Source organism: Lissotriton helveticus, chromosome 5_1, assembly GCF_964261635.1.
Source record: "Lissotriton helveticus chromosome 5_1, aLisHel1.1, whole genome shotgun sequence".
In the NCBI taxonomy this organism is placed as follows: Eukaryota; Metazoa; Chordata; class Amphibia; order Caudata; family Salamandridae; genus Lissotriton; species Lissotriton helveticus.
In genome coordinates this window covers 549,822,948-549,967,126 of record NC_136065.1, presented here as the reverse complement: position 1 = coordinate 549,967,126, position 144,179 = coordinate 549,822,948, and positions in this window count along the sequence as shown.

Here is a 144,179-nt window from a genome sequence, read left to right as displayed (position 1 = left end):
CCGTATGCCATTTGGTTTGGCGAGTGCCGCCTCAGTGTTTCAAAGGCTTATGAGAGACACTTTGGAAGGGTTAAATGGCGCTGTGGCATTTCAGGATGACATACTTGTTTTTGGCAAGGACAATGAGGAGCATGATCAAAATGTTAAAGGTGTGATTGCTGCTTTGTCAAGGAAAGGACTTACTTTACGTCTTGATAAGTGCAAGTTTGGGCAAAAAGAGGTTGAGTATTTAGGGCATACCATTAGTGGCATCGGTATTAAACCTAAACGTAATCATGTTGAGAGCATTGTTAAAGCTCCTGTGCCTTCTACCAAAGAACAGCTTGTGGCGGTTTTGGGACTCATTGAATTTTATGCAAAATTCATACCAAATTTCGCTTCAAAAGTTGATCCTTTCAGATGTTTGTTGAAGAAGAATGCTAAGTTTGTTTGGACTGAGGAGATGACTGAAGGTTTTGGGAATTTGAAAAAGTTTATTGTGAATGCACCATGTCTCAAACCTTTTGTGTGTGGAGCCAAATGCATAGTCATGGTGGATGCTAGCAGTTCAGGTTTGGGTGGTGTTCTTTTGCAGAGGGATAATGAGAAGGAGTGGATTGTTGTTTACGCATCAAGAGCTTTGAGGGATGCGGAAAGAAACTATTCTGTCATAGAGAGGGAATTATTGGCGTGTGTGTGGGGAGCGGAACACTTTAGACCGTTTTTGTGGGGTACAAGGTTTATCATAAAAACTGACCACAAGCCTTTGATTTTTCTCCAGGCGGTGGCAGGACAATGTCAGCGCGTCTTGCAAGACTAGCATCTAGACTACAATCTTTTCAATATCAAATTGAGTATGTTCAGGGTAAAGCAAATATACATGCAGATTGCATGTCCAGGCTGGTTTCTCCTTGTGAGGTTTCTTGTGGAGTTCTAGAAGATGATTGTGAAGTAGCTTTTACTTTTAATGATGTCGATTTGGCAGATAGAGATCGGTCATTTTTGCAAGAAAAGAGTTGGTTAACGGAGATGAGTAAAGATGTGGAGTTGTGTAGTGTCAAGAGATATCTAGTACAAGGTTGGCCTGAACCAAGGAAGTTGTCGGGTGATATGATGGGTTTTTATAAAATTCAGGAAGAGCTCGCAGAGGAGAATGGTTTGGTTTTAAGGGGAGACAAGATTGTTCCACCTTTTTCTTTCAGAAATATTATTCTCAAAATTGCTCATGAAGGGCATTTGGGGATATCTTTTACCAGAAGACGAGTGAAAGAGACATTTTGGTGGCCAGGTATTGATGTTTGTGTAGACCATTTTGTACGTTCTTGTGTTTATTGTTCAAACAGTGACAAAACTGCTGTGGCTTTACGTCCTGAACCACAACCTGTTGGTTTTTCCATTGGCCTTTGGCGTAAACTGGGCTTAGACATCATTGGTCCTTTTAGTTGTTTGTCAAAGCAAGAGACTTTTGGAATTGTCCTGATTGATTACTATTCTAAGTGGCCGGAGGTTAAAATGGTTAAGGATGTTACTTCTCAGAAAGTGATTGAATTCCTGGATGAGGTTTTTTGCAGAGAAGGGATTCCCCAAGAGGTTGTGACTGACAATGGTCCTCAATTTGTAAGTAAGGAAATGGAAAGTTTCATGATTAAGTGTGGTATTGTTCATAGGAGAATTGCAGTTTTCCATCCTGAAGCCAATGGCCAGGTTGAACGCTTCAACCGCGTGATCAAAGAAGCCATCCAACTCTCCATTAAAGGTGGGTTGAATTGGAGGAATGCATTACAATCCATGCTTTTGGCGTATAGGACTTCTAATTCTATAACCTTGGTTAGCCCTTTTGAGCTTTTAAGAGGACATAAGCCTAGTGCCAGGTTAGCACCTTGGTGGTTGAAGAATGTGAGTGGATCCGATGAGTTTTTGAAGGTTGATTTTGAGGCTGTTCACCGCAGAGTTGAGTTATATAAAAATAAAATGAAACTTTCCATGGAAAGGAAGATTGGTTCTGCATCCAGTTGTTTGATAAAGGTGGGTGACTACGTCCGAATAAAAAAAAAAAAGGTGTTAGTAAAGGTTTTCCTGTGTGGTCAAACCCTAAAAAAGTGATTGAAGTTTTCAAGAATGCTGTTAGGGTTGATGGTGGTTCGGTGTGGAATTTCAATAGGGTTTCGGTTTTTTCTGGGCCTACCTCGTTTCAAAATGATTGTGACAGTAATGTGTTTTTGGATGTTGGGGAAGATGCTGAACAAACTAATAATACAAGAACTGACAGCAATTCTGGTAACACTAGATGTGTTCGTTCACATCGTCTGCCTTCTAGGTTTAGAGAATTTCTTATGAATTGATTCTACAATGATAATCTTGTTTTTTATGTTTTGTTGTTTTATTTTTTGTTGTTGTTGTTATTGTAAAGGGGAAGGTGTGTTGGGTACTGTTCTGTTACACGAGCTGTCACGAGCGTGGTGATTGTCTGGTCACGGCTCGTGACGGTCTCCTGTTGTGGGTTGCTGGGAAGAATGTTGTCTTTCAAAATGGGGAGGTTTATCGTTTGGAATGCGGTTATGTTCATTGGGCATTCCCTGACTGGACTTTGATATGTACAGATGTGACTAATAAACCTCGTCACTCATCAACTCGTTTCCAGTTGCTGATTTGCTCTTCCTACAGTCTGGGTGTGTGTGAAGGTGTGTACTATAATGATCATAGTGTCTTCCCATATCTACCACTAAAGTCCAGTTTTTGACAGCTACCATACCCACAATATATGCAGAGACAGCAGTCTGGTAGAACAAAGGTAGAGTTTTCCATCAAACCAGACAGTGGATATACAAGACTTGTCTTAGTATCCTGTTTCACTTCCTTTCAAGTGTGTCCTCAATCTTAGTTGTAAATGTAGCAGATCTGCTAAGTAGGATATGACTCAAGCAGGATTTGACAAAGTCACATAAAAAAACAATATTTTTCACAGATGTCACTTTCCATAATCTTCAGGCAGGGAAAAGTAAATTTCTAAAAGTTAATTTTCCATGATACTTGTAAAATCAGACATTATAAATTGAATTTTTTTTTTAATAACTATTAAAAATAGTTGTCTAATTATTTGTCTATATAGTACTATTCCAGAAACACAGTTATATGATTTTAATAAGTACTCTGGTTTTTAATAGGGGACAGCTAGGCCTCCCACAGTGAAAAAATATATTTTGGGGAATGGTCACTGTTAGGACATGCTAACATTACATTTACACCTATCCTACTTTTAAATACAACAAGTATACAGATTTCTAAAACCACCAAAAATATAGAGTCCTTTAAAATACGAAAAATCATGGGTGACCATGCAGAAAAGGTGGATTTCCTACAGAAAGTAAGCAATTCGGTGGTACACCGACTGCATGGGGTTCTTGTAGGTGGCAATGTTAAATTTAGGCTCAGACATTGCTTACAGTCATATAAGTACAATAGCATTTCTTGAGGTGCTAGGTTTGGAACGGTAGCACAGTAAATGTGCATGTGTGCAGTATGGATCTTATGTAGACGGGACTGGTGAACTGCTCAGACCTGCCCCTGATACATTTCACAGGTCTGGCACTATCAGTAACGGGAGTGGATCATGTTTCTATTGATACTGACACCACAACTTAGAACAGGCTGCTGTTTATGTTTTTAAGGTAGGCCAGCCACCAGTGATTCAACATTAATTTCAATATAAGCTTCCTAACTATCTCCTTACTAATGTCCTAACATGCCTCAATGCATTATGCTCATTTTTGTAAATTACATGACAGATGCTCCACCGAGGCACAGCCACTTTACCACCAATCCAAGCTGTGTGCTGCCCTAGGTGCACCTTATCCCTTTTTGCTCTAGTTCAGCCAGCTTTATATGCCCTTCTTCGGTGTTTGACTAATATCTGAATTACATGTCTTTGTCTCCTCCAACGTGCTTATCTTCTGTGAATGTAGAGCATTTTCTTTTCCGTGAGTACCAGGTATGATCCTGCCAAGGTATTTATTGGTTGCTTGCTTTGTATGCTCCTCCGGACACTATGCATTATGTCATATAGGGTCTGATTCACAAAGGTAAACTCACTTTTTTGTGTAAGGTTACAATTCAGTAATCTCTTTAGGAGCGTGGAGCCTATGTGCATAAAAAGGTAGACTGTCCAATATTTTTTTTTATGGAGACTCCGCACTGGTAAAGATAGTACTCGTGAATCTCTTTGTGAATACCAAACAATCGCAAACTTACTCAAAAGTGTATGTTTACCTTTGTGAATTAGACCCTATATTTATAGCACAATTGGATGTGCTCCTTTTCTTTCAACTTGCTTTCAGGAGAGCTACAGCCACAGACTCCCTCGTCTATCCAACCATACCCTCAAATACTTGTTTATTTATCCATTGATGCACAAACGCATTTATCCAAACATACTCCCATTCACCCATGCGCTGACCAATCCATTAATGCAGTTACCCATGCATCCATTTGCTCAACAAATTGACCAAACATCCATTCATTGACCTACACTCTCATTTATCCACAAAGTCAGACTTATTATATTTGCCGTCGCTATTTTTGTGTTTGATTTGTGCCAGTCGTATGAATCCAAAAGGAATAGTGATCTTGCTTGTATCTTCAAGAAGACAAATGTGTTACCTAGGGTTTAAAGAGAATTGCTGATTTCTCATTCCTATCTAAATACTCTATAAATCAGCAGTTGACTCCCGAAACCATTTTCCGGACTTCATTCTGTTGTGAAAGAGAAAAGAATGCAATTGATAAATGGCAAGAATTTACACCATTTTCATCTAAGCATTACTGAAGATGTGTGGAGAAGCGTGTGGAGAAGCGTGGCTCAGTGGTTAGAGGCGGCAGACCCGGAAGCTGAGATCAGCCGTGGACCAGGGTTCCATTCCCCGCCTCTGCGGGTCTCGGGCTAAAAAATTCCACAGACTCGACAATTCTCGCTCCGGTGCCTACTCGACTCATGGGGTCACACTCTGCGACTCTGGGCAATAGCTTGCTTAATCTCCACTACGGCCCCTCGCGGCGGGATGCCTGGCTTTCACCTTGTGGATACCCTGCCAGGGTATCTCACAGGGGAATACCAGGATGGGTTCCCTAAGCAAGCGCCTTGAGACCTTCGGGTGATACGTGCGCTATATAAGTCAAATACATTTACAAGATTGCCTAGTATCTCAAAAGAGCTTCATACTGGGTACATACAGTGAGAATACGAGAAAGACGTCACACTGACGAATCCTTTTAAGATATCCTTGTTGCCAAATCTTCTTTATAAACTAGGTCAAAAACATTAGCTTTGCCTGAAAATATTTTTGCAAGCATTTGCGCAAGGATTTCAAATCCCTTACAAATAGAGATAACCTGACATTATTATGGCAACAGCAGAACACCGCGTGGAAGGGAGAGCTCAAATAATTTCATTTCATACATTTTTATCAGTAGGTAATCAAACATGACAAAGGACACACAGAAAAGCCCACGCGTAATTTAGTAAGACAATTAAATAGCCAATTAAGAATTCATTTACATAATGTATTTACTTCTCTTAATTCTGTCTACTCCCACTTGGGCCAGTGCTTGCCAGCCAAACAGACCATTACTTCTCATATCTCATTTCAAAGGATTGGTCTGAGTACGCAGCATGCCAACAAATAAGAAATCACAAGAATATTTGAAGCATAATATAACTTAGTGGATGGACCTTGGAATCTTAATGTTAGCTTTTTATCTATTGCAGTGAATCATTTTATTAAAAGCATCCTCTTTTATATTCACATTTTTTTATCCATTTGTGTTTCTTGAAAACAGCAATGACACATCTTCCCCATGGTTACTGCATAAGAATGCCGTTCTTTTTTTCTGACAAGTCTGTTTACTGTGGAAAAGGCAACACGCGAGTGGCAGAACATGGGTAGCATGTTTTAAAGGGAGATGGGGCTTGCAATTAGGACTCTCCAGTTACCCATCTCATGGACACCAATGTCACTTGATCTTAACCCAAACTCCGACATACACATATAACCAACAAGTTGGACTTGGCCCTTTTTGCAGGTTCATCCCTGAACTTTTTGCCTTCCTCCTGTATTTTGTCTGCTGATCAGTGCTAAAGTGCATATGCTCTTCCTATTGTAAATGAATGTATGAATTTGTAATTCCATGATTGGCTGGTTTGGTTTACCTGTCAGACCGTAGTACAGTGCTCCAGGAGTGCCCAAGGTTTGTAAACCAAATGCTGCTGGTGGGCTTGCAGCACTGGTTGTGCCACCCACAGAAGCATCCTGTAAAAGTATGTCTAAGGCCTGCCATTGCAGAGGCTGTATGCAGTCTGGTACTGCCATGCTGACTGGGCAAGTGCACCCACTTGCCAGTCCCTATACCTTCCTTTTCATCATATCATACACCCCTATGGTAGGCCCAAGTATAAGGTAGGACATTCCCTGGTGTGTCCTTTTTGAGGGACTGCGTTTCGCAAGGAGCTGGAAGCGCGAATCAAGAGGAAGAAGTGTGTTGCCGTCGCAGCCGCTGCCGTCGCATCTCTGAACAAGGGTGTTGCCGCTATAGCTGACGCATTGCACCACATCAAGAGAAGCGTCTCGCACAGAAGAAGCGTGTCGCCATCGCAGCCGCTGCCGTCGGATCTCTGAACAAGGGTGTCGCCATGGTAGCTGACGCATTGCACAGCATCGAGAAAAGTGTCTCATACTGAAGAAGAAGCGTGTCGTCGCTGCAGTTGTCGCATCAAGCGGGAGCGTCTTGCATCGAGGGAGAAGAGTGTCGCCGCCAAAGCCGCTGTCGCTGCATTTCTGAACAAGGGTGTGGCCGCTGCAGCTGACGCATCGAGCCAAGACTTCTCGCAACATCGGAGAAGTGTGCCACATCTGGAAGATCTTCATGTCTGTCTTTATTTCTTTGCACCAGAACTTTGTCGCATTTCCATTGTGCAACACTTTTATTGTGGAAGCGTCACGCATCGTAAGGTACATTGACTTAAAGAGTCGCATTTTAAGAACTAAAGAGAGCTAAGCTAAAACTACCATTTTAAGTACAGTATTGTGGATTTTTGTCGTTTGTGGTCTTGTGTTAAGTCTATATAAAGAATACTTATTTTTTCTATAAAACCTGTGTGGTGTACATCTGTAGTGTTGTCACTGGATTACTGTATGAGGTCACAAATGCTTTACACACTGCCTCTGAGATAAGCCTGTCTGCTTGCGCCAAGCTACCAACGGGGTGAGCAGGGGTTATTTTAGGAGTGTACCCCCTTACCCTGACGAGAGGTAAGGGTCCCTATTTTTCAGAAGTACCTACCTGTGCCAACTAGAGACCCCCAAATCTAACACAATAAAATAGGCATCACTGGCAGACCACATCTAAATTTGTTTTACATCTAACTGCATTGAAACCAATTCTATTGTTTCCGATGTCTTGGACGAACACGGTTTAAAGGATGAATAATTCTGTTTAATTGTCCATCTTGTGGAAAACCATTCTAATCATTCTAAGTTGAACACCTCCAGCTCGTCTATGAATTTACTGATGAAAGGCATGACTGTGCTGGGAATATTCGAGCAATGATACTCACATGGAAATCAATTCACCAAAGTGTCAGGAGCAGAGGAAGTGAAATCACACATTCTTTGCCCTTCGCTTTCACTGACACTCACACACACAGTCACACACTCTCTCTCTCTCGCACACAAACTCTCAACCGCAAGCATGCACACATTATAAAAATACAAGCTGCTTTTATTTATCCGAACTGCTAGGGAAGGTCATATTCCAGCTAAATGCACTTTGTATTTTATTACACTAATTTTGAATTATGCGGGGTCACAATGGCAGTTCTAGGTTCACAAGGCAGCTGCGACCCCTGGTGACCCCTAATGATCATGGATGCTCACAGGTTTGAAATTTTGAAAGTAGCAATATTCATGGGAAGTAAAGTTGAAGTATGTAAGACTGGATCAGAAGAACATGGCTGGTCTTGTTTCCCAGAACTGTATTCTTAGTTGTTCAGCATATTTGCTGGAAAAGTATTTAGACTGCTCGTAGCTAATCCGACATCACAGGCTTTTTTGTGTCCTCATATCACCAGTGTTTGCAAAGCCAAGCCTGGTACCCGATCTGTTCCACCTCAGGCTATTTTCAATTAAATATCTAGCCCAGCGATCCAGTCCATCCAGTAACCTGGTTACTGGTTTCATGCAGGTGTAATTATAGAACGTCACCACTAAGTTCTTACTGTTCCATACAAACTCAAATAATCATCCGAGATCGTGCTGCGAGGGCCACCCTCAACACCAATGTCCATTTTGCAAATAGTTGTAACCGCCACCGCATCACAGGCTTAACATAGCATTGAAGCAACAGGATGGGTAATGTAGCCATGGACCAAGGTAGACATTTTGATACTGATTTAACAAACAGTTTAAGCCAAACCAGGTTAACCAAGGTTAACAAAATCAGAATGTAGAAATCTGTAGATGCACTCTCAAAGGATAGGGAGTTGCACTCTCAAATCATGTTTTTTCTTGTAGGTTTGTGAATGTCCATTAACTTGACAGTCTGTTGACATACAAAACGTTCTAGAGACTATTTGTCAACCTAGAATCACTAAGAGATGTTTTCTCCAGCACAGGGCCAGAGTAACTAATTTTCCAGGGTGGTAAGGGGAAATGATCGTCCCATACTTGGTGGGAAGAAAATAGACAAACCATGTGCATTTGCTAATTAAGAGGATTTTTAACAGTGTAGACGAGTACACTGAGTTTAATTCCACATTGTGGTATTAGCAGCCTCGATGGACGTGCGTTAGGATACACAGCACAGGTCTTCCAGGTCAAAGGTATTACCCCAGGCTTGTCTTTGACATGAAAGTCAAAATCATCCAACGTAGGAAGGTCCAAGACTGTGGCAAGTTAGGGAAGTTTAATGTCAGATAAGAAAACTTTACTAAGATCTGGCTTCAATGAATGAGCATATATCAACCACTCTGTGAGTTGTCTGACTATTTCAGTAAATGCATTTGTATAGATTTAGAAAAGATTTTTGCCCTTAGACTAAGCATCACTAATAGTCAATTGTCAGCAGCATCCATCTGTGTTTCTTTTTCATAAACAGGAATTAGCTCCGTGCGTGCTCATGACGAGCTCAGCTCATCATGCAGCACGGTAGCCGTGTGCAGATGACGAGCTGAGCTCGTCATGACACTCGCGGCGCTCACACGCGGGGCTAATTCCCCCGCGGTGCTGAGCGTTCTAAAAAACGGGCGTGGTCATGACGAGCTCAGCTCGTCATCAGCACAGCGCCACGGTGCAGCGTGACGAGCTGAGCTCGTCACGAGCACCGTGGCGCGGGGCATGGCCCCCTCGCCCCCAGTGCGGCGGGGGAATTAGCCCCACGGCAAAGGGGTTAAAATAGCATGCATCCAACAGTTACATGTATGGCTATTATGTAAATTATCAGTATTGGTTGGTTGGTAAGGGAATTGCAGTCCACAACTCACTGTATATGATCAATGGAAAGTTAGACCATCCATCAGGGCTTGTTGCTTGGGGAGGCTCATGAAGGGAATGTTATGGGACCAGAACATTACAGATTAAAAAATTGTTCTTCAAAAATGTTGAGAAAAAATATCATCTAGTGAAATATTATCAAGATAACTAAATATAGATTGACTATATTTAATTCCATATATATGCACCATGTTGATATATATTTCTTCTTCTAGGTACCAATATGTAGTTTTAGGCATAGTTGTTTGACCTGGCATCATTGGTGTGGGGTTCCCCTGTGTTTTTTCTTTGCTCCTGTGTTTTTGCTGTGTGTTGGACTTCGTTTTGCTGGTGTAGATCCTGTGAGCACTTTGCCACTGCTCTTCAGTGCCAAAGTGCAAGTGCTCCCTTTGTAAAATATTGTTATGGATTGGTGATTCCATGATTTGCATATTTGATTTACTAGTCAGTCTCTAGTACAGTGCACTGTGTGTGCCCACGGGCTGTCAATCAAATGCTGCTAGTGGGCTGCAGCACTGATTGTGTCACCCACATAAGAAGCCTGTAAATGTACCTCAGGCCTACCATTTCAGAGCCTGTGTAGTCTTGTCGACCAGGCAAGTGCCCACTTGCCAGGCCCCAACCTTACCTTTTCTTACTTGTCAGTCACCCCTAAGGTATGCCCAAGGTACCCCTGTGGGCAGGGTGCAGTGCATGTAAAAGGTAGGGCATGCCCTGGTGTGTGTGGCATGTCCTGATAGTGAAATACTGCCAATTCTGTTTTTCACTATTGCAAAGCTACCTGTTCCCATAGGACCATATGGGGAGTTTGCTTATAACATGTCACAAACATAACTACCCCTGGGAACAAGGTAGGAAAACAAAGTTTACTATGCCTGAACTCAGAATGTTAAAATGCAGCTTTTAGTGAGGGTGAATTTTACATTCTATGTTTGAAAATACCACTTTGGGAAAGTAGGTATTTTTTGCTTAGCCATGCAGTATGCCTCTGCCAGGATGTGTATTGATTATCTGGCTTTGGAGTGACAGGGGCTGGGGATGTGCAGTTGCCCCAGAGAGTCTGGTTGAGTCAAGGCTGGGCTGAATTTAGAGTAGGAGGAGGAGATTTCTTTTTACCTGATTGGGTGTGGTCTGCCTTCCACACTGCTGTCTCCACCTCCTGCCAAGAAGCTGCACCAGAGAGGACAGACTGGTTTTGACTGAGCACAGAGATTCTCTGCCACCAGAGAACAAAGGATTTTTCTGTATAAATGTTGGGGCCCAAGCCCCAGAACTTTAGATCTTTTTTGGACTTCAAGAGGAACCTCTGCCAAGGAGAAGAGCTGGAGAAACTGGAGGAAGAGTACTGCCCCTTTGATGTGCTGTCTGGGGTTGGCCTGAAGTGGCAGTGTCTGCCAATGAGAGGATCCGTGTGTGCATCCTGATTGGGAAAGAATCTCCAAGGGATCAAAGTGGAACTTGCCCCTGTTCAAGAGGTCTCAGGAACAGCAAAGACCTCACCATCGTTCAGGGCATCATCTCTGGTTCCGCTGGTTTCAGTAGCCATTGATGAAAAGGGCAACCGACTCTGTCACTGAGTCCGTCACATGATTCTGTGTCCTGAAAGCACCACAGAGAGCACCGCCTCACTTTGCAAAGCAACCCTGGTCTCATCGACTCCGTCAATGAGCTGCTGCTTGCACCACATCCTGTGGGCACTGCACTCTGCAGCGCTTCTCTACATACTGCACAGACATCACCGACTCCGTTGCTGCCTGGCTCAACCATCAACCGTCCCTGTCACCGCACCTTGACCTGCCAGCACTTCATCGAGCACTGCCTCACCCTGCAATGCAAGCCTTGGTCTTACCAACTCCGGCAACGAGGACACCGCCCGCTGCAATGCTTCCATCTCACATCGCAACCAAGAAAGTTGACCCTGACCGGCTCGTTTCTGGTCTTGTTGGTTTAGATAACGTTTTGCTTATTTTTCTTAATTTGTGTGGTGTCTATTTGTAGTATTTTCACTGTGTTACTTTATGCATGCACAAATGCTTCACACACTGCCTCTGAGATGAGCCTGTCTGCTCGTGTGAAGCTACCAAGGGAACGAGCAGGAGTTATTTTAGAATTGAAAAAAAAGTATTTATCCTGAGCAAATTTGATAACGTTTAAGAGTTCATAAATGTATGGTTGTTGAAAACTTCTTCTTTTTATTCCAGGTGTCCAATTCCTTGTTTCAGCAGAGATACATACAATAGTACATCTTTACACTTGGTTGATACGATTACAGCCAGTTGACTAATGTAGCCTATTTTAGAAGGATATCACCATTACCTGACTAGGAAGAAGGTTCCCTACTTGGTCAAAGGTACCTACCTCTGCCAACTAGAGACCCCCTTTCTATCAATAGTGAATCTATATTTATCTATACTTACTTTCAAAATGGTGTGATAGTCAGTAATTTGGACAATATTTGTTTATTACAATAGTATCACTCACAATGTTCAAAATATACAAGCATGAGGATTCAGAAATGTGTCCCACTATTGACACATCAAAGGACACATTGCTGACGATGCTGTGTAACTCTGGGAGGTGGTCTTCCCACTGATGAAAGTTAGCTGGAGTAGCAGACCTTTAGTAAAAGACCAGCGACTACAAGCTCACATAATTGATGTGTACCTTATTTGCTCAATGCCATGAACATTTTAATTGAAGCGTTTTCTGAGCTGACTCCTTACTTTTAAAGAAACTATTCAGATTTTGAAAGAGTCAAGTTGTCCTGACGCACTTAGTTGAGTGGGGCAGAACAGAGTCAGCATATGTTTTTTTTTTATTTGGATTTGGTGATCAATATCCTTATGCTCCAATTAGCTCCGATAGAGCTGAGATTGTAGAAATTAATACATTTCTGGCACTTGTGATCAGAAGTAGGATTAACATGGAAGGAACGTTGTATTCACCATGTTTCATTGTGCTGCTTAAAAGTGCTTGGGCTGTCATAATGGTATGAATTATTTGCAAAACTGACCACACGATTTGTAAATGAGGCCTCTACTCTATCATTGGACAATTTGCTAAAGAGTAATTTTTGAAGCAGTGTCTCGGGTCGATTGTAAGTAAAATTTGCCAAAAAGCATCATCATATTAAAAGATCGTCTTTTGAAATCAGTGTCATCATTATGAGACTAACTGCTAGCATGGGAAAAGCCTTAAAAGCATTCTCATTTAAAAATATGAAAATTAACATTACATTTATATCAGTGGAACAGCTTTTGGTTGTGCTCTGGTGGTCCCTGTAGCAAGAAATAAAGAGATTGTGAATTTCAGGATCAGATCCATTTGCATAAGCCAAGATTCGTGCAAAAGAAACATATCAAATTGTTGAAGAAAGCTCTTGAAACATGTTTTAGGTAAAGATCTAATGTTGCCTCCAACAGTCCATCACAAAGTGAATATGCATATGTCTGCAAAGAGAAGACTTCTGCTGGTTCAAACTTAACGCATTTAGTATTGAACCAAGTTTCTCTGAAAAGTCTGATCATAGAATCTCTTCCAAGATGCGCTGGACCATGATATAATCTGGCCATATCAGCAATCAAGCAATTTGGTAAGACTACTCTGCCATCTTTGTAAACCCACACTCCATCTTCATCACGTGGTCTACAATCTGATCTTAACCACAAATCTTTTTCCTCATCATCTGCTTCATTTTGTAAGTCTCTAATCTCATTCCATGTTTCTACAACTGTTGTTAGCATTAATGAATTTGAATCAGTTTCTTTACTCCTTTCCCGATTGTATGAATAACCTTTTCTTGCACAGAATTTTGCCGTTTCATCTGCAAATGCATTGCCTTTTGAAATATAATCAACTCCTTTAGTGTGGGCTGCACACTTGACAATTGCGATTTCTTTCGGCAATTGTATTGCTTCAATTAATCTCCTTATGAAAACTGCATTTTTAATCGGAGATCCTGCTGATGTCATATAGCCTCTCTGAGACCAGAGTTGTCCATAATCATGTACAACTCCATATCCGTACTGACTATCAGTAATGATGGTAACTCTTATATCCTTTGATACTTCACAAGCACGAATTAAAGCAATCAATTCAGCCACTTGTGCTGATCGAACTCCTTCAAGACATGATGCTTCTTCAACATCTGCAACTGTGCAGACTGAATATGAGGCTTTCAAGACACCTCCTTCAGATCTCAAACATGAGCCATCTACAAAGTAGACAAAATCTGATTCAGATAGAGGTCTATCTTTGATATCATGTCTTGGTTTCGTGCAGAATTCCATAACATCTAAACATTCATGTTCTGTTTCGATGTTATCAACGATCTCAGAATCAGGCAGTAATGTAGAAGGATTCAGATTCAAACATCTTGAAATCGAAACATTATCTGCTCCTAGTATGATTTTCTCATACTTTGTCAATCTGCTGCTTGTCAAATGCTGAGTTTTACCTCTTGTCAGCAATATTTCAACTGAATGAGGCACAAAAACTTTCACAGGAAATCCCATAATGATTCCTTCACTCTGTTCAAGACTAACACTTGTAGCTGCAACTGCTTTCAAGCAACCTGGTAATGCTTTTGCAATGGGATCGAGAACTGCAGAGAAGTATGCAATAGGTTTCTTTAAATTCCCATGTCTCTGAATCAATACAGACAATGCACATCCTTCTCTCTCACTACAGTATAGTTCAAAATCTTTCTCATAATTCGGCATACCTAAAGCAGGAGCTTGGCATAAGCTCTTTTTCAAATTCTCAAAAGATTCCATCTCAATTTCATTGAGAATAATTGGATCTTTTACATCAGACTTTGTCAGTCTCTGTAGTGGTTTTGCAATTACTGAAAATCCACTTATCCATTGTCGACAGTATCCGACCATTCCTAAGAACATTCTGACTTGTCTTTGTGTTCTTGGAGGTTGCATTGCTTGAATCATTTTAATTCTCTCAACTGTTACCTGCCTTTTTCCCTTTGCAATTCTGTGACCAAGATATTTTACTTCTTGTTTGCAAAACTGTAATTTTCCTGGAGACACTTTATGTCCCTCTTCTGCAAGGCGATTTAACAGTATTATTGTGTCTGTCACACAATTTTCTCTTGTCTTTGCAGCTATCAACAAATCGTCAATATACTGCACCAACGTAGACCTACCTGGTAAATCCAAGTTTTCCAAAGATCTTTTTAACAACTCGTTAAAGATTGAAGGACTTTCTGTATAGCCCTGAGGGATTCTAGACCATCCGAGGGTCTTACCTTGGAATCTGAAAGCAAAGATTTCATAACTGTCTGGATGTAAAGGAACAGTAAAGAATGCATTACAAAGATCAATGACAGTGTACCATTCAGCATCATGTGGAATCTGGTACAGGATTACTGCTGGATTTGGAACCACAGGACAACATGGAACAACGATTTGATTAACCTTTCTCAAATCTTGTACGATTCTAAATGCTCCATTTGACTTTTTAACTCCCATAATTGGTGAATTACAAGGACTACTCTCCATTTCTTTTAATACACCTTGTTTGATTAATTTTTCAATTATAGGTGTAATACCTTCAATTGTTTCTGCTTTCATTTTATACTGTGGAATATTAGGAAATTCTATTCCTTGTTTCAATGTAATTTTTACTGGATCTACGTTTTTCATTAGACCCATCTCATTCCCAGTAAAATCCCATATATCAGGTTTCACTGTTTCCTTGAGCTCTTCAGGCAAATCTTTCTTTTCAAATGCAGGAAACAATTTTGTTGCTTCTGCTTCCATCATCATCATTGTCATTCTGTATAAACCATCTTCCTCCATTGTTTGTAACTCAACTCCATCAGGAGAACAATATATTCTGCAATTCATTTTACACAGAATGTCTCTGCCTAGTAAATTTACTGGACTACTATTACAAACCACAAATCTGTGTTTATCTCTATAATTTCCAATTTCAACTGGAACTGGATCAGTTAAATCAGTTTTAATTTGTTGATTGCTTACTCCAACAACTTGGATGGTATCCCCAGAGAGAGGTAGGTTTTCAATTTCCACTGATCTAACAGTAGAACGGGTAGCACCAGTGTCCACTAGAAAAGTGATGTCTATATCGTTAACTTTCCCGTTTACAAATGGACCAGACTGGTCGACCTCAAGAGTGGCTCCAACAACACACTCTTCCTCCTCTCTCGGGCACCGTCAGCAATAATCATCAGAATCACTGTCTTGGCTTTCTGTTAACAAAAATTGTTGTGAAGCATTTTGCATTTGCACCCTTTGTTGCTTTTGCTGTTTTTGTGGTTTTATTACCTGTTCATTTCCCTGAAATCCCACACTTGGATTATATTTTTGAACTCCCCCACAATTCGGAAATGGTGGTTGTGGCAATTGATCCTGACAGTTATTCACCTGTTGCTGTTGCTGTCGCTGAATGTTTAACTCGTTTAACCCCTGTTGCATCTGTAGCTGTTGCTGCAGGTCAACACCATTCTGCATCTGTGGATTTAATAAGGGATTCTTTAAGTTTCTAGGAGGTTTAGGACACTCGTCTCTCCAATGTCCAATTTCGCCACAATTAAAACAAGGTAATCTTTGTTTCAACTCCTCGATCTTTGGGCAAAATTTTCTTGGAAAAATATTACCTTTAAGCTTTCCTTGTATCTGGTTTGTATTTCCAGTTTGAACAAAATTTGTGTTCTTATTACCCATGCTGGCAATTTGTTGCTCAGCCACCTTTACCTGAGCCCACATGGCTTTTTCTTTGAGCTTCTTTTGTCTCACCTCTAACTCATCACTGCAATATTTAGCTTTTCTCAGAATATCATCCACAGAAAGTGATTGCCATCCTACAATGCTATTCCTGATCATGTCTGCAATTTCAGGTTTTAGTCCATAAACGAATCTATAGATAAAATGACTCATGTCCTTTTCATCTAATTTTTCATAGCCACTGTATTGTTTAAAAATTAACAGTAACCTCTCATAAAAAGAATGAACTGATTCTTTTGTTTACTGATTTGTTCTTTCTATTTTAACCCAATCAACTTCTTTGGGTGGAATTTTGTTTTTCATCCAAACGATCACTTTTTCGTAAAAATCCATTACAAGAGGATTTGGGGCACCTGTTTCTTTGATTCGCTCAGGTTCTGTTTTTGGCCAACTTATTGATATTTTACATTCTGTCCAAAGATCTGATGGAACGACAATGTCGAAAAATCCATCTAAATCAATCCACAGAACTTTTGACACTTTGATAAACCTATCCACTTGTCTATACCACTCTACCGGTTTCTCCCTCAATTTTGGAAAATCATTTGTAAATAGCAGTATGTCCTGTCTTGACCAAGGGACATGAACATATCCTCCGCCTGCAATCTCTCTCATTGGAAATTGTTTTGACAATTTTTCCAATCTTTCATCTTCCTTCTTTTTCGTCCATTTTACTCTCCATTTATTGAGTTCTCCCAGCTTTTTGATGTAAACAATCAAATCTTTTATATGCACTATTCTTCCCATTGAGTTCAAACTCTCAATGTCACTTTCCGAAAAGTCTAGTCTGTAATGTTTTGCAAAATTCTTTTGTTTACTCACATCGATTTCAAGTTCGGCTGCTAGATCTTCTAATTGATCATATTTATTTTTAGTTCCACTGAATACTTTTACAAATGAACAGTAGTTCATCATCTCGATAATAGTTCAAACTATCTGGACCAATTGTTCCAATTATTAATTCTTCAATACTTGCTTTTAATTTAGCCACATCAAGTTTCGGAGTAGTCACCCTAACTTCAGGACTCCCTACATCTGAAATAGCACCCATTGGTGTTTTTGGAGATAAATCCTCATTAAAAGTTAAATCTGGCATTCTCGATCTCGAAGAGTTTATTTCAGATATGTCTGAGTAAAATTTTTCAGCAACCTTTTGAATTTCTGCATTTAAAGGAATAGTTAACCCTGTTTTGTTTGATTCTCTTTGGTCAAATACAGGCTGAATAGGACCAATCGTTACTGGAACTGTCACAGCTTCCATGCTTTTTGTCATTCGTCTAATTAATTCTTCCTTAGATTTTAAATATTCAGCAGAATCAACAGCCTCAACATTTCTTGTCTCTCTTGCATAGTCTTTTGGAGCTTCCCTTGCTCTTGGAGTCATTGCAAAATGTCTACCTTCATTTCGAGCATTATCAAATTCTGGTCTTCTTGGAGTTTCAATAATTTCACAATTATTTGGATAAAGTTTTGGAGTTTCATTAATTGGAGGTGCACTCGGTGAAGTTTCAGTAGAAACCACCGGAGTAGACCATGATCTAGGAGGTCTCAAAGGTTGATTCTTTCTAGCTGTGGTGTATATTTCTTCCATAACTGCATCTTCAGATTCACTTTCTATAGATTTCCCAGTAGGAGTACCCATAACCATTTCCTGAATTAAATATAATCCTTCACTCATGTTTCCCTGCCTCCACATTCGCAATCTGTCTTCATGAGTATCTCTTCTCCAAGCTGGAGTTTTAGTAGGTCTTTTAATTCCACTAGCTTCTCTTTGTAACTGATACATCTCATCTTCCCACTCAACTAAAGCTTCAAATTGAGTTGGTCTCGGTTTTGGAATAAGAGCATTCATTTTCTCTCGTAAATTTCTCAAGACTTTTACATTAAATGAACCATCATCAGGCCAAGTTAAAACACCGTCGTTCTTAGTATAGCGTTTCCAGCTATCAAACCATAAAACAGTATGATATCCATATTCACCTTCCATGTACGCTGCAGGCGTTTTATACTTATGAAGTAATTTACCACCTCGCGTTTCGATTTTCTTGTCAGGTGAAAATAAATTTTTAAGTTTCTGAAATAATGTTGGCTTTTTCTCAACATGTTTAAAATGATAACTCATTTTTAAAAGTTAAATTTAATTCGCAAAATCGTTCGTAAAATATTTCCGGGATGTTCCGCAAAGCAACCAATCCGTGCGCGAAACACACCAACAAGCCAATGACAGTTGAGCTACGTCACTTTCCTGCTCAACAAATAAAAATGGAGTTTTTCTGACGGACCAATCAGCTTACAGGTCGTCAGAGACTCAAGAGCCAATCAGAGTATAGCTTGTGACGTAGGTCACCCAATCCCAGCGCGGCTCTGTGACGTACACAGCAGCTGCGGTTTCTCGCTTCTCACTCCTAGCGCTTACCCCTCCTTCACAAAATCTTTTCACAGCGCCATTTTAAGGACACTTTTCAGTGTAAATTAATTCTTTAACAATGACAATAAGGACTCATCTGTTTGTTTCACTATTTAGGATAGTTTACATACATTCAAGTATCCACACTTCGGAATAGTCGGCGCTATTCACACTAAGGATAATTTTCAATTGTCAGTAGAGTAACTCTTACCCCACCCTTCTAACACGTAAAATTATGAACTCGTTTTCCTCTGAACGCACCGCGAAGTGACAGTTCTAAGAGTTCCACTTGAACATAAATTACAAATCAAACTCGCACTTTCACACGGAAAAATTCCCTAAATTCAAACACACATGAAATCCGTACAGGACTCTCACCTGTTTATAGAAATCATGCACCGTTAGCAAAATAACGACGTTATCCGTACAGGACTCTAACCTGTTTATAGATATAAAACATGTACCCTTACAGGACTCTAACCTGTTTATAGATAATCATGCACCGACGTTACTCTGCCCTTCATTCAAGCTCGGATATAACTAATACTTTTATCACAGTGAGTTTTATGGAAGGCGCTTTGTCCCTATTCTCATGCTGCTCTAATTTCTTAGAAAACCCTCACTTTACAAGATTCACACCTAGCCCTAACACTGTGCTGCACGGCGACAACACTATGGTACACGGCGATACCAATTGTGATACTCGGCGATATCACTGCAAACAGAACAGATGACTTGCGTGACTAATTTCTCGCCACACAATCTATACCAGTATAGCTTACGGATATCACGAAAAACAAACTCAACATGTGTTAAAACATCGATCCTATTTCCATACCATAACACTTTAGTAACCTTTAGCAACCAACATATTACCTTGGTTACCCTTAGCAACCATCAATTTCTGCTACCAGAGAATTGATCCAGCGGCCTATAGAAAATATATCATAAACAACGCTATCCAACTTCATAACCTATAAACAAATTTCTACACTAACTTATGGACCCATTTATAAACTTGACATATTTGGGCCTACTGAATCAGGTGGTCAGAATAAATCTATATACACATTATTTACAAACTATATACAATTTTATACATCTGCGGAAGGAATATTATCATTATAATAAATTCTAACCATTTAAACGACCACCATTGGCAATGGGATCTAGCTAATAGTAACCTGCACTTCTGAATAACCAAGACCAGCTTGTTTGTCAAAAGTAAGATTTTATTTACTAAATTATGGTATTTCAAATTATAGTTTTATAAATGCAATTTTATTAGCATTAAAGTAAGCATGTTTAGAAAGTTTCATGAGAAAAACACAGTTTAAGTAAGAAATTCAAAGTTTAAGTAAGGTTTTAAATGTTTAGCATTTCTAAAGCCTAAGTCCCTAGCTAAGCTAAATAAATGGAAAATAAAGTAAAGTTCTTTGAGGATTCTTACGTGCTCCACGCAAAGTCCAGCAGCACTTCACCCTCATCCGAAAGTTAGAAAGCAGCAGCCAGCCCATCCCTAAGGGCATGACTTTTTATACCTTTCTATGCTAGCTAAACTAAGCGAAGGAAAGTTTTCAAAAATCCACGAAGTCCCATTGGTTGAGAGTGACAAGTGACATGTCACCCACATTTCAAAACTTCCATTAGGTCACATTTCTTAAAGACCATTGTCTTTTCCGAATGCAACCAGGAGCTTCCTTGGTTTGCAACAATTGTAAAATAATGTTCTCACAGTGTTCATTTCGCTTCCGCGGGTGCCAAGTTAGAGCTGACAAAATTGTCTTTTATCACGTATTTCCGACCTTGGCCACGTCCGACAAAATGGTGACAGCACGTCAGATTTGTTTAATGAATGCAGCTTTGACGAACACTTTTTCAGAATGGGCATCTCGTGACTTGTGCAGAAGTAAATTTCAGCTTTTAGCAAACTCGAGCAAACTAGGCCCAAAAGCAGGCAACTTATGCTTTCTAGTAATAAACAAACACAAGAAAAGTATTAATGTAAGAAATAATGTTGATTCTGTATCCACCCTAGGTTTACTAAATAATTAACCCTCCCGATTAGTCTAATGTTACCTAGCAAATGCAAACAAATAAAGCAGCGTTTATATCTACCAGTCTTCACGAATCCATGAAACTTATGTGCACCTAGAATAGTAGAAATGACATCACATAGACAAGGAAAAGCAAAATAAGCACATGCCTCTTTTAGATTTGCAGCAGTTAGTAATGACAAAAACGAAAACAATAAATTATTTTATTAATTTGCACGAACAAAAAGATGCAACACTTATGCACGTTTATGAGCACACATGTTAGTTCCCCCATGTGTAAAGTTTAATCTAGATTGTATTAGCAAAATACATCACAAATCATTAATATTATTATTCATGTTATGGAAATGTGACTTTGCGAGTTTAAACAAAACTTTGTTTTCTATCTCGCTCCATCACAGCCACACCAAAACATTTGTTTCCTTGTGATTGTCACAATGGTTATAATCAGTGATATAATCATCCTTGACCTCATTCTCATCTTCCTAATGATCTATATCACGTTTGCCTTCATGAAGTGTTACCCAAGTGGAATTGCATGTTAAATGTGGTGTCAGTGTGAGTGCTAGGCAGCCTTTGAGGGACAGTCCAAAAGCTATTGATCAGGGCCCATTGCGGATAACTTAGCGACATCACATTATTCGTCAAACTGGCGGTACCAGCAGCACATCAAAACCACCAGTGCAAAACAGTCATTTGGACCAGCAATATTATTGAAACTAATTATTATTTTGGTTACTTCTGTTGCAGAACTAAGGACACCAAAACCAGTTGTTCCAGCCCACAATTCAAACAATCTCTTAAGATTCAAATGGATATTCTTTTAAGAAGATGAGAAAATAGAAGTTACAAGTATTTCAAGCCAACCTTGAACTTTTTTACGATGACAGTTAAATTCCTTGAAGCCATTGGCTTCACTGGAGTCTTGGTAGCTTCCAGAGTCCCTTCTGGCTCTGAAATTGATTAAATTATATGACGTGGGTGGAGATTGACTCCCTGCAGATTGTACACGAGTATAATATGGTGAAAGACGATATCTTAGGTTGTGATGTTGCCCCATTTGGAATCTCTTGGAAAATAACTTTTGACCTGTTTTCCCCCTTGCCTGCAGCATGTGTTCCCGCCTCTGTTTCTTCATCCTGCAGTTAGGTTGCACTTTACAATAACCAGATAGCCAAAATCTATCATTAAAGATTGGATGAATTCATGCCTCCTGTGCCGCAGGAAGGACGTCGTACCAAATGATTTCCAGAAATAGCAGATTCAGTCAAATTCAGTCATCGGCTTTGAACATCCAACACAATCTTCGCATATTCCACCTTCATAATTCGAGAAATGAACTGCAGCATGCTTGTCAAGCCACGAGCTCGCTTGGCAGTAACACCCCAGTGCATGATTGGCTGTTCAACTTCCATGCTGCACTGTAAAACACGCGGACCCAGAGTAATTTAGGGGCATATTACCAAGCTTAAGCGAAAAATATCGCTAAGCTTGGTTAGCAGCTATTTTTATATCGCCGCGCTTCGCCTATTTTTATCGCTTAGGAGCCTTGCTATTATCAAGGTTTATCTCCTAAGCGATAAAAATCGGCCAAAATGCATGAATATCGCTGAAAAGTCAGCGATATTCATGCATTACCGAGCAAATGCTCTTAGCCATGTTATCCACCTACCATTGGATAACATGGCTAAGAACTGCTATGGGCAGGCGTTAGCTTTTGGAGATAATCTCGCTTAGCGCGATTATTTCCAAAAGTTGGTAATATGAGTTAGCGATGTTAGCGACTGTTTCCAGTCGCTAACATCTTGGCACGCCCACTTTGCATGTCATTAGCGATATATATCGCTGACATGCAAAGTGGGCCCCCAGAAGCTCGCTAACTCCTACTAGCTGTCGCTAACTGGTGTTAGCGACAGCTAGGTAATAGGGCGATTAAATTTTCGCCGCTTTAGCGGGAACAATTCCTGCTAAAGCGGCGATGTGGCCCTTGGTAATATGCCCCTTAATTCTTTTAACAATCTTTTCAAATGAGAAAATATTTCCCTAATTGAATAGCGGATATCACCGATTTTAACTAATTCCATTTCTGGAACTGTGGTGTGCAAAGCTGCAATACATATACCCTCTTTCCCATGCAAAATTCCCAAGACTTTACAGCCAATGTTGAATGGGCTGTAAAGTGCAGCAGAGAGCACGACAGGCTCTCGCAAAAATGGCGAACATGGTACAGGGTGATTTCCCCACGACCACAGTGCACTGTTGTTTCCTCGCCAGGTTTTACCGAATGTATATTTTTACTTTTGTATTTATTTTTACATTTATGGGCGCATGAGTACCTAAAAGCTGCCCACGAGTACTTGTTATTTGTGGCAACAAATGAGTACATAGCAACTTAATCCCCATGTGCAATGTATTATTTGCAAATATACCCGGCCCATCGCAGCGCACGTCTCCATAATTGATAAATTAAAAAGGTTTAGATCATGTGATGGTGGGTGGAAGAAGCCCTTTCTGCTTAAATTGTGAGACTGGGGGACATATCATCAAGGGCTAGCAATAGAATTATCGCTGCTTCAGCGTCCGTTTTCTGGTGCAAAGCGGCGATAATTTTATCGCATTATTAACAAGGACTGCTCGTGTTTCCTTGGTTTAGCTCCCGGTTTTTGTCACGACTCGCATCGCATCTGTAATGAGATTTAAAGTAAGCGTGGCTGTCATAACAACACGGGAAAATATCGCGAAGGCAGTTTCGCGATAGTAACAATGAGGCGTAACGATAATCATAATCGCGCTAACTCTGCCTTAACGCAGGAATTGAATGTCTGCTAAATTCCTGACTAAGGCATACCTAACATGGGAGGTGGATTATGGGGTTAGGGCGACAGGGCCTTATCACCAAGCTTATCGCCGTTTTAAAAGACATCGCTGGTTTTTCAGCGATGTTTAGCCATTTTCCCGCTATCGCTGGATTATTTATCGCCATAGCACTAAGCGTTGATAATACAGCGCTAGCTTGGAGATAAATTTTAGCGATAGCCTGCGATAATAAAATGCACGCTCAGCTATAAGTATCACTAGAGCTTGATAATATGCCCCAGGTACTTATAAAACTTGACATGCCACGCTAGGAGTATTTTACACTTCTTATCAGATAAAAGTTGCAGTTCACGTGCACTGTCCTGCGAAGAAAATCAACCGTAATTTGATTTACTTTTGTTCTATTTATCAGAACTTATTTTTTACCAGCCTGAATTGTTTACTTCTGAAGTTATTTCATAGAGCTGTTCTGCTTGAATTGCCTGAGGTGAGGCACATGCATTAGCTGCAAAGCTTGTTTTCCCGAGAGTAACTGGAACTTAAGAGCATCTATGCCTTGGAGCAAAACCCGCATTCTAATTAAAACAACTTCCATTACAGAATGCTGACATTTAGAAAAGATAAAACATCTTTTTGTGTTCTTAGAGCAGTGTGAATACAAGCCAAGTGCGGTCTCCATGTCAAATGGTAACACGGGTAGACAGAAGGCGCTTCGGTATCAGGCTGCAGAAAATGTCTCAAAGCTGCTTTGCTAGCATTGCTGTGCCCTACTTGTCAAATCTAGTTTAATCAGAGATCTGTTTTATTTATTTAAAGATGTATCTGTTCGGTGTGAAAGATGGATTCGTAATGGAGACCACAGCCCGTCAAGAAGCGTAAAGTGCTTGAAAATATCACGAGATGACCTCGCAGATATGTTTGTTGAACGCCTTTTTTAACAACAAAAAAAATGCTCTCATTCCTGAGTGCCCACTTGTTGCAATGGAAAAATATTTCGTTGCAATTGTCTTTGTGCATAACATTGGCAGCAGCGTCCATATCAATTTCAGTTCCCATTTTATGTGTCCTCAGAGGAAGGGTCAGGTTTGAAGCACGGGCTGCATTGTCCAGCCATTTTCAAAAACTGAGGCTCATATTTACAATCCCCTTGTTTTTTTGACGCTCTAGTGGGGCTGTGTGCTGCTCCATATTTACAAGGCCAAAAAGTCACTTTGCATGGCTTTAACAGACTTGTAAATATACCCCCCTTTCATGCAGTACTTTCCAGGGTATGCTTTAAAGTTGTGCAACAAGAAGAAATACTTTTATTTCTCCTCGTTTTTTGCTCTATTTGTGCTGCATTCTGCAGCGCATATAGAAGGAGTAAAATGACATTGATGATTGTTTTTGTACAGGAAGGTCTCCCTTGTTACACAAACACAATCAACCCTGCAAAGCAGGCACCCTTGCACCAAGGTGCCTGCATTGGTACTAGGCTGCTGTTTTAGCGCAGGCACAGAGGCGAGCACATGCAAGTGGCATATTGTTGTAAATACAGTGCTTCCCTGTGATTTTAAAATGACGCAGCTCGGCACAGCAAAATTGCTTGCAGCATTGTGCTGCCTCATTTTTTTGTAAATATGCTTCTAAGTATTATGTGTGCGACTGACTCTTAATTAATCTTACTTTCTCATCAGTTTTGTAGGTAGAGAAATAAGGCCTCCTGATATTAGTATACCTCTCGCTCCACACCATTGTTGGTGTGTGATGATAGTACATAGTTTGGATCTTAAAGGTCATAAAAGCCCATTTATGGAATTATCTCCATGTGTCCCTACCCATAGTTAGGGCTGGGTTTTTTAATGAATCTGCAGCAAGCAGAAGTGGATTGCAAGGAGAATCTGTAACATTTCGTAAATTTGCTTCCATCTGCCGCTAATTAAAGAAAAAGCAGTAGTCAGCCAAAAAACTACCCAGAGTCCAGGAGAGTCTCAGCACTTCACCGTTTATGTGCCTCTCTTTTGGCTACGTTTTTTGTACTTGGAGGAAAACAGGAACAGCATGAAAAGACTGAAATCTGCCCATTTTTGTGGTTCACCTGGGGAGTGCTTTTTGGGGTTTGTTTGTAATTCAGCTTTCGCTTGAATATATTTCATATGTTGGAATATCGAAAACGTTGAAATTCACTAAAATAGTTTATAATATTTGAATGGATGACATTTTTAGCTTGAATGTTCTATTTTTCTAGAGATTGTTAAAAGTTGGAATTAGCTTTATTTATTTTCTATTTGTTTATCATATGTTCGCATATCTCCAGCATACTGTAAAGACACTACTGACAACCTTAAAAAGGTCCACGACATACAATTAGAGTCAAATTACCTATAAGTCACATTAGCTTTGAGTTCTTTGTTTACATGCATAAAACAGGAACATGGAAAGCATACATGTATCAACTATTAAGAAGAAGACCAATTACCTTCTATGATCTTTCAAGGGTTTTGGGTAGCATGATGGAATTTTGCTTGAAGAAACTATCTCTATATTTGACAATAGGTATTACAGACACATTTCTGGAAATGCCATGGGCACCTGCTTGGTCTTTTAACTTTGGAAACGTGTTTCGGTGCTGGTGAGAGGAGCAGGTGGTATGGGCAGAGACCAATGAATGCTGGACTCACTTATACAAACGTGGGTAAGGTATACTGACAATCTTTTTTGGATCTGGGATGGAAAGGAGAAGGATGCTGTTGAATTTATATATGGGTTACAGATGTATGAACTCAATTATAGGTTCATGTACAAGATAGACAATTTGTGTCAAATAGATTATCTAGACAAAGCGGCAAAGGAGTGACCCCCCACTGCTCTTCGAGCAGTAGAGAAAGGAAAACTAAAATAACAATAACCAACATTATTATCATTTTAGTTTTCCATTTCCTAGTGCGGGGTGGCGCTGCTCTGCTGATAGAGCAGGGACCGGAGTGGCGCTGCTCTGCTGACAGAGCAGGAGCCAGGGCGAGGAGTGGTTTGCCTTCTCAAAGTGGGCATGAATGTTTGGTCATCTGTCTCAGGCCAGTCAAAAATTCATGTGCACTTTGTATGTTCCCGGCCCAAGCTTCATTACAGCCTTGGTGGAGAACATACCAGGCTCCCGTTCCCCATCTGAGTGCCAAACCACAGCACTCAGACCAATCACAACACTGCATTGCAGTGTTGTAATGGGTTTAGGGGAGCCTGGGAGCTAGGTATTTTCTGCTGCCGGAATCCAAAAAGGAAGAACATAAGAAGAGGACGGCGGAGAGGCGGCGCCTGGCCATAGCCAGGTAAGTGTTTTTTTTTTCTTTTTAGTTACCCCCTCGCCACTACCCCCATCTGGTAGGAGCCTCTCCTGCCTCTACATCCTTCGGGTCATGAGGACAGACCATCTAACTACGAAATTAGTAAGAAAAGAGACCTTGGGTAACAGCATCCTCCATGATAACAGTTACCGCTCGATGGAATTGAAGTGGAGCATTCCCTATGGGAAGTTGCTCAGGGCCAAATGCAACTGCAGTGGTGAGCATCTGTACGAACTAGAAGAACGTAATCTCCTTACTAGATTGAGAGAGAGAAATTACCCCAAAAAAGTGCCACATGAAACAGTGAAAAAAACTAAAAGTAAAAACTGGAGACAGGAAATATATTATCTTCAAGGAAATGTAAGAAAGCTTACTTATTTTTGTCAACTTTAATAAGGCCATTGTGGTTTTTAGAAACAATTTGCCATCTTAAATATGCCAGTTCCATACTTTCTTGGGGGAGGGTAGCCAAATCTTAACTGGGAGGCACCACAAATGTCTAAGCTTTTTACATATGTCATGATACTTCCTTATCCTCATTCTGTAATGACATCCACCACCCAGTGTGTTCTACAGCTGGACAGGATTCTATAATCTCATCCTGTGCTCCCTCCAACTAACAGATAGCTGATGTCTAGCACACACTAGCACCAGGTCAATGAATCTACTGCACATAGTATTAGTTCTGGTTCATGGACAATGAACCAGCACACAGACCATCAGGATACTAGGAAGATCATTTGCCAACAGCTCAGGAAATAGTCTGCAGAATCGTATTCCAAAACACTTATAAAGAAAAGCAGCACCAGACCATATTATAGAACCAGCATACTCATCAGTACAAATGTGATTGATTCTCTTAAGAGTGGTATATATACGCTGGGCAGATGGCAATATTGGAGCAATTTTTATCTAGAATGTCTATATGCCTTTCAGAATCTTTTCAATATAGTAGTCTAGTCACTATTGATGATATGGGCACCCATTTTGTCAGTCCATTAATTGTGCAGTCCTGCCCGGTTTTCCTTGGACGAAGCTAGCTAGCGATATAGGAGTGTTACCACCCTGATTCTGCCATCTAGAGTAAATATTCTTTTTAGACATTCATGTTTGGGTGGGCTCTGTCGTGGCCATGTTCCGCCATCTGTGTATTGCCTCCAAAAGGGCCCAGTACATCAGGAAGTGACTTTGCTGATGTCTTAGTCTCGCATAGGTCCTGAAAAAGTTAAGTAGTGCCCCTCACACATAAGATGAACAACGATGTACAGCACTTTGCAGCCCAGTCACGTAACCCCCCACTGCCACCTTCTAAAAGGGGTCCTACCCACTACTTTTTCAATTTAATCTCTTCATTATTTGTGCAGCAGAACCTTGAATCCTATCAGTCAACCAATTTAAAAATTAGGTCAATAATATTTCATACTTTTAACTGGAAATTGAGTCTCTAATTTCTTCTCCTCAATGTGTTTTAATTATCTGTACAGGGAACTATCTAAGTGGCACATTTAAGAATAATTTTAAATGTATGATGTAGAATGTTATTTGCCCTACTGTAGGAGGTCTCAAAGCATTTGTGGAAAGATTTCCGTGGCAAGGGAAATTCTCACAGCCATGGAGTTATGTGAGGCATCCTGGAAATCTTCAGCAAAGGAGATACATAAATATCCCCAAGGATCCCCCAACAACCTGCTTGATTACTGCACTGAACTTACTTTCACCTCAACTTTTGCCTAAATTTACAAATGTGTCCTTTCCAGCAAAAAGTATGCCATATTACTCTTCAAATAATGCAATAAGTAGGAAGATTATATAGGATTACGGTGGCCTAAATTGTTAGCCAAAAATGTTAGGGATTCAAAACCCTTATTTTCATAGTCCTGAGACAAAAACATAAAACTTAAACACTAGAACTTCCTCCCTTGGAAATGTTACTGTAGTAGAAAATAAAACAAGTACAATGAATACTGTAAAAAAAGCAACAATCAAAATCCCTTTTTTAGTACTAACTTGAAACTGTTCAAAATGCATATATAACTTTGCTACATTTTTTATCTTATTAGAAAGTTAATGAAAACGAACGTAGCATTTGATTGGAATGGTGAACATGTAGAAGCATTTGCAATGTTGAAAGAGAATGTTACCAATGCTCCTGCACTAGGACATTTGAAATGAGAAAGAAAACCTACAGAATACTTAACGCAAGAAATGTCAAAATAGGTGCAGGAGACAAGAGGTTTTCTATCAAGACAATTGAGAAGGGCTGAAGTATCAAAATCAGTTATATAAAGAGAAGACACAGCTTGTTGCTGAAGAATTAAGCCTTTTAGGCATTTTGTCCAAGATTTACCCTTTACAATCTGTCCATTTTTATTGACTCAATTGGTGCAGCAAAATGTATGAAACATCAAGTAAACAATGAATAACTATAGCCACTGCTTGGATTTTACGTAAGAGAACGTATTATTAATTATTACTCGGAAAAATATCCAATTTTAGGATTTTATTATTATCAAGTATAGGAAAAGTATGAAGATTCAACCAACTCCTTCCTGCTTCCCCCATAATTACTTTTAATTGTGTCCAAGCTCAGCCGACTCTCCGTGAAAATAACAAATTCGAAAAATGTAAAAAGAAAACACAAATAGACAGTAGTTTTACACCATTTAGTGAATTTGTGTCAGCTTTTAAAGATAAACAAATCCCTGACCCGAATCTATTCAATATCAGAGTAGAATACAACTAATGTTCCCACTCTCCCTCCACAATTTGACATTTGGGCACCTGTTACTGGTCTGTGGATACGCTCTGTGGATTCTCTCGGGAGTCGAATACAATTGATAAATACAAAAAATATTATATTTGCTACCAATTAGAATCAATGTAAGCTCCGCTAATTAAAGGTTTATGTATTAGTTGATTGAGCAGTCTCCACTCATCTGTGCTTATATATAGCTGAATTTGTCTTTCGTCTTTTTACTTTTCTGTATCTCTTCCTGGGAGATGTTTCCTGATTGACCTTCGATATATATGTGAAATATATAATGTTGTTCTTTTTTTGATAGCTTTCTACTTTGAGAATTCCAGCATTCCCTTTCCTTTGCTTATTCTCCACAGCAGCTCCACAGCAGGAGATACCTAATTCAAATATGTCTTGAAGGAACATTATATTTTATGTTTAGGTCATAGCATGATATGAACTCTTCTGTTGTATCTGGTGTCAGGAAGTTGCAATGTACTCTTTTTCCAGCCCTGAATTGCCCCGATTGTAATCCATTCTGGCAATTTAGGCTTATTAAAAGGGTATATCTTGCAACAAAGGTATTTTTACATATTTCCTGAATGCTTGACAAATTCTTTATTGCTCCACTTGAATGTTAAATATTTACCTTAAAGAAATTGATGTGTTTTTTTGACTGCAAATCCTTATGCTTCATATTCATTAGTCACTGAATTTAATGTATTGTATTTAGTGTACTCATACTATTTCTGTTGACATATATTAATATTCAGTATAGGTATCTCAAAACAGCTTCAATGATACAGTGGCCCCACCTGAAATCAGCAATAGGCCCTTTGCTATCCGTTGTCCAGGTACGTTTGCATTCATAATACATGCATTATTTATATCCAGTTGTAATGTTGTTTAACTCTTTTTAATTTCTTTCTAATATCTGCCCAGTATTCCTCTTTGACAGGAATATGTCAAATCTCTATTTCACATGTGTAAGAAATTAAGATAGTGGTTGAGGAGGGTGAAAGCCCCACTCAGGCCGCAACCACAATCCTTCTTAGGGTGAACAACAAAAGTCACCAATTACATCTGTGCGTAATCCTCAAGTAGCTTGAACCAAAAGCAATCATGCTTACTTTTGAGGTAATGTTTAAAGTATTTATGCACCACATAAACAGTAATAAAGAGAAAACACAATACAAGAAAATCCCAATCAAATTTAGGAAAAGGGAGTTTTGAATTTTAAAGTTTTTTAGTGAGGTCTCTTGGCTAAAACATCAAATATCCAGTCATGCTAGACCAAGGCAAATACAAAAGTTAAGTCTGACTGTGAAGCAGCATGGGAAAAATACAAGGAATAGAGAGCGCCTAATCTCAGCTTACTTTTTGTCTTAAAAGAAATTTTAAAAAACAGTTCTGGAGAAGGAAGAGTCACAGCGGGGCAAGGCAGCAGGCTGTACTAGAGAGGAGGTCATCAACAACAGAGAGTCACTGGATGAATTATCAGTGAAGGCATTAACAATGGCAGCAAGAGCTCTAGGGAGGAAAAGCTGGCTTTTCAGGCAAAGGAGGTTATTGTTGTCAAGCCCTGTGAAGATTTCTATCATAGGACGAAGCCGATTTTCTGGAGCTTGGATTCTCCCTGCGGAAAAAGGCTGAAGGATGTAGACGAGAGGGTACCCCCGACAGGATGTCCCACTGAAGAGAATTAGCTGCTGCCGAGAAGAATGTAGCAAACTCTGAGTTCTTGACTGTGAAAGAGGAAGAAGACATTGATGGACCCAAAAAGGATTAGATCTAAAAGAACACTTGTCAGCCAGCAAGCAATCTCCTTCCTAGCAATATTTATCAACAGCAAGCCACAATCTAAAAAGCCACAGATGCTCACCTTGACTAGACAGGAATCTCCTCAATTGATTCCTCAGCCCATAATTGCATGTGTTAACTCCCCTGCTGAACTCTCCATCGTAGATACTACTTAGGTCTGCTCTCATACTTTTCAGAAAGGGGTTCACCACTTAGAGATACAATTGCCCAATTGAGCCTTCAACCCCACAACCACCCAGATGTCGACCCTTTACATGGAATATATTGAGCTACCTGTTTACAAATGGCCATGCAGTTTGGGAAGTTTGCATATGGAAATTCAGTCCTGTTGGTGTATCAATGATCAGTTCTTTCATTACCAATTCTCTGTGCCAGTGGATATTTGAGACAAGGGTTAACCCTACACTACAATGTTACCTATAAGAACAAGCATTTGCAACGCAATAGGTTTCGCATTAGGAAAGTTTGAGCTATTGGTATTGTAAATGACAAATTTTGTATTTATGTGTTGGTTTTGAAAATAGCGAAATTAATAGCTTTGTCATTTACAATGCTAATAGGTATAGCTTTCGCAAATGTGACACCTATAGCATTTGTAATGCAATATGTGTTTTATTTACGTGACTTACATGTATTGATATTGCAAATAAATGTATTTTATTTATTTTTTAATAATTAATACTTAAATAAAAGTTATTGTAATTTATAATGGCAATAGCTTAAAGTTTTGTAAATAACTTTTGTGAAGATTATGTTCAGTGTATTTTATTGTGACGAAAATCCAAGAATAGATGTGAAATATTAACATCTTTTTTGTGACATTTATAATAAAGCTTGAAACATTGAGAGAACATATTTGAACTAGTTGTTGTTGAATGGTTGCACAGATTGATGCAGTGGTGGCGCTGAGTGATGTTGTGGTGCCCCTGAGTGATGCTGTGGTGGTGCTGAGTGATGTTGTGGTGATGTGATATATAGAGTGAGGGCGATAGATAGAGAAAGAGCGATAGAGTGGGGGCGATGGATAGAGTGGGGGCGATAGATAAATAGAGTGAGGGTGATAGATAGATAGATAGATAGATAGATAGATAGATAGATAGATAGATAGATAGATAGATAGATAGATAGATAGATAGATAGATAGATAGATAGATAGATAGATAGATAGATAGATAGATTGATAGAGTGAAGGTGATAGATAGAGGGAGGGCGATAGATAGATATAATTAGGTGGCACTGAGTGGTATTGTGTGGAGTGTGTGTTGCATTCAGTAGAGTGTAATTATGGGGCGTGTAATTATGTAGCACTGAGTGGTATTTGGAGTGTATGTTGCATTGAGCGCAGTGTAATTATGTGGCGTGTAATTATGTGGCACTGAGTTGTATTTGGAGTGTATGTTGCATTGAGTGCCGTGTAATTATGTGGCGTGTAACTATGTGGTACTGAGTGGTATTTGGAGTGTATTGTTGCATCGAGTGCAGTGTAATTATGTGGCGTGTAATTATGTAGCACTGAGTGATATTTGGAGTGTATGTTGCATTGCGGGCAGTGTAATTATGTGCCGTGTAATTATGTGGCACTGAGTGGTATTTGGAGTGTATGTTGCATTGAGTGCAGTGTAATTATGTGGCGTGTAATTATGTGGCACTGAGTGGTATTTGGAGTGTATGTAGCATTGAGTGCAGTGTAATTATGTGGCTTGTAATTATGTGGCACTGAGTTGTATTTGGAGTGTATGTTACATTGAGTGCAGTGCAATGATGTGGCGTGTAACTGTGTGGCACTGAGTGGTATTTGGAGTGTATTGTTGCATTGAGTGCAGCGTAAATATGCGGCATGTAATTATGTGGCACTGAGTGATATTTTTGGAGTGTATGTTGCATTGCGTGCAGTGTAGTTATGCGTCGTGTAATTATGTGGCACTGAGTGGTATTTGGAGTGTATGTTGCATTGAGTGCAGTGTAATTATGTGGCGTGTAATTATGTGGCACTGAGTGGTATTTGGAGTGTATGTTGCATTGAGTGCAGTGTAATTATGTGGCGTGTAATTATGTGGCACTGAGTGGTATTTGGAGTGTATGTAGCATTGAGTGCAGTGTAATTATGTGGCGTGTAATTATGTGGCACTGAGTTGTATTTGGAGTGTATGTTGCATTGAGTGCAGTGCAATTATGTGGCGTGTAACTGTGTGGCACTGAGTGGTATTTGGAGTGTATTGTTGCATTGAGTGCAGCGTAATTATGCGGCGTGTAATTATGTGGCACTGAGTGATATTTTTGGAGTGTATGTTGCATTGCGTGCAGTGTAGTTATGCGTCGTGTAATTATGTGGCACTGAGTGGTATTTGGAGTGTATGTAGCATTGAGTGCAGTGTAATTGTGTGGCGTGTAATTATGTGGCACTGAGTTGTATTTGGAGTGTATGTTGCATTGAGTGCAGTGTAATTATGTGGCGTGTAACTGTGTGGCACTGAGTGGTATTTGGGTGTGTATTGTTGCATTGAGTGCAGCGTAATTATGCGGCGTGTAATTATGTGGCACTGAGTGGTATTTGGAGTGTATGTTGCATTGAATGCAGTGTAATTATATGGCGTGTAATTATGTGGCACTGAGTGGTATTTGGAGTGTATGTTGCATTGAGTGCAATGTAATTATGTGGCGTGTAATTATGTGGTACTGAGTGGTATTTGGAGTGTATGTAGCATTGAGTGCAGTGTAATTATGTGGCATGTAATTATGTGGCACTGAGTTGTATTTGGAGTGTATGTTGCATTGAGTGCAGTGTAATTATGTGGCGTGTAACTGTGTGGCACTGAGTGGTATTTGGAGTGTATTGTTGCATTGAGTGCAGTGTAATTATGTGGTGTGTAATTATGTGGCACTGAGTGATATTTGGAGTGTATGTTGCATTGCGTGCAGTGTAATTATGTAGCGTGTAATTATGTGGCACTGAGTGGTATTTGGAGTGTATGTTGCATTGAGTGCAGTGTAATTATGTGGCGTGTAATTATGTGGCACTGAGTGGTATTTGAAGTGTATGTTGCATTGAGTGCACTGTAATTATGTGGTGTGTAATTATGTGCACTGAGTAGTATTTAGAGTGTATGTTGCATTGAGCGCAGTGTAAATATGTAGCATATAATTATGTGGCACTGAGTGGTATTGTCTGGAGTGTAAGTTGTATTTAGTAGAGTGTAATTATGTGGCGTGTAATTATGTGGCACTGAGTGGTATTTGGAGTGTATGTTGCATTGAGTGCAGTGTAATTATGTAACATATATTTATGTGGCACTGAGTGGTATTGTGTGGAGTGTGTGTTGCATTGAGTACAGTGTAATTATGTGGCTTGTAATTATATGGCACTGAGTGGTATTTGGAGTGTATGTTGCATTGAGTACAGTGTAATTATGTGGCATTGAGTGGTATTTGGAGTGTATGTTGCATTGAGAGCAGTGTAATTATGTGGCGTGTAATTATGTGGCACTGAGTGGTATTTGGAGTGTATGTTGCATTGAATGCAGTGTAATTATGTGGTGTGTAAATTGCATTAACTAAAACAAATTTGCATGGTTAGGCAGAGAGGTGGACTCAAGGACCTCTAAATCTCATATAAATAAGTAGTCCAAATCAAAGAAAGACCAGGGGCGAGGTGGGGCATGCTACACTGACGAATATGCACGAGTGAAAAAAAATCTTCTACAAATCATGACTGATTACACCTGTACAACTTGAAACAAAATGCGGAAAGCAAGGTACCAGCATCTTATTCAGCTAGAACAATGAGGTCGTTTAAAGAGTTTTGAAGCAAGAACTCTAAAATGCAGCTGTAGAAAAAGACTCAATAAAATATGAAAACTGGTGGAGAAAGGAGATCAAAACTGTAAAACAATATGAAAGCTAAGCAACTCATTCTAACAAGGTTAGCCCATTTCTATGAGATTAACACATGAAATCACATGAATAAAAACAAGATTGCACTGGGGAACAGAATTCCTGATTACAAGATACTTTCCTTAGGGTGATTGCTTCTAATGCGCTGTTCTGTGCGCTTCGCGTTTACTGGGAAGAGGCAGGTTACTAGGCCCTGCAAGGGGTTAACAGTCAGCAAACAGATCTCATGAGGGGCGGACCTTCGAGTCCGTGACGGCGCCCTCGAGCACACACTAAACAGTACCTGGGTCCGGGATGCCGCGGACAATGCGGGGAACAGCTGTGGACCGGCAGGGCTCAGCAGGGCGCCTGAGGTAGGTCCGGCTCGTGGCAGCGTTGAAGAGATGCGGCGCTGGAGCGGGGCCTCCGAGGGGCTCTGCGGGCCGTCAGGGGTGCTGTCTGTTGTCCGGGCGTAGGCGGGGCTCCTGGGGCAATCTGGCGGCTCTCCTCCCGGTGGGGCTCTGTCCGGCCCGTGAAGGCATCTCTAGCTGAGGCGTTACGGGCGGGGCGCCCACGGGGAAGGAAGCGGGCGAGACCCAGACAGAATCCGTCCGACGGGACGTTTACTTGGCGCGTGCTTTTCCTGGCGGGGGAAGGCTCTTGGGATCCGCGGCGCACAGCTCACAGGGGCTGCGGATCTCAGAGGCACAACGCACAGGGCCGGCCGATACACGTGTACGGGCGGGCGCAGTGCAAGCTCTCAGCCAGCGGGGAGGCGGCGCAGTCCGACAAGAGGGGGGTGAAGCGGGTAGAAGCGGCCCATGGACTCAGTGCAAACATGGCTCGTGGTCAGAGCGGGTCACACGGCCGGCCGGCAGTCACGTCGGAGAACATTGCCGGTGGCCGCGCCCCCCCCGTGTGCTTTCCCTCCCTGCGGGTGCCCGTGTTTAAGACAGTGTGCACGGCGCCGTGCTGGACGTGCGCGTTCGCGCACCCAAATCCACACTAAACGCTCGTAACACCCGCCTGTCCCTAATCCCCCCGAGACGGGCAGCTAAACGTCTCCAGCTGGACGCATCCTTCGGATGCTATTCCAGCGAGACCTAAAAAGCACTCAAAAGTTGATTGCAAGACATACCTGTGTTCCAGATAATATAAATACATATCTCAGAAACATTGTCAAGTTGCTTTGGGAACAACTCTTGGTTTTGAAAGCGGGGGATTGAAGGCAACATGCCACAGTGATGCAGCTTATACAAGCCTTATTCCACAGGGGCCTGTCTCATGCAGCCAAACCAAATAAGGCCTTGCTTGCAAATGAGAGGCAAAAAAACAAGCCAGGCCAACCTCACACACCCACCTTATCAACAATTCACCTGCTCCCCCATCAACAAACTGCTTCCACTCAATGGACAGATCATTGTAGACTACACCACTTTTGGCATGAGCAGTGACCAGCATTCCCATGAAAAATTCACCTAACTGTCACTAAATCTTACTGATAAAGCACTCCCGCATTTTTGTAATCAAACATCCCACCACTATGTATATTTTTAATGCTCTATAATAAACACCAATTATAAATATGATTCCCCTGTCTGGTATTTTATATGTGCCTGGCCACGAAGGAGGGCCAGAAAAGAGCAACAACATTTCTAACTCAATTTTGAAAAACAAAAGTTTTTATGTAAGTATTTAAAAAAAATGGGATATGGGTTTTGGCAATAGTAAGTCAACAGTACTTGCTAAATGGATAAAGAACAAAAATAGTGCATGAGCACGGGGAGGAAGAGTCAGCTTGGATGAAGGTGGACAATGGAAAAAACATATTGGGGATCTCAGGGGGCAAATCTATTTACATCTGCCATTGGGTATAATGGTCAAAAGTCTCAAAGAAAAGTTCAAATCCAAAGGAAATTTCCAGTGTCTATGGTAAACTTTGCTACTTTGGGTTAATGGCATGAATTACGCGCCATCCCCTGGATCTGACAGGATGACCACCTATGTCTCCTCCTCTTGCACAAGCATTGAGGGCTGTTGGGCAGGATATAGGTTTAAAGGCAGAGGTGGAAAGCACACTGGTAGACACGAAAACAATTTGTGGAGAGGGATTTTTATCTGGACAACAAAAAATGGCTGCCGTCCAGAAGAGGAAGCAGCAGAAAGCTCTATGTTAATCATCCTGCCTCTCTTGGTGAGCCTTCACCAGCAACACCGCCTCTTGAAGACATCCTTGGGAGCACCCCGGGTGACATCCAGAGAAGGCCTGTGGGGCCATGCATGAGGCTCAAGGGGGTCAGGGATGAATGTTAAACTCAGCCACTAATCTCGAGAGTGGGCACTGGGAGTAGAAGTAGGAGTAGGGCTAACAGGGGTCTATCTAGAGCTGTGTGAGCCTTTTGAATAGTAGCAGAAGTTCCAGGACCCACTGATAGACAGGTCTGCAACTGGTATACCACAGATATTTATTCTTCAAGGACAGGGGTTATCTACATCATCAAACTCTTTCTGGTATGTAGTTGCCAGCTCAACCGTCAATTAATAATCTTTACAGCCCTGCCCATACTGTCTCCAATTGTAAGCTAGCCATTCTCCAGCCAGGTACACCCTTCCTGCTGCTTCCTTCTCTCTCCACTTTTGTTGTTGTCCTTCTGCTGCCCGTCTAGATGGTAAGATCTTTGCTCTCCTTTACCATTGGGCATCTACTTCCATGTTAGCTACCCACTGAAAAGCAACATTGAAAAAAGAGAGCACAAATGAGTTCATGTGTGTACTACTTCATGTACAAAAATGAATCTTTCAATATAACTATTTACACTTTTACAAAGAGTGACCTTGTAACTAAGAAATTTTGATTGTTGTGAATACCCTTCTCCAGCAACATCCACAATCCTTGTCAGGGTGAACCATAAAAGTCACTTAATTATCTTGTATTTAACACTCCAGTAGCTTAGCACAAAGGCAGTCAGGCTTAACTTAAAGACACTGTGTTAAATATTTATGCAGCACACAAATAGTAATAGAGTGAAAACACAACACAAGAGATATCCTTCAGCAGTTTTGAAAAATAGAGTAAAATTTCATAAATTAAATGAGTAGAAAACAATAAAAATCCAATAAATAGAACAGGAGGAATGCAAATTTAAAGGTTTACGTAAACATAGAGCCCAGTAGCATAAACGCTAACTGTAGGTATCTAGTCATGCTTGACCGTGACAAAGTCACAAGTTCGGACCAACTGCAATGCATGCCGGAAACAGGAACCAGCTTAGTCCTGCTGAAAAAGTTACCTCGTCAAAGTATGGCGAGCAGAGTTCAAAACTTCAAAATGTCACAGGAGGAGCTTAGCTGATGCCACCCTAGCCTCAAGGGCATTGGGAGACACCTATTAGGCATGAGGAACTCACACCAGCAGACGTAAACTGGGCTCATGTGGGTCCAGTTGCCAGTCCAGGCAGGGCCAGTCACAGCAGGTCAGTTTGGCAGTCAGAGGGGGGCCTCAGGAGCTGGTTGTGTCCCTGTAAATCCAAACAGGATGTCAGCCAAAAAGAACAGACCTCTGGTAGGAGCATGGCAGTCCTGGGATCTACAAAGCAGGCCTCAAGCAGTAGGACAGTCCCCAGAAGTTCAAGGTTATCCCTATTGGGTCCCCTACAGGTCCAGTAGTGAACTGATATGTAGTTCAGGAGGTCCAATATTTAAACCTGGTGCCAATTTTTGAAGTGAGGAAATTTCTAGTCCACCTCCACATCTAGGGCCAGATGTAGGAGGCCAAATACCGGTCGGTAACGGCTGATTTCAGCCGTTATAGACTGGTATTTGGAGTTACAGATGTAGGGGGCCTTAAATTTACCGATTCGGTATATTTACAGATTCGGTAAATTTACCGAATCTGAAAATTACCGAATCAGTAAATTTACCGAATCACAATTTTGACATGTAGGTGGCACTGAAAACAGTGAAACCGGCCCTTAGGAATTTGTTATTTACCATGACATACTATGACATGGTAAATAACGAATTCCTGTGTACATGCACATCTGTGCATGTACACCTGTGCCATGTGGCACACATACATTCCCTAAGGCCCTGTATGTGTGCCACATGGCACACAAGCCAGAATCAGGGGTGCAACAGGGTGTCAAAGTGACACCCTGTCCCCCTTGACAATTCGGTAATTTTACCGAATCAGTATTTACCAAATCGGTAATTGCCATTGATTCCAATGGGCCTCAAGGCCCATAAGAATCAATGGCAATTACCGAATCGGTAAATACCGATTCGGTAATTACCGAATCATACAGATTCGGTAAAAATCACCACATTTTTTCATACATCTGATTTACCGAATCTAGAATACCGAATTGGTCAAATTCGGTATTCTAGAGTCGGTAAATCAGATTTACCTACATCGGGCCCTTAGTTCTGAAATGTCCTTCCTTCCCCTTTATTCCCATGCCCAGGCTACAAGTGTTCCCAATAGACAATATGCTGGTGCCACGTTCCTTTGTGGGTGTGCTGGAGGCAGCCCTTTGAAATGTAAGTGGGGCAGAGAACAGCTTAGCCTCTCCCATCCTGGCAGAATTGAACTCTCCCAGGTCCCACTGTTTACTATCTGGGGCCAATACGCATTCCTGTTGGTAGAGCAATTAACATGCCCAGGCAGTTAGAAACTCCTAAAATGATTCAAAAAGTTTAGGTCAGGAAAAGTTCACATTTTTAAAAGGGGTGTTTTAAAAAAATTGAAATTTATAATCTGACTTGACCATTAAAGAGGACTTAAAATTACAAATATTTGATTCCAGGCATGATTCTTCCACGTGGTCCTAATCAAAAGCTGGCCCTTATTAAATGTAATAACGTAACTCAATGATATTCTGTGGGAAAGGTAGGCCTTACAGTACTGAATTTTTTTTTTAGGAGTTTGTAAAACCTAAAAGCGCACATTCTCCTCTTAATGCAATGCACCCTGCCCTACGGGCTGTTAAGAGCCTCATTTAGGGGTGGCTTATATATATTAACAAAGAAGGTTTAAGCCTTGCAAAAGGTTTACTTTGACAGGTCGAATTGGTCGTTTAAAACTGCCCTACAGGCTGCATTGGCAGGCCTTAGACATGTTTTAAAAGGCTACTTTTAGTACGTGCCGCAGTGAGTGATGCTGTCCAGTAGTGGCATTTAATTGACAGGCTCTGAGTACCCGAGATACCACATGCAAGGGACTTCAATGTAAACTAAATGTACCGGTCAGGTGTAACCCACTTGTATCATGTTTTAGAGAGCACAAGCACTGTAGCACTAGTTAGCAGTGTAAAGTGGACATAATTGTAAAAGCCAAAAAAACAGGTTCAGAAAACTGAAAGCGACACAGGCAAAAAGTTTGGGTGTGAATCTGTAGAGACGGTCAAGTCCAACAGCAGCATACACCAGTCCCCTGTTCCATGCATGCATAGTATTTTCATTTCGGCAATGCATGGCTATGTCCATCAACAGTGTAGCTGAAGTGCATGTTGCTTCCCGCTCAAACATAAAACATAGTCCTTAATTTACACAGAAACATGTCACCCTAGAATATGTGATGACTTAGCTTTATCAGGCAATATTGCTTTCTCATTCCCTAATGACGGCATACAGGAATGTAGACTTGGCGGGCATGCATGACTGTGAAAAGCACATTTGATGCCGAAGTGTACATTGTATGGACATGGCTTTACTATTACAATTTGGTGAATATAACTATATCGGAATGGACAAGATTTTATGTTGATGATAATGTCTATGATCTTTGTCCTAACATGCTAGAATTATAAAGTCACTCATTATGAAAATGAGGCCACATGACAATGGTGAGCTGAATAGGCTTCATAAAACAACAATTTACTTATCTTTACCATGTTTCTCTGTGTCAGCTTTTGATGCATCTGCTTTTAATAAGTTTATTACAGAAAACATATAAAGTGTATCCAACAGTTACCTTAGCAATTTGCTCTCAACTACATACTTTAGAAGCAGGGAGCCAGATTTACTTATTTATCATGAAATGCAGGGCAGGAGTCAGTTTGTTGCACTGTGGTGCATAAGGGGCAATAGTACAGTCATATCTACTATGATTGGCCTGCTGTTGCTGTCATGTCCTACTCCTGGAATTCTACTCAGGCTTCCTTATACAACGTACAGTCTTGCGACATGATGCAGAAGTGACCATGCAGTAAATGGCTTATATTTTATACTGGAAGCATACAATTCCAATACTAATACTTATGCCTAGACATATGCAGAATGACCCAATACATTGGATGTTTGCTGCACATTCCAACACATATGCAATGCATGGGTTATTTGGATAAATGTACACATTTCCATTTATTACTGCCTTTTTCAAGAAGGTGTTCTTTTTTACCAAAACCCGGGATGACTATTTTAGTAGATTGGGCATTGCTTCAACCCCTATGGGTATTTGTGCTGATTTGCACAAGTAACGTACCTTGACACAGAGCAAAACACAGCAGCGCAGTGAGATTTTCCAACTCAAAATGGGCAATTTTCAAGCGTAAAACACATTTTGCAAAGACACATGAAATGCATTGCGACACTGCTAAACAGGACATTAACTTCAGAACCTTCAATTTACAAATACAATACATTCTCTATTGGGTCACAGATACCTCTTTAATACTGCTTTTCCTTACGCGGTGGAGCATGGAGCGTCAGCCAATCAGCTTCCAGGACCATCCTGTGCAGTAAGGCGAGCTGGGGTACTATGCATCCTGAGCCTTCAGGTGTTCTCAATTGCACTTGTTCTTTCAGCACTTACAACACTTCATGGCTCTTATATATCTTGGAAAATGTTGTTCTACACCTTGGAGTACATGAAAAACAATTTGCATTCACAAAACATTTCATTTTGATTATTGAAATAAAAATAAAAATGCAATTGTAGATGCACTGGTGCAATCCTACATATCTTTTGTATCTTTCTCATCATATTAAGTATGGGGTGTATTGATCAGAGAGGAGTTTAGAAAGTGTAGATGAATGCGATATGTAGCTGTAAGAGGAAATATATAGATAGATACGCGTGTCATGTTTTTACAAAAACATATTGCATTTATAATTGCAAGAATGATTTTGACAGTATTACCATGGTGTTGCTATAGTGGTTTCTCAGGATACCTGGGTGGTGTCATAGTCCACCATTCATCATTATTTCACAACTGTTAAACCACTATGATGCAGCAACAAAATGACCTGCTCAGGTCAAATGTGAAGCCACTAATTGGATGTGCACATGCAGATTCTGACCTCTGCTCTGAGTCTCACATGTAGGAACCTGTATGGGTCATTGTTCAGGGGTACGGTCTACATGTAAACCCATCATAGTGTGATGTGCAAACATGCAAGAGGATGCAGTGATCTTACATACTACCTCTATAGAATGCAGGAATCAAGGCATCTGAAGTGCTACTTGTGGATGCCAAATGTGCATGTGGCAAAGTTCCTTAAGTGCCACATGTCTGCGGTCAGTGGTAACCTAAACCTGAGTAAATTACCGAAATAATACAGCTATGAATTCAAATTTTCTTTTTACCCATTGCCGTTCCAGCAGTGACTGTGCCGCAGAGATAAGCTGGTGCAATTGGCATATAAAGCGTCTGATTGTCTCTCACAATCATGATTATTGGCTTGATTGTGAGATGCCTAACATGTTCTCAGTGGTACTCTGGGAAAATCAAGTTGCCTGGCTATGGAGTTAAGCCAGCACTCTGACAGCCTAACAGTCTCCTATGTGTGAAGGGAGCTCCTCCTACCAGTCTGCTGGTGGAAAGTGGTATCTAGCAATTGCAGCTTCCCTAGTTATACTAATGATGTTGTTCGTGTTCCTGTGCATCGTCTCTTCACATAGTTGTTCCTCAAAGTAAATGGCAAGGCAATACATCTATTCACTGCATTGGTGAAGAATTGTTTTGGTTTGTGGCGGGATTTTTTATGTGACCAGGCACTACGTGATTTGTTTTTTGTATAGTGGATTTAACCTTAACCAGATGATAATTGCATGTCATGACTGTTAACTCTCCCACCCCCTTCCATTAGCATCTTTGTTGAATGTGAAGGAAGTCTTGTTGTCATATGTGATTCTATATTTACTATTATTTTCTTGTGTAATCATTACTCAACAGTCTTTTTTCTACTGTTCTCCATGTGATAAGGGTTATGCCCAGCCCATTTTGAATCCCTTGCAGTCCCTTGCAGAATCAATGAGTGATCATGTGTGGTGTGTGGCGTACTGCAATGTGCAGTCAGAGTGCATTTGATCCAGCTGCTTGGTCAGTAGTACTACTCATTGTAGGTGTGTTTTTTGTATTTTCATGTAGCTTGCTGTGCTCTACTGTTTCCCTTTACTTTACTATTTTGATAGCAGGTATTCCCCATGTTCCTACCACTTCCCCCAGCGATTCCCACATTTACACCAAAATGATAGAACTATGCCGGCAAACTTATCTGCACTCACAGCAATAAACTCCACCGATAAGAGAAAGTGGAGGCGTAGACAGAAAGGTACACCAACATATTAGCGAATTCTACATGTAAGCAAGCACATAAAGTAGTACTGCATTAGTTCTTCTTGCTGTACTCCAATAGGCGTTAATGTATATATAGACACATATATACATATATATATCGAGGAGCTGGAAGCTCAAATTGCCACAAACCCAGATACCAAGACGATTGAGGATCTAAGGCTGGGTATGAAACAATGTCTTATCACATACCAAGAAAAAATAAAAGCGCGAAAACACAGCAAGTTCAACAGGGATGCACAAGACTATGCCCAGGGGAAAGTACTTACCTTCGAACGGAAATATGATGGACCGCGGAAAGCCTTAAAAAATGCTGCACCACGTGTAATGAAAGTAAGGGAAACCTCCGAATCAAATGCCAGTACTGACACAGAAAAAAAGGTCAGGTAATGATGGAGCTGATTTTGGGGCATCCGCATCCACATCCTCATCCACAATGAACCGTTTTTTAGAGGAGTTTCAGCTAAGAGAGACTCGTGACAACGAGGAGGATGGGGCAGGTCCCGGGGGACAAGAAAACAAAACACCGCAGGAAGACAAGAAGGGGCAGCAGGAATAAATCAAGACAAACCTGCTGGGATTGCGGGACAACCCTGCAGCAAGAGAGGAGCCAAGAAGTAGCCCAAGCACAAGATGTAACCATCATTAACTTGACATCGAAGACATTAACCAAAGATCAGGAAAGTGTGCTTAAAAAGGGACTTACGTTCTGTCCTACTAAATCTCTGGAATACACCCAAACCCGGATTGACCTGTAGCTATTCACCAGGAAACTGAAATTACAAAAATTATTTAAGCCAAAAGGTCTGCAGCATACATCTACCCAACAATGGATGGGTATAGGTTCATTGGCAACCTTATCAGGTGATGATTTGGAGACACTACAAATTTTAAGTAGTCAGATGGATGATGAGCCCCAGAACATATCGCGACAAATGTCCACCATCACAAGCTATGGCATACAACAGAAAGTACCAAAAACAACTTTCAAACCTAAATCTACTTATATGCCGATCACCTAATTTGAAGCAATTGATACTTTTGAAGAAACAGTAAAGAAGGACTTGCGAAAACTTAGATCAATAACATCTAGATTGAAAGAAAATAACCTTACTGGAGGGCAACGAGCATCAATACAAGATTTAACAAGCGATCCAGAGCTGATCTGTAAACCTTCCGATAAAGGTGGGAACGTTATTTTAATGACTCAGGAATACTATGAATGCGAGGCATAATGACAATTGGCAGACACTAAATGTTATCTCCGAATTAATAAGGAGGAATACACTGGAAGCATAAGAGTGTACCATGAGCTCATCCAAAAATGGAAGGATAGAGGCATGTTAAGTGTGAATGAATTTAAATTCTTAACGTGTCCATACCCCACAACAGCAACATTCTATCACCTACCTAAGGTACACAAGGACGCCAAAAAACCACCAGGGCATCCAATTGCTTCCTCAACAGGATGTGTAACTGAGAATATGTCACACTATATAGATTTTTTCTTGGCTGAACTGCTCCGCATGTTACCATCGTATATCAAGGACACAACACATTTCATAAACAATATCACGAATATACCATGAGAACCAGAGACATGGGTGATTGTTTTGGACATAACAAGTTTGTATACTTGTATTCATCACACCCAGGGAGTGGATGCCGTGAAGCACTTTTTAAAAAGTAGATCACTACACTACTTTGAACATAATGTGATGTTAGTGGAATTTATTGAGTTTTGTCTGAAAAATATATTTTTTTTTTTCAGAAACAGCACTCTCGGCAGATACGGGGAACGGTGATGTGCACCTGCTTCGCCCCCAGCTACACGAACTTGTTTGTCGGCTGGTGGGAGAAGCAGGTGTCCTGGTCTAACCAATATAGACTCTGGGTTAATTGTATCACTGCATGGTATAGATACATTGATAATTTGTTTATTTTGTGGAAGGGACCGAAACACAAAGCCAAGAAATACAGCCAAGCATTGAATAACAATTCGTTAAATTTGCAATTTAGTGGGCATATTAGCTCAACAGAAGTGTCATTCCTCTACTCAAAAGTATTTGTCCGGGACAACAAAATTTGCACTTCCCTTTATACGAAAGATACAGCAGGGAACTCTGTACTTGAAGCAAATAGCAGCCATCAGAGATCACTCAAGAATAATATTCCGTATGGAGAATTGCTGCGTTTAAATAGAAATTGCTCTCTAGACAGTAATTTTCAAAATGAGGCAAATGCATCCATTGAGCGGTTTAAGGTACGAGGCTACTGCCCGGACCTACTAGCTAAGACCCTAATAAAAGTGAACACGATCCCAAGAAATTGTTTATTACGAAAGAGAGAAAAATCTGACCCAGATAGTGACTCCATTCAATTTATAACAACCTACTCTACTGAAACAGCTCCCTTTGAGAAAGATTTTATACCGGAAGTGGCATATCTTAAAAGCTGATGGAGTAATTGGTGACTCCATACCTGCTTCTCCTAAAATAACATAAATCCCTGAAAGATATTTTAGTGAGAAGTCACCATGAACCAATCCCGCTTGTGCCACGCATTAGTGCAGTAACCTGACTTTTTCCCTGCCTAAAATGTAAGGCATGTAAAGGGAGCAAAAAGGTTCTCTCACATAAAATTCCGCACATGTCTAAGCCTAAAAATATCACTAAGTTTATGACATGTAACACGCCGTTTTGTGTCTACTGTCTCCTTGTGGGAAAAAATACATTGGCAGTACGATTAATTCCACAAAACGCGCATCTTAGAACATGCGAGAGCCATTGAGAACCAGGAGTTCACTTATCCTGTAGCAAGGCACTTTGCCAAATATCATGAGAGCAACAGGAATCAGCTAACATTGTTTTGTTTGGATCATATTCCAGCGAATGATCGTGGGAGCAATCAAGAGTTGCACCTACGACGCCTTGAGTCTAGATATATCATCGATTTGCAAACCACTTTCCTTGATGGTTTAAATACAGGAGAAGAGTTATCAAGCCATCTGGGTTAAGCCTCAAAGCAAGAAAATCACTGCATGAGTTCATCATGTTTTGCCTAAATCTCCCGTGAATAGTTCTGAGGGGCGTTAAGCTCTTTAAATATGAAGAAGTAAGAATGTTTATATTATACAGACGCAACTTATATATGTATATATTAGCCCATCCATGGCTCAATAATGGTGGGGAAACGTTATAGCCCCCATTAGGTGCATAGCGAATACAACAATACTTTTTCGCCCATCCATGGCTTAATTAAGTAGGGTCCTAATCATAATGAATTGTGTGGATTATATCAAGGCGTAAATAATTTGATTCAAATTTGAATTATGGTTTTGCATTGATGAATTATAGATGTGTATTTATTCATTTATAAGCAAAAAGCCTGTTTACTGCTGGTCATATTGTTATTTTATTTGCAATTCCAATGTGTGCAGCATGCTACAAAAGTGGCCTTCATTTCGCTACTATCACCGCTACATTTTGCTTTGAGTATGTTTTTTATGTCTGTTGAAATGACCCAGAAGTGATTCTGCAAGCCCCGGATATAATGATTGTTTTCATGACTGCCTCTTGTTTAGATGAAAAAGGCTGTTTACCGAAACCGGTCCTGTTAAAACTTTGATTTGAATAAATAACGAACTGAATGCCTGGGAGAGTGCGGTCCCTTCATTTTGCGCTGGAGAAGTGAAGTTTGGAGCTGGATATATATATATATATATATATATATATATATATATATATATATATATATATATATATATATATATATATATATATATATATATATATATATATATGTATATATATATATATATATATATATACACATATACGTATATATATATATATATATATATATATACACATATACGTATATATATATATATATTACCTACTGGCGGTCGCCAGTAGGTAGTTATAGTTAGGACCTAGTTTCCATAGGAAATCTGCAACATTCTATTGAGAATAACTTTGGCGCTGGTGGACGAATCTTTGCGAATTTCTCCAAGAAGATGGCCTGCTCCGCTCCGCTCCTTCCCTGAATGTTTGGGGGGGATTCGTCAAGTGGGGGCTGAGATAAAAGGGGGGTCCCAAAACATGTTTTCCCCATGTTATTTTCCATAGGACGTTTAGACACGGCTACAGCTCGAACGGCTGAATGGATTTATAAGAAATTTGGTAGAAAGGTAGAGTCCGGCTCACAGATTACGCTTTTCTTTGAATGGTGTAAATCTGTTCAGTAGTTGCTGAGAAAATTAACTTTGAAAAAATATATATTGGGCTACATTGGGCTATATATATGTTAGAGCCCAAATGTAGCCCAATGTAGCCCAATGTAACCCAAAGATGGCCACCAGAGAAAAAAAAAAACAAATGTATCCCAAATATCAGCCAGATGTAGCCCAACTATAGCCCAATGACAGAATGTCCCAGAGTGTTCTAAAGAACAACTAGAGCGCTAACAGTCTTACTTATGACAAAAGTATGGCACACCTGAAGTCATCTTGATTGGAATAAAGTGTTAACACTTAAAACATTTAATTTGCAAAGGAACAAAATGAGGGGGTTCATTTTGCCATAGAAATTATGATTAGTGCTGAAGAAAGAAAAATTAGGGCACATTTTGAGTGACTTCTCAAATCCTCTTATATTTCATTAAAAAAATTCTGATATGCAGTCTCCCAAGATGGCCACCAGAGACAAAAGACCCCAAATGTAGCCCAAATATCAGCCAGATGTAGCCCAACTATAGCCCAAAGACAGTAGTTAGGACCTAGTTTCCATAGGAAATCTGCAACATTCTATTGAGAATAACTTTGGCGCCGGTGGACGAATCTTTGCGAATTTCTCCAAGAAGATGGCCTGCTCAGCTCCGCTCCTTCCCTGAAAGTTTGGGGGGGATTCGTCAAGTGGGGGCTGAGATAAAAGGGGGGTCCCAAAACGTGTTTTCCCCATGTTATTTTCCGTAGGACGTTTAGACACGGCTACAGCTCGAACGGCTGAATGGATTTATAAGAAATTTGGTAGAAAGGTAGAGTCCGGCTAGCAGATTATGCTTTTCTTTGAATGGTGTAAATCTGTTCAGTAGTTGCTGAGAAAATTAACTTTGAAAAAATATATATTGGGCTACATTGGGCTATATATATGTTAGAGCCCAAATGTAGCCCAATGTAGCCCAATGTAGCCCAAAGATGGCCACCAGAGACAAAAAAAAATAAATGTAGCCCAAATATCAGCCAGATGTAGCCCAACTATAGCCCAATGACAGAATGTCCCAGAGTGTTCTGAAGAACAACTAGAGCGCTAACAGTCTTACTTATGACAAAAGTATGGCACACCTGAAGTCATCTTGATTTGAATAAAGTGTTAACACTTAAAACATTTAATTTGCAAAGGAACAAAATGAGGGGGTTCATTTTGCCATAGAAATTATGATTAGTGCTGAAGAAAGAAAAATTAGGGCACATTTTGAGTGACTTCTCAAATCCTCTTATATTTCATTAAAAAAATTCTGATATGCAGTCTCCCAAGATGGCCACCAGAGACAAAAGAGCCCAAATGTAGCCCAAATATCAGCCAGATGTAGCCCAACTATAGCCCAATGACAGTAGTTAGGACCTAGTTTCCATAGGAAATCCGCAACATTCTATTGAGAATAACTTTGGCGCCGGTGGACAAATCTTTGCAAATTTCTCAAAGAAGATGGCCTGCTCAACTCCGCTCCTTCCCTGAAAGTTTGGGGGGGATTCATCAAGTGGGGGCTGTGATAAAAGGGGGGTCCCAAAACGTGTTTTCCCCATGTTATTTTCCATAGGACGTTTAGACACGGCTACAGCTCGAACGGCTGAATGGATTTATAAGAAATTTGGTAGAAAGGTAGAGTCCGGCTCGGAGATTACGCTTTTCTTTGAATGGTGTAAATCTGTTCAGTAGTTGCTGAGAAAATTAACTTTGAAAAAATATATATTGGGCTACATTGGGCTATATCTATGTTAGAGCCCAAATGTAGCCCAATGTAGCCCAATGTAGCCCAAAGATGGCCACCAGAGACAAAAAAACGAAATGTAGCCCAAATATCAGCCAGATGTAGCCCAACTATAGCCCACTGACAGAATGTCCCAGAGTGTTCTAAAGAACAACTAGAGCGCTAACAGTCTTACTTATGACAAAAGTATGGCACACCTGAAGTCATCTTGATTGGAATAAAGTGTTAACACTTAAAACATTTAATTTGCAAAGGAACAAAATGAGGGGGTTCATTTTGCCATAGAAATTATGATTAGTGCTGAAGAAAGAAAAATTAGGGCACATTTTGAGTGACTTCTCAAATCCTCTTATATTTCATTAAAAGAATTCTGATATGCAGTCTCCCAAGATGGCCACCAGAGACAAAAGAGCCCAAATGTAGCCCAAATATCAGCCAGATGTAGCCCAACTATAGCCCAATGACAGAATGTCCCAGAGTGTTCTAAAGAACAACTAGAACGCTAACAGTCTTACTTATGACAAAAGTATGGCACACCTGAAGTCATCTTGATTGGAATAAAGTGGTAACACTTAATACATTTAATTTGAAAAGGAACAAAATGAGAGGTTTCATTTTGCCATAGAAATTTTATATATATATATATATATATATATATATATATATATATATATTCACTGAAAAAAACATAGGTTTTAAACACGTGTTAGAAGCGGCTGTCTCTAGTTGGCAGAGGTATACACTTCTGACAAATAGGGACACACCTTTTCTAGTCAGGGCAAGGGGATCACACACTTAGATAACCCCTGCTCACCCCCTTGGTAGCTTGGCAAAGCAGACAGGCTTATCTCAGAGGCAGTGCGTTAAGCATTTATGACCACATACAGTAATAAAGTGAATACACTACAAATGGACACGACACAGTAGTATTATAAAAATAAGGATTTTTATATAAGGCTTAGCACAAGACCAAATAACGACAAAAATATACCACAATCTTAATAAATACTCTTGGAAGGAAAAATAATAGTTCAAGCGTAGTTTCTTCTTAGCACAAAGTCTTTAGTATCAAAAGCAACTCTTCTTCTCTAAAACACAGTTCTTGGCAACAATGTAAGCCACACGGGAGTCACACGACGTCGAGGCAAAGTTAATCCAAAGGTTCGGCGTCGACCGCGAGGAGCGCTACGTCGAGCCCGGAGTCGCACAGACCCCCACAACACAGTACCTTGGAAAAGTGAAGCACTCGATGATCATCGAGATGTCCGGCGTCGCGTCTTCGGCGTCGATCGGGCCTCGGAGTCGGGGCGATCTGCAGCGTCGTCGACCGAAGTCAGGCAGGAGCAGCGCTCACGAGGTGAAGCAGGATACGGCGTCGTCGATGTCGATGTTGCAAGAGTGAGCAGCGCTCACGGCGTCGAGAGGGCTCGAAGTCGATGCGATCAGCAGCGGTGCAGCCACGAGGTCACTTGGAGCTGGAGCCGAACTCACTACTCACTGGCGTTGTTGCTGGCGTCGATCGGGCCCGGCGGCCGGCATCGAGGAAGCGGGACACTGGAGCCGTTACTCACGATGTCGAGCTGGATTCGGCCGCGTCCGTCGGCGTCGAGATTGCTGGATTCTTTCAGAGGTGCTGGATTCACAAGTTCCAGCAAACAGCACTTTAGGCAGGTGAAGTCCTTTTGCCCTGTGACTTCAACAGGAGACTGGCACTCTTCCAGCCCTTGGAGATTTTCTTAGCAAAGATTGAGAGTACACACACAGTTCCTCTCTCCTGGTTCCTTGGCAAAAATAAAGAAGCAATGCAGGATTCCCCCAACAAACAGCACTCTGGCAGAAGGGGTAGGCAGTCCTTAGATCAGCAGGCTTCTTGTCCTTGGTTCAGGTTTCCTTGTCAGAAGTGATCTAAATTCTTGGTTCAGGGGTCCTTCTCTTATACCCCTTTTTGGCTTTGATCCCTTTGTCCATGGAGGGGAATTTCCCCCCATCTTGGGTTTGTTGTGGGTGTTGCCAGGCCGAAGCACCTGGCCTATTCACTGTGCAGGGCAGAGTCTTCAGCCGCCCAGCAGGAGTGGAGCCAGCATTGTCACTGGCAGGGGCAGGGCCATCAGTTGCCCGGCAGGAGGTGGGCCAGGAAAGTCCCAGGCAGGCACAGAGTCATCAGCCGCCCGGCAGGGGGGCGGAGCCAGCATTGTATCAGGCAGGGCAGGCTATCAGGAGCTACTCTTCCCTACTCTCAATGCAAATGTCCCACTCACCCCACACTGACTCATTCAGACCTCTGGAGCCACCCAGCTCCTGTCACACGCACACCAGAACCAGCAGAGACCGGTAGACAGTTAGACAAGAAAATAGCTACTTTCTAAAAGTGCTATTTTCCAACACAGAGTCCAAAAACCATCCACACAAAAGGATGCGTTATTAAACCCTGAGTTCAGGGATACCAAACTTGACATTGCACCATGCTCCCCGAGCCCGCTAGGATTATAGCATTAATAATCCTGGCAGCCCATTCTAACTGATGGAGAGCAGGTTACCTTACAATAGTGAAAAACGAATATGGCTGTAATTCACTATTAGGACATGCCAACCTTGTCAGGCTTGTCCTACCTTATGCTTACAATGCACCCTGCCCGTGGGCCTACCATAGGGGTGACTAACATGAAGTTAAGGGAAGGTTTAGGGACTGGCAAGTAGATGTACTTGCGCAGTCTGCGTGACAGTACCAGACTGCACGTGGTCTAGCAATGGTAGACCTTCAGACATACTTTTACTAGGCCGCTCTTTTGGGTGGCACAACACGTGCTGCAGGCCCACTAGCAGCATTTGTATTTACAAGCCCTGGCACTCCTGGTGCACTCTACTAGGGACTGACAGTAAACCAAATAAGCCAAACATGGAATTCAATCAATACAGCAATTTCACATAGGGAGCACTTGCACTGTGGCACGGATCAGCAGTGGCACAGTGCCCAAAGCAATTACCAGCAAAAACATCGTAAACAGAGGAGGCAAACAGAAACAATGGAGGAGAGACTCATGCCAATGATGCCAGGTCTAACACGTGTCCCCTCCAGCTGAAATGTGGGGAGAACTTCCCTTACCCTAGGGAGTCCTCATCACTAAGGCTTAAAAATCTGGACAGACCATCAGCATTGGCGTGATCTGTGCCAGGGCGGTGTTCCACCGTGAAGTCCATCCCCTGTAGGGAAATGGACCACCTCAACAGCTTTGGATTCTCACCCCTCATCTGCATCAACCATCTGAGGGGCCTGTGGTCTGTCTGAACCCGGAAGTGAGTCCCAAACAGGTAGGGTCTTAGCTTCTTCAGCGCCCAGACCACAGCAAATGCTTCTCTCTCTATCGCACTCCACCTCTGTTCCCTGGGAAGTAACCTCCTACTGATGAAGGCTACAGGTAAGTCTCGGCCCTCTTCATTCACCTGAGCTAGAACAGCCCCCACGCCATGCTCTGAAGCGTCCGTCTGGACAACAAATTCTTTAGAAAAGTCGGGTGCCTGGAGTATGGGTGCTGTGCACATTGCAGTTTTCAGGGTGTCAAAGGCCGTCTGACAGGCGTCAGTCCAGATCACAAGTCGTGGCTGCTTCCTGGAAGTCAGCGAAGTCAAGGGGTGCACAATGTTACCATAATCCTTGACGAACCTCCTGTAATAACCCGTGAGACCCAAGAAGGCTCTCACCTGAGTCTGGGTTTTGGGTGGTGCCCATGCCAGGATGGTATCAATCTTGGGTTGCAGGGGGGCCACCTTGCCGCTCCCTACTTGGTGCCCCAAGTACACCACTGAACCCTGCCCAATCTGGCACTTACTGGCTTTGATTGTGAGGCCTGCTCTGCGCAGGGCCAACAACACTTCCTGGAGGTGGCGCAAGTGTTCCTCCCAGCTGGCGCTGAACACTGCGATGTCGTCCAGGTAGGGGGCACTGAAATCCTCCAGTCCAGCCAAGACCTGGTTGACCAACCTCTGGAAGGTGGCAGGGGCATTCTTCATCCCAAAGGGCATAACCCGGAACTGGTAGTGCCCATCTGGTGTGGAGAATGCTGACCTCTCTTTTGCCCCATCAGTCAAGGCGATCTGCCAGTACCCAGACGTTAGATCAAACGTACTAAGGTACCGGGCAGTCCCCAACCGATCTATGAGCTCATCAGCTCTGGGGATGGGGTGCGCGTCAGTCTTGGTGACTGAATTGAGTCCTCGGTAATCCACACAGAACCGAAGTTCCGGTGAAGCACCAGGCGCTGCAGCCTTTGGGACCAAGACCACTGGGCTGGCCCAAGGACTGCTAGAGGACTCAACCACCCCTAAGGCAAACATTTTGGAGACCTCCTCCTTGATGTATGCTCCGACCTTGTCAGTCACTCTGTAAGCCTTGTGCTTCACAGGAGTGCTGTCCCCGGTGTCCACATCATGGACACACCACTGAGTGACACCAGGAATCAAGGAGAACAGATCAGGGAATTGTCCCAACAGTTGGCGACAATCCTGCTGCTGCTCAGGGGTCAGTGTGTCAGAGAGGACAACACCATCCACTGACCCATCTTGCTCTTTTACATACAGGAGGTCAGGAAGAGGCTCACTCTCCTCCTCTATTCCAGCATCTGTAGCTAGGAGCATCGGTTGACATGCAGGACCCGCAAGGGGTTCCTGGGAGATTCCAAGTCCACCATGTAGGTGACATCGCTCTTTTTCTCCACAACCTTAAATGGTCCAGTCCACCTGTCCTTGAGCGCACAAGGTTCCACAGGGGACATAACCCAAACTTTCTGTCCAGGCTGAAGCTTTACCAGAGTGGCCTTCTGGTCGTACCACTGCTTCATCTCCTCCTGGCTGGCCTCCAGATTTGCCTGAGCAAGATATCTGAAGCGCCTAGTCTGGTTCCTAAAGGCCAGCATGTAACTGTATACATCCTGGGGAGGTTTCCTGGGAGATTGCTCCCAGCCTTCTTTGACCAGACTCAAAGGTCCTCTTACCGGGTGACCATACAAGAGCTCAAAGGGGCTGAACCCTAGAGACTTTTGTGGCACCTCACGGTAAGCAAACAACAGGCATGGCAAGAGGACGTCCCATTTACGCCTCATTGGTTCTTCAAGACCCATAATCATGCCTTTAAGGGTACGGTTGAATCTTTCAACCAACCCATTACCTTGAGGGTGGTAAGGAGTGGTGAACTTGTAAGTTACCCCACACTCCTTCCACAGAGACTTCATATAGTTGGAAATGAAGTTGGTGCCCCGGTCTGACACCACCTCTCTGGGGAACCCCATTCGGGAGAAAACACCCATCAGTGCCCGGCCCACCACGGGGGCCGTCACTGTTCTGAGAGGGATGGCTTCCGGGTACCGTGTGGCATGGTCCACCAAGACCAGGATGAACCTGTTGCCTAGGGCTGTCTTGCGGTCCAGGGGCCCAACAATGTCAATCCCCACCCGGTCAAAGGGGGTACTGACCACGGGAAAAGGTTGGAGGGGAGCCTTCTGCTTCCGCCCGCTTTTCCCACTTGCCTGGCAAGTTTGACAGGTCTTGCAATGGATATCGGTATCCCTTCTCATCTGAGGCCAATAAAAATGGGTGACAAGCCTGTCATAGGTCTTGTCCTGCCCCAGATGTCCAGCTAAAGGAACGTCATGAGCCAAACCCAGTAGGAAGGCTCTGAAGCGCTGGGGTACCACCAGCACACGGGCTGACCCAGGCTCAACAGCCTTAGGCTCGCTATACAGGAGGTCGTTCTCCCAGTAAACAAAATGTGACCCTGACTGATCACCTGAGGTTTGGGCTGAGGCCTGCTGCCTCATACCCACAAGAGAAGGGCACACCTTCTGTTCTGCACAGAATTCCTCCCTGGAGGGACCACCATCCTGCTGCCAGTGGGTCAGCTCGGGCAGGTCTCCCAGTTCAGCAACTTGTTCACCTGTGGGTTCCAGGGCATGCCCCTCAAGGCCTGCCTCCTCCTGGACCACGGGAACTACAGGGGACGGTTTCCCGCGCCCCCATGCCTCTTCTCTTCACAGCTGGGTCCTGGGCCATACTTTCAGGCTCCAGAACACCATCAACACCCTTACTTGCTGTCATCGATCGAGTGGTTGCACACACCCACTCTGGCACACCCATCATTTTCAAATGTGTCTCCCTCTCCACCTTAGCCCAAGGGGAGTCTTCTAAATCATTGCCCAGGAGACAATCAACAGGCATGGCGGGCCTTACAGCAACTTGAAGAGTACCTGAAACTCCCCCCCATTCAAAGGAAACTTGAGCTACCTCACACTCTCTCTGGGAGTTGTCAGCAGCTATCACAGGGTAGAATGCGTGGGGAACAACCTGCTCTCTGGACACCAAGTGACACTTGACAGCTGTCACACTCGCTCCGGTGTCTCTGAGAGCTTCCACTCTATGGCCATTAATGGTCACCCACTGCCTATATTTCTTAGTGTTACTAGGCAGAGGGGGTGGAGGGACCAATTCCATGTCTCCTAGAGAGACCAGGGACATCTCTGCGGGACCCTCCCCACCATGGGCAACCATCTCCTCCCCTCCCAGGGCTACACTCGCCAACTGACGGGGGCGGCACGGGGTGGTGCACTAGAGTTCTTCAAGGGACACTGGGGATCATAAAAACGGTGTCCCACCTGCTTACAAGCGAAGCAGGTCATTGGGCCCCTACGAACAGGTTTACCTGTCGGGGCCTCTGATTTCTTATCTGGGGGAGGCTGGGAACCCTTCCCTTGGTTCCCTTGGGTATTACTTTGGGGCCCTTTTTGGAACTCCCTCTGTTTACCCTTGTCCCCCCCACTCTTCTGCTGGGGACCCTGACCACCTTTGGCTGAGTCTCCCACTGGACCCTTGTGGACCCTGGTACTGACCCAGCGGTCCGCCTCCTCAGCAAGTTTTCTAGGGTTAGATATCTTGCTATCAATAAGGTGCTGGCGCAGCTCTGGAAAACAGTTATTAGACAAGTGCTCCCAAGCAAACAAATCATAAAGAGCATCATAACTTTCCACTTTGCTGCCCTTTACCCAACCATCCATGGCTCTGCAAAAATATGACACATATTCCACCCACGTGGTACCAGGCAACTTCTTACATTCTCTAAAGGCCTGTCTGTACTTTTCTGGGGTTAGGCCATACCTTAACATTAAAGCAGCTTTCATATGAGTATAAGACATCCTATCCTCAACAGGCATGTCTAACAGGGTATCTCTTCCCTCATTCACAAAGCGACCCCACAACCCCGCTCCCCAATCCTTCTCAGGGACCCGGTGGGCCAACAATGCTAACTCATATGCTTTAAACCATTGACCAATATCCTCATTCTTCTGAAAATCTTTGATCACATCTTTGGGAAAATAAAACCTACTTTCTGCAGGCACAGATGGGATGCTGCCACCAGAGGGATTCAATTCTAACTCTTTAGCTTTGAGCTCCAACTCCCTCATCCTGGTATCACGCTCAAAAGCTAACTTCTCTCTTTCAAACTCTAACCTTTTGATCTCCATATCAGCTTCTCTCCTGCCTCTTGCATTCTCTATTTCCAACTGCCCATTTATCTTAAGTTTTGCCATCTCCATGTTGTATGCTCGCTCCTTCGCCCTTTCTTCTCTTTCTTCAGGAGAAAGACCTTTGGAGGAAACACTGCTGCCAGGAGAGGACACATGACCATTCACTGGTACTTCCTCTTCCCCTTCCCCTGGCGGTACCACCACCGCATCAGAGGGATCTCTGGCCTCTACCCAGGCCTGCAATGCTTTGAGATATTCTGGTTTGTTTTTGCAGCCTGTGGTAGGAACTTTAAATTGCTTGCAAAAGGATTTCAGATCCTTTAACTGATAGTCGTTGATCTTACTCCTATCAAATTCCTCCACAATAACAGCAGGGGTAGTGACTCCGGCATCACTCATGGTCAAAACTGGCAGTTTCAAAAATCAAGTTCCAGGAAAGCGGAGAACAAAAATAGAATCCTTCCAAATTAGATTGTGGCTGCGCTATGGTCTGCTTTCACTATGTAGCGCACACTAATCACTGCACATGGGTCATGGGAGAAGCGTAGCTCAGTGGTTAGAGGCGGCAGACCCGGAAGCTGAGATCGACCGTAGACCAGGGTTCGATTCCCCGCCTCGGCGGGTCTCGGGCTCAAAATTCCACGGACTCGACAATTCTCGCTCCGGTGCCTACTCGAATCACGGGGTCACACTCTGCAACTCTGGGCAATAGCTTGCTTAATCTCCACTACGGCCCCTCGCGGTGGGATGCCTGGCATTCACCTTGTGGACACCCTGCCGGGGTTTCTCACAGGGGAATACCAGGACGGGTTCCCTAAGCAAGCGCCAGGATGCCCTTTGGGTGACAGGTTTGCGCTATATAAGTACACCTACATTTACATTTACATTTACATAAATGCAAAGTTCAAATCCTCACCGCTGACCCACCAATGTTAGAAGCGGCTGTCTCTAGTTGGCAGAGGTGTACACTTCTGACAAATAGGGACACACCTTTTCTAGTCAGGGCAAGGGGATCACACACTTAGATAACCCCTGCTCACCCCCTTGGTAGCTGTCACGGCTGTGATTCCTCAGGGTCGGAACGATGCTCAAATGGGGTCCACCTCCTGACGTCCCTGCACTCTGACTACTTAATCTCCAGAGTGTAAAGGCAATCAGGCGAGGGAAAACAGGGTAGGGATAGGGACAGCAGGGATAGGGACCTGAAATGACAAAAGGGGACACGTTAGTCCACAGCACACTAACTCCCTTGGTCAGTATCATATGACTATACGGACCCTCACCTGATAATTCTCAGGAAAAATGACCCTTCCCTCTGTTGTGCTCCTTCTTAGGCTGAAGAGAATGAATACACAATTAGGACCGTTCTAAAAACCCTCTATGTGTCATGTAATTCATTCACCCAACTGAACAACCCACATGCACTCACCAGTTGCCAAAAGAAGGAAGCTGAAAGGTAGTCTTAGTAGTTCGGTTGGCAGATCAAAGACTCTCCAAAGACCTTATCAATCGTTAGGACAGTAAACCACTGTTCCGCATAGAGGATAGGAAAACTAAACTCAAATGTAGCCAGCCGGCTCTTCCTTAATGAAGGGAATGAACGGAACAGGGACAAGGACAAACAACAGGAGGGTGCAATCCAGCGGCTCCTGTAATGATGCTCTCAGACGAGAACACCGTGAATAGTCTTGGTGTAAAGTGGAGGGGGAAATCCAAGCGTCTCCACTATACACCTAACAGTAAGAATCAAAAAAAGGTCAAAATGCGCAGAGGGAAACCCCAGCGTCTCTCGCGCCTTTTATGAACCACAACACCCGCCGGTGTCAGAAGCGCGATATGAGACTGCGTCCTGTGAGTGTTACAGAGGGGGCAATCCAAGCGTCTCCTGAACACTCACCAATCAAGAACAGACTTTACCGCCAGGACGCGGAGGGGGCAATCCAAGCGTCTCACGCGCCTAGCGGGGGAAAAAACATTAGACAGTCCCAGCCAGTAACTGTTAACACTCGGTTAGACACAACTTGCTCCACAGCCGCAGAGCAAAACGAACCACACCTCCCCAGCAGCTCGGCGGGGACAGGGCGTCCGCTAACAACGAATTCCATTGGACAAATCACGAGCACCAATTGCAGGCATTCATGGGAATATATGCCTTCTGAAGCCATCCCCCTTCATGCATGGCATTCTGGGAGATGTAGTTTATCTCCTAGGCAGGCACCTTAGTCAGACCCTGACAGTACACCCCCCTGACCCGTGCCTCCTAGCGCCAGGCTTCCGCGAGTTGCGGAGGAAGAAGGAGCGGATCAAGCGCGGGGCGTGGACGTCCTGGCTAGGCTCCCATGAATCGTCCTCAGAGCCATAGCCCTTCCAGGAAATGAGAAACCACAGTCTCCCCTGGCGGTACTTCGAGTCCACGATACGTCGGACCTCAAACTCCAGTTGTCCATCCCTCTGTACCGGCGGTGCTGCCTTGCGTCGCATTGAACCAGCCGGCTTCAAGAAACTGCTGTGAAACACCGGGTGTATCCTCATAGACACAGGCAGCTTCAGCTTGTATGCCACCGGGTTGATCACCTTGATGATGGAATAGGGACCGATAAATCGGGGATGGAAAATACTGCGGTATCTGAATCGAATGTTTTTCGTGGACAACCAGACCTTGTCCCCTATCTCATACAAAGGACTCTCCTGTCGATGTTTGTCCGCCTATTTCTTGTACGTGCTTTTTGCATGGACAAGGGTCTTTTGAATCCGCTGATGTGTTTCCAACAGAGCCTTCACATGTGCTGCCACATTGGGATGATTCTGGACTTCTCCCGGTATGGTCAAAGGCAGAGTGTTGGCGTGGAAGCCTGTATTGGCCTTGAACGGAGTCTCTCCTATGGCACTATGCCATGCATTATTGTACGAAAGCTCCGCCAACCAGAGAAGAGAGACCCATGAGCGACTAGCTTCTTCCGAATAACACCTCAGGTACTGTTTGAGTGTTTGATTAAGTCGCTCTGTTTGTCCGTCCGTCTGAGGATGAAAGCTGGTGGAAAGAGCGTCTTCTACCCTCAGTGCCTTGCACCACATGTGCCAGAACCTGGCCACGAACTGCGGCCCCCTGTCAGAGACAATCACCCGTGGGATGCCATGAATCCGTACCACTTGTGTTAATAGTAAATGAGCGGTTTGGCTGGCAGTAGGAAGGTTTTTACACGGTATGAAGTGCCCCATTTTTCTCAAGCTGTCCACTACTACCATGATCGCGTTATACCCTTGGTCCATGGGCAACCCTACAATGAAATCCAAACTGATTGTGTGCCAAGGACGGGATGGAGTGGGCAACGGCCTGAGCTTCCCACGACTCATGGAATGATCCCCCTTCGCCCTCGCACAGGTGTCGCATTGTCCTATCCACCTCTCTACATCTTTTGTCAGTGTTTCCCACCAGAAATGGCGCCGTACGAGATGGACAGTTTTCTTCACTCCGGGATGTCCTGCCAATACTTCCCCATGACACCAGTTGAATGCCTGAAGCCGCAGATCATGAGAGGGTAGAAACAACTTCCCACCATGCAAGGGTACTCCATGTTGTATGGTTCGGAGACGATTCTGGCTTGCCCATTTCCGCCATTGAACCTGATCTCTGTCTTTCTGAACGTTTTCGATGAAATGATCGGCTGTTATCAGGCACACCACCTTTTCTGGGTCGATTATCGCTCTTATATGATCTTTTGCTGGCACCAGGTCTCCCCCTTGTCTAGAGAGCAAATCCGCTTTCTTATTTTCTGATCCTGGACGGAATGTGACGATGAATATGTATTCCGCGAAAAACAGCATCCACCTCATTTGTCGTTGGGATAAGTGGCGAGCGGTTTTCATAAACAACAGGTTTCTATGATCAGAGTACACTGTTATTGGATGTTGTGCTCCCCACAGGTAATGTCTCCATTCCTGGAATGCTCGTTTTATGGCCAGCAGTTCTTTTTCAGATATTGTATAGTTAGCCTCGGCAGAGTTTAATTTCCTGGATAGAAAGGCGACTGGATGCAACTGGCCTGTCTCCCTGTCTCTTTGTGATAGCACAGCCCTACTGCTGAATCTGAGGCATCCGCCTCTACTATGAAGGGCAGGTCCAATTGAGGATGTTTCAAGATTGGGGCGGTAACGAATGCTTCCTTCAGCGACTCAAAAGCCTCCATGGCTTCGGTATTCCACTGGAATGGAACCCCTTTTCTCAGCAGTTTAGTGATGGGAGAGGCCAACAAGGAGAACTGGGAGATAAACCATCTATAGTAATTGGCGAAGCCAAGGAAACACTGCACCTCTTTCACACTGGTTGGCACTGGCCAGGCATGCACCGCATCAATCTTTCTCTCCGCCATGTGAAATCCTCTCGGTGTCAAGATAACCCCCAGAAATTCCACCTCCTCCACACTGAACTCACATTTGCTGAGTTTACAGTAGAGCCGGTACTCCAGCAACTTCTGTAGAACCAGGAGGACATGATTGACGTGTTGTTTTCGAGTGTCAGAGTAGACCAGGATGTCATCGATATATACGATGACAAACTGATCCAGATACTCCTTCAGCACGTCATTAAGAAAGTACTGGAATGCCGCCGGGGCATTGCAGAGCCCGAACGGCATTACCAGATACTCAAAAAGGCCATATCTGGTCTTGAAGGCCGTCTTCCACTCATCACCGCTGCGGATTCTGACCAAGTGATAGGCACCACGAAGATCCAATCGTGTATAGATCACTGCCTCCCTCATTTGGTCCAACAGCACAGGGATGAGCGGAAGAGGGTACCGGTTCCGTATAGTCTGTTTGTTTAACTGACGATAGTCAATGAGGGTGTGCAGCTCCCCATTGGCCTTCGACGTAAAAAACAGAGGGGACGCTGCCGGGGATCTGGAGGGTCTGATGAAGCCTATAGCAGTGAAATGTGCCAAATATTCTTGCAGGTGTCTGGATTCGGGTTCAGACAAGGCGTACACCCTGCAAGACGGAACAACGGCACCGTCAACCAGATCTATTCGGCAGTCATACTCCCGATGTGGTGGGAGTACCTCGGCCTGGCTCTCACTGAATACCTCACTGTATTTGTGGTATTCAGTAGGCAGGATGGTTACCTTTTCCACTGCAGTAGCTATGTGCAGTATGTGAGTCAAGGCTACAGTGTGTGATGTAGATGTATGCAAGCAAATGCTCTGACATTCTTCGGAACGAAAGGTTACAGTTTTCTCCCTCCAATCAATGGAAGCGTTATGTGTCTCCAGCCATGGGATTCCCAATATTAACTCATATTGTGGAGCCTCTATTATATTCAGTACAATACTCTCAACATGTGTAATGGTACTGTTCTCCATTATCAGCACCAATTCCTCAGTACGCTCACATATGGGACCGGACTTCAGAGGAGTACCATCCACAGCCAACACGGTTTCTGGGTTGGCAATGGATACTCTTCCCAACCCCAGACGACGCACCAAGCCCTCGTCCACGAAATTCCCCGTTGCCCCCGAATCTATCATGCTCCACACTGCATGCTCTTTACCCTGGGATTGTAAAGAAGCGGGCAAGGCAACGTGTGTAACAGGGGTTTTACCCTCAACCGAAGCCAACGAGGTCAGTCTCCATTCCTTCGTTTCCAACCCTTTGCTTGAAGGACTGCTTTCAACGTTTCTTTCGGGATCGACAGTGGTGAGAGCCACTTTCTTTCCCGAGAAAAAGGTCTTGGATCTTTTGGGTTTGGAGGGACACTCCTTGACATAATGTCCCTTCTTCCCACAATACATACAAAGCCCCTGTGAGCGACGACTCTCTCTTTCTGCTCTAGTAAGGGGGGACCGGATGGCTCCAACATCCATTGGTTCCGGAGTACTATCACTGGTCCGTGGACTGGATGGAAGTACTTGTCCCACGGTTCCAGAAGGCCCGTCATGTCTCCTACGATCGCCTCCCCGCTCTCCTAAACGATGGTCTAAGCGGAGCGTGAAGTTAATCAAATCAACACACGTTACAGGTTGTGGGTCGATCTGCGCTATCACATCTTTTAACTCATCCGACAAGCCTTAGTAATACAACGCCATCCTTTTTTCTTCGGGCCATGCTGTTTCCGCCACAAGACGATTAAAGGTGGTCATGTAAGTAACTAGGTCTTTCCTCCCTTGTCTGAGTCCCAGTAACTCCCTGTCTGCGCTCAGTGTAGTTGCTCTCCGGTCGAAAACCCGTTCGAACTCTCGGCGGAAAGCCGTCCAGTCGTTCAATATGGGGTCGTCATTTCTGACGAAGGGAACTGCCCAGTTCGCAGCATCCCCTGATAAATAGGAGATGGCGAACGCTACTCGGGACATGTTGTTTGGGAACGATGCCGGCCTACACGAAAAATGAAGAGTGATTTGGGTCAGAAAGGCTTGAATCTTCTGGGGGTCGCCTGAATATCTCTCTGGGCTAGCTAACGGTATGGGAGGAGGTACGGTTACTTGAATAGCTCGACCTCCTGGCGCAGCGTCAAAAGGATTGGCCTGTTGACGATCCAACCTTTCCTTTAAAGCAGTGGTCTCTGCTTTAGACGCTGCCAGTTCCTGTTGGACTAACACCAGAGCCTGAAGCACGTCATCCATAGACGCCATGTTTTGAACCTCTTTCCGACCAGGAGGAGTATTAAACGTGGGCTCACGGCTGTGATTCCTCAGGGTCGGAACGATGCTCAAATGGGGTCCACCTCCTGACGTCCCTGCACTCTGACTACTTAATCTCCAGAGTGTAAAGGCAATCAGGCGAGGGAAAACAGGGTAGGGATAGGGACAGCAGGGATAGGGACCTGAAATGACAAAAGGGGACACGTTAGTCCACAGCACACTAACTCCCTTGGTCAGTATCATATGACTATACGGACCCTCACCTGATAATTCTCAGGAAAAATTACCCTTCCCTCTGTTGTGCTCCTTCTTAGGCTGAAGAGAATGAATACACAATTAGGACCCTTCTAAAAACCCTCTATGTGTCATGTAATTCATTCACCCAACTGAACAACCCACATGCACTCACCAGTTGCCAAAAGAAGGAAGCTGAAAGGTAGTCTTAGTAGTTCGGTTGGCAGATCAAAGACTCTCCAAAGACCTTATCAATCGTTAGGACAGTAAACCACTGTTCCGCATAGAGGATAGGAAAACTAAACTCAAATGTAGCCAGCCGGCTCTTCCTTAACGAAGGGAATGAACGGAACAGGGACAAGGACAAACAACAGGAGGGTGCAATCCAGCGGCTCCTGTAATGATGCTCTCAGCCGAGAACACCGTGAATAGTCTTGGTGTAAAGTGGAGGGGGAAATCCAAGCGTCTCCACTATACACCTAACAGTAAGAACCAAAAAAAGGTCAAAATGCGCGGAGGGAAACCCCAGCGTCTCTCGCGCCTTTTATGAACCACAACACCCGCCGGTGTCAGAAGCGCAATATGAGACCGCGTCCTGTGAGTGTTACAGAGGGGGCAATCCAAGCGTCTCCTGAACACTCACCAATCAAGAACAGACTTTACCACCAGGACGCGGAGGGGGCAATCCAAGCGTCTCACGCGCCTAGCGGGGGAAAAAACATTAGACAGTACCAGCCGGTAACTGTCAACACTCGGTTAGACACAACTTGCTCCACAGCCGCAGAGCAAAACGAACCACACCTCCCCAGCAGCTCTGAGGGGACAGGGCGTCTGCTAACAACGAATTCCATTGGACAAATCACGAGCACCAATTGCAGGCATTCATGGGAATATATGCCTTCTGAAGCCATCCCCCTTCATGCATGGCATTCTGGGAGATGTAGTTTATCTCCTAGGCAGGCACCTTAGTCAGACCCTGACAGTAGCTTGGCAAAGCAGACAGGCTTATCTCAGAGGCAGTGCGTTAAGCATTTATGACCACATACAGTAATAAAGTGAATACACTACAAATGGACACGACACAGTAGTATTATAAAAATAAGGATTTTTATATAAGGCTTAGCACAAGACCAAATAACGACAAAAATATACCACAATCTTAATAAATACTCTTGGAAGGAAAAATAATAGTTCAAGCGTAGTTTCTTCTTAGCACAAAGTCTTTAGTATCAAAAGCAACTCTTCTTCTCTAAAACACAGTTCTTGGCAACAATGTAACCCACACGGGAGTCACACGACGTCGAGGCAAAGTTAATCCAAAGGTTCGGCGTCGACCGCGAGGAGCGCTACGTCGAGCCCGGAGTCGCACAGACCCCCACAACACAGTACCTTGGAAAAGTGAAGCACTCGATGATCAGCGGCGTCGAGATGTCCGGCGTCGCTTCTTCGGCGTCGATCGGGCCTCGGAGTCGGGGCGATCTGCAGCGGCGTCGACCGAAGTCAGGCAGGAGCAGCGCTCATGAGGTGAAGCAGGATACGGCGTCGTCGATGTCGATGTTGCAAGAGTGAGCAGCGCTCATGGCGTCGAGAGGGCTCGAAGTCGATGCGATCAGCAGCGGTGCAGACACGAGGTCACTTGGAGCTGGAGCCGAACTCACTACTCACTGGCGTTGTTGCTGGCGTCGATCGGGCCCGGCGGCCGGCGTCGAGGAAGCGGGACACTGGAGCCGTTACTCACGATGTCGAGCTGGATTCGGCGGCGTCCGTCGGCGTCGAGATTGCTGGATTCTTTCAGAGGTGCTGGATTCACAAGTTCCAGCAAACAGCACTTTAAGCAGGTGAAGTCCTTTAGCCCTGTGACTTCTACAGGAGACTGGCACTCTTCCAGCCCTTGGAGATTTTCTTAGCAAAGATTGAGAGTACACACACAGTTCCTCTCTCCTGGTTCCTTGGCAAAAATAAAGAAGCAATGCAGGATTCCCCCAACAAACAGCACTCTGGCAGAAGGGGTAGACAGTCCTTAGATCAGCAGGCTTCTTGTCCTTGGTTCAGGTTTCCTTGTCAGAAGTGATCTAAATTCTTGGTTCAGGGGTCCTTCTCTTATATCCCTTTTTGGCTTTGATCCCTTTGTCCATGCAGGGGAATTTCCCCCCATCTTGGGTTTGTTGTGGGTGTTGCCAGGCCGAAGCACCTGGCCTATTCACTGTGCAGGGCAGAGTCTTCAGCCGCCCAGCAGGAGCGGAGCCACCATTGTCACTGGCAGGGGCAGGGCCATCAGTTGCCCGGCAGGAGGTGGGCCAGGAAAGTCCCAGGCAGGCACAGAGTCATCAGCCGCCCGGCAGGGGGGCGGAGCCAGCATTGTATCAGGCAGGGCAGGCTATCAGGAGTTACTCTTCCCCTACTCTCAATGCAAATGTCCCACTCACCCCACACTGACTCATTCAGACCTCTGGAGCCACCCAGCTCCTGTCACACGCACACCAGAACCAGCAGAGACCGGTAGACAGTTAGACAAGAAAATAGCTACTTTCTAAAAGTGCTATTTTCAAACACAGAGTCCAAAAACCATCCACACAAAAGGATGCGTTATTAAACCCTGAGTTCAAGGATACCAAACTTGACATTGCACCATGCTCCCCGAGCCCGCTAGGATTATAGCATTAATAATCCTGGCAGCCCATTCTAACTGATGGAGAGCAGGTTACCTTACAATAGTGAAAAACGAATATGGCTGTAATTCACTATTAGGACATGCCAACCTTGTCAGGCTTGTCCTACCTTATGCTTACAATGCACCCTGCCCGTGGGCCTACCATAGGGGTGACTAACATGAAGTTAAGGGAAGGTTTAGGGACTGGCAAGTAGGTGTACTTGCGCAGTCTGCGTGACAGTACCAGACTGCACGTGGTCTAGCAATGGTAGACCTTCAGACATACTTTTACTAGGCCGCTCTTGTGGGTGGCACAACACGTGCTGCAGGCCCACTAGCAGCATTTGTATTTACAAGCCCTGGCACTCCTGGTGCACTCTACTAGGGACTGACAGTAAACCAAATAAGCCAAACATGGAATTCAATCAATACAGCAATTTCACATAGGGAGCACTTGCACTGTGGCACGGATCAGCAGTGGCACAGTGCCCAAAGCAATTACCAGCAAAAACATTGTAAACAGAGGAGGCAAACAGAAAAAATGGAGGAGAGACTCATGCCAATGATGCCAGGTCTAACAACACGTTATAGTTAGGAAGTAGCATTTAAAAAACCTATGAAATTCACTGAAAAAACCATAGGTTTTAGACACGTTATAGTTAGGAAATAGCATTTACAAAACCTATGAAATTCACTGAAAAAACCATAGGTTTGACACCAGTTATAGTTAGCTGGAAATTTTACTCGCATAAAACCAATGAAATTCTCACGTTATAGTTAGTTGGACTCACTATAACTTGCGCGTGCAATGCACTGCTGATGACGTCACATATTACATCACTCATGACATGGTCAGTGACATCAGTCATGACATCACTGATGAGACTATCCAGTGCCCCTTGAAGCTGCGCAGCAACGTAATTCGCGCTTGTATGTACGACTCACATGGCATGAAGGGCGGACACACGCCACCCGCACACGCCCAGAGCCCACGATGTGATGGCCGTACCACACGCCCCCAGCATTAGTCACGCCCCCAGCCCACGGCCACAGCACAACGCAGACACGCCCACAAGGGACTACTTTGCTGGCACGGTTCTTTTACCTTTTAAATGTATAGAGGAGTTGGCCTAATGGGTAAAATTTCCAGCTAACTATAACTGGTGTCAAACCTATGGTTTTTTCAGTGATGCTTCACAACAGGTCGCCGAACCTGTTGTGAAGCAGCAGTCAAGGGATCTATGGACATCTGCATCCCGGGGCCCATCCAGGGCTATGAAATGGCAGAACACGCACCCATACAGGAAAGAGACACGAACTACAAGTCCCACAAGGAAGTGCGTTCCAACTCACGTGAGTTCGCTCATCTGAGTTTGGTTAAATAGTGGGAGTGTCAAAGCGTCTAACTCAAGTCGAGCCTCTGAAGACGAGCGTAGGCTCAGAAACGCGTCAGGCTTTTAATCGAGACATGAGAAGCTGCAGACTGGGGTGCGGAGATGTCTTTACCCGTTTGAAGCAAGGGCTGCTGGATGAGTGCATCCTTAACCTGTGGGTAACTCGGAGCTTTCATATATATATATATATATATATATATACAAACAGTCCTGACTTTGGGATCCTCAGATACCAGCGACAGGTGCAGACCACAAACGAGCTTCAAACGTTCAGTAAGTGCATGAATCTTTATTTCATAATGGCGTTCCTCAGCATGACACGTTTCTGCTGCACACAGGCAGCCTTGATCTAATATAAATATATCCTCCGTCCGGTGCGTATAAATGACATGCATCCAGATCGCCATGGGTGCTCGTCAGACGTCCGCGACCGAGCATGTATAAATTTGAGCAACTTCTGTAACAAGTTTTCAATTACAGAACAGCACTTCCCATCACTGTTGTACTTTTTAATCAGCACAGCAGAAAAACCTTGTATAACGTCAGACACATTTCAGCTTCCAAAACCTTTGTCACAAAGCAGTACAAGCTTTTTCTGCCCTGCTAATAAATAACTACAACACCGCTCGGACTGCCATTCTGTAAGTGAAAACTTGTCATGGAAGTTTCAGGCTTAGAGTGCGGAATAAATTATACAAAATGGGAAGCAGGAAACTGTTGATGGTTCGCTAATTTATGTGGAGAGCAGCTTGTATATAGAGCATCCTGCAACACCAAGGACACTCTCAATCTGCTCACCTCAAATGTCTGTTTTTCTAGCACACTTTATAAGCATAGGAATAATTTAGTGCCATTCACTTTGTGCTAGAAACGGACAAAGCCTTTTGCCATTTTGCCTTTTATACAGGAAAATCTTTGAGCAAGCTGGTGTGCACCTGAATTTGGAAACCACCCAGAGTTCTCTGTTGCCTATTTTGCATATATATATATATATATATATATATATATATATATATATATATATATGTATGTATGTATGTATGTATGTATGTATGTATGTATATATATATATATATATATATATATATATATATATGGTGATTATCAGAAGATTAAACTACAGGTACCAGCATGCCATAAAAGTAACACATCTGTGAGACATTCGGCGCATGTGGTTTAAGTACCGTAGATACATTCACTGTTTTCTGCACTTAAATCCTCTGATGAAGAGGCCAGGAGGCCTTGATACGCGTAAGGATATGATACAATAAATAACTTTGGACGGAGAAGGCATGGAGTCATGAATTTATGTTCTGCTTAATGGCGAGTTCTCACAGCAGGGCAACTTGTGTAATGGATATATATATATATATATATATACTAGCAGCCCGTCCCGACATTGTCCGGGTATATTTAGCGCGGTTCCAGTAACGCGCACGAAGGACCCTCTTGCAAGTTACCGTGGGTGAATTGGAAAAATTTGACGTTAGCCGAGGTATCGGAGTAAGGCCCCGGTCCGCCCCAGTTTCCTTTGAGGCATTTCCAGCTACTTGCAACATCGAGTGCAGAGGGAGCGGAGAGACGCCGCATCTTGTCTGCCCAGAAAGCTGTGTTAACCCGAAGGCTGTGGCTGAGAGTATGGGACAGAAAACAGACACACAAGTGTAACAATAGTGAAAGCCTCATCAGCCTACTTTGTATTGCCAGCCCACTGCATCTCGGAACTGGTAGTTCCTAATACAGAAGCGAGCAAAAGCAATTGGAAGCAGGTGAGCCCAGCCGCCACTAGGAGGGAGGAGCTTGAACACATAAAGAGTGAGGTGCATTCACGGACTAAGGATGAGAGCACAAGAAGAAGGCACATGCCGAAACCGGTCTGCTGTGATTCCTGAATAAAGTACCTGATTAGAAGTCCCGTTGTGTCCGGAGTGATGTTCTTCAAAACAGGAGAATCTTTGAATTTATATTTAGCGCGGTTCCAGTAACGCGCACGAAGGACCCTCTTGCAAGTGACCGTGGGTGAATTGGAAAAATTTGACGTTAGCCGAGGTATCGGAGTAAGGCCACGGTCCGCCCCAGTTTCCTTTGAGGCATTTCCAGCTTCTTGCAACATTGAGTGCAGAGGGAGCGGAGAGACGCCGCATCTTGTCTGCCCTGAAAGCTGTGTTAACCCGAAGGCTGTGGCTGAGAGTATGGGACAGAAAACAGACACACAAGTGTAACACTAGTGAAAGCCTCATCAGCCTACTTTGTATTGCCAGCCCGCTGCATCTCGGAACTGGTAGTTCCTAATACAGAAGCGAGCAAAAGCAATTGGAAGCAGGTGAGCCCAGCCGCCACTAGGAGGGAGGAGCTTGAACACATAAAGAGTGAGGTGCATTCACGGACTAAGGATGAGAGCACAAGAAGAAGGCACATGCCGAAACCGGTCTGCTGTGATTCCTGAATAAAGTACCTGATTAGAAGTCCCGTTGTGTCCGGAGTGATGTTCTTCAAAACAGGAGAATCTTTGAATTTATATATATATGTATATATATATATATATATATATATATATATAACGCTCCAAATCCTCCCAAAACTCCAAGGAAAGGATAAAACAGCACTCGGAGGGCGAAATGTTGCCAACACGCTAGATTTTATATTTATATATATATGGTGATTATCAGAAGATTAAACTACAGGTACCAGCATGCCATAAAAGTAACACACCTGTGAGACATTCGGCGCATGTGGTTTAAGTACCGTAGATACATTCACTGTTTTCTGCACTTAAATCCTCTGATGAAGAGGCCAGGAGGCCTTGATACGCGTAAGGATATGATACAATAAATAACTTTGGACGGAGAAGGCACGTAGTCATGAATTTATGTTCTGCTTAATGGCGAGTTCTCACAGCAGGGCAACTTGTGTAATGGATATATATATATATATACTAGCAGCCCATCCCGACGTTGTCCGGGTATGAAATAGAATGTGTGTAATGTGTGTATTTGGCAAGGGCAATTTATTTTAAAATCTCACGGTAGACAACATTTTTTGTTTCATTAGAATAGGGACGGAGAAGGCCCAGCTGCAGCCCTGGTTAATGTTAGCAGGCGCGTGTAATTGGTGTAGTGATCCGCCGCCTAAGCCCGGCTACAGCCCTGGTTGATGTTAGCAGGCGCGTGTAATGTCGTTGAATAAGAGAGTTATCAGCCGCAGGTAAATCCGTTTAATGAGAGAGTTGAGTGACAGTGAGTAGGAGAGGCTGCAGTAATTGTCCCTGCAGACACGCTCATTTGCGTGTTCCCCCGCTTGAGGCCCATATGCTGGCCTGTTTGATGTCAGCAGGCGCGTATTCCCCCGCTTGAGGCCCAGCTGCAGCCCTGGTTGATGTTATCAGGCGCATGTAATTAGTGTACTGATCTGCCGCCTGAGCCCGGCTAGAGCCGTGGTTGATGGTAGCAGGCGCGTGTAATTTTGTTGAATGAGAGAGTTCAGTAACAGCGCGCAGGACAGGCTACAGTAACGTTATTTACCAGGCCTCCAGGTGAGCGTGTTTGTCACGTCCCCAGCACACGGCCACAGCAGACGATCTTCTGATTAATGTACGACCCACATGGCATGGAGGGCGGAACGTAGCACTTGCCCCCAGCGTTTCTCATGCCCCAAGCGTGCCCCTTGATGCGGCAGAATTGTGTTCACAATGCAGGAAGGCCAGACACACGCCCCCAGCGTTTCTCACACACCCAGCGTGTCACGCCCCCAGCGTGTCACGCCTCCATCGTGCCCCTTGAAGCTGCGCAGCAACGTAATTCGCGCTTGTATGTACGACTCACATGGCATGAAGGGCGGACACACGCCACCCGCACACGCCCAGAGCCCACGATGTGATGGCCGTACCACACGCCCCCAGCATTAGTCACGCCCCCAGCCCACGGCCACAGCACAACGCAGACACGCCCACAAGGGACTACTTTGCTGGCACGGTTCTTTTACCTTTTAAATGTATAGAGGAGTTGGCCTAATGGGTAAAATTTCCAGCTAACTATAACTGGTGTCAAACCTATGGTTTTTTCAGTGATGCTTCACAACAGGTCGCCGAACCTGTTGTGAAGCAGCAGTCAAGGGATCTATGGACATCTGCATCCCGGGGCCCATCCAGGGCTATGAAATGGCAGAACACGCACCCATACAGGAAAGAGACACGAACTACAAGTCCCACAAGGAAGTGCGTTCCAACTCACACGAGTTCGCTCATCTGAGTTTGGTTTAATAGTGGGAGTGTCAAAGCGTCTAACTCAAGTCGAGCCTCTGAAGACGAGCGTAGGCTCAGAAACGCGTCAGGCTTTTAATCGAGACATGAGAAGCTGCAGACTGGGGTGCGGAGATGTCTTTACCCGTTTGAAGCAAGGGCTGCTGGATGAGTGCATCCTTAACCTGTGGGTAACTCGGAGCTTTCATATATAGCTCGACCTAGGACCTGGGGATATGGGTTCGAGACTTGGTAACGACGCGAAACATCCTGTGATTCTGGGCAAATCTCTTAATCTCCCTGTGCCTAACGAATGTGTGTCCTCATGAAACGTAACTGGTGCTATGTAAAGCGCTCCGATACCTGATTCAGTTCGGGTCAAGTTTGCGCTATATAAAACTCTGCAAAAACAAAAAAAATATGGTGGCCGTCTGCATAGCCTATGTCATTCTGCTGCAACTGCCCTTTCCAACGCTGTATTGGGTGTTGTGATTGGTGCTGTGGTTACTGAGATTACCCGCCTCAAAGGTTTGGGCTCTCTCTTTATAATATTAGTATGGATGGCACTTTAAATTCACATTGCACTTTATACACGAACATGCTTTCACTATGATAATATCTATGTACTTTGAACAGGGGAACACGAACAACATTAATTGTAGTCATATCAGTGTTTCTTGACATATGTTATTACATTTTAAAAGAGTATATCAGGGCAACGTGCAATAGGGCCAGTTGAGCTAGAATATACAATATTGAGTTATATTTGTAGGCTAGATTATATTGTTTGCAATCATTTTAAATGTTCTACAGTATTTGCAGAGTAATTGTATTATACTTGAACTACAATTTTGCACAGCAATTATAGACAATTGATGATAATTTTTTCAAAATAATGTTGGCCGAAACGCATTATGGATAACACGCTGTAATGAGCATATTAAGGGGCTCATTAGGATGGCGGACGGACTTGCGTCCGTCCGCCACCCTAGAGGAGGAGGCACCGTCCGCAGGGGCAGTGGCGGTCCCTCCGTGCTAATTAGGATGTGACCGCCACCCTGGCGGTCACATCCTGTATTTTTATCATTGCGACGGGTGCTGCTTGAAGCAGCACCCGCCGCAATGTTAAAAAAGTCAGTTGTGCATTTACATGCACAAAGCGGCAGGCACCTTGCGGTGCCTGCCGCTTTGTGCAGGCAAATGCAGGGGGGTACCATAGGTACCCCCCATGTGCACCTCCCACCCCCCTTCACCCCTGGGGGCCCGCAACGGGCCCCCAAACACAAATCCGTATGCCTTTACACGGCGGAAATGCCGCCGTGTAAAGGCATCTTTCCGCTGTCATCCTAATATGGCTGGCGGTGTCTGTTAGACACCGCCAGCCAGCCAGCCAGCCGCGGCGGAAAGGTGGCGGACAGATAGGAAGACCCACCAGCCATCCTAATATGGCGGTGGGTCTTGCAGGGCTCCCCGGCGGATTTCCCGCATCCTCCGGGCCGGCGGTGGCTTCCGCCGGCCCGGTGGATGCGGGAAATCCGCCATCATAATCGGCCCCTAAGTCTTAACCGCATGCGTGCGGGCGGAATTCCGCCCGTACGCTGGGATTTGCGGTATCGCATGTTACATGACGAGCTGGGCTCGTCATCAGCGTAGCAGGAGGCTACCTCATGACGAGCCCAGCTCGTCATGAGCGTCGAAGGGGTTAAATTTGAGCACCGCAACCCACTGAGGAACTATTTGATATATATATATATATATATATATATATATATATATCAAACGCTCCGCCACTTCTCTCACGCTCTGGAGTCACACCAGCCAGGATACGAAGTACACGGACACGGACTAGTTAAGTGCTTGCGTTTTTTATTCCTAGTGCAGGGTAGTCTCATGACGTTTCGGCTCACAGGAGCCTTGTTCACATGACAATGTTCTAGTGCATGGTTCGCCCTTTTAAAGTGCCAGTGATAGGTTCATTAACGTCACATGTGAGGGCTGAGTATGGACATAGAAAACACACTGAGCTTATATAACAGTTATGTTTCTAAAAACATTATTTAGTTGCTTTATACAAACCACTGTAGAATACTAGATTAGCAACAAGTAACCGTCTAGCAATAAACTAGAATGTTGACATTTATAACATCGTGGGTAAAACGAGATATCACAGTTAAATACATTGTACTGATAGGCTGTATAATTCAAACTTCCACTCAACTCTGGATACAATATTATCTTCATTAGTCCTAAAAAAAAATATATATATATATATATACACACCGATATCATTTACAATTCTCATCCTGCTAGACCAATAGATGTATAAAGTGCATATGCAAAATTCTTGATGTGCAAGTGTCGCTTTCAGTGCAGTTATTTGTGCAAACATCGCATCAGTGCAAAACAAATCCGATCAGGAATACTGTTCCCCATCTATCTGTACAAAAACGCTAAAGTGTAAATCCGGTATGGTCAATATTCATAGCAGCTGATCGTGCAGATATCCTCCGCCTGTGCAAAAAATCGCATGGCTTCAAGTAATTAAAAGAGTTCATAAGGACAATGTAAAATATCGAAGCATAATTCTTCAACACTTAGATAAAACAATCTGAGTCAAATACTTGCTTACTATTTGTATCCGATGTCTTTCTAAAAGACGTTAAAAACAGCCTAAAACTCGTTCAACCCCAATGTTTGTCAACCACCCTTTAAGAGCCCAGAGGGGAATTTCATTATGTACATACACTGTGATAGAAGTGAATTGAGTGTCTGCTGAATGATCAACAAACGTCTGACCGGGATTGAGGACCCGTACAGTCCATCTAGTTTCTAAAGTGCCCATCAATAGTGAAAATCAATATTTCAAATATAAGTAGCAGCAAAATCAGTTTTTTAATTTTGGGTCCCAACCATGTCTCTACCTCCCTCGTCCTCATGTGGTCCCTCCCAGCCGGGTGGTTCCTACTACTGAGGTTTACAGAAGGGAAACATCGTATATTCTATAGTTGTTGAAAAAACCTCTTATGGTAAACATGTATAAAGATCCTCGGTCACATTGAGGCCCCCAGGAGTCTTGGTGTTAAGCAACAGGATGTATTTTGTTTCCAGCTTTCTCAATTTAGCCTCTCTGTCCCCTCCTCTTCTACTGGCATTTACTGAGTCAATCACCCAATATTTTAGGGTAGCATTGTTGCTTTGGTGGTATTCCCTGAAGTGACGAGCCACCGGATAAGTGTTATCGCCATTGGTGATTGCACGTAAATGTTGAAGGATACGCTTGTGAACAGCATGTTTGGTGCTGCCCACGTATCTTAATAGGCAGGGACATTGCAGGATATATACCGCAAATTCAGTCTTGCAGGTTAATACCTGCGTGATGGGATGTTGGAAGTCAGTAAACCCATCCCTGTAGGTCTTAGTGTTTTCTCCATGGAGGCAGGCCTTACAGGTTTTACACCGATAAAAGCCCCTATGCTGTTGCCACCAAGCAGATTTGACATAGGGTTCTGGATTGGTTTCCACCAGATGATCTCGTAAGGAGGGTGCCCTGCTATAAGTTAAAGACACTCTTTTGGGAAGGGCGGTACCTATAATGGCATCATTGGTTACCAAGGACCAATGTTTGTTCATGATCCTATATATCTGCTGATGTTGTCTGCTATATCCAGTGATTATCCGGAAGTTAGTATTATCCTTTTTCTTCCTACCACCTGTCTCTACTATGGCTGCTGCCTGTTGATCAATTTTCTTGGTAAATAGGTCCTCCCTAGGTAGTAGCATAGATTTCTATTTGGCTTTATGGATCAACTATTCACAATAGTCCGTCATTTATGTTTGCACTAGTGTGATGTCACGTAACTTTATTGAAACTTGATTTAATGGTCCGTTTTTCAAATGTAATTACCCGTGAGCAAGGCGAGTTGTTCGCTGAAACGCGTTGGGTTTTTCTTTTGGATTCTACTGCTGAAATGGAATAAATAATCGTATTTTGCAACAGAAATCTGGTGTGGCGATTTCGTTTTGGATTGGAGTGTACTGGCGTATTTTTATGCGTGGTGAAAAAGTAATTTGAACAGGGTTAACCTCTGACCCTGGGGTGCACCGCTGTCCTAGTGTCCCGGCGTTCTCGGAGGGAGTGAACCTGTGATATATATATATATATATATATATATATATATATATATATTACCTACTGGCGGTCGCCAGTAGGTATATATAGTTAGGATTTTTTCTCTATGGGTTTTTTGAAAATTCTATGTCTAATAACTTTGGCGTTTGTGGACGGAATTGGCTGAAATTTTCAGGAAAATGGCACATTTTGTTTCTGAGCAGCCCTTGAAAATTTGGGGGGGTTCGTCAAGGGGGGGCTGAGAAAAAAGGGGGGTCCCAAAACGTGTTTTTAACATTGAGTTTTCCATAGGGCGGTTGGCCTCACTTTTAGCCCGAACGGCTGAATGGATTTGCACGAAACTTGGCAAAATTGTAGGGACTGGTAGCCCGATGTGCCTTTTGTAGGTCTCAATATATGTGCTACAGTGGATTTTGAGAAATTAACGTTTAAAAAAAGATATATATCTGTAACAGCGGACCGGGCAGCGCTCCAGGACGCGTACTTTTCGCGCAACGGAGCTTTGTGAAGCGAAGCTGATTGGTTCTCCGGCGTCTGTCAACATTCCAAACAGTCCGTAGCGGCCGCCATCTTGTCTCTCGGTAGGATCGAGAGACAAGAGGAGGCCAAAGCGAAGGGGCAAATGACCATAAGGGGGAATAGTAGATCCTCGCTGACCCCCTACGTTTGATGTGGAGGTTTTAAAAGGGCCCCGCGGGGCAAAAAAAAATAATAATAATAATAATCGAACGGCTGAATGGATTTGCACGAAACTTGGCAAAATATTAGGGACTGGTAGCCCGATGTGCCTTTGCTAGGTCTCAATATATGTGCTCCAGTGGATTTTGAGAAATTAACGTTCAAAAAAAGATATATATCTGTAACAGCGCTCCGCTTCGCGTAACTGAGATTTGCGAAGCTGATTGGTCATTCTGTCACTGGGCTATAGTTGGGCTACATCTGGCTGATATTTGGGCTACATTTGTTTTTTTGTGTGTCTGGCGGCCATCTTTGGGCTACATTGGGCTACATTGGGCTTCATTGGGCTACATTGGGCTACATTTGGGCTCCAACATATATATAGGCCAATGTAGCCCAATATATATTTTTCAAAGTTAATTTTCGTAAAAACCACTGGAGCATATATCTTGAGACATAGCAAAGGCACATCGGGCTACCAGTCCCTACAATTTTGCCAAGTTTCGTGGAAATCCATTCAGCCGTTCGAGCTAAAAGTGAGTCCAACCGCCCTATGGAAATGAAGGAAATGAATGGGTAATTTGTAATTAGCAAATAGCTAATCGCAAACTAGGAATGGTAAAGAATCGCTATTTATTCCTTAAAGTTCGCTATTTAGGAAATGCAAAAAACTTTGATGATACATATGGCGGTTCATCTCTAACAAGATAAGAAGCATAGGGATACATTTATGATGACTGGCGCATCACCAGGGATGTGTTAGTCATTCTGTGCCGCTGTTCCGTCACCTATGGTGTGCTGCATTTACAATGCGGCGCATCATGGGGCAAAAACAGCACAGATGCGTGATGTATCTGTGCCGTAAAGGTGGCGCATTGCTGGAGTTGTATCGCAAGTGTGATGAAGCTCCAGCAAGGGTCGGGGGTGCCCCTGTCGCAGGGTTTCTGTTCTCACACAGAACTGTGGACAGAGGATTGGAACCTCGGCGAATTAGGGTGTCCCAAAACTCACGTTAGTAATCAAAAACTCCTTAGCAAGCTAGGTACAGTGTCACATTGGATATAACAAACTCTCAATGTTTAGACAATCCAGAATATGAACTTATAGTACCTCAGGATACGTGGAACTCATGAACAGTCGGTCGTTATATATTTCTTAGAAACCAGAACATGGAGTTAAGAAGAACACATGTGTATTTGAAATGTTTATTTACTAATGCCGTCTTCTCAGGCGTAGTATCTTAGATAATACAAGTACACATATTATCAGTAGCAAAATTACCAGCATAGTTACTAGTACATAAAAAGCGAATGGTGATAGTATGTTAACATGCTGTAAATGAATAAGAGTTAGCAACACTTATAAGCAGCCGCGGGCCGTGGAGGGAGTTACGGTGAGGCAGGGAGGCGGGGAGGGGGAGAAGCAGGGTGGAGAATACAAGTACACATATTATCAGTAGCAAAATTACCAGCATAGTTACTAGTACATAAAAAGCGAATGGTGACAGTATGTTAACATGCTGTAAATGAATAAGAGTTAGCAACACTTATAAGCAGCCGCGGGCCGTGGAGGGAGTTACGGTGGGGCAGGGAGGCGGGGAGGGGGAGGGGCAAGGTAGAGAGGGCTCCACCCTGCTTCTCCCCCTCCCCGCCTCCCTGCCTCACCGTAACTCCCTCCACGGCCCGCGGCTGCTTATATCTCACCCTCCCTAATACACATATTATATTATTTGCTAAGAAGGTCTCTTTGTGTTGGTTTAGGGCGTGCCCATACTTTAGTGTCTTAGATTTGAAGGAATCACATCAGCATACACCAGCTCTCTCTTCATGTGAACCGCATCAACTGTTGTGTATGTGTGTTCGGCAAAGCAATATAAAACCCGCCTCATGCCCAGAATTGGCAGAAGTTGCACTTATGTTATGAGTATGAAGTCGTGGAGGTCAGACCTCATAACAATTCTGTATCGTGTTGTTCTTGAAACTTTAGCACTCGCTGTACAGATATAGTTTAACAAGCAAAGCAGATAGTAGAGCAATAACATATTATTCTCATGTAAACCACGATGAACAACTAGGTGGAAAGCTAAAGCAACAACTAAGTGTCGTGTGCAGAAGTTGCAAAAAAGGAAAAATGGCGTTTAAACCGGTAATGAGCCCATGCTAACTTAACACGGTGTAAAGATATCCAGGACCTAGATGACACCTCCCCATGATCCGGAAACGAACTGAATAAGATAATAGAAGTGCCATCTCATGAGAGCAGATTGCAAGTTTATATGTGGACGGTCCGCAAGGTAAAGCATTAAAAACTAGGAAAATTTAATGCTAAAGAAAAATAAAACAGCCAAGTACTTTATCGAGTCTTAAGCCAATAGGCAAGGTAAATAATAAAAACTTGCCAAATAAGTCAATGAATTGTCAATGAAATGCTAGTACTCAGCATATCAAACATGAAAAAGGTCTATGACATAACTGTGTATGCAAAATAAACTGCAACAGCCTCCAATAGGAAGTCACCGTCTTCATCCGAAAACAGTTCAGCCATCCAATTTAAAAGCGGAAAAGAACATACGTGCTCTCCCAGCACCGGATCCTCTATCACCATCAGAGGACAGCTCGGTGGGTTTTCAAGAAAGCTCTGTTCCAAGAAAGACTGTGCTGCCGCCAGTAAATTCCAGGGACCAAGTAGTCCATGCATCAATGCCACAGCCATAATCCTTTCGCCAGGACAAACCAACTCGTGAGTAATGATAGGAGTCATCAGCTGATTAAAGTCGACGTCAGGAGAAACCGGTCCGCAGAGACACAAATCAATGGCCCAATCGAAATCACAGGTCAGGCAGTGAAATACAGGCTGGACACAGGTGAAGTAGGAGAATCGAAAAGATAATCCATATGCCGTGCTTAATATCGCCAACGGCATTGTGCCATAATATTCTAGCATGCGATTGCGGAACAGTGTCAGCAGCTGCAGGGTGGGAGGTTGCATAGGAGGGACATCCATATTTAAAAATGTAAAAAAGCACAAGAGCGTCCGCTGGTAATGCAAGTAAAAATGCCAATCCACGAACCAGAGTGGAGAAAATAGAATGAAAGGAAGCAGGGATGACTCCAAAGATTTTCTCAAATGAAGTCACGAGACCACTGGTAACAACTTTAAAAAAGTGCGCCAGGGCCTTTGTGGAGGATGCGTTAAAGATAGTCGGAACCATCTTGCTGAAATTGAAAGGCAAATCTGAATTGAAAAGGGTCTGCACCTCTGTACGGGTGTTCGCTATGTGAAGCACGAAAGTTTCACGGGCCGAACTCAAGGCCACCTCTCTCTGAGACAAAAGAGCTCTTATTCTTGCCATGCCGTTGAAATCTGTCCCAAGGTTGGTATTTGTGGCCAGATTGAAAACTCCCTATGTTCATGTGTGGGAGGAAATAGAACATTTCTGCAGCAAATAACCCGTTCACTTACTGTTACGATAAAAGGAATACTTTTAATTAACTCAGAACAATCTTCATTATTGAGCATCAAATAACTACCATTTTCCAACAACTTGAACGTGGGGATGATAGCAGGAACTGGCGTGCCTTGCAACACGCAAGCCATATTTGGTCGGTGTTTGTTGCATGAACCGTGTAACTGTATGTGCCTACACATTAGTGAATGATCTGGCGTCTCAGTGCATTCCTCTCCATTCAGATAAACTTCTTGATCATCTTTGAAACATCTGTATGTGTATGGAAGCGACCAGACCTCATGAAGAAAAGCACTACCTAAAGGTTCATAACGACCTATTGGTATATATTTCATACAATTTGAAAACTTATATAAAGCAAAAGGCAGCGTTATTAAACCGTGGATAAGGCACGTTGCCAAAAAACCCGCAATCCTCTGCTGATGATGTCACTGAGCATGTCATGAATGATGTAATATGTGACATCATCAGCAGTGGATTACGGGTAATAGTATCTCTAGTTTACTCCCCTATAGCTGTCTTTCTTTTAACATAAGTGTCTGTTTCCTTCCCTTATACTTACTGTTTTTGGTTCGCTTCCGGTTCGCGTACCGGCGAGCGAACTGGGAAGCGAACTAAGAGAAAGAGAGGTTGGCACAGTTCCAAATATTGTACCAATTTTTTAATAACGGGGAGGTAGTTCTGAAAAGAACTTTTTTTTTTATTGTTTTTGTTGTTTTATATTTTTTGTATTATTTTTCGGAACATTTTTTTACTTTTTTTGAATTTTTCTGAACAGTTTTATATTTTTGGGGGTTTTTCTTGGAGGGGGCAATGAAAACGATTCATTGTAAAGGGCTCAACAGGAGCAACAAAACAAAAAAAGAAGTATTTATTATTTTGGGCGTTTCGTACAAACTTGCATATGATAGTCAATAGCTCTGTTGATCAGAGTGATGCTTCTTTCTCCGTAGGAAATGAATCCATCGCAAAATACACAGATGTGTTTTACTTCACCAAATTTCATTTGTATATTTGGCACCATCTCCCTGCCCTCTGGTCCCGTTACTTCCGGTACAACAGATCTTCTGGCCATAATAGGGAGATTATCTAGGTCGTTCCGATACTGTGCAGCACTGTAGTTGTTAGGATGCCACCTAGTCATATGGCGATGCATTGTGTAGTTTCCGAAACTGTATTTTTTCTCGGTTCCTCTGGACAGTCTATCTTGACATATAAGGCAAGTTACGTATCTTGCATTTACTTTTTTCTGACCTTTGGGAATTTTAAAAAATTGCCAAATGAAGTTTTCTTTCCGGTGAGACGTCCTGGGCTGCTCAGGCAAAAACTGCCTCTCTTCGTGCTCGTCGTCCTGTTCCTCTTCTTCCTCTTCTTGTTGAATTATAACTTGAGCAGGTGGTCCACTCTTCCTTGGATGTGGTGGAGGTGGTGGGGAAGCACCAGCTGAAGCTACTAAAGAAGCCATTGAAACGTCATGCGGACGGGAGGCGTCACGATGTTGTTTTCTAACGCGGCACTTGCGGTAAAGAAACGTTTACCGGCTCGCTGTCTATTTCGCGGCATCAAGGTCAGCTAACGGGAAGCTTCCCGATTCGCGAAGCGGGAACGAAGAAAAAAAAATATTTAAAAAAAAAATTATTCATAAACATATAAAATATATTTTTGGATTTAAAGAAGAATACATTTTACAGCTACAGATATTAGCTGTTAAAAAACCAATGAAATTCACAGAAAAAACCATAGGTTATAGACCATATATAGTTAGGAATTAGCATTTACAAAACCTTGAAAATTCACTGAAAAAACCATAGGTTATAGACCATATATAGTTAGGAATTAGCATTTAGAAAACCTTATTTTACTCACACAAAACCATTGAAATTCCATATATAGTTAGTTGCACTAACTATATATCGCGCACCCGCAATCCACTGCTGATGATGTCACATATTACATCATTCATGACATGGTCAGTGACATCACTGATGACATCACTGATGACATCTCAAATGACATCACTGATGACATCATCTAGTGTCTGTGTGTTTTTGTAAAGTTTAAATACGTTTTACATATTGAAGAATGAGTGGATGTATGGAAGACTGAGTGTGTGTGTGGCTGGCTGGGAGGTGTGTGACTCTGTGCATATCAATGTGTACTTGTATCAGTGATTGTATAAGAGAGTAAGTATGTGTTAGTATATGTGTGAAAAGTATGGTGTTCTGTGTTTAACTATAGATGAGGAAATCGAAGTGTGATTGATTCTTCACAGGACTGACTAGGTGTATGAGTGCATATGATAGTGTTCTAATAATAACTGACTGTATGTATGAGTAATTGTATGGGTGAATGAGTGAATGTGTGTGTAGACGTACGAATCAGTGAGTGCGTATGTAGTAACTGGTATTGGTGTGTCATGATGTCATCAGTGATGTCATTTGAGATGTCATCAGTGATGTCATTTCAGATGTCATTAGTGATGTCATCAGTGATGTCACTGAAGTATGGTGTTCTGTGTTTAACTGTATAGATGAAGAAATGGAAGTGTGATTGATTCTTTACAGGACTGACTTGGTGTGTGAGTAACTCCATGGATGAGTGGCAGTGTGTGACTGTCTGCATAGGTGTATGAGTGCATATGATAGTGTTGTAATAATGAGTGACTGTATGTATGAGTGATTGTATGGGTGAATGAGTGAATGTGTGTGTAGACGTAGGAATCAGTGAGTGCGTATGTAGTAACTGGTATTGGTGTGTCATGATGTCATCAGTGATGTCATTTGAGATGTCATCAGTGATGTCATCAGTGATGTCATTTGAGATGTCATCAGTGATGTCATCAGTGATGTCACTGACCATGTCATGAATGATGTAATATGTGACATCATCAGCAGTGGATTGCGGGTGCGCGATATATAGTTAGTGCAACTAACTATATATGGAATTTCAATGGTTTTGTGTGAGTAAAATAAGGTTTTCTAAATGCTAATTCCTAACTATATATGGTCTATAACCTATGGTTTTTTCAGTGAATATATATATATATATATATATATTTAGATGCAAAAAAAGAAGCAGAGAACTCTGGGTAGTTCTTATGGTTAGGTAGAAAGCAGCTCCTGTATAGAGCACTCTCAACACCAGCGACACTCAAGATCTGCTCACCTCAAATGTCTGGTGTTCTATCAAAGTCTTTAAGCATAGGATTAGCACAGTGCCATCCACATTTTACATTTCTACATCAATGTCTTTAAAAATAGGACTAGCACATTCTGTCAAAGCAGAGCTGTAAAATGACAAAAGCCATTTACCACTCCAGGCACAGTTTTACAGCTTTGAATTGGTAAAATACCAACCAAGCCAACCTGAAATGAGTAAACGCAACCCCTGACATAGTGTTTTGCTCTAATTAGAGCTCTTCAGAGAAATATAGCTTTGTCCAGACACAAGGGAGCACCCAGTATAAGTGAACAAAATACCATTTCAAGCATAAAGTGACGAATAAATTAAGCAAAAAAGAAGCCGAGAACTCTGGGCAATTCTCAAGTTTAGGTGGAAAGCACCTCCTGTATAGAACACACTCAACACCAGCGCCACTCTAGATCTGCTATGCTGAAAACACTTAGAATACAGTGAACACACCTCCAGACACTAGGGTACACTAACGGTTGGGGTACCCCTGTGATTGGCATGGCTCACCCCAAATGGCCCTAGTACATAATAAGGCAGGGGAATCGAAACTACCTATTAATCCCTAGTATATAATAGGGCATGGCAGTTTAGAGGCCAGTAGCCCTTTTCTGCACTTGCATGTATGCACTGCTGAGCCTGAGGTCAGTTTGAAAGTAGCCTTGTGATGCATGACTGCTTTTAGGTACCCCCAGGGTCTCCCCTAGGTGCCCCAGGGGTGGGGGGGGGGTCAGGTATCTATAAGGTGGACCCTTATACAATGAGTTTCATTTGCCCTGTGTAAAATGAAATTGCACATTTCACTCCCCACATTGTGATAAAGTGCCATTCAAAATCGACTTTGGTGGTAGGAGTAGTGTGGTGGGATGATATGCAATATTCCTGCATATTCAGAACCCCTAAAGTCTCCCTTAGGTATACCAGGGGTGGGGAGCCTGTAGATATAGGCAGAGTACTTATAAAATATGTTTTATTAGCCCTGGTGCTGGAAAAATGGGCCAAGCCATTCTTCCCCTTGCAAACCCCTTGCCACATAGGTTAACATGAGAGAAAGTTATGAACTAATAACTTCTGATAGGAGAAGGCCAAAAGTACCATTCAAAGACTTCTCCAGAATGATATTAATAAATCGAACTGTATGATATTGTTGAATTCCTCCAAAAATATACATATAGGAAGTCACAAGACTTTCTTGTTTGTAAGTCCAAATTCAACCTTCCATAGGTCTGTCCTGATTGGTCAGAGTTAAGTGGATTAGCTAGGCTTCTTTGAAGATGTGATAAAGAATCCCTGGGGTTGAACAGCTTTGCTGGGAGGGTAGGGTCCTGTTGCACAGGAATGCCAGAGCAGGGAGAGGAGCCGTAAACAATGGACTTCAAGGGAAAGGGAGGACTCCAGTGTATTAGAAGGAATGAGCAGATGCAAGGAGGACAGACTACGGCGATTAGTCATCCCACGGTGTGTTTAGCCAGCTCTTCTCTCCCTGCTGGAAAATCAGCCATTGTGAATTTGGAAGAATTTGTGCACTCTAGGACAAAATAGCGCGACACTCTGCAGGAAGTGGTCAGACCATTGGGTGGTACATTGAAGCCTATTGAACAGAAGTGGCCTCCTGCTTGACCCAGAGATGTTAGAATAAGTATCTAAGAAGGACAGAACCCCTCAGATCTGCTGCTTGAAACCTAAGAAAGCAAGATGGCCAAGCTGAAAGTTTGATGTGCATTTCTAAAGGACTTCACTCTGAAGATTGCACCTTCTGCACAATCTGCAACTACAGCCTGAGGATTACTTTGTTGTAAATGGACTAAAGAATGGACTCCCTGCAAGCTACAGGTTAACAGAGCTCACCTTGAACATCACCACCAAGAATCCTGAAACTGGAGGACTACCAGTGGATTTGCAAGGGTTTTGTTGAAGTGGATTGCGGGAATTGAAGTCCTCAACTTTCAAGGCCCATCTTGGAGTTTCCAGACCCTTGGAGTTAGTTTGAGACACTTTGGGAACCTTTGGTGAACTTCAGGCAGAAGTTCCAGAAGTTTGGAAAACTTTGGAATAAAGCTCCATAAGGGGACTGACTCAACCTGGTCAGCCAAGCAGCCTGCCTTCAACCGCGAGCCGGCCTGCCGTCCAGGTTTGTCCCACTGAAAAGCTCCGTAGGCCCTACTTCCAGAGTTTGACGGGAGAAAAAGGAATCTGAGGCCGGCGAACCCTCTCTGAATCCAGCCTGGTGAAGAGCATCAGGGAACCCCGTGAGAAAAAGCTCCGTAAAAGTATCTAAGTCCAAAAGAAGAAAAGGTGACCATAAGCAAATGCTATAGCCAAACCACCTGACTTTAACTGCGTGTCGGCCTGAATCCTTGGTTTGCCTTGCTAGGGAGCTCCGGAGGTCGGACTTCCATACGTTTGACCGGGAACTCGTCTCAATGCAAATCAGCGAACCCACACCGAATCCGGACTGGCTGGGAGCTTCGAATGAATGAATGAAAGAATTTTTTGTATAGCGTGACGTTCACTCCAAGGAGCATCTTGGCGCTTGGCAGAAACGGACATCTAGGAGAGTTTCACAGAGGAGAGGATGACTGAGTGAAGCGTTTAAATAAGAGATAGCACCAGGTGGTCTGGGATAGCAAAAATTCATGTTTTAAGGAGCTTCCTTAAGGTAGGTTCCTTTTGTGTGTGCCTCAACGGAGTGGGTGGAACATTCCAGGCTTTTGTCCCTAGTACTGCCATAGTCTTTCCACCCCTGGTTTTCAATTTGAAATCGGGTATTGTTAACAAGTTCTCTGAAGTGGACCGCAGAGTACGTTTAGTGGTTTATGGCTTGATTCTGGATCTTAGATATTCCGGTCCATTTTCGCTTATGGCTTTCTATGTAGTGGTCAGGATTTTAAAAAGAATTCTCTTATGGACAGGTAGCCAGTGAAGCGCTTTAAGTGCTGTTGCTGAGGAGGAGTCTCTAGGCAGTTTGAGTACTAGTCTCGCCGCAGCATTTTGGACCACCTGTAATCTCCTCATGACCATCTTTTTCGTTGCTGCATAGGGACTGTTGAAGTAGTCCTAGCGAGATAAAATTAGGGCCGCTGCAACCGTCTTCTTACGCGGCGCTGGGAGTAGGTCGAAGAATTTTCGGAGAGTTTTCATGATTTGGAAACACATGCCTGCGAAAGCAAGTGCTTGCTTGTGGAAAGATAGTGTGGGGTCGAATTTTCTTCCTAAATTTCTGACTGAATCTACTGTTGTAGGTGGAGCCTCTGAATTTGAGGCCTACCACTTGTTAGGCCTAAATACATTGGACTTTCCAAACAGCATCATTTCTGTTTTGAAGCTATTACATTTAAGATGATTCAATTTCATCCAATCCATCACCGCTATAAGACAGGGTGAAACTTCTCTTCCACCGTTGTGGAATTTTTGTCAAGAGTGAGGATCAGCTGAGTGTCGTCAGTGTATGCAATTGATTCAACATCAAAGGTGGCTATCAGAGAGAGAAGTTTCCAAACAGCATCATTTCTGTTTTGAAGCTATTACATTTAAGATGATTCAATTTCATCCAATCCATCACCGCTATAAGACAGGGTGAAACTTCGCTTCCACCGTTGTGGAATTTTTGTCAAGAGTGAGGATCAGCTGAGTGTCGTCAGTGTATGCAATTGATTCAACATCAAAGGTGGCTATCAGAGAGAGAAGTGGTGTCATGTAAAGATTAAAGAGGGTTGGGCTCAGGCATGAGCCCTGGGGAACCCCTGATGACAACCACTTTTCTCCCAATTTGTAACTTCCCAGTGTAACAATCTGATGTCTATTATCTAGGAAAGATGTAATCAGGCCAGTGCCTTGTTTTTGACTCCGCTGTGTTCTACTCTGTCTCTCAGGATGTCATGAGAGACAGTGTTGCACGCCGCGGATAGATCCAAAAAAAACAGTACTGCCTCCTTGCCCTGATCCAAGGCAAACTTTAGGGTGTCAGTGGTGTGGAGCAGCACCGATTCTGTTGAGTGGCCTGGTCTGAGACCTGATTGCTTGGGGTGCAGGGTGTTGGTTTCTTGCAGGAAGTCATTAGGTTGGGCATTGACTAATTTCTCCGCAATTTTACTCAGACATGGTAGTGAAAAAGGTCTGAGGTTGGAGAGAGTGGTGGGATCGGAAAGTTTCTTTTTTTGGAGTAGCTTCACAGCAGCAGTTTTCCAGATATTAGGGATTTTAGCTAGCCTAAAGGTGGTATTGATGATCTGATTTATAACAGGATTTACAGTATCCACCAATGCATGTAAGATTTTTGGAGGGCTTGAGGTGAAAGGTGAACCTGACTTACAGGAGAGGATGGCCTGCCTGGATTTTTCTAGATTTTTCTCCTTAAGACATGTGAGTTCCCTTTTTGTTCCTAATGTTTGGGCTTTGTTTGGCTGGGGAGGTATTTTTGTGAAATCTTTCTTTAGGTCTTTGATTTTGTTGTCAGAGAACTCAGCGATTCTATCGCATAGGTCCTGTGAAGGAGGAATCTCTAAGTCTAGGCGTGTGGGATAAGTGAAATAATTCACTATATTAAAGATAGTTTTTGATTATCATCTGCCCTATTTATTAGATTAGAATAGTGTGCCTGTTTTTCTGTTCTAATTTGTTGATGGTACGCTCTGAGTGCTAGTTTAAAAAGATTCAGATCTTCATCCTCATAGTGTTTCCGCCATTGTTTTTCGGCTTGCCTACAATGTCCTTTTAAAGCATTCATGTGAGGGGCTGATTTGTTGTTGGTAGAGTTTTTCTTTAGTGGTGCTAAAGTGTTGACCAATGACAGCATCTATTTGTTAAATAGGTTATTGTCAGTCTCCGGATTTCCGGTGAGGATAGGTATTGAGGTTTCTGCCATGCTCTGTAAGTTGGGGTTTGAGAGCATGCTATTCCATTTTCGTGAGGGGCCCGATTTGCTGGGATTTTTTTCTATTTGGACATTATCATAGACACATTTAAAGGGAATTAACTTATGGCCTGACCAAGTTATAGTGACTGGGGGGGGGCAACAGTTAAATTAACGGCATTTGTTCATATCCCATCAAGGGTATGTCCTGCACGATGTGTGGACCCCTTTGTCTGTTGTTTTAGTCACAATGTGTTTATGATTTCTATGAAAGTTTTGGTGTTGGGAGTATCGACTGCTTCAAGATGAAAATTAAAATCACCTAGGATTGTGAAATTTGAGTATTGAACCACAAGGGAGCCTAAACTTTCCCCCAAGGTATCTAAAAACGTACAGTTGATCCAGGGGCCTATACACCAGAGCCCCTGCGAGTGTGGTGCAGCTTTTTTGCCCTACGTTGGCAGGGTATGCCCAGACGTGGGTCCCTTGCTCACTTTGCCACTGGATTCAAGATATCCTGGCTGATGAGGGTTATGAACCCGAAACCGATCCCAGGATGCTTGTTTCCGGTCCGGGGAAGACATGGATTGGCAGTTCGGGCTGGACTGTTCCCATGAGGCACAAGGTCAGACTGATTTGCATATGGCCATGTCTGAACTGGGGTGGTGGAGTGAGCTAAAGAATGATGATGGATTAAACCCAGATCAGTTTAATGGGGTGTGTGTTTGATTTGCTCAAGCGCTCCGTCCATCATCCCCTTTGGTATCTCTTTGTTCGGCCTAAGTTGGCAGGGTATGCCCAGACGTGGGTACTTGCTCACTTTGCCACTGGATTCAAGATAGCCTTTCTGATGAGGGTTATGAACCCGAAACTGGTCCGAGGATGCTTGTTTCCGGTCCAGGGAAGACATGCCTTGGCAGTTCGGGCTGGACTGTTCCCATGAGGCTCATGGTCAGACTGATTTGCATATGGCCATGTCTGAACTGGGGTGGTGGAGTGAGCTAAAGAATGATGATGGATTAAACCCAGATCAGTTGACTGGGGGTGAGTGTTTGATTTGCTCAAGCGCTCCGTCCATCATCCCCTTTGGTATCTCTTTGTTCGGCCTAAGTTGGCAGGGTATGCCCAGAGGTGGGTACTTGCTCACTTTGCCACTGGATTCAAGATAGCCTTTCTGATGAGGGTTATGAACCCGAAACTGGTCCATGGATGCTTGTTTCCGGTCCAGGGAAGACATGCCTTGGCAGTTCGGGCTGGACTGTTCCCATGAGGCTCATGGTCAGACTCATTTGCATATGGCCATGTCTGAACTGGGGTGGTGGAGTGAGCTAAAGAATGATGATGGATTAAACCTAGATCAGTTGACTGGGGGTGAGTGTTTGATTTGCTCAAGCGCTCCGTCCATCATCCCCTTTGGTATCTCCTAATTTAAAACTAAAGCAGAAACTTTCAGCTTCCTTCAGTCCAGTAATATTAGTGACGGAACATTTCAGATTGTCTTTACAAATTACAGCTATTTCTCCTCCTTTTTCCTCGTTTCTGTCCAATCTGGAAATAGTGTACCGATGGGGAAGGGCTTGCACTATAACTGGATTGGAGTATTCCGTCAACCATGTTTCAGTGACAAAAAGGCAGTCAAGATTGGAGTCTATCGACAAGTCCTGGACGTGTAAAGCATTTTTTGCTAGGGATTTAGCGTTTATAAGGATGCAACACAACTGTTTGTGATGAGTCTTGCCCTTAGGAGGGGAGGTATGTCCATCCATGGTGCTGAGTTCATGGTTGATAGTACGTTTACAGGTAAGGCAGGTAAGGGGGCCTTTAATGTTTTCTGTATATGGTTGTTGTAATTTAGCAGCGATTAGGCTAAGCATTAGCAGAAGACATCTTGTATTTAGAGACTATCTTGTCCGTTGTGTGGAATCCATTTTGTATTTCTGGCAGCCATTTTGTTTGCCATGTGCTCTGTCCTACCTTCCTGTCAACTGCTCTTGAAATCTGCCTAGAGATGAGATACATTTAGCCTTGTCTGCTTCGCACATGCTCAGTTGAGCTTACAGCTATCTCCAACTTGTAACTGTCAGGATGTGTCCACCAGAATTAGCTAACTTTCAGCCCCTCCCATTTGTTGTCAGCACACTCTCTGTATGACCTTATATGTATTTAAAACCAGCATTCTGTACTTGTACCATCTTCATTTGAGCCCCTGTGTGGGTACAAAAGGACCAAGCTCCTTCCAGTCAGTGTGCTACTTCATACATTGCCGAAGGGTGTTGTGTGAATGTAGTTCCACCTCATGAGGTTTAAGAAACTCTGTCTTTTCTATTCCAGCTTCTGTGCCAACTTCTTTCTGTTGGGCTGAGGACTCTGTGCAGAGAAGGGAGAACCCCTAGCACTGGTAGGCCTTGCTGAGGCTCACCACTACAAATAGGCGCTTCCAACGCGGGACTCATCGGTGACTCGGATGCCCGAAGGACTGATCCCGACGAAGGATTGGAATCTCGCTTTGGACGCGATCGCTGCCTGAGGAGACCCGAGTCTTGGCACCCACGGCGTTTTTCCTTTCTTTCTGATCTGACCATCCAGGTGGCCCCGGTCCTCAACTGAGATCTCTTCTGTTGATTCGCCATGCAGTGACCATTTGGTCGATTTGAGAACTTGGCAGTTAGAACCTGGACACCATTTGATTGGTAAGAGCCATTCTGCGGCACTTGCTGTTGGTTTGACGCCTTTGATTGGTAAGGTAGTTTAGTAACACTTACTGCGGCTTTGTTTGTACGATTGGCCAATATTGAAATCTGTTTGACAATTATATATGTATTGCAATTCATATAGGAAGGTAATGAGGAGATTTTTCTCTATTTAACTTTCTTTGAACGGCGCAACATACGAAGAGTACCTTAAGCGCTACTTTGATTATAATACTGCATATTTTGCACTATTTTTTGCATGCCTGTTTCCAGCACACTTTGTAGGATGTGTTGCTTTTGTAGTGGTACCAATTTGAGACTTGACGAAGCACAACTGGCCACCCCGGAGGGGATGCCTAATAGAGACATGTATGTTAAGTATGGTATTTCTTCCATAATGTACAGCACGTTAAGGAACAAATACACTCTTAAAGATCCTGAGTTGCGTTGGCCTATTCATGGGTCATTTGATGTGCGAAAGATTTAGTATGTGGAGCAATGAATGTTTAAGCGAAAGGCTAGGCAAGATATGTTTGACTGTGTTTTTGTGCGAATGTGGGAGAAAGAAGTGCGTGAGCAAATGAAGCGTGAGCAAGCCTTGATTATAAAAGAACAACATAAGAGTATTCATACGAAAGCATTGGAAATGAAAAATAAAGAAATTAAAGAAATTAAAGAGAGGGAAGATAGGGAGCGTCAGTTACAGGTAAATGGCCAATACGCTGTTCGTAGACCTCTTATCCTATTCTTAATAAACCCCAAGATGATTCTCTCTTATTAGATCGTTGTCCACCTCCGTATACTCTTCCTACTGCTCCTTATGAGTTGGATAAGGACTCTCCTACAGACCAGGACAAAGCTCGAAAAACTTGTTTGATGTTATCTGCTGGGCATGCGTCTGACATTAGATCTGCTGCGCTTAAAGCCATTCGTAGTACTACTACTGCTTCTGAACTTCTTGATAGTATAAAAAGTTGGCAGGAAATGGAGCAGATATATTTTACTGAGGTATTTGCTGCAGAGGTTATTGAATTATTTAGGAAACATTCGGTAGAAATTGAGCCCGATGTTGTAGCAGCTGATTGTAAACAATTACGTGACAGGCTTTTTGTCTTTTCCCAGGTGCCTGACACGATCAGATGCTTGGTTAAAGTGCGTATTGACGCAGCCCGTTTGCGAGAGGAGAACAAGGCAGCAAATGCAGCTGCACAAACATCCCACGTCAGCATGGCATGAACTTCTACTCTTGAAACAGATAAGAATGTTGTAATTTATGTGAAACCCATGCAGGAAGCAGCGCCTTTATATGTTCCTCCAAGGGACCGGATACAAATGATGATAATACTTCTGTAGATGCTAAAGGGCATTTTATTTATAATTGTGTTTGCACTTTTATGAGGAAGTTGAGGGTGCAATTAGTTCTTGTACTATGACTTTGCCTGATATTGATTTGTTTTTTGGATTAATATTTCCACCTGATATGTGGAGAACTGTGAGTAAAGTTGATGATCGTGCGACATTTAGAGCATTATGGAAAGATTTAGAGCAGTTAGATGAAGATTGAGAACCTGCACAGAAACCGTGTCAGTTAATTTTAGACCTTCTGGCAGCTATTTTAGTTAAGTTAAAGACGATTATTCCCCCTAAAAAGATTGATTGGACTGTATTAGCGTCATGTAAGCAAAAGGCAGCTGTATCGGTTTCAGATTTCTTTACACGCTTTGAAGAGGCATTCCATGATTTTATTGGCCAGTCATTAACAGATGACACGGGTAGGCATCTGTTTGTCGATAAATATGTCGCAAACATTTTGCCAGGAATAGCTAGTCGCCTGAAGGCCAGTGAGAGTTCATGGACTACCTCTTCTCTGGTTTCTCTCCTAACCATGGCTCAGTATTATGAGCGACAAGAATTAGAAGCTAAAGGTAATGAGGATAAAAAGTCTAAAGAGTTGAAAACAAAGGCTATGTTAGCTCAAGCATATGGACCGCCTTCTAGAGGTGATGATGGAGGCGGACGTGGATCTTATGGTTCGTCATTTCCTTCTTTTACTCGTTCGAATTTATCTGTTGACCAGTGTGCGTACTGCAAGAAATTTGGAAATGGCTTTCTGATTGTCCAGTACTGCGTGCTCAGCAGTGTCCAGGTGGTCGGGGACAAATGAGAAATCGCTCAGGATATTCAGGGCCTAGAGGAAGCACAAATGATCGCGCTAGGTTTGATGCTAATACACATGGGCAGGATGGGTGTAACACTTTTGATAGAAGGAACCAATATCAAATGTTCCACTATGTGCCGTCTGATTTCAAGATTCTGCTTATGCATAGGATTGCCTAGGATGGGGTAAGGAATCAGTTGAAGTTCCAGTAGATCAGAGGGGTCCCTATGTTACAGCACATGTTTTGGGTTCTACTGATCAGTTTCAGGTTGATACACGAGCTAATCGTAGCGCCTTGTCTAAACAATTGGTTCCAAGGGCTTCCCTGTCTGGCTTAACCATTACATCGATAGGTTTTGATGGAACACCTTCCCTTAGCCCATTGTCACAACCACTCGCATTCCATATTGATAAGTTTACTGTTCCATGTCCATTTTTGCTTTCTCAAAACACACCAGACAATATTGTGGGTCTTGATATGCTTAAATATTTCAGGGCTACGATACGATGTTCTCCGGATGGAGTACGGGTTATTTTGAATGGCAACTACCCTGTGATTGAGAGATCTTGTATTGTTAAAGAGGACATTGCACTAGCCTCACTCATTAGTACTTTGTGGGCTACTTCAGACACCGATGTAGGGCAAATGGTTATTCCGTCAGTGCATAATAGTGTCAAGGAAGGTGCTTCTTTGCCAAGACTGCCTCAGTATAACATTTCTAAAGAAGGAGAAGAAGCACTCACATGCATTGTTCATGATTTGATTAAAGTGGGGGTTGTGAAAGGAGTTCCTTACAATGTTTGCAATAGTCCGATTCTTCCCATTTTGAAAAAAGATACTGACACCAGGATTTATAGATTCATCATTGATTTAAGAGCAGTCAACAAGATTGTAGTACCGCAGTACCCTGTGGTTTCTGACATAACGACATTACTTACCCTGGTCCCTCTGACAGCAACTACATTTTCTGTAATCGATTTGAAGAATGCTTTCTTCTCAATTCCTAATCATCCTCATAGCCGATATTTGTTCGGTTTCATTCTGAATAATCGAGCATACATATTTTGTAGAGTTCCTCAAGGCTATACTGAGAGTCCTAGTTTTTACAGTCATGCATTGAAGAGACAGCTTGATTCCTTTACTTTGTCTGAAGGAGTGGCTCTCATACAATATGTCAATGACATCTTGTTGGCAGCTGATACGCCTGAGCAGTGTGAAAAATGTACTTTGTCTTTGCTTTCTTTTCTTGCTACACACCATCATAAAGTATCACGAAAGAAATTGCGATATTGTAGACCGAAGGTAACCTACTTAGGTTAACTTCTGTCTAAGGAGGGCCGTGCATTGACACCAGATCGCATTCAAGCAATTTTAGACACCCCAGTACCTTCCACACAGAAAGATGTCCGTGCGTTCATTGGTTTGACTTTGTTTTGTAGGCAATGGATATTGGGCTTTTCACACATTGTTAAACCCCTGCTAGCGCTTTTGATTAAAAACACTCCGATCCCCCTTCCATGGACAGATGAATGCCAAAATGCTTTTCGTCAGTTAAGACAAGCTCTCTGCTCTGCACTAACCTTGGGCGTAGTACTTCGCTACGCCCACGGAGTGGGCGTAGTTTTGCCTACTTCGCCATTTGCGAAGTAGGCGTAGCAGGCAACACTACGCCCACCCCGCGGGCGTAGCGAAGTTGCCCGCCACCCGCCTCCCTTTCGCCCTCCCTAAATACTTAAATTACATTTTAGAAATGATTAAAAACCACTTACCTTGTCCGCCGCGTCCCCGTGGCTCCCTCTCGTCATCGCGCGATTCGCGCCGCCATCTTGGATAGTAATGCGCATGCGCGGGCACCCGCGGATGCACATTTCTAGCACTGGTAGGCCTTGCTGAGGTTCAGCGCCACATGGTGGGGCTTGACAGTTGTTGACTCTTGGGTTGAATGCAAGTTGTTCTTTCCGGGAAGAAAAGCTCCAGAAAAGTTTCGAAGTCAGAAGGTAAAAACTTTGACCCAGACCTACCATAAGGGGTAGCCACCCAGATCTCCATGGCGATCGGCCGGAAACTTTAACTCTCACCAGATCTATCGCGACCAGATATCTCGCTAAGGCGCTATAGGTTTGTATGTGCTAGAAAGTGCTAAATCTTTAAAATTCTTATCTCCGGTTCCCTACATTGGATGTTTTTCGTTTTGGTGTCATTTGAAAGATATAAATACTTCCTATTTTATTGAATTGAGGTTGGATTTTTATTTGGTACTGTGTCTTAATTATTCACTGAGATTGTGTTTTTAAATGCATTACATACCTGTCTTTGAAGTTAAGCCTGCCTGCTCACAGCCAAGCTACCAAGGTTTGAGCATAGTAATCATTTTCTAAGACCTATTCTGAGCCCTGTACAGTGTTAGTGGCCTTATTGGCAATTGTAAAAAACACAGTTGATGGACAGAATGTAGAACAATGTCATACATTCACCCCAGTACTAGGATCTGGGCCTAAATCCATCGTTTTTATTTTTTGCACTCCACACCACCCTGGGTTAGACACTGGCTATATGCAAATCAGCTCTGACCCTGTGCCTCATGGGAACAGTCCAGTCCGAACTACCAAGCCATGTCTTTCCCAGACCGGAATCAAGCATCCAAGGACCGGTTTCTGGCTATCAGCCTTCATCAGCCTGTATAGCTTGACTCCAGTGGTGTGGAGAGCCTGGGACTCACGTCTGAGCATACCCAGCCCACTCGGGGTGAAAATTGTAAAAAACACAGTTGATGGACAGAATGTAGAACAATGTCATACATTCACCCCAGTACTAGGATCTGGGCCTAAATCCATCGTTTTTTTGCACTCCACACCACCCTGGGTTAGACACTGGCTATATGCAAATCAGCTCTGACCCTGTGCCTCATGGGAACAGTCCAGTCCGAACTACCAAGCCATGTCTAGCCCCGAGCCAGAATCAAGCATCCAAGGACCGGTTTCTGGCTATCAGCCTGGATAGCTTGACTCCAGTGGTGTGGAGAGCCTGGGACTCACGTCTGAGCATACCCAGCCCACTCGGGGTGAAAATTGTAAAAAACACAGTTGATGGACAGAATGTAGAACAATGTCATACATTCACCCCAGTACTAGGATCTGGGCCTAAATCCATCGTTTTTTTGCACTCCACACCACCCTGGGTTAGACACTGGCTATATGCAAATCAGCTCTGACCCTGTGCCTCATGGGAACAGTCCAGTCCGAACTACCAAGCCATGTCTTTCCCAGACCGGAATCAAGCATCCAAGGACCGGTTTCTGGCTATCAGCCTTCATCAGCCTGGATAGCTTGACTCCAGTGGTGTGGAGAGCCTGGGACTCACGTCTGAGCATACCCAGCCCACTCGGGGTGAAAATTGTAAAAAACACAGTTGATGGACAGAATGTAGAACAATGTCATACATTCACCCCAGTACTTGGATCTGGGCCTAAATCCATCGTTTTTTTGCACTCCACACCACCCTGGGTTAGACACTGGCTATATGGAAATCAGCTCTGACCCTGTGCCTCATGGGAACAGTCCAGTCCGAACTACCAAGCCATATTGGCAATGGCAGATATATATTTTCCCCCTACTCATAATCCACTTCCCAACACCAACATAGTGCAAATAATATTCCTGATGGCGAATTTTTCATGGTTATAATTAGGGCTCCCGGTTTTCCGTTATTACGGATTTATACATATAAATACAGACGGAAATCTATATTTCCTATGTCTGTATTTATATTTATAAACGGCAAAATACTAGTAAATTTGGCACACTGGCGTTGGGTATTACTACCGACGGGGCACTTGGAATGGAAGATAAGGCGCGATAAGATAAGATAAGGCAAGGGCTTTAGAGAGCAGCAGGGCGCAGAGTAGAAACAAAGGGACTCTGACAGATGGTAGCAAAGTTTTGCTAATGGACTTGGGCACGTAGCACCGGTGTAAAAGGCAGCTATCACAGGGGGTAGACACTGCCTGCAGTCTGGTAAGAAGGGGAGAAATAAACAACAAAGCCTCGTTAACATGTGAATGGTCTTTTTAAAGACCTGTGAAGTACTCGGGTGAGGCTTCTATTTTAAACGCTTTGTTATCTAATGCAGCAAGAAACTCCAGTGTGAGTGAATGGGCGCCTCCTGGCCCTGACTGCGGCAGCGGATTCCTTCCAGGAAGAACACTGGGGTTTAGAGTATGGCCCCTTCCTTTGCTGGCTCATGCTGTGGGACCTACGCGAGAGTAAATAGCTGACTGTGACTGTTGGATTAATATATGCAGCTGCAGGCTGGCTGGGATTTCTGCGCAGGCCACAAGGTCAAAGGAGGAGGCCATCACTGGCACCTGAGGCACATGATGGGAACTTTTAAGCTGAGCAGAGGGGTGTAGCACAGGCCAATATTTGTATTCCAGGGCCGTCAGTGGTAGTACTTTCTTGTCCCACTACAGATTGAGGCATGGGCGTAGGAAGTGTGGGGGACGAGGGAAATATATCCCCCCCAGAGTTCGGAGTGTGGGGGACACGAGGGACAAGAGTGGGGAGACGAAGGGACAAAGGAAATTCCCCTCTGCCTTCTGTGATTAACAGGGCCATTAGCGCGCGAAAGCGCTACCTAATGGCCCTGCACTTGCCCTGTGACTTGTCTCCAGTTACCTGTCATCAGGCTGCACGCCGATCACAGGGCTCAAAGGAATGCAACACCCCTCCCCCCCCCCCATCCCCCTCCGTCCTGTGTCCGAGCCCGGGCTGCTGCTGCAGCTCGAGCTGTTGTTTCTGGCGTCTTATCTGACAAGCACACGTTTTTCACAGGTCTTCAAAGGAGCATTTTCATTACTTAGAGAGGTTTTGTTGACTGATTCCAGTATCCCATGTGTTCCCAATCTGCCTTTTTGCTATTTCTTACTTTTTATTTTATTTTTACTGCCACAGTGGGGAAATGCATGTAGAGAAATAGTGAAAAAGCATCTCACAAGTAGGGACCACACATCCCCCCCCAAAAAAAAACACTGACCATGTTTTCTGTTTACAGAGTCTGCAAGAGAACAGTGTGTTAAGAATATATTGTTACTTAATTTTAATTTTTGTTTAATTTAGTAATTAATGTTGGTTTCCCAGAGCTATGACATACTGCTTGGTTGGAATCTTTTAAACCTGATAACTATTTTCCTATGAGAGCAACCTTTTTAAGCGTTGAATGCAAGTTTAACTGTTTTACAAATGTGCAAGCTTTTGTTGCACTTGCATACTGTGACTATTATTGCGTAGCCTCAAAATCAGTGCTCAGCTGTTGAAGCACCTATTCTTCCACATGCAAACTGCTGCCACATTTTATGTTGGTGTTCAGTGCCTTATAGTCAATCCAGTTTAAGGACAGTGGGGGCATTCTCTGTGGGATTTACAGCTTGGAATTCATACCCTGGCCAATGAACCTCTGGTAATACCACAATAATTTGAAATGCTGTAAGATAACTCATCAGTCTCAAAGGTTGGAATCTGGGGGGTGAGAAACTTAACAGCTTCTGCAATAATATGTGCTAAAATCTGAAAAATTTCACACATTGTTGAACTCTGTTAAGGTTAGTTATTTTTTAACTTCAGTCACGCTTTGTTGGTAATTGCTCAGAAGTGACCACAAGCATGTGTGAGCACTGTTAGAAAGTTTTACTAAACCAGAAAATATTTTGTGCAGCAGGTAAAGACATATTGTACATTCTTCAATGAAACGAGTTTGATTACGTTCAGTTATGTGCAGCACGTGGTATGTAGCTGATATCTGTTGCCAGAAAGGCTTGCATTTTGTAAATTCAAAGTGGAAAACTTTATAGACCAAAAATTTTCTTAGGCTGCAGCTGGGGAGATGTGAACCTGCATCCATGTTTTCGTAGTTTACCACAGTGGTGACCATCTTGCAATTGATGCTTGAACTCCTGTTCAGCTTTGCAGTTTTCTAGTGTATGGGCTACAGGGTCTGGAGCTGGCAAGAGTGCCTGTAAGGTGGGAGACCTGAAGAATTTCCAAATTCGCAATTGCAAACTGAACAGTTTTTACTTTTTTTGCCACAGATGTAGCACCTTTGTAACTGGAATTTAATTTATTCACCATCCCAAAGATCATTCTGTGGGCTCTACTTCTACTAGCACAACTTTTAACTAAAAGGCTTCATTCTCTGGCCAGGCTTTATACTGTGCATATTTAACCCACACGTCAATGCAATTCTGAGTTTCTCCAGTTGTCTTGGTATACATACTGCATTCTCACACCTCTCTCCTCATTCTCATCACTCACCCTGCACTTTCACGCTCACCCTGCATCCACAGCGATCACACTGCTAACCATGCACTCATACCAATCCACCTTCCTCCTACCCTGCACCCACATGAGCACACCACTCACCCTGCACGCACATGACACTCCACTCACTTGTCAACTTGTCACTTTCACCGTTTACCCACCACTCACAGCCATCATGGTGGTGGTAGGGGAGCCAGCAGACTTGCTCCTCCGTACTCCACGCCAGGGACGTCTGACTAACTCTGAGGGTGGGTAAAGACCCCTCAAATTACGTGTGACGAGTCCCCATGCTGCGTGAGCACCTGTGAGAGTAAATGTGCGCCTCCGGGCCCTGACTGTGGCTGCAGCTTCCTGTCGTGAAGCACTCTGGAGCTTAGAGTCCGGTCCCCCTTCTTCACTGTCCCCTGCAGTGGGAGCCACGGGCAGTGCATGCAATAGGTACCCCGACCACTTTGTATTTGTTTTCATTTTATTTTTGTCTCGGCTTGGAGCCTCTTTTAAGTTGGCATCACAGCCTGCACTAACTAAATGGGAGACCGCTGCTGCTGAGACCAGGGACCCCTTATCCTGCTGGTACTCTAGCTCAGTAGCATTGTGGGCATCACAGGCTGTAGCGGTTACAATTAGTAAGAGGTAGCGAGGCCTGGCACAGCACGATAGCCTGATGCCAGCGCTGGCACAGTCCCATCTATTCATGTATCAGCCACTTTCACATGCACTTCCTTCCTGTCTTGGCACCAACATAAAATTGGCCCCATTATCGAACCATGAACCTTAACAAGCATTGGCATAGCCAATAGGTCTCGCCTTTGGGACGTTATAAGTCTTCATCCATGTAACAGTTGATATATTTGCACCAAGGATATTGTGCTGCATAACTAAATACTTATAAAGTCCCAAAGGCGAGACCTATTGGCTATGCCAATGTTGTTATTTGTTTTCTAGTACAATATAGACTATATTGTACAAGAAAACGAATAAAATTGTCAATTTAAATAAATGTGGAAAAATACTAGCTCTAGCGTCGTCTTTTGTTTGTGCCAAAAATAAATCTGGATAAATACAGAAAAAATGCCCCAAAAATAAATATGGATAAATACTGACGGAAATGGCAAAAAAAATAAATACCATAAAACCGGGAGCCCTAGTTGTAATTAGTATTTGCCATGGTAGTTTGTTCATAGATAAAGAATTGTATTATTGTAATATTGTTCTCTATGCTTCCTTATTGGTATAGTACTCTTCTGTAGTTAATTTCTTTGTTGGTATGCTGGTATGTTCATATTAGCTGGTAATTCTTTCACTTTGAGTAGCACTGCTGTGGGCATTGTTGTGTGTTCAACAGGTTTGTTCTTTGAACACATATAACTCCTCATCATTATTCTTACCTGTAGGTATCTTGGTCCTGAGTCTGATAATGTAGCGTGATTCCAGTTGTCTTAGTTTTTTTAGTTCTTTACCTCCACGCTCATTTTGAGGGATCATATCTAATCCAAAAACTTTCATTGATTTTGAATTGCTGATTTGGCACTGGCCAAGATGTTTTTCTGTGGCATTATTCGAATCCTTGTTTTTTACTGCTCTCATATGTTCTCGTATTCTCTTCTTCAGCATGCATATAGTATTTCCGACATATTGCAGTCCACAAATACATTCTATGACATACACTTCAAATTTAGTATTGCAAGACCCTGTGGGGTTGAAACGCATTGGTGGAGTAGAGGTGTTCTGAATTAACCAGGATTTTATTGAATGCGGCGTATCCTTGGATGTAAAATATACATATATATGTGTATATATATTTCTTAGGAGTCGCATTTGAAATTCCTTAATATTGGGGAAACAATCCAGAGTTGACTGTGTCCATCTGATGATTGTTCCTTGTAAGTACTAAGGGCCACATGTATGTACATTAGAAACTGCAAGTTCCTAATTGCGATTCCATGAGAATCGCAATTAGAAAATCGCAACTTCAACGTATGGATCTCTATTGAGTTTCATTTGGGATTCCCAGTGGGACACAAATAGACTTATATAGCAAAGGAGGGGTGGAGACGGATCACGTGTAGATCCTAGGGCTCAGATTACCATTCCAGTCAAGGGGGGAATGGAAGGTCCAGCCAGAGTCAGAGCCCCAAGGCACAGTGACTGACAAAAGCGGACTCGGCTGTTCCAAAGGAAGGAGAGGTCCGGTCACAAAAGGGCGAAGGTAGTGCTCAGTGGAGGACTACCCTGGGTATCCAATTAGTTGGAATTAATTGCCTCACACACCCTTGCGAGTGTCATGCTTCATCATTGGCGGTTGCTCCTCGTAGGGCAGGCGGTGCAATGCCCTACGGGCTCACCTCTAAGAGGGGCTCTTTATCGGAGATCTTTTTTCCAACGGCCTGTGGGTGAAGTGCAGGTGTGGGGCCAGGGAGAGAATGGATAGTGTAGATAGGTGGGTTAAAATATAGCACAAGGTACCGGAGATCAATTTTATTCTGGTGGTCCTTTGCTATACATAAAAGCAGTGGGTAGCCTATGATCGCCAGAAATTAGGATTCTGTATCACAATCTAGGACTACGATTCGTATCGTGAGGTCGACATGTTTCTCGCATATGCAATTTGCTGCGATTCTTCAGGACCTAGTAATTTACATCTATCTCAATGGAATGACCTAGTACAGTGTCAACCAATAATACAGTTACTACCTGTTGTACTACCTGAGTTGGACTGCTCTTGCCTAGAGGAGACAAAAGAAATCATTACCAGAGTTCAGATACAACAAGTGCCCTTTATGACCGTGAACATGCTGTGGTTTGTGGTTTGTGTGAATCAAGTGACTGTGTGGTAGTGTCATACTGTGCAGTGTGACCAGCATGTATTGACTTAAATCACAAACCAAAAAACTCGGCATGCATGCATAACCTTATAAAAACATATTTTAAAAGAAGGGACAATATAGCAGCAGTTTACTTCATAGTTTATCGTCCATAACCTACAGGGGGGAGTTTGGTTCACAGTTACTCACCTAATGGTCAAGGAGTCTAGGTGTCAACAGTACCCGGTAGGTGTGACATCAAGGGGGAGGACCATATAGGTTTAATGGCTATGGAGGGAGACAGGTACAAGCACACTCAATGTGTCATTATTCTTAGGTGCCAGTTATTCTCACAGTACAAAGCGTGTATGTATCACCCAGCGTTATGTCAAAGGGGGCAGGCTGCCTCAAGCGTCAAGTACCCCTAATGAAAATGATGGTGCTCAATATTATTATTAAACTCCTTTTGTTCAAAAACATGGCTGGTCAAGCTCTGGTCATCAAATTCAGGAGTTAGTTCGTCTATTAAGACAGATGATGACAGGGAGCCAGAATTAATATTAGGCGTTATACAACCCTTGTTGTTGCCGCTGTGGAATAAAAGGATTGAAAGTCTCTATCGATGGCTGTACCCTTTTGAACCCAGTGCTGGATCGGGTTTTCAAGATTAAGAACGACATGGAAAACCACAATTATTCAAGGTTTCCTGCAATGTCTAATACTTCGCAGTATTTGCTCTCGTTACCCTTTAGATTAGTTAGTTCCGTTGATGCACAACGTGCAGCCGGTTAAGGTGAATTATTTCGGGCTCTTGCCGCGTAGAGAGTTACATGAGCCCTGCGCGCGGGTCAAATGTGTCAGCGTCAAATCTCTGAAACCGGGATTATAAGAAGCGAAAAGCACTTACTTCTCGTGGCCTTGGTCAAGGCTGTTGTGCCTACCCATCGCTACCGGGATCCGGATAGTAACGGGTCGCGGTGTTCTGATGAGTTAAGTAAGTGTTTGGGGCGTTCCCCACTCACCTACCGTGTCACGTGACTCAGGATGTAATCGCGGGGGCCATCTTGGAACAGGTCAGTGTGCACTGAACTGACTGCTCTCGTGTATTCGAAATAGTGGGTCATTGTAGAAAAGGATAAGTTAATCCATATTAATGTTGTTTTCCCTATTGGATTCACAGGGAGAAATAAATACAGATAAATGACTTTGACTTTTGCAATATCCATAGTGAGCACTGCCCGTCGTGGCTAGATAGTAATAGAGTATGTCCCCCTTACCTAGCGTGTCACGTGACTCATGGTATTATTATGGGGGCCATCTTGGAATAAACCATTGTTCAATGGTAGGAATACTCAAGGGTGTTTTAAAGAGTGTTTTGAAGGCAGTCAGTTTAGGTTAATTCTTACTAATCCTTAATACTTCTTTCCCTTATTATGGTACATAAGGAAAATTAAGGAAAATTGAGTACAGATCCGGGAGCTAGATTTCATAAAGATACCCATATTGTAGAATGCCAGTCAATAGAGTTATAGACTGCTCCACGGGATGTCCTCATTCAATCCCTGTCTGTCTGAGGACAACCTGTGTATCCACCTCTGTTCCGTGTGGAACAAATTCTGCTTAGATTTGTTGCTGGGAATCTCAAGGATGATCCATCTCAATGAGTCAGCTGTGTGGTTGTGTTCTAAAAAGTGCCAGCACATCTTGGTGTTGGTTTTCTTACATCGGAAATTGCTTCTGTGCTCCGATATACGAATTTTCACGGGTCGAGTGGTCATGCCCACATATTGCAGCTCACACGGGCATCTAAGCAAGTAGATGCAATTAGAGGAGTTGCAATTGGTATGACTTCGAATGTCCCATGTGAATGTCTCTGTTAATTGTATGAACTTAGTAATGCTCGTAAAGGGACAAACACTACAGGAGCCACAAGGGTAGTGTCCCTTTACTGGGGGAAGTTGCCAGAGTGTGTTCTGTCTGCGGGTTACATTTTGTAGGGGCCTGGTGTGCACTAGGATGTCCTTTATATTTTTGGACCTTTTAAAGGCAAATCTAGGGATCGCGAGGTTGAGATCTCCGGAATTCAGGATCTGCCAGTGTCTTTTGATGATTTTTTTTTTTTTAAATCATTTGAGACAGGGGTGAAGGTTGTCACACAGGTTAACAGATCATTGTCTTGCGAGTGTTGAGTATTGTACTCCAGAAGGGCCTCTCTATGATTGTTCTGTGCCCGTTTTTTTGCCTTGTAGATCTCCCTTGTTGGATAACCTCTTTCTTTCAGATTTCGAGAAAGGATGTTGGACTCATTTCTATAATCTGTTAGGTTGGTGCAGTTGCGCCTGACCCGCAGGAACTGGCCAAAAGGGAGGTTGAGTCTTAACGCTCTTGGGTGGTGGCTTGAGAAGAGTAGTAGACTGTTCCGGTCCGTGGGCTTCCGATACATAGTGGTATCGATCTTCCCCCCTTCCAATCTGATGGTAAGGTCCAGGAACGCTATCCTGGAGCTAGAGGCAGTGATGGTAAAGGTAAGAAAGTTGTTCAGGGTATTCAGCCAGTTGAAAAACTCTAAGTACAGGTCTGATGTCCCTGTCCATAGTATGAGGATATCATCGATGAACCTCCTCCACAGTTTGATGTTGGAGTGGTAGGGGTTCATTTGCCCATTGATATGTTGTTCCTCAAAATCTGCCATATAAAGACATGCCACCGAAGGAGCAAAGGTACTGCCCATGGAAGTTCCCTGGGTCTGGTGATAGTGTTGCCTCTCCTTCCTTAGGAACAGCCGAGTCCGCTTTTGTCAGACACAAATAGACTTACCTCATCAATATTCATGGGTTAGGTCTCAATTTGTGGCCCGTAGAGAATAGCTAAAAACACTGAGAGGCACCCCCCGCGTCTAGGGGAGGGGTGCCTTTAGTGGGATGTAAGTGCCGAGGGAACGGTTTTGTTTCCCAGAAAGTGGGCAAGGGAGGGACGCCTGAAATGCGAGTAAAGAAGGAGGTGCATGGGCGATCCCTCCCCTTAGTTGATAAAATAGGGAGTAGCCCTCTTTGTCCTCTCGCCTTGTGGAGTAGCCGGAAAGGCGCAGCGGGAACAGTTGAAGTGATTGACGGGCCCGGGCAGCGCTGGTGGCGATTCCCTAGGCGAGGGGGCCTCACGGCGTAGCAAGCAGCTGGAGCAGGTGTGAAGTAGGTATCAGTAACACAGGGAGGGGGATGTGGACGGAGCATCCGCGTGGCGCTGGCGCGATAGCGCTGAGAGCAGTGGGACAGTTAGGAGCAAGGCGCGCTTAAATGTCGTGCGTTTACGAGGAGAAATAATTGTGTGCCTTTTGAAAGCCTGTCTGCTTTTAAAAGTAAGTTCAGGTCTAGCGGAAGTGTAAAGGATGATTTTATTTCAGATATTGTGTGCTTGCTTAACGGGTGCAGCGCTGAGGTCGCCATGCATTCGAATGATGATGCATATTGTACAATTACGTTCCCACAAGTGGTTCTCGTCACCGACTACTTTGTTATGGCGCTGGGGGTGCACTCCTGGAAGCGAGATGGTTAATCACGGCTGGTACAGTCGTTTCATGCTGTGCTTGAGATTGGGTGTAACGTATCTGGTTCTATTGCACAGTGCGCTGACACCTTCGGGAAAAGTCTGCGCTTTATAAAATGAATTAAATACGTAAATTATAATTGGCTCTGCTGAGCACTGATTAACTCCCGTAGTCGGGCTGCATGCCAGAAACCGCTTTTAGGGGACAGCGCCCAGTCGCTCACATTGCTGCATAACGAAGTAAGGAGTCAAAGCATATGCGGTGAAGTATATGTTCCATTTCGTTTCTCTCCTTGTAATTCCTTTAAAATAAATAAATAAATAATAATAAATAATAATAAATAAAAAAGGAAAGAAAAAGGAATGGTTTCATACTAAGGAGCGACTGGCCTGGGGATATTTTCATGTCAGACTCGGTCGGTAATGGGGCAGTGTCGGTCACAACAAGTCCGGTAATAGGGCATATTTGGCACGTCAGGCGCTCGCCAGGATGGTGCCTCTGACAGATAGATTCTCTGTGGTGTGTTGTTAAGGATTGGAATAGATTATCTATAAAAAGTACTGTTCACCAGTTGTGCTCCAATAGACGTTTTAAAGCTGACCCAGTGCTTAATTTGTGCTGATGTTTAACCGCAAGAACTTCCCGACTTTCACGCTCACAGCCGCGCTGAGCTCACAGCAAGGCATGCTTAGAAGTAACAAGTGCGAGGCCTATCCTTAAAATTGTACAAATGTGGCTGGGCAGCGAGGCCTAGCAAAAACACAAACAGGGCAGGGGCAGGCAGCCATGGTCCTGCAGAGCAAGCAAGGCGCCCTCACACAGCAAACATAAGCAATCCGACAAAAAAGTAACAGAAATGTACAGTGATCCGCACTACCTTCAGTGTTCACGAACTAATGCACAGAATGAAAGATATACATAAGAGCAGTGGCAGGCAGCCACGGTCCTGCAAAGCAAGCAAGGCAGGTATGCACAAACCACGTTGTTGAGGAAAACGTGCACAGAGAGGTACTTCAAATTAAAGGAAATTATCTTGTAACAATTACAGAGTGTGACCTAAGGACTAGGATAGTTGAATTCGAAACTAGAGAACCAGGTTTGTGTCTCGGCAGGGACGCTCAACATCCGGTGATTCTGGGCAATTCACTTAATCTACCCTGGGCCTAACAAAAACAGAACGGGTATGTCTACTGTAATGCAACTGGTGCTCATGTAAAGCACTCTGATGCTTTCTGGTGGAGTTCGCGCTACAGAAAATAAATAATAAAATAAATAAATAAATAAATGAACCGTTCCCAATATCCGAAGGCCCGATTTACAATTTGTTTGCGAACCAGTATTTAAGTTTTGAGGGACAAAAAGCCCCCTTTTGGAATTTTGCATGTGTAATTTAGTCACTGTTCAACAGGGTCAAGAATTAGGAAGGTAATAACATTATTAACGCCTTAACTTGGTGTGTAGTCATATACATTTCAAGTAATGCAGGATAACGCATAAAGCCAATTTTAAAATATCGATGGAGAATGCCCAAATACATTTTCCTGAACCACCATATTACACGGTGGTGTAGGAGTTTAGACTAGAGCTGCAAATGTTGCAACAGGTGTCACAGGTGGTAAATGACCTTAAAGCTGGCCGGCTTGTTGCCAGTCCAAACAATTGGTGTCAGACGATATCACATTTAAAGAACATGGTGTGAATGGGGCACCGCAGTCTCGTGGTTAGGTCTCTGACTCTCATTCCAAAGATTATGCGTTCAAATAAGGTCCTTTTCAGTTCACATTTGCGGTATTTCTTTAAAAAGGGGTTACTGGTGGCACGTTTATGCACAAGTAAGATTCTGAAAGAGTGTGTATTGGGCTAAGGTTTTGGGGGTGCCAAGTTACACACATCGGCATGTGTTTGGCTTCAGATTGCTGATGCTCTAGGGGATCTGCGGCATTTCTCAGTTGTCTCGAAAGGTTGACTGTTCGGTGGCAGTCGTATTGGGGTGGAAGATGATATTTGCTTGGGGTTTATAAAGATGAACTTTCTGCTCCACACATATGAGCGCCTTTGAAGTGGAAGACCATCTAATATTAACTGCTTGTTTTCTTTTCCTTTATATGCTGACGGGGGCGCACTATGCTGAGAAAGGCGGTAACATGGTCGCCGGACAGCGACTGGCAGGAACTTAAGGATGGCCGTCATATCGGTGCCAGCACACATGGGAAGGAGTCCAGGTTCTCTGTGGTAACAGTATGGATCTTGCCATAGGATATGCCATGGTGGTGGAATGGGAACCTGAACGGCAAGGAGGAAAGCGAGTTTGCGTCTCAGTGGGCTCATTGGTATGGGGATACTTCGTCAGATACCAGTTTCTCCCTTGGTGCTAACACGTTAAAATTTTGGGGGTGGCTACACATTAAGGGGGGATTATCCTCGGGGGCCAGGTGGATAAAGCTTGCCCAGCTATTTCTTGCACAATTTTAGCAGGTTTCGGACACACTGGAGATGGTTTCACTTGACTTTAATAACACTAGCAGGCCTAATTTATTCCTGCACCATTTCATCACGTTTCTGACCCCCTTTAATCTGGTAACTGCAAGGAACTGTTGGATCGTAGCTCAGTGGGGAAGCAGTAGGGGGATTTGGGCCTGCGTAACATGAGCAGATCATCTCATGTGGTGCTTGTTAGGACCTAACATAGGCTTTTCAAATTCCTTTGGAGTATGGATTAAGGGCACGCGAGGTTACATTGTGTCAGTTGCAGGGCTTGGTGGGGCAACTCAATTTTGCTTTATGAACTATGCCCATGGGCAGGGTCTTCTCCAGGAATATTGACAGAGCAATGTCAGGTTTAAGGAAAAACACCACCACACTAGGCTATCGGTGGGGGTATAGGATGACTTGGTCACGTGGAGAGAATTTTGGAGTGTTTCACTGGTTCGAGGATTGGGCAACACCTGGCACAGGTGAACGGTGTGTTAGAGCGTTACACAGATGCGGCAGGCAGAGTGGGGTTCGGTGCAGTGCTAGGTCAAGGTGACTAGAGAACCAGCGCATTGTGTTTTGGTCAGGCAGCATGTCGGTACTCCTGGCAGTGAACAGTCAAAGGGCACGTGGGTACTTTGCTTGCTTCAAGGGATGGTGCAGGGTTGCCTCAGGCGTAATGTGTATTTTACTGCCAAACATGTACCGGGTGTGGATAATGCAGTGGCTGACGCTCTGTCTCTTTTTAAATTGACATAATTCAGAGCGCGATGGCCGCAGGTGGGCGTTCAGAGGACGGTCTTCCCGGAAAGCCTATGGAGGTTTGGGGCCCCATTGCTCTCAAACTCACAGCGGCGTAGATGGCGCGCAAGACTAAGTGGATGTATGAGAAGGCATGGCAGGTATACTTAGAAGTGGTGTGGAAAGATGGGAGCACAGTGGAATTCACAACACAGGGGGTCCTATGGTTCATAGTTCATCAGAAAGAGAAGGGGCGGTCGTTGACCATTGTTAGGAGGCAGTTGTCGGCAATTGCCTTCTTTGCTGGTTTAAAAGAGGTAGCGGATCCTATCAAGTATGTTAGAGTTAGGCAGGCTCTAAAAGGTTGGGAAAGACTGGCTCCAAGCGTGAAGGATAACAGGAGACCCATAGATGCCAGTAGGTTGGTAAATATCCGGAGTGTGTTACCTCAGGTGTGTTGGTCGTCTTACGTAGTACATCTGCTGAGCTTTGCGTATTCTGGATATCGGAGCTTGTATCGAGCTATAAGGCGGACAGAAAAGGAGGGATTGGCATGGGTAATGTGGGGTTGCTGGGGACGACGTAATGCAGGTCAGAGTAAAGAGGTCAAAAACGGACCCGCTAGGGAAAGCTGCTTGGGTCCAGCTACGATCAAGCGCTATGTCAGACTACAGCTGGTGTAGGTAGAAACCACGGGTTTCGGCGGTTTGATAATTATGCCCTCTTCTGTGTTTTGTCTGGGGGCTTATATGCAGTGGTGTCAAGTAAGGAGACGCAGGTATGCTGGTGTGGAGATTCGGTTATACACAGAGCCCGGAGAATTTGGAATGCGAGGGGCCATGGGAGTCAACCATAATTGGTTAGGTATTGATGGGCATCGTGTGGAGGACGTTGCAGGCCAATTTCAGAGTGCTCTGGACGATGGTATGCCCATTCTAGATGTGTTGGTTATTCACTCAGTGGGTGAAATATGGTTCCGGGTGGCAGGAGGGAATGAAGAAGGCCCTGTTCTCTACCTTCTCATGGGTCAAGAGAGTATTGGCGGAAACCATTATCTTATGGTCAGAGGTGTTTGCATGGGAGTCAACCATAATTGGTTGGGTATTGATGGGTATTGTGTGAAGGACGTTGCAGGCCATTTGCAGAGTGCGCTGGATGATGGTATGCCCATTCCAGATGTGTTGGTTATTCACTCGGGGGTGAAATATGGTTCTGGGTGGCAGGAGGGGATGAAGAAGACCCTGTTCTCTACCTTCTCATGGGTCAAGAGAGTATTGCCGGACACCATTATCTTATGGTCAGAGGTGTTTGCTAGTAGAGTCTGGGGTGATGGAGTGTCTTTAGCTGCGGCTAACACATCTGTGAGAACGGAATCGAGAGGTAGTGAAACTATAGCGGGGTTCACAAATTCATCCCAGTAGGCATAGTATGCTGCAGGCATTAAACTCAAATTTGTATTGGGCAGAGGGATTGCAGCTGTCCAGGGCAAGATTGGAGCTGTTTGTCGAAACGATACTGGGGGGCTATGGAGTTGCATTCAAAAGTATAGCCCAGAGCATCACAAATGGAAGGTGGAGCAGCTTGGGGGGGGCAAGAGCGCCAGTGGGCTACTTGCCCTGTGGCGGGGTCCCGGACAAGAGGAAAAGGCCCGGGGACTTCTTTATGCGGAAACTGCCTGACCTTGCAACAGGGAGGCAGTCATTGGGGCTCTGGGCTGGCGGGAGAGGGGGCCGTCCTGCTGGTGGTCCTGGACTCTCCGGCCCTACCCTAGTAGCCGGTGCTTGGATCAAGCAACATGGTATCTCATATGGACGAAGTGGTAAGGGGTTGGGTTGTGTCCTGCTGGTACAACACGCCTCAAGTGGATCTAGAGCTGACAAATTGTAAATACATGGTAACCTGTGGCGCAGATGGATACTGCGCCGCCTTATTTTCAGTAATGGTATTAAGTGGTAAGGGGTTGGGTTGTGTCCTGCTGGTACAACACGCCTCGAGTGGATCTAGAGCTGACGAATTGTAAATACATGGCAACCTGTGGCGCAGATGGATACTGCGCCTCCTTATGTTCAGTAATGGTATTTCAATGGTTAATAAAATTAGTCAAAAGTTGGAGGTTTAATAACAAATAAAGATGGTGTTATTGACAAGTAATAAAAGCTACGCAGTGAACACCAAGTTCGTGTAAAGTGTCTTTGTGGTGGGGGTGTGTGGTGGACGAATGGCACGGATATCCCCACTATGAGAGGCACCCCCCGCGTCTAGGGGAGGGGTGCCTTTAGTGGGATGTAAGTGCAGAGGGAACGGTTTTGTTTCCCAGAAAGTGGGCAAGGGAGGGACGCCTGAAATGCGAGTAAAGAAGGAGGTGCATGGGCGATCCCTCCCCTTAGTTGATAAAATAGGGAGTAGCCCTCTTTGTCCTCTCGCCTATTGGAGTAGCCGGAAAGGCGCAGCGGGAACAGTTGCCCACCTACCCATCCCTAAGTTTTAGGTAGATTTGGCGGGGTCCCGGACAAGAGGAAAAGGCCCGGGGACTTCTTTATGCGGAAACTGCCTGACCTTGCAACAGGGAGGCAGTCATTGGGGCTCTGGGCTGGCGGGAGAGGGGGCCGTCCTGCTGGTGGTCCTGGACTCTCCGGCCCTACCCTAGTAGCCGGTGCTTGGATCAAGCAACATGGTATCTCATATGGACGAAGTGGTAAGGGGTTGGGTTGTGTCCTGCTGGTACAACACGCCTCAAGTGGATCTAGAGCTGACAAATTGTAAATACATGGTAACCTGTGGCGCAGATGGATACTGCGCCGCCTTATTTTCAGTAATGGTATTAAGTGGTAAGGGGTTGGGTTGTGTCCTGCTGGTACAACACGCCTCGAGTGGATCTAGAGCTGACGAATTGTAAATACATGGCAACCTGTGGCGCAGATGGATACTGCGCCTCCTTATGTTCAGTAATGGTATTTCAATGGTTAATAAAATTAGTCAAAAGTTGGAGGTTTAATAACAAATAAAGATGGTGTTATTGACAAGTAATAAAAGCTACGCAGTGAACACCAAGTTCGTGTAAAGTGTCTTTGTGGTGGGGGTGTGTGGTGGACGAATGGCACGGATATCCCCACTATGGGATGGTGGCCTGCTGGGGACAACAGACCACAATGTCTCAGTTTGCTTTTAAATAAGGCAAAGTTTTTAAAAAATGCACCTGTTTTCCTTAAGGGAAAACGGGATGCATTTCAAAAAGAAAAATTTAAGTTTCAGTTTCATTTTTTAAGAGTAGGCGGTGCTCCGTGGGACCACTGCCTGCTCCTAATAAACATTTTTACATGCTTTCACAAAGAGGAAGGTGTCTCGTGGAGACCTCTTCCAATTTGCATATGGGTTACCAATTTGGTAGTAAAAAGTGAATGTTTTGTGACTTCATTTCAGTAGCTAAACATTCGTACATGGCACAGCGAGTTCCTATAAGGAAGGAATACCCTTAACACGACCCTTTCTCATACTGTAACAAGTTACTGAATCGGTATTTGGGCTTTGTACATGCCAAAAAGCCTTTTTGTGTTCGCAATTGGGCCGATTCTGTGAATCGGCCGGTTTGTGCCTAGCAAAAAGGTTTGTACATGTGGGCCCTACTTAATTATTTCTTAAGTTGCTATTATTCATAAACACAAATATAGTTTTCTCAATCTGACAATCATATCCCAAATTTAAAACTCGCTAAATTTTATCAGGTTCTAGTTCTAAGTTTATTACTCTAACTAGTACAATGAGTGGCACAATTTACTCTATCATTCTATTCTTTCCTCCTTTTCTGCTCAAAATGGTTTCCCTTTTATACATTCTAGCCCGCAAACATGGCTCACCATGTGCTCTGTCACATATGCTTATCATTGTTTTCAAGATTTAGCATGCTTTACATATAAATGTTTCCATACAAAAAACGGGTATGATTTTGTTAAAGCACTGGGGGTAAGGAACATAATCAAAGGTCAACCTTAGCGAAAACATAAACCCCGTTTAAACATTGATACGTCATCAACACAAAGATACGATTCAGTGTGATTGTAATTACTGTGTAAATATTCTGTTCGATTTTTATTGCAGCACAGAAAATCAACATATATTCTTGATGCCATAAATATACACAAATAAAAAACATACAGAAAAATTGTCAATGTCACCTGAATGAAATGACAAAATACCAATTAACACAATTATATGAACAAAAATCCTCCAAAAGAAAAGTATCCTAAGTTATTACAAAGCTATCGAATAAACATAAACACGATTGCGACGTCCTAATCAATTTATTAGTGATTCTTTTGATAGTCTTTCATTTAATGTAGTCCTAGAGAAAAGTGCGTAGTTCCTATGGTCCTCTATGATATGACATCCACTTGTCCATTTAGCACCAGAGGGTTGTCCTATTAGTTCTGTTACACTCGTTCTCCAACAATATTGCTGATGGGCTTCAACCTCGCGCTTCAGCCTCCCTTACAGGCGAGTTCATCCAAAGGGTGCTCAGCTTATACATATGAGGGGGCATCCATGGCTGTTCTCAATTAAACTTGGACAGAGGAAATGTGAACCTTTGTCATTAGAGGAAGAGGAGCATCTTTCCAGGCACGGGTTAGATTAATGGCAGCATGATCTGTTTGAGCAGGAGATTAGTCTGAACCGGTCTGTCACGTTCCCGCCGTGTGCGATGAGGAGAATGTGCTGCTGCTTTTTGCCGGGTGGAAACTAGGAGCACTTCCCCAGCGTTAGTGGCAACAGAGGGTCCCAAAGGGTGATATCCCTAATGTAAACAGCATAAAGTGTCATTGTACAGTGCCCTATCATCAGCATGGAGCTTCAGATTTATCTAGTCCATGGCAGGGCCTTCTTTCTGTTGCATGTTTTTAAAAAAATGTTTATTAAACTGATGTCCATTGTTATAATGATGACTTTCCCATACATCTAACCATCATTGTATGCAGCTTCTTCACCATGTGCTGTACACATTTCTAAGCTCCTACACAATGTGTTTCGAGGCATAGAGATCTGAGGTACCCAGTTTTATCTTTAGACTCAGCCCCCCTTTTGTGGTTCCACTGGGACCCCTCCCCCCACTGCCTTGTTACCTAATACCGCTTTCCTAATGGACTTGCCTGGCACTCAAGGACACCTAACAACATGACGCACTGCAGCTTGGTGAAGCGTATTTTCGAGGCCAACGTACCCAACGTACACAAGTCTGTGCATTCAGCATAATGCTCTGTGTTTTGCCCCCATTCATCCCAGGCTGCTTGTCTGCTAGCCATGACCTTAGAAGGGAAATCTGGTGATTGAACATAAATTAATATTATATATTTTTTACTGCTGCTCACATAAATGTGCTTCGTTGTAAGTGACCCCCATTGCATTTAAGATGGAAGCTTACAGCCTGATTCATCAAGCCTAAATCGGCTCGCAAAGGGCCAGATTCTGAGAATCTGGCCCTTTGCAAGCGCTATTTTTGCATTTGGGATTCATCATCCCAAATGCAAAAATCGGTAATAGCGATTTCGCTATTTTGCGAGGAATTACATTTAAGGAATCTCTATTTGAGATTCCTTAAATGCAATTCATCATCCATTTAAAAATTGCGAATTCGCAATTTCGGCCCGCTATTTACCGCGAGGTCAAACCTCGTGGTAAATAGCGAAAACTTAGAAAAATGCTTTTAAAAGCATTTTTCTAAGTTGCATGTTGCACACACACATGTCCTTTGGACATGTGTGTGCGCAACACCTGTTTCAATTTGCATTTAAGGGGTGCTACAGGGTATCCTTTGGACACCCCTGGCACCCTTTAAATCGCTATCTTATTTGCGATTAGCTAATTGCTAATCGCAAATAAGGAATACTCCCCATTCATTCCTATGGGCCTTTTGGCACATAGGAATGAATGGGGAGTTATTCCTTATTTGCGATTAGCAATTTGCTAATCGCAAATAAGGAATGTGTAGGAATCGCATTTCTTTATGCAATTTCTACATGAATCCCGTTTTGCAAGTCCTTAATAGCGATTCCTTATGAATCGCTATTAGGGGCTCGCAAAACGGGAGAATGATGAATCAGGCTGTTAGTGCTGTGGGTTGTCCAAATGTTGCCTGGCTGTGCTGGGATTGCCCCCCCCCCCCCCTCACTTGCTGCAACACTGTACAAATCTGCTCACACTCCACCAGCTGTATAAATATTAACAGTGTGAGTGTCCCATGACATCAATGTCAGAATCTAAGATTCCCAGATTATGATCAAATGCAGCCCACCATATAGCAGGTCCTGCAAGGACCCTTCTGCCTCACTGAGAGAAACCTAGATACTTCTCCCTTATCGCACTTGCCTGTCACTCCAGGAAGGCACCTAGCAACATGGTATTGCAGCAGGGCTGCGAGAACAAGAGTTCCTCTTTTTACATCAAAGAGTGCAGCTACCAGTACCAGATAATCCTTGGCATTACAAGTATGCTAATATGGCGGCGCCCAAAAAACCATTCTGCCCCATCAAGAATGAAAGCTTTACGAACAGGAATGAATCTCTGACAGAACTTTGAGTTGCGCCATTACCTTAGAATTTCTCCAAATTCAGCAAGTGTGAAGACTGCTTCATTTCACACTAGGGACTCTTCTGACATAAGCTCTCCACAGTATTTTAGCCTGTACGAGAAAAAAGTTGTTACCTTGGGAGCGCTTCAATATCACTCCATGACTTAAAGTAAGGGTCTGCAAACCAGTCCTTTCACATATCCTGATCACAGGTCATAACCCCCTCTGAGAGAAAGATACCTCCCTTCTCGCCGGGCCATCCTAGTCACAGCAGATTAACGTTCTGTTCTAACAGTACAGTGGCAGCATTCATTCCATACAGTAAATAAAGACAAAGCGTGACCACCCGTGGTGGAGTAAGCATAAAAGTGTCAGGTCAACAGAATAAAAAAACGCAATCTCCCTCGCCCAGCAATGTACACATGGCATGCGGCCTGGAGATTGGCTGGGACAGAGAAGGGTCTTGCCACATAACTGTGTCTTTCCTCCATGATTGCCATGTTCTTAACTTACACGTGTAGGCGACCAGATACCCCTGTAAAAATACCAAATGGAACCAGGTGCTACCTTGCTTGCCTCATACATGGGAGAATTAAAGACACACTGATGTGCTCACCAATGGGAAAACATGGAAGAAGCCCACAAGTGAGGGGTAGAGACAGCACAACCTCCCCCTGGCACACCAAATCATGCAGGTGACCAAACCCCAGTTTATGGACCCTAGGCATCTCGCATAGGCCTAGCTATGGGGGCGCAGGCCTAGCTCTCAGTCTTAAAAGTTTAAAACAAATCTGTTAACGCTAAATATGGTTGTCTGGGACAGGGGAATTCTGTGTCTGCCCGCCCCAGCAGTGGGAGCCACGGGCAGTCAATGCAATAGGTACCCCGACCACTTTGTATTTGTTTTCATTTTATTTTTGTCTCGGTATTGGAGCCTCTTTTAAGTTGGCATCACAGCCTGCACTAACTAAATGGAGGGACCGCTGCTGCTGAGACCAGGGACCCCTTATCCTGCTGGTACTCTAGGTCAGTAGCATTGTGGGCATCACAGGCTGTAGCGGTTACAATTAGTAAGTGGTAGCGAGGCCTGGCACAGCACGATAGCCTGATGCCAGCGCTGGCACAGTCCCATCTATTCATGTATCAGCCACTTTCACGTGCACTTCCTTCCTATCTTGGCACCAACATAAAAGTGGCCCCATTATCGAACCATGAACCTTAACAAGCATTGGCATAGCCAATAGGTCTCGCCTTTGGGACGTTATAACTCTTTATCCATGTAACAGTTGATATTGTTGCACCAAGGATATTGTGCTGCATAACTAAATACTTATAAAGTCATAAAGGCGAGACCTATTGGCTATGCCAATGCTTGTTATTTGTTTTATAGTACAATATAGACTATATTGTACAAGAAAACGAATACAATTGTCAATTTAAATAAATGTGGAAAAATACTAGCTCTAGCGTCGTCTTTTGTTTGTGCCAAAAATAAATGTGGATAAATACAGAAAAAATGCCCAAAAAATAAATATGGATAAAGACTGACGGAAATGGCAAAGTATTTGCCATGGTAGTTTGTTCATAGATTAAGAATTGCATTATTGTAATATTGTTCTCTATGCTTCCTTATTGGTATAGTACTCTTCTGTAGTTCATTTCTTTGTTGGTATGCTGGTATGTTCATATTAGCTGGTAATTCTTTCACTTTGAGTAGCACTGATGTGGGCATTGTTGTGTGTTCAACAGGTTTGTTCTTTGAACACATATAACTCCTCATCATTATTCTTACCTGTAGGTATCTTGGTCCTGAGTCTGATAATGTAGCGTGATTCCAGTTGTCTTAGTTTTTTTAGTTCTTTACCTCCACGCTCATTTTGAGGGATCATATCTAATCCAAAAAATGTCATTGATTTCGAATTGCTGATTTGGCACTGGGCAAGATGTTTTTCTGTGGCATTATTCGAATCCTTGTTTTTTACTGCTCTTATATGTTCTCCTATTCTCTTCTTCAGCATGCATATAGTATTTCCGACATATTGCAGTCCACAAATACATTCTATGACATACACTTCAAATTTAGTATTGCAAGACCCTGTGGGGTTGAAACGCATTGGTGGAGTAGAGGTGTTCTGAATTGCGATTCCATGAGAATCGCAATTCGAAAATCGCAACTTCAACGTATGGATCTCTATTGAGTTTCATTTGGGATTCCCAGTGGGTCACATATAGTCTTACCTCATTAATATTCATGAGTTAGGTCTCAATTTGTGGCCCATAGGGAATTGCTAAAAACACTGGGATGGTGGCCTGCTGGGGACAACAGACCACAATGTCTAAGTTTGCTTTTAAATAAGGCAAAGTTTTTTAAAAATGCACCTGTTTTCGTTAAGGGAAAATGGGATGCATTTCAAAAAGAAAAATTTAAGTTTCAGTTTCATTTTTTAAGAGTAGGCAGTGCTCCGTGGGACCACTGCCTGCTCCTAATAAACATTTTTACTTGCTTTCACAAAGAGGAAGGTGTCTCGTGGAGACCTCTTCCAATTTGCATATGGGTTACCAACTTGGTAGTAAAAAGTGAATTTTTTGTGACTTCATTTCAGTAGCTAAACATTCGTACATGGCACAGCGAGTTCCTATAAGGAAGGAATACCCTTACCACGACCCTTTCTCATACTGTAACAAGTCACTGAATCGCTATTTGGGCTTTGTACATGCCAAAAAGCCTTTTTGTGTTCGCAATTGGGCCGATTCTGTGAATCGGCCGGTTTGTGCCTAGCAAAAAGGTTTGTACATGTGGGCCATACTTAATTATTTCTTAAGTTGCTATTATTCATAAACACAAATATAGTTTTCTCAATCTGACAATCGTATCCCAAATTTAAAACTCGCTAAATTTTATCAGGTTCTAGTTCTAAGTTTATTACTCTAACTAGTACAATGAGTGGCACAATTTACTCTATCATTCTATTATTTCCTCCTTTTCTGCTCAAAATGGTTTCCCTTTTATACATTCTAGCCCGCTTTCAAACATGGCTCACCATGTGCTCTGTCACATCTGCTTATCATTGTTTTCAAGATTTAGCATGCTTTACATATAAATGTTTCCATACAAAAAACGGGTATGATTTTGTTAAAGCACTGGGGGTAAGGAACATAATCAAAGGTCAACCTTAGCGAAAACATAAACCCCGTTTAAACATTGATACGTCATCAACACAAAGATACGATTCAGTGTGATTGTAATTACTGTGTAAATATTCTGTTCGATTTTTATTGCAGCACAGAAAATCAACATATATTCTTGATGCCATAAATATACACAAATAAAAAACATACAGAAAAATTGCCAATGTCACCTGAATGAAATGACAAAATACCAATTAACACAAATATATGAACAAAAATCCTCCAAAAGAAAAGAATCCTAAGTTATTACAAAGCTATCGAATAAACATAAACACGATTGCGACGTCCTAATCAATTTATTAGTGATTCTTTTGATAGTCTTTCATTTAATGTAGTAGTAGAGAAAAGTGCGTAGTTCCTATGGTCCTCTATGATATGACATCCACTTGTCCATTTAGCACCAGAGGGTTGTCCTATTAGTTCTGTTACACTCGTTCTCCAACAATATTGCTGATGGGCTTCAACCTCGCGCTTCAGTCTACTTTACAGGCGAGTTCATCCTCAGGGTGCTCAGCTTATACATATGAGGGGGCATCCATGGCTGTTCTCAATTAAATTTGGACAGAGGAAATGTGAACCTTTGTCATTAGAGGAAGAGGAGCATCTTTCCAGGCACGGGTTAGACTAATGGCAGCATGATCTGTTTAAGCAGGAGATTAGTCTGAACCGGTCTGTCACGTTCCCGCCGTGTGCGATGAGGAGAATGTGCTGCTGCTTTTTGCCGGGTGGAAACTAGGAGCATAGTGCCCACACTCCCAGCGCTTACTCCACTTTGCGCCCCATAACACTTACATACCAAGGAAACTCATGAGACAGGTTTGTAGGAAAGCAGTGGTGCAGGTTTATTTTGCACAACAAGTAGCAATAAGGTGGGTCATCTTACGGGCGATCCAATGCGGCAGCCCCTCGCTGACCCGCATGCCTAATGAGCCATTCTTGCACGGCGAGTCGATGCTCTGACGGTGCAGTCCATTATCACTTTCTTTCGTTCACTCCCGCCCCCCCTGTCAGGGCGGAGCGATGAGGCACACCCCCGGTCGGTTCAGGCCCCCCGACCGCCCGAAGGACTAACGGGGCGCCGACGCTGTTTCCTGGAACCCCCTCGGCTCCAGGTTCTTGGCTCAGGCACCCCTACTGTGCCCGGCAGAGGTATTGACTGTATCCTTCTGCCGCAGAGGTACCCCTACTGTCCATCTGCTTCCAGATCGCCCTGTGACTCCGCCTGCAACACAAAACAGACCGTTAACAGTTCAAAACATGCCTGCCGCTCTGCCGCTGGGTCTGGGCCAGGGAGGGAACAGCGCAGAGCAGCCAGGAACGCGACGGCAGGAAAGACCGAGCCTCGCTGCCGCGCTAACTTTAAACCCCTTAAGGGCCGCCCCTCTCACCTGGTGACCCGCGCCCATTGGACGCGCATAAAAAGGGGGCGGCCAGGAGCTGACGCGCACCGTTTTGCTCGCGCGGAATGTGGGACTAAGATGCTGTCTCGCTTAGCTCCCCTTCGCGTCGCGCGGCCAGCGGCATAGTGCCCACACTCCCAGCGCTTACTCCACTTTGCGCCCCATAACACTTACATACCAAGGAAACTCATGAGACAGGTTTGTGGGAAAGCAGTGGTGCAGGTTTATTTTGCACAACAAGTAGCAATAAGGTGGGTCATCTTACGGGCGATCCAATGCGGCAGCCCCTCGCTGACCCGCATGCCTAATGAGCCATTCTTGCACGGCGAGTCGATGCTCTGACGGTGCAGTCCATTATCACTTTCTTTCGTTCACTCCCGCCCCCCCTGTCAGGGCGGAGCGATGAGGCACACCCCCGGTCGGTTCAGGCCCCCCGACCGCCCGAAGGACTAACGGGGCGCCGGCGCTGTTTCCTGGAACCCCCTCGTCTCCAGGTTCTTGGCTCAGGCACCCCTACTGTGCCCGGCAGAGTTATTGACTGTATCCTTCTGCCGCAGAGGTACCCCTACTGTCCATCTGCTTCCAGATCGCCCTGTACTCCGCCACAGCTCTGGAGGAGGCCCCCGTCGATGACAGAGCCCCCCACCCACCTAGCTACTTTCGGCCGCTGTTTAGTGCACCCCTATCATAGTATCCACCACCACACCCTTTTGGAGATTTATTAGGACCGTTCCTAGGACTCGCCCTTGGTTACATAGGCCGCACCTCAATGGGGATTGCTTAGATACTGTTCTTAGGCCACGCCCTTAGTTACATAAGCCGCACCTCTAATGAGGACTGCGTGGACACGCCCTTAGCTACACAAGCCGCGCCTCTAATGGGGATTGCGTAGTTACTGTTCTTAGGCCAGGTCTCACTCTCACAGGACTAGTTACCACAACATTGATCTTGCCACCTTGGGACCTGAATAACCCATAATTCACTGCTCGGGGCGCCCTGCCTTCTTACTAGTGTACCTGGCCCAGGGCCATCCACCTCTTGTGAATCCTGCCGTTTTTTCAGTAGGCTGTTTACCTGCCAATATCTACAAGAGGAGCCGCACATCCTTGCTTAGCCCAGCTTCTCTGTTGCATTCTGCATGTTATTTGCAATATTTTATGGATGCTACTGGAAGACCGGTGATATTGGTCCCAGGAACCAAAGAGATGGGTATGGCAGGTATACGTTAATGCCTGCAGTGAAAAGCCCTCATGTATCATGCAGAAGACTGATCAGTAATTGTTGTAGCTTTTTACTTGCAGCTCATAAAACTAGAATCCTTCTAACGCCCCACCGTGGACTGTGAAGGATCTGGGACTCCTGTACCTCGTGACCCTCGCCGTCCCCTGAAACACCATGTATACCGCTGTCATTACCCACTTATGCAGCACACCAAACTGGAATCCTCTCTAATATAGCACTGTGGACTCAGAAGGATATGGGACTCTTGTACCTGTAACCCTCGCTGTCTCATGTGATACATATGCATACTGTTTCCTTCACCACTCCACAATGTATTGTCCCTGTATAACGCGCATGTTACCCAACCGTGCTCTACCATCCTGCATAGGGATGCGTGGTGCTGTTAAGCATAAAATAGTGCTATTTAAATTGTTATTTGGGTAAGTACCGGGACAGGTAAAGATGACTGGCATTCTTACGGTGCCTGCACTTATTTAAATTGTTATTCGGGTAAGCACCGGGACAGACAAAGACAACTGGCAGAGCCACCATCACCTATCTTACGTTTGTTCTAGGCCTGAGTGTCAGCACGTATTACAGTATTACACCACCCATTGTATCCTGACGCTCTTGCAACCTGCACACTTCACTTGTCCCTTCTGTAATGCACTGTTTGCTACCTCATGTATTTTGTTTGCCTCACCATCACTTTACCTCATATAACTTAACGTCTGCTTTTGTACAATATTACCTGTCGTTTCTTGTACTTATCGTGAAGAGCTCGCGCCTTCAGGTAACGTCCGTGCTATATAAAAACGCATAATAAAATAAATGAACAAAAGTTGACCTTGCATTGCATAATCGATTTTTATAGTTAGAGCCAGGCAAGGGGCTGTGCTGCCTGCTAGAGCACTCGGGTTCAGCTCTTTACTATCCTGCTCGAATATATGTTGTTAAAACAAATTCCTTCTCTGTAAGGGGCTGCTGATAGCTAGGCAGCCGGAAGGTGGCGACAGTGACTGTATAGTTGTACACCACGAAGCCTGTCGGGCATGTATCGCTTCCTTGATGGAAACAAGTTCAGGGGCTGTTTCCACTGGCGCCCTTAAACGACATTTTTAATATGGCCCAATTCCAACTTTGTCTGAGCCTGTCTGTGCACTGCTAGTACAACCAGATATATTAACTAATCCCCTGTTACAAAACGTATACAGTCACCGTGCACTTCATGTCACTCCCCGCACATTCTGCCCTGTATGTACCGCCCGGGCACACCCTCCAAATGGATGCATTCTCACGTAAACATTAACTCGCTCAAACATAACGATGGAACTGTTAATTTAAACTACAGCAGATGTGTGACATAGTCAGTAACTGTTCCGCTAGTTAGAAGGCGCATAAGCTAGCCTGAATTGTCATATACACTTCGCTTGTTACAATTCATTACCTTAATTCCAGCTCCGTTCGGCGCCAGAATGTTAAGGGCGTAGGCCACAACGGCCATCTCACATTACCGAAAATCAAATAGTAAACGCCTTAGCAATTGTGTTACTGACATTAGTATGAATCATACCAACTTAACTTTAAGCCGCCATTAAAACATGAATCCACTTTTGCGTCATAATGGTTACCTGGTGGATGTTGTGATGCTTTCAGTGGCATTGGGCCCGGACTAAAATGTAATATCCCTAAGTTATTTCTTTTACGCACTGTAATCCATCTAATGTCGCCTGTGGCCTAGAAGGATAAGGGACTCTAGTACCTTGGGACCTGCTATCCCATGTACACAACATGCATACTGCTTCATTTACCCACTTGTATTGTCCCTGTGTAACATGCATGTTACCTAATCAGCGCTCTGCCATCCTGCCGTGGGATGCGTGGAGCTATACAGGAATCAATCCTGTGCCTAATTCGTAAAGGATGTATTCTATCCTTAATGCGCATAGAGTCAGAAAGTGTTCTATTCATCGTTGGGAAGCCAATGAGGCTGCCTGAATAGTCCTGCACCCATCACTTGTTACGATTCGTTACCATAATTTGTCAGCTCAGGTAGTGCCAGAAGTTCCCGAATGGTATTAGATAAGCTACCTCCATCTGTGTAATTACAGCAATGGCAATTCTCTTTCCTGTAACTTTTTAAAGTTGGATATGCTCTTTAGAAGCAATGGAAAGTCTCTTCAATGTAACCTGTGAAGTTGCAATTGCTCTTTAGAAGCAGACCTTTGCTTCAAAATTGCCACACATGAGCCTCTTCGACACGTTCGTCAGAAACTTTTCATAACAGGTTTACTCGACCCTTGCATATGTTTGCCATGCGCTCGCCTTAGCCAAGCGTGGCAGGGTGAGGAAAAACAGATAAATTGTTTGGCACATTTATTAAGGAAAATATGCCAACAGTTACCGTAGACTTTTATTCTTACTTACCCACAAACTCGCACTTGCCTTTCGCGATTTGCCAGGCATTGAAATTGACTTATGTACTTCCAAGTATACAAAAGTATCGATCGCGTGCCATTACAGGAAGACTAGTCTACTGAACGTTATTTACGCTCCAGACCTCACTTGCTGTATTCATATTACCAAAAGGAAACCTAGTTTTAAAGCAATTTAACCCGCTCTCGTCCCTTTGAACAGTTCCTTCTTTGAGAACAGGGACCAAACCTGTGAGCCGTCAATAATATTGTAATCGTTTGCCACCACAATTACGATCACCAACTACCCAAGCAAACAGGATCGCACCGACCCTGAATTCTGCGTGGCCGCTCTGTAACAGCATTGCCAACGTAAGCACTTAACCTGTGTTTTATATGTATGCTTTCAGTAGGGAACATGTAATGCTTCCTCTTGAGGAAATTTTTTTATCACACCTCAAATACATAATAACTTCATTTATATTTCAGGGTCAAAAGCTAACTTTGTGTAGATGTTATTACTTCTTTCGGGTAGCAAATGCCACTCATTTTGGTAATTTGCGCTATGTGCTCACTTTCATAGAGTGTTGTATAGCTTCAGCGAACATAGGGTTGTGCCAGTTTGTAGAAGCACATTAGAAGGAATATCGTTCTAGTCAAACACGGCGTTCTGGTGTGTAGCATGTTCTGTTATGTGAACCCCCAGAGCATTTATAGTGGCGCGTGTCCGGTAGCAATTTCCCCGTTATTCTTAACGCAATATGTCAACCCACACTGCCCGAGTTACATTCCTGTGCACTTGTGCTCTGCGGGACCAATCAAGCTTTGTGGAAGTGACCAAACAAGCTTTGTGGAAGTGAAGCTCCGGTTACTAATGGATACGTCGGCTCACAAGGCTGGCTTTGAGCGTCCGCTGTGTACGCTTGTCTTATCTGCATGGTTAGAACCGCGTCATTGTCACTGTGGGCGTAGGAAATGCTGCGTGGCGAGTCGAGGCTTGTACAGGCGTCTGGATCACGTTACCGCATGCGCAAACAATGCCCGGCAGGAACACCATCCTAATGGATATCTGCCAGAGACAGGCAGACAGGTACTGCAGGCCCCGAATAGAACAATGAAAGACCGCAGCAGTGCAGAGCAAAACACAGCGCCTCTAACTGCTATTTTCATATACCGTGTCCAACCTGCTCCATGTTTAGGCAACTCCCCGCCTATTCATCTGTTCTAGCAGTGCCCAAAACCAGAAATCAATAAGTACTACTTATGGCATATTAAAGAGCTACTGCAGAGGAAACCTTTCTTACTTCAGGAATGTTTCATTTGCCTTTTAGTCAGACATAGGGGGTTTTATTTTTCCTTTTCTTCCTCGTAGATTGTTTCATCCCGCTCCCCTCGACGACGGAGTAACAACTACCTTCGAGCGAGTTGTCCTCTCCAATAAGTAATGGCGGGATGTGTGTGAGGGGCTTCGGTGCGAGTTCCCATGCCTCCCAGGTCCACGGGTCACAACGAGCGACCTGACCACCTTAATGGATAAATGGCGGGAAGACACAGTATGCCACGCTATCTTCGAGCAAGCTAACCACAGTAATGCGAAAATGCGGAACAGTAAATGGCGGGAAAGCATGGTATGCCCCACTACCTTCGAGCGAGCATACTATAGTAATGTGAACATTACGGAACAGTCGGAAAGTCCTTCGTGGCAGACAATGAGGCAAACTCAACCAATCAGCTGTTCCAGGTGGGGCACGAACCCACCACCCTGCCATGGCACAGTCTGAATGGTGCATAATAATTACCGCGCCCTACTCCGGTACCCCTATTGTGATCTGGGCTACCGGTGTGCTCTGGGCTAGACATTAACAAGCCGGCACTTCCAACACTGCCTGCCCCTGCGATGCATCCCCGTCGGGACGTCCCGGAGCACAGGCCGCCGACAGCCGGGTTATTTTAACTGGCGCCCTGGCAATCGACAATATACGTCCCTCGTGCACGCAACCTCAATTACGGCAGGCCCGCGGCCAAACTTCGCAACAGAACGCAGGACACAACACGGCGAACCATAGTTCAGGCCCTTGGCTAGACGGCGCGGTGCGAGTGTGGGCAACTCCTGAGGAGTACGTAAGGCACACAGAAAATTCATTACTAATGACCCACTAGAAAGAACGGGCCGGAGGGTTCCTATACAAGACAACTTAGTAAAACAACCGGGACGGGGCAACTCAAAGCAAATGTACAACAAGCCAGTCCTGTGTTACACCGGCCATTTCTTCACTCTCCATGCTGCTTATGTCTACAATGGACTCTAGGTGCGTCGCGTTCACATTGCCCTCGTTTACTCTACTCTACCTGATGTTATGTGGAGCATCACGCCGTAATGCCACATCTAATGCTGTTAAACCGGAATGAATTCCACATGACGAGCAATTGCCTAGCGCTTGTCATTACTATGGCTTAGACGCACGCTTTATATTTGGGCCCTATTTTCTGAATTTATGTATCTGCCCTAATCCTGTGATGTCGGACCTAATGTTGTTTTGTAGTCCCTATGCTGAACTTCGGGCCTGCGCTTACGGTCCACAAAAGGACGGAGAGAAATTACGTTTGCCAACCATTTCCCTTCCTGAATCTAGGTGTTGTGTTTAAGCCACACCCAGTATTACATACGCCACGCTTCTTTTCGAGACCCTCTACTGTTCTATCACACATAGGGCCCTGATCGTGCCTCTCTAGCTTTGTCTGTCGTGCTGTGTCGAGGATCACACAAAGTAGACCTACATCCCAGCCCGACCTAGAGGATCACGCAAAGTAGACCTACAGCCCAGCCCGACCTAAAGCAGGCCAGGCGCACTTGGAAGGCTCACGCCAACCCGCGCCTTGGGGCAGCATGGGGATCAATCCAGCAAGACCCCCGCGCCACTGTCTCTTGGACACTCGGGGACAGAGGTGACTACCTGCGTCTGGTATCAACGTCGGCTCGGTGCCTGCAGCGGGGCAGCGCAACACGAAATGTAAAACCTTAGCCAGGTGGCTGCCGGTGCACAACCAGCACCTCTGGGCTGTCCCCACCCCGTTATAGGGATAGACGAACCTAATCAGTATGCCATAATCTCAAGCACAGCATGAGCAGACTGCACCAGCAAAGTAAGCATAAATATGACGAACCTGACTGCACCCGGAGCCCTGGAGAACAGGAAGTCGAGGGGTGTATATATTCTAAAATTTAATACAGCAATGCTGCGCGCCTTAGTAGAGCACAATGCTGCTCAATGTGCATTTGGATATAGCAGCACTGTGCATCTCAGTACCGCACAGCGCTGAACACTGAGCATCTCGCTATAACCACGCACTCGGCACTGTGCTTCTCAGTACCGCACGGCGCGAACACTGTGCATCCCGATATAAAAAACGCACTGAGTGTCTTGGTAGAGCACAACGCTGGACACTATCTCGATGTACACAGCGCTCTGCATTTCAGTAGACCCTGGCGCTGCAATTGTGCATCTCAATACAACACGATGCTGTGCATTTCTGAAGAGCACATCGCCCAACCTGGGCACTTCGCTACATCACAACGCTGCTGTGCATCTCAGTACAGTCCAGAGCTGTCGCTGCATTTCAGTACAACACCGCTCTGTGTCTCGGTGGAACCCGACCTGCACATTGTGCACCTCGACATACACAGTTGTCTCTCTACTACACGACGCTGTGTATTTCAATCCATTATCTCTATCCTGCACGACGCCGTGCATTCCAGAACATCACCTCTATCCCACCGACGATGTGCACTTCAGGAGAAAATTGCAGTAAAAGCCGTAATCTCCGTCACGGGCCCCAGTCTGTACAAGTTCCCCAGGTGAAACTATAATAGCAGCAGGAACACCAAGACCATAGTGTAGGCCGCAGCACAACTATCCCACGCAACAAACACTGGAGCGTACTTTAAAACAATGACATGCATCACGTAATACCCACAACCACAGGCTGTTCTCATAGAATTGATCCCGTCCCTCTATGACACTGTGTGGCATAACGTCTCGCCCAATATCCTGCGCCACATGCCAGGCCAAGCCACACGCAACGCGCGCCCGGAAATGTAAGAATAATAATAATAATACAACATCAAGCCATGTGAGAACGCCCGTGTCTTGCAACCACCAGTTGCCACGTGGCAACAGGGTCGGGCCCTCTGGTAATCCACCTCAATTATCTTTTGTTCAACTATCGACGGAATTGGGCAAAACCGTGGTCTGGAAAGGGATATAATCCGCACAACCCCAGGTGAGCCGCTCGACGGCATCCGCCAGAGTTTAGGCTACGGCAGCCCTAGCATCGCGCTATCCGCTACTCCTGCTTCCGCCGGAGTTCAGCTTCATTGGCCCAAGCATCGCGCTACACACTACTCTGGGTCAGGGCCGCAAATTGATAGCCGAGAGGGCAGAGGGGGCGCCACACGCGGCGGGAGCAAACCCCCCCCCAGATCCCTCGCACCCGCTCCTGGTGCCCCACCTGCCCGCGACTAGGACCCCGAAGAATATGCCACCTCTTCCCCCCCCCCATGGCATCGAACCATAGGGCCCCTGTGCAACCTGGCTTAAACCAGGGACGGGGCTGGGAGGGGGGGCGAGAGTGTCGGCCCTTACCCAGAAGACGCAGCGAGGCAGGCCGAGGCCGGCAGTCGCACGATGACCGAGCCTAGGGAACGAGGCATCCGCGCAGAGCCGTAACAGCGCAGAGCAGCCAGGAACGCGACGGCAGGAAAGACCGAGCCTCGCTGCCGCGCTAACTTTAAACCCCTTAAGGGCTGCCCCTCTCACCTGGTGACCCGCGCCCATTGGACGCGCATAAAAAGGGGGCGGCCAGGAGCTGACGCGCACCGTTTTGCTCGCGCGGAATGTGGGACTAAGATGCTGTCTCGCTTAGCTCCCCTTCGCGTCGCGCGGCCAGCGGCACTTCCCCAGCGTTAGTGGCAACAGAGGGTCCCAAAGGGTGATATCCCTAATGTAAACAGCATAAAGTGTCATTGTACAGTGCCCTATCATCAGCATGGAGCTTCAGATTTATCTAGTCCATGGCAGGGCCTTCTTTCTGTTGCATGTTTTTAAAAAAATGTTTATTAAACTGATGTGCATTGTTATAATGATGACTTTCCCATACATCTAACCATCATTGTATGCAGCTTCTTCACCATGTGCTGTACACATTTCTAAGCTCCTACACAATGTGTTTCGAGGCATAGAGATCTGAGGTACCCAGTTTTATCTTTAGACTCAGCCCCCCTTTTGTGGTTCCACTGGGACCCCTCCCCCCACTGCCTTGTTACCTAATACCGCTTTCCTAATGGACTTGCCTGTCACTCAAGGACACCTAACAACATGACGCACTGCAGCTTGGTGAAGCGTATTTTCGAGGCCAACGTACCCAACGTACCCAAGTCTGTGCATTCAGCATAATGCTCTGTGTTTTGCCCCCATTCATCCCAGGCTGCTTGTCTGCTAGCCATGACCTTAGAAGGGAAATCTGGTGATTGAACATAAATTATTATTATATATTTTTTACTGCTGCTCACATAAATGTGCTTCGTTGTAAGTGACCCCCATTGCATTTAAGATGGAAGCTAACAGCCTGATTCATGTACAATCCGTTTTGCGTGGCCCTAATAGCGAATCATAGCGATTCGCTATTGAGGACACGCAAAACGGCATTCATGTAGGAATTGCTACTTAAATAGCGATTCCTACATGTTCTTTATTTGCGAGTAGCAATTTGCTACTCGCAAATACTCCCCATTCATTCCTATGGGCCAAGAGGCCCATAGGAATGAATGGGGAATTGCGAGTAGCAATTTGCTACTCGCAACTAAGATAGCGATTTTAAGGGTGCCAGGGGTGTCCAAAGGACGCCCTGTAGCACCCCTAAAATGCACTTTTGGACAGGTGTTGCGCACACACATGTCCAAAGGACATGTGTGTGTGCTACATGCAACTTTGAAAAATGCTTTTAAAAGCATTTTTCTGAGTTTTTGCTATTTACCGACAGGTCTGACCTGTCGGTAAATAGCGGCCCCAAAAGTTCAAAATCGCTATTTCTTGATGTTTCATGAATAGCATTTGAGGAATCTCTATTAGAGATTCCTTAAATGCTATTCCTCGCATATTTGCGACTTCTTAAATAGCGATTTTTGCATTTGGTATCATGAATACCAAATGCAAAAATCGCACTCGCAAAGGGCCAGATTCTCAGAATCTGGCCCTTTGCGAGTGCAATTTACCTACATGAATCAGGCTGTTAGTGCTGTGGGTTGTCCAAATGTTGCCTGGCTGTGCTGGAATTGCCCCCCCCCCCTCACTTGCTGCAACACTGTACAAATCTGCTCACACTCCGCCAGCTGTATAAATATTAACAGTGTGAGTGTCCCATGACATCAATGTCAGAATCTAAGATTCCCAGATTATGATCAAATGCAGCCCACCATATAGCAGGTCCTGCAAGGACCCTTCTGCCTCACTGAGAGAAACCTAGATACTTCTCCCTTATCGCACTTGCCTGTCACTCCAGGAAGGCACCTAGCAACATGGTATTGCAGCAGGGCTGCGAGAACAAGAGTTCCTCTTTTTACATCAAAGAGTGCAGCTACCAGTACCAGATAATCCTTGGCATTACAAGTATGCTAATATGGCGGCGCCCAAAAAACCATTCTGCCCCATCAAGAATGAAAGCTTTACGAACAGGAATGAACCTCTGACTGAACTTTGAGTTGCGCCGTTACCTTAGAATTTCTCCAAATTCAGCAAGTGTGAAGACTGCTTCATTAAGCACTGCCCCATATAGGATGTACAATTACAATGAACTCTATGCATTAACTGGAACGCTCAATGCGCCATCGACCAAACAAATGATTACACCACAAGCTATCGAGCAGATGCCACAGGGCATATTACCACTGTTCAGATGTTGGTAAGAAACAGCGTCAACCTTCACTGAAGAGACCATCTTTTGATCGCTCCAAGCTACGTGGCTTTTGCCTTGTTTCCCTTCTGCTTTTCCTGTCTAAGCTGCTTGAGACAATAGTGTTCTTACACTTGAAAGATTATGTGGAATCAAATGGGTTTCTTGACAGTCAACAAGCTGTGTTACACCCAGGTTGCAGCACTGACTCTACACTTTGTTTGTCTCAGAGTCTTGAATACTCGATGGTGGATATCATCTATCCCTGCGCCAAAACAAACCGCCAACGCCGCTGTTCTCAGGGAGGCAGCACAGCGCTAAGAAGCACTTCAGGAGAAAATTGTTACGCGGACACCACCCGAATGGAAATCACGCTCTGCCCCTGAGCCGTTGCACTGGGTCAGGCAACCAGCCACAGGACAGCTCGGTCACAAGCCACGCAGCATGAGGTAGAAAACCGAGCCAGGCAAAGACATTGTAATTAAATATTGTAATCATGTATCCTGCAACCCACAGTGTGGATTTAAAGAACTCAGGACAAAGAAAGGGGAAGAAGTTATCTGCTGTCCTCCCCTCCAATAAGGATAAGCTAGGGCGAGGGGAGGAATGTCACGGAATGAAAGCACCTGCCCACGCCGTGGATGCATTTGCTCAAAGAGCAGACGGTTTACTTTAAAGTTGGCCCATTCGTTCATCGAACCGTGCCCTCAGCAGCATTAGCACTCTGGTATAACCAGACTGGGCCACCCGGTTAGGCTCCTAATGCCGGCTTCCCAGGGTCCACGCAGGGGGCCCGCTAACTGGGCGGCCGCTTTAGTGACACAAGAGGGCACAGGAAGCAGCATTCTAGTGTTTCGGACCCTCAAGGGTCCGGATGGCCGTGTCACTTCCGGTCAAGGGTGGGCCAGGAGGAGGTATGTATACCTTTCCCTGCCCAATGGGTGCCCTCTTTGTACTTTTTCTTGAACTCTGACGCCATTGCCGATCCCCACAAGACCAGGACGACAAGGTTAGTCGGTGCGCCACGCTGCCTGAGCCCCTCCCCCTCTTTCTCCTGCTTTTCGGCCGCACGACCTTGCCCCAGGTAGTGGGGCTTTGCAATGCATTGTGTGCACCAACATCCTGAGCAGGCCCGATTCTTCGAGGCCCGCGAATTTTGGCTTGGTTTGGGGTGGGGTCTGGTTAATTTTGTGGGCTGAGTGTTATCCTTTTGTGGTACTGGGTAGTGCCCGGCTTCTTACGCTGCACGCTTCCGTGGCTCCCCCTGTGTTTTGTCTGTGGTGCTTCCAGGTGGTAAGGCTTTGTTAGATGTTGTGTGGCCCCACCTCCTGAGGCCCTTTTTTCATCTTGCCCCCGAGTTTTGGTTGGACTAGGGTAGGGGTGGTCCCCGGGCTCGGATGCGCTCTGGTTCACGCGGGTAGGGTGGGTGCTTTCCTGCAAGGGTCCATACAGTGTTTGTTTCCCGTCGCTGCACGTGTTAAGGCTTTTTGTTGCTTTTTTGTGGTGTTCTTGCATGCACGGGGCCCTGGGACTCTTATCGAAGCATAGCCCATTAGGGTGGCGGTGGGCCTCGGTCAGCACGGTGAGGCTGCCGCATCCTTTCTTGAAACCTGCTCCCCTCGCCGCAGGGAGCGCGTGTCTCCTACAGTGAGGGAGTTTTCCTCCAGGTTTGGCCTGTTTCGATGGAGACCCACGCATATGTTAAATATATTGTGTTGGGCTGGGGATCGCGAGGAGAGAGCGGCCAACAAGACCAAGACATAGGTGTAGCCTGGCTTCCAAGTAAAAGCCGGACTAGTTCAGGTCCCAATCTGGATTGGATTGAGGTGGGGTTTAGGCCTCCGGCTTGGGAGTGCGGCAAGGCCTCAACAGCGTTCGTCCAAAACCCCATCCCCCCTTTTTAGGTCTCGTGACCTATCAATGCGCGCAAGCGCATTGAGGGAGCGAGAATTCAAGTGCTGAAAACAATCGTGAAACCAAGGGTTTCGTTCGTGCGGTTTTCTTTAAGTTCACGTGAATCACGTGAGCAAACAAGCACGCGCATTCACGGCCGCACAGCACATCAAAGGGCTTCGCCCAGCGTGCGCTCTGCGGCTTCTCCTCCCCTAACACGCTGGCATTCACGGCCGCACAGCACATCAAAGGGCTTCGCCCAGCGTGCGCTCTGCGGCTTCTCCTCCCCTAACACGCTATCTCAGCTCTCCTGCCCCCATCCAGCTTCCCTCCGGCCACTCTCTAATTACCAACAGCCACCCAATCGCCCTACTACAGCAAGAAGGATGCACTGCATTCTACGAGACCTACTGGCAACGCCAGTGCTTGTTGTTATCAGCTAACGCAGTTGCGTTGTCCCTGGAGGTGTGGGACTTGGCCTCCAGGGCGGACACGTGATAGAACAGGCCCGCAATTTAGTGTGAGAGATTGGGGTGGGCCTTGGGCTCAGCAAGAGCGTGGTCAGGCCTCAACAGTGACCCCCTCCCTCCCCTCACCCCCTTTTTGCCTGTAACACGAGCACACTGTCATGGAGGTGTGGGGCTGGAATGCATGGACAATCTCGCACTGCCAGGCCCTGAATACATTTTAAGATTAGGGGGGGCCTCTGGCTCGGAGGGATCAGGAAAGCCACTGCAGCGTTGCCTCCCAGCCTGCTCCTCCAACCGTGAGCGCACTGCGCTTTGGTTTCTGTGGCCTGGCCTTCTGGGTACAATGGACAGTTGATATTGTTCGTTTGACTGTCTTACGAGCACTGTGCATTATAAATAAACCTGTTTCTGGACAATGCAGAGGTCCCACAAGGAAATGCTGTCAGTGCAGTTTTTATTGTCTCATGGGATGTGTTTTTTACAATTTTCATTGTAGATCATGCTAGTCCTTCTTAGGGGGCTTGTTTTTGTGCAGCGTTGTATGGCTGTGTTAATATGATCCATCAATTGCACTCACAGGGCCACATAGGATTGTAAGCAAGGGGCACAAAAAAATGCAAAGAGAAGGGGGCCATGTATTTTGCTTCAGGGGATACTGTGATGGAATGGGTTTAATAACAGGCAGGGGGGGATATGTTAACTCCTGTTGAATTTTTCTTTCAGCCCGTGCACGACTGTGATAAAGGCGAGGCCAAACGTCACAGCTATGACAGTCCAAGCATCAGGTATCTGGTCAATGCGGGCTGAGTGCACGCAGTACACCTGGATACAGGGACCTGGATACAGAATTGCAAGGAGTGTTGCTAATGTTTTAGTTCATTTTTCAGGTTTCAACTGAGCAAAACACAGGCATCACATAGGGAACCGTTTGCAAGGAACATTAACAGGTATGTATAGGGCGCTCACTGAAGGGGGAGACATGCAGGCAGACTTGTTTTTTTTTTTTAATTTTGTATTGACAACTGCAGGGGTACCGGTCACCGGTGGGGGCATGACTACGGTCCGGATCCGGGCGTCTTTTAAGTTGCTTTTCTTCATCTCCGCACACAGATTACACACGGAATTAGATAGGAAGGGCACGGTCCATTGAGGGCTTTATAGACGAGGACCAAGGTTTTAAAGCGCACTCTTTGGGCCACAGGAAGCCAGTGAAGCTCCTTCAACTTTTTGCGAACGCTGAGTCTCCTTGGGATGTTAAAAATGAGTCTCACCGTAGCATTCTGGACTACCTGTAGTTTTCTGATCAGATAGTCAGGTGCCCCTATATAAAGGGCGTTTGAGTAGTCCAGACGAGAGAGCACCAGAGCTCTGGCTACCGTTTCTTTGGCCGTTTGTGGAAGAAGGGGAAATAATTTGCGAAGAGTGGTCAAGGTTCCGAAACACGTCCCCGCCAGTCGCGAGATCTGGTCGCGAAAACATAAGTCGGCTCCGAACCAGATACCCAGGTTCTTGGCTATCCCACTCTCTCCCGAAGGGCATGTTGATTCACTGGGCCAGATAGACTCCTTAAAGTCAGTGGGAAATTGGCCGTAGAGCAGAATTTCAGTTTTATCCTCATTGCATTTGAGGCATGATCTAGCTAGCAAGGTAAATACAGAGGATAGGCATTGGCGTACTCCAGAGGTGCATAAGGTCTCCTTTTTCCATGTGAAGAGAAGCTGGGTGTCGTCGGCGTAGGCCATAATCTTAGCACCCCAGTTCTCTGCCAGCCGGATCAGAGGAGTTAGATAGATGTTAAATAAAAGGGGACTTAAGGTCGACCCTTGGGGTACTCCAGTTTCTACCCTTCGATTAGAGGAGTGGTAGGGGGGTAGCCAAATCTGCTGGGTCCGGTCAGATAGAAAAGACCTGATCCATTCTAATGCTGTGCCCGAGATGCCAATGTCCTCCAGCCTAGATAGAAGCTGGAGGTGGGGCACCGTGTCGAACGCGGCAGAGAGGTCCAAAAGAATAAGGGCCGCTCTGCCGCCTCCGTCAAGGCATTCCCTGATGGCCTCTGCCATCTCCACCAATGCGGTTTCGGTACTGAAAGAGGAGCGGAAGCCTGATTGGGCCGGATGAAGAGCTTCAGAGGATTCCACGAATCTCTCAAGTTGCCGGAATGCAGCCTTCTCGCAAACTTTGGCAAGGGCTGGCAGGAGTGATATAGGCCTGTAGTTGGAGGTGATCGATGGATCTGTGGAGGATTTCTTTATCAGAGGAAGAAGTTTGGCTTGTTTCCACTTGGAGGGCAGAATTCCTGAAGTGAGGGATTCATTAACCAGGGCAGTGACCATAGGGGTAATTACTTCGGCTACTCCGTTCAAGACCCTCGCAGGGCAAGGATCTATAGGTGACCCTGACTTCAGAGTTTTTAATATGGTCATAACATCTATATTTTCGACCTGAGTGAATTTGGTCATCTCTGCTTTAATCTTAGATGCTTGGGAAAGTGAAGGAGGAACTGGTTGGAAATTTAAGACTAGATCAGATTGCGGGGCAAGTGGCTGGTCAGGGGTATTCAGACTGTCTTGAATTTTTTGAATTTTCTCGATGAAAAAGTGGATAGTTGCTCGCACCAGTCTATGGAGGACAGGACTGCATTCTTCTCAGCTACCGGGGCAGTAAAGCTTTTAACTATGGAGAAAATTTCTCGACTGTTGTTTTTAGCTTTTTGAATTCTAGACGCGTAGGATTCCCCTTTAGCTGTTTTAATCGCTGCGTAGTAACTTTTTGGGGCTTTTTTGGGCTGCACGAAGTTCCATTTTAGCAGTAGGACAATAGTTCTTTCTCCATACACGCTCTAGCGCCTTACATCCTGTTTTTAAAATTTTTAATTGTTCGGTATACCAGGGGGAAGTGGGGGTGATCCTATGGTTGTTTTTTCCTTTGCTTTTTGGTAATGACCTAATGGAGGAATCTATCCAGGATGAGAAGTTGTCTACAGCTTCATCCAAGTTTTGTGCTTTCATTGGGGTGGAATGGGAGAGGGACTCCACCAAATCCGGAATATTAATTCTTCTAGGGCGTTCCCCAGTCTTGGGTGCGGATAACACACGGGTGTTATTAATGAACCAGGAGAAGTGAACAGGAAAGTGGTCTGTCCATGAAATGGGGTAGGGTGGATCAGTAGAGATGTTAAAGTTAGAGTATATCAAATCTAAACAATGCCCCCCTTCATGAGTAACAGATTGCACCTGTTGAGCCATCTGAGCCAAACTACAGATTTCTTTCAGCTCCTTTACTCCGGGGCAGTACTCGTGTCCGTATGTAGGTTAAAATCTCCCAGCATTAGGAAGTGTGGGAATCTGAGTGCATGTTGGATGGCAATCTCCTCCAGGGATTTGATAAAATTGCCTAGAGGACCCGGAGGGCGGTAGATCAATAGTCCCCCCAGAGTAAATTGGGGGGATAGTGCTAGGGAGAATTCCATAGCTTCTCCATCCTCAATCCTTCCTGTGCATTCTATCCTCAGAGTCCATTTCTCCTTGTAGATCACGGCTAAGCCTCCTCCCCTGCCTTTATTACGGTCCTGTCTGGTGATCTTAAACCCTCTGGGGACTGCCAGCTCAACTACTGGAGCGCAGCTCTCATTCAACCACGTCTCCGTAATGAATAGGATGTCAAGGTTCTTATCAATGATGAATTCATATACTTCCTCTGAGTGTTTTAATAGGGAACATGCATTGATAAGAGCAGCCTGAATAGGTGAGTTATTCGCTGTGTTAGGCTGGGGGAAGGAGGGAATAGGGGGACTAAATTTAAAGAAACAATTAGGGCAGGTTTGTGAGGGGGAGTCTGAGACATTCCAGTGGGCGCCATCACATAAAAGGTTGTGATTAAAAGCTCTCAGTTCTTCTGAGTTGTATGTGATAGGGGGAATGGTCCCATGCAGTGTGGAATCAGCAGGGGTCCTGGCCCTGTGCGCTGCCGGGGCGCGGACGGGCGCAGACGGGCTTGCCTTAGGTGCGCCTTCGGCGCGCAAACGGCGCTCCCGCTGCGCTCGTCAGCTGCGTTTCCTGCCTAGGCACATGATAAGAGGTGAGAGGGGGTGTGGCCTCAAGGGGGCGTGGTTAGCGAGCACGCCGTCGATGGCGGCCGCTAAACAAACAATTACCGCAGCAGCGTTCAGTCGGCTGCGTGGTATGTGGGCAGTGGAATTTCCTCCCAAAAAGAGGTCAGGTAGGCTTTGATATATTAAAATAAATCACAATGCTAGTAAACACACACATTTTTTAAATCGATCGTAGCGTACCGCCAGATCCCGGCTTCCGCCTCAGGACTGGGAATCAAGTTTCTGAAGTCGCTTGTATTTCCGCGCTTTTTAACAGGGTGGGGGGCGTGGCCTCAAGGGGGCGTGGTTAGCGAGCACGCCGTCGATGGCGGCCGCTAAACAAACAATTACCGCAGCAGCGTTCAGTCGGCTGCGTGGTATGTGGGCAGTGGAATTTCCTCCCAAAAAGAGGTCAGGTAGGCTTTGATATATTAAAATAAATCACAATGCTAGTAAACACACACATTTTTAAAATCAATCGTAGCGTACCGCCAGATCCCGGCTTCCGCCTCAGGACTGGGAATCAAGTTTCCTCTACCGTCCACCAGCGAGGCTAGTGTTAGTCCCCTATGTGTAACGAAAGACCTCTCAGCAGGGCCACCACCTAGTCCGGTGCCCGCAATGGTAACTACCCAACAGTTGTGCAAGCCCCCGTGCAAGTACAGTTAGTTACAGCAACCCCACTGCTATCTGGACGTTGCTCTCTGGCATTGCAGGTGTCCAAGGCGGCCAAGGAAGCCATTTGGAGGCGTGAACTGATAGACATTTTTTCCCTGCTATTACTAGGCCAGGATGGCATAGATGCCAGGAAGGTGGGTGTAAAGGAGGAGGACAAAAAGTTAAAGTTTCAGGCCTGGCCGGAGAAGAGAATAGAAAATTGGCTGGATGCTTCCTCCATTTTGTCGGCTGTCATCCTAGAAAAACAACCTGAGGCAGCGCAAGGGCTCTTGTAATATGGCAGGTTAATCCACAATGAGGCGATGAAGTGGGGGGAGTGGTTGGTTGAACTATGACCGGGACTTTAGTAAAAAGATGTCCATGTGTCCAGAAATGGTGTGGGACCAGAAGGAGGTCCAGCTATGGCTAGATCACATGGGTTCCCAAACATAGCAATCCACTGACACTATGGGCAAGGCACAGGCGGGACGGGGGACCGACAAAGGCTTTTTTCGGTGGGAATCGCATGGTTTCAAACCGACATTTCGAGGCGGGTTTAGGAGGGGTGGCCAGAGAGGGGGCTTTAGGAGGTTTTCCCCAGGGACATGCCGATTGTTCAACAAAGGTTCTTGCTCATGGGGCAAAACGTGCAAATTCCAGCATGCATGCAACTCGTGCGGGGGAACACACCCTGCCGTCAATTGTCGCGCTCAACAGAGACAGCCCGCCGGCAAAGGCAAGCAGGAGAGTTAAGGACATCGGCGCACCCAAACACCATGTCACACTCCTCCCCTCACCCAGTAGCAGCACCCTTTTGTCTCTAAGTCAGCAATTGCCTACATCAGTAGTACTCCCACTACCTGAGGACATTGCCCCAGTTCCTGTGGTGGTAGTCAAGGGCCCCTCACCAGTCAGACTGGCCAACCTCATGACTCTCCTAAGACGGCACCCAAATAAGCAGGATATCCCTCTACTGCTGTAAGGTTTCATCAAAGGTTTCAGGATTCCCTATGCGGGCGCACTGGGGAGTCGGGAGGGGGACAATCTGAAGTCAGCAAGAGAACAACCGGCAATAGTCAGAGAGAAGGTGGAAAAGGAGAGGGCCCTAGGCAGGGTGGCGGGACCTTTTCAGCGGCCCCCGTTGGACAATTTTGTTGTCTCCCCTCTGGGGGTGGTGCCCAAGAAGGAGCCAGGGTCGTTTAGACTGATACATCACTTGTCCTACCCTGAAGGAGAATCTGTTAATCATGGGCTAAAGGAGGGATCTTGCTCTGTCACGTATTGTGTGCTGGATGTAGCCGTGGACCTAGTCAGGAGGGCGGGCAAGGGGGCTTGGTTAGCAAAAGCAGACATCGAATCTGCTTTTCGCTTATTGCCAGTCCACCCGAGCAGCCAACACCTGCTGGGTTTCAGGCTAGATGAAAGGTACTTTTAGGACAGATGCATGCCCATGAGTTGCGCAGTTTCCTGTGCCTACATCGTGGCTTTCAACACTTTCCTCCAGTGGGCCCTGCAAGCAAGCTACGGGGTGGTAGGCATCACTCACTACCTCAATGACTTCCTTTTCATATTGGGGGAAGGCACGCAGGATTGCAGGGAAGCCCTGGAGAATTTCGAAGAGTTGGCTTCTCATCTAGGTGTTCCACTCGCGACAGGGAAAACAGGGGTCCGGCGCAGGTTTTAACATTCCTGGGGAAGAGTATAGAAAATTGGCTGGATGCTTCCTCCATTCCTCCATGGGGATCGCACTTGACACCATAAAAGGAGAGCCCAGGCTGCCAGCTGACAAGGTCCAGGACTTGACAAACCAGATTCAGTCACTAATAGGTCAGGAGAAGGCATACCTTGGTTCCATTCAAAGCCTTCTGGGGAAACTTAACTTTGCAGCCAGAGTTATACCAGCTGGGAGGGTATTTGCGCGTAGGCTAGCCAGGGCAACGGCAAAGGTAAAGAAGAAATACCACATGGTGAAGCTAAGCAAAGGTATGAAGGAAGATCTATCCATGTGGGATACTTTTCTGGCGAGTTTTAATGGCTCAGTTATATGGAGGGCACCCTGGGTGGAGAGTACTGAACTTGCGCTTTATACAGACACGTCAGGTAGAGAAGGTTTTGGGGTGATCCTGGACAGGGAGTGGTGCGCACAGAAATGGCCCAATTCTTGGCACAAGAAGAAAATCACGGCCCGCATTACAGTATTGGAATTGTTTCCTATAGTGCTAGCATTTCACCTTTGGCCGGCAGTACTATTAGCTAGAAGGGTTGTTTTCTGGTCAGACACCATGGCCGTTGTTCAGGCTATCAATTCACAGTCAAAAACTTGTCCCCTAGTTTTGTGCTTGTTGAGGGAACTGGTGCGGGCTTGCCTAGTGAACAATGTAGAATGCTGGGCGCGACACATCCAGGGGGTGCAGAACACAGCAGCTCTCTCTCATTTTCAGTGGTGCCGGTTCCAGGAGGCGTGGCCGAGAGCAAGAGAGGACATGACACCTTTTCCAACTCACCTCTGGTTCCTTCTGAAGTGGAAATGCGACTGATGGGGCTGGGCGAGCTGTCCCTGGCGCCAAGGACCAGTAAGCGTTACATAGCTTGTGTAGCTAAGTTTTGTACAGTGGCAGGAGCCTGGGAAGAAGAGAGGACATCACTAGAAAGCAGGGCGCAGAAGTTTGTTATTTGGGCCACGGACAAAGGGAAAAGCCATTCTTGGATAGCGGGCCATTTGTCAGCAATAAGCCACCATGCAAGATTACTGGGGCAGAAGGATCCAACAAAATCGTTCTTAATCAGGGCAGCACTGAAGGGCTGTGCCAGGTGCGAACCTAGGCTGCCAGACACTAGAACCCTTATTGATTTTGAAACACTGCAAGGGATGCTGGACTGGGTGCTCAAGGCTACGAATTCACCTTCTGAAGCGGCATTGTTCTTGGCCACTTTCAGCCTGGCCTGTTTTGGGGCCCTCAGAGTAGGCGAGTTGGTGGCAAGGTCCAAGCAGGACAAATCTGGGGTTGCATTGAGCAGGCAGGATGCAAGCCTCGTCGGAGACGCCCTCACAATAGTGTTAAGGAGGTCAAAAACGGACCAAGGAGGGAGGATGATTGTACTGTACCAGTTCGAAACGGCCAGGCATTGCCCAGTGCGTCTGTTCGCTGCCTACCTAGCGCTGAGCTCAGCAACTGAAGGTTACCTATTTATACATGGAGACGGTACCCCCCTCACTAAGTTCCAAGTATAGAGCATCATGCAGGCTTGTTTGGCTTTGTCAGGAAACAAGATAGAAGGTAAACGTTTTTGCAGCCACTCATTTCGCATAGGAGCAGCTACCACAGCGTTTAGGGCAGGCCTTTCAGCTGAATAAATCAAGCAAGTGGGGCGTTGGGAGTCCCAGTGTTACAATAAATACATCCGGCCTTGAATGCACTGTTTTGGGGTTGAGGACTGGAAAAGAGTGGATATTGACAAATGTTGGGACATCAACGACAATTTGCGGCATAAGTTGCCGGTGGTGTGCAGGGTGGTGTATAAGTACATTTAATTATTAAAGAAGTGCATTAAGGCAATATTACGTTTGACATGAACACATGATGGACATAAAAAACAATTTAGCAGCACCAGATGCCGGTGGCTTGTGGTGAAGTGCAACATGTACATTTAATATATAGACGTGAAGTGAGTAAATAAGAGCTTGCAAACTTTCATCTCTTTAATCGCCGGGGACTATGGTATGGGTGATTGGCCACTCGGGCGTTTTGCAATTGGCACGGTGGGCCGAGAACAGGAAATTGAGACACGGTTTCACAGCCACAGACATTACCTGGCTGGGATATCCAGGCATGCGTTGGACCTGCTTGCTGAAGAAGCTGCAGCAGAGACTGGGGGGGGGGTGATTTCCCCTCCTACTGTGTTGGTGATACACCTGGGAGGGAATGACCTGGCATCTGTGGGGAGGAAGGCACTACTCCATGAAATGACTGTCACCATGTGTAAGTTGAGCAGTCAGCTGGGGACCTGTGAGATATGGTGGTCTGAGATAACACCCAGGGGAAGCCATGGAGGTCTCGCGCAGGAAGGTCAACAGCGCCATGAGGTCATTCACGGAGCAAAGGGGGTTTGGTTTCATCCATCATGGTTTACTGCACACCAAGACCAGAGGGTGTTGGGAGGATGATGGAGTACACCTGTCCAAAGTTGGTATGGATCTGTTCTTACTGGATCTGGCGGAGGCTTTAGGGACAGCAGGGTGTAAGTAAGGAGGAATATTTTGGTGGGGGGCTCTGGGGTGATGGTGGCAACACCCAGAGCTGTGGCAGAGTTACAGGGTGACGCAGATGCTGTAAGGTACATATGGGTACCCTCTGCAGGAGCACAACAAGGGTGCAAAGGCCAAATATCCACAGGGAGGTCCTCTGGTTGGACCCTGGAGGAGCGACGGTGCCCCGTTAGTCCTACGTGCAGTTGTGGACCTGAGCAACCGGGGGTTGCCTGGCAGGCTCCGCCCCCCTATGGGGCGTGAGCAGAAGGGGTCTGCTGTTGGCCCACCGGTGGGAGTGGTCTACCCTCCCCCAAAATATGGGAAACACCGTTGGGCAGGGCCCAGAGTAATTTGTCTCATCAGGTGGCAGGCGGGGAGGGGCCGCCTGCCTCGGGATCACCCGAAAGCTAACCCACCAAGCTTGGCATCTTTGTAATGCTAATAAACCTGCAGCAATGTTTCTCCACAAATAATGTGTCTTGTCTGGTTATTTCTCTATGAGATTGCTGCATGGGTGGATGGTGAATGTTGCCGATATTGGTACTATGTCGGCTGCCCGAGGTCCACGCAGGGGACCCGCTAACTGGGCGGCCCCTTTAGTGACACAAGAGGGCACAGGAAGCAGCATTCTAGTGTTTCGGACCCTCAAGGGTCCGGATGGCCGCGTCACTTCCGGTCAGAGGTGGGCGGGGAGGAGGTATATATACCTTTCCCTGGCCACTGGGTGCCCTCTTTGTACTTTTTCTCAAACCCTGACGCCGTTTCCCACCCTACAGCTGACCCAGCATGAAGCAGGGCGTGGTGGAGGGGTTTTGTCTAATGAATTCTTTTGTGTTGCAAGCGGAGCGATCCAGAGGCTGTAAGGTACATATGGGTACCCTCTGCAGGAGCACAACAAGGGTGCAAAGGCCAAATATCCACAAGGAGGTCCTCCGGTTGGACCCTGGAGGAGCGACGGCGCTCCTTAGTCCTACGGGCGGTTGTGGACCTGAGCAACCAGGGGATGCCTGGAAGGCTCCGCCCCCCTATGGGGAGTGAGCAGAAGGGGTGGGCTGTTGGCCCACCGGTGTGAGGGGTCTACCCTCCCCCAAAATATGAGAAACACCATTGGGCAGCACCCCGGTGTAAGTTGGCTCATCAGGTGGCAGGCAGCGAGGGGCTGCCTGCCGTGGGATCTCCCGTAAGCTAACCCACCAATCATGGCATCTTTGTAATGCTAATAAACCTGCAGCAATGTTTCTCCACAAATAAGGTGTCTTGTCTAGTTATTTCCCAATGAGATTGCTGCATGGGTGGATGGTGATTGTTGCCGATATTGGCACTATAAACCTATACTTATTTCCCAAGTGGCAGTACAGAATCACAAGATGTTGGGTCTCTCAACAGTTCCCACGCTACAACCATTGCACTAGAGCTGCTAACGAATCCAATACTAACTTATAAGCCATGCAGTTGCAGTGTGCATTTTATGAAGTGTGCGTCAAAGAAAGTCAAATACCTCTGCTGGTACTCGAATAC